General features: G+C 46.8%; 1 protein-coding gene and 1 pseudogene across 1 annotated transcript; one reads left to right on the top strand and one right to left on the bottom strand.

Moving 5' to 3' along the window:
- The first annotated feature begins 68,124 nt into the window (after positions 1-68,124).
- Positions 68,125-115,709, top strand: ppp1r14d (protein phosphatase 1 regulatory inhibitor subunit 14D). The gene is made up of 4 exons (XM_078233162.1): positions 68,125-68,589; positions 102,260-102,340; positions 110,219-110,251; positions 115,381-115,709. The coding sequence occupies exons 1-4, from the start codon at positions 68,410-68,412 to the stop codon at positions 115,447-115,449; spliced, it is 363 nt and encodes a 120-aa protein (XP_078089288.1). The 5' UTR covers positions 68,125-68,409; the 3' UTR covers positions 115,450-115,709.
- Positions 115,710-123,726: 8,017 nt separating this feature from the next.
- LOC144507402 (U2 spliceosomal RNA) lies at positions 123,727-123,932 on the bottom strand (annotated as a pseudogene).
- Between the last annotated feature and the right edge of the window lie 20,247 nt (positions 123,933-144,179).

Below are 144,179 nucleotides of genomic sequence, written 5' to 3'. Positions count from 1 at the left end.
AATGTCAGTGTGTCAATGTTCAAATGGCTATGTGTCAATGTTCTAGTGTCTATGTGTCAATGTTCAAATGTCAGTGTGTCCATGTGCAAATGGCTATGTGTCAATGTTCTAATGTCCATGTGTCAATGTTCAAATGTCTATGTGTCAATGTTCCAGTGTCTATGTGTCAATGTTCAAATGTCAGTGTGTCAGTGTTCAAATGTCAGTGTGTCAATGTTCAAATTGCTATGTGTCAATGTTCTAATGTTCATGTGTCAATGTTCCAATGTCTATGTGTCAATGTTCAAATGTCTATGTGTCAGTGTTCTAATGTTTATGTGTCAATGTTCTAATGTTCATGTGTCAATGTTCCAATGTCTATGTGTCAATGTTCAAATGTCTATGTGTCAGTGTTCTAATGTTTATGTTTCAGTGTTCAAATGTCTATGTGTCAATGTTCAAATGTCTATGTGTCAGTGTTCTAATGTCTGTGTGTCAATGTTCTAATGTCTGTGTGTCAATGTTCAAATGGCTATGTGTCAATGTTCTAATGTCTGTGTGTCAATGTTCAAATGGCTATGTGTCAATGTTCAAATGTCTATGTGTCAGTGTTCTAATGTCTGTGTGTCAATGTTCTAATGTCTGTGTGTCAATGTTCAAATGGCTATGTGTCAATGTTCTAATGTCTATGTGTCAATGTTCAAATGTCTATGTGTCAATGTTCAAATGTTTATGTGTCAATGTTCCAATGTCTATGGGTAAATATTTAAATATCTACGAGTTAATGTTCAAATGTCATTGTGTCAATGTTTAAATTTCTATGTGTCAATGTTTAAATGTCAGTGTGTCAATGTTCCAATGTCCATGTGTCAATGTTTAAATATCTATGAATCAATGTTCAGATGTCTATGTGTCAAAGTTCAAATGTCTTTGTGTCAATGATTAAATGTCTATGTGTCAAGTTTCTTCTGTCTGTGTCAATGTTAAGATGTTTGTGTGTCAATGTTCCAATGTCCATGTGTCAATGATAAATATCTATGTGTCAGTGTTCTAATGTCCATATATCAATGTTGACATGTCAGTGAGTCAATGTTCGAAGGTTTATGTGTCAATGTTCCAATGTCTATGTGACACTGCTTAAATGTCTGTGTCAATGTTCAAATGTCTATGTGTAAATGTTGAAATGTCTATGTGTCAATGTTCCAGTGTCTATGTGTCAATGTTCAAATGTCAGTGTGTCAGTGTTCAAATGTCTATGTGTCAATGTTCAAATTGCTATGTGTCAATGTTCTAATGTTCATGTGTCAATGTTCCAATGTCTATGTGTCAATGTTCAAATGTCTATGTGTCAGTGTTCTAATGTTTATGTGTCAATGTTCTAATGTTCATGTGTCAATGTTCCAATGTCTATGTGTCAATGTTCAAATGTCTATGTGTCAGTGTTCTAATGTTTATGTTTCAGTGTTCAAATGTCTATGTGTCAATGTTCAAATGTCTATGTGTCAGTGTTCTAATGTCTGTGTGTCAATGTTCTAATGTCTGTGTGTCAATGTTCAAATGGCTATGTGTCAATGTTCTAATGTCTATGTGTCAATGTTCAAATGTCTATGTGTCAATGTTCAAATGTTTATGTGTCAATGTTCCAATGTCTCTGGGTAAATATTTAAATATCTACGAGTTAATGTTCAAATGTCTTTGTGTCAATGTTTAAATTTCTATGTGTCAATGTTTAAATGTCAGTTTGTCAATGTTCCAATGTCCATGTGTCAATGTTTAAATATCTATGAATCAATGTTCAGATGTCTATGTGTCAAAGTTCAAATGTCTTTGTGTCAATGATTAAATGTCTATGTGTCAAGTTTCTTCTGTCTGTGTCAATGTTAAGATGTCTGTGTGTCAATGTTCCAATGTCCATGTGTCAATGATAAATATCTATGTGTCAGTGTTCTAATGTCCATATATCAATGTTGACATGTCAGTGAGTCAATGTTCGAACGTTTATGTGTCAATGTTCCAATGTCTATGTGACACTGCTTAAATGTCTGTGTCAATGTTCAAATGTCTATGTGTAAATGTTGAAATGTCTATGTGTCAATGTTCTAATGTCCATGTGTCAATGTTCAAATGTCTATTTGTCAATGTTCTTCTGTCTGTGTCAATGTTCCAATGTCTATGTGTCAATGTTCAAATGGCTTTGTGTCAATGTTCTAATGTCCATGTGTCAATGTTCAAATGTCTATTTGTCAATGTTCTACTGTCTGTGTGTCAATGTCCTACTGTCTATGTGTGAATGTTCCAATGTCTATGTGTCACTGTTTAAATGTCTATGTGTCAATGTTTAAATATCTATGAGTCAATGTTCTACTGTCTATGTGTCAAAGTTCAAATGTCTTTGTGTCAATGTTAAGGTGTCTGTGTGTCAATGTTCCAATGTCCACGTGTCAATGATAAATATCTATGTGTCAGTGTTCTAATGTCCATATGTCAATGTTTACATGTCAGTGTGTCAATGTTCAAATGGCTATGTGTCAATGTTCTAATGTCCATGTGTCAATGTTCAAATGTCTATGTGGCAATGGTTAAATGTCCATGTGTCAATGTTTAAATGTCAGTGTGTCAGTGTTCAAATGTCCATGTGTCAATATTTAAATGTCTATGTGTCAATGTTCTAATGAGTGTTGGATGCATGTGTGTGTTGCATGCATGTGTGTGTTGGGTATGTTGGATGCATGTGTGTGTTGGATATATGTGTGTGTTGTATACATTGTTGTGTTGGGTGTGTGTCAATGTGTGTTAGATGCATGTCTGGGGTGGATGTATGTGTGTGTTGCATGCATGTGTGTGTTGGGTATGTTGGATGCATGTGTGTGTTGGATATATGTGTGTGTTGCATGCATGTGTGTGTTGGGTGCATGTCAATGTGTGTTGTATGCTTGTGTTTGTTGGGTGTGTGTCAATGTGTGTTGGATGCATGTGTGTGTTGGATATATGTGTGTGTTGCATGCATGTGTGTGTTGGGTATGTTGGATGCATGTGTATGTTGGATATATGTGTGTGTTGTATGCATTTGTGTGTTGGGTGCATGTCAAAGTGTGTTGGATGCATGTGTTTGTTGGGTGTGTGTCAATGTGTGTTGGTTACATGTGTGCGTTGAGTGTGTGTCAATGTGTGTTGGATACATGTGTGTGTTGTACGCATTCGTGTGTTGGATGCATGTCAAAGTGTGTTGGATGCATGTGTTTGTTGGGTGTGTGTCAATGTGTGTTGGATGCATGTGTGTGTTGGGTGTGTTGGAGGCAGGTGTGCGTTGGGTGTGTTGGATGCATTTGTGTGTTGGGTGTCTGTCAATGTGTGTTGGATCCATGTGTGTGTTGTATGCATTTGTGTGTTGGGTGTGTGTCAATGTGTGTTGGATGCATGTGTGTGTTGAGTGTGTTGGATGCATGTGTGAGTTGGATGCATTTGTAAATTGGGTGTCTGTCAATGTGTGTTGGATCCATGTGTGTGTTGTATGCATTTGTGTGTTGGGTGTGTGTCAATGTGTGTTGGATGCATGTGTGTGTTGTGTATGTTGAATGCATGTGTGTGTTGGATATATGTGTGTGTTGTATGCATTTGTGTGTTGGGTGTGTGTCAATGTGTGTTGGATGCATGTGTGCATTGGGTGTGTTGTATGCATTTGTGTGTTGGATGTGTGTCAATGTGTGTTGGAAGCAGGTGTGTGTTGATTGTGTTGGATGCATATGTGTGTTGGATGCATTTGTAAATTGCATGCATGTGTGTGTTGTGTATGTTGAATGCATGTGTGTGTTGGATATATGTGTGTGTTGTATGCATGTGTTTGTTGGGTGTGTGTCAATGTGTGTTGGATGCATGTGTGTGTTGAGTGTGTTGGATGCATGTGTGTGTTGGATGCATTTGTAAATTGGGTGTCTGTCAATGTGTGTTGGATCCATGTGTGTGTTGTATGCATTTGTGTGTTGGGTGTGTGTCAATGTGTGTTGGATGCATGTGTGTGTTGAGTGTGTTGGATGCATGTGTGTGTTGGATGCATTTGTAAATTGCATGCATGTGTGTGTTGTGTATGTTGAATGCATGTGTATGTTGGATATATGCGTGTGTTGTATGCATTTGTGTGTTGGGTGTGTGTCAATGTGTGTTGGATGCATGTGTGCGTTGGGTGTGTTGTATGCATTTGTGTGTTGGATGTGTGTCAATGTGTGTTGGAAGCAGGTGTGTGTTGATTGTGTTGGATGCATATGTGTGTTGGATGCATTTGTAAATTGCATGCATGTGTGTGTTGTGTATGTTGAATGCATGTGTGTGTTGGATATATGTGTGTGTTGTATGCATGTGTTTGTTGGGTGTGTGTCAATGTGTGTTGGATGCATGTGTGTGTTGAGTGTGTTGGATGCATGTGTGTGTTGGATGCATTTGTAAATTGGGTGTCTGTCAATGTGTGTTGGATCCATGTGTGTGTTGTATGCATTTGTGTGTTGGGTGTGTGTCAATGTGTGTTGGATGCATGTGTGTGTTGAGTGTGTTGGATGCATGTGTGTGTTGGATGCATTTGTAAATTGCATGCATGTGTGTGTTGTGTATGTTGAATGCATGTGTATGTTGGATATATGTGTGTGTTGTATGCATTTGTGTGTTGGGTGTGTGTCAATGTGTGTTGGATGCATGTGTGCGTTGGGTGTGTTGTATGCATTTGTGTGTTGGATGTGTGTCAATGTGTGTTGGAAGCAGGTGTGTGTTGATTGTGTTGGATGCATATGTGTGTTGGATGCATTTGTAAATTGCATGCATGTGTGTGTTGTGTATGTTGAGTGCATGTGTGTGTTGGATATATGTGTGTGTTGTATGCATGTGTTTGTTGGGTGTGTGTCAATGTGTGTTGGATGCATGTGTGTGTTGAGTGTGTTGGATGCATGTGTGTGTTGGATGCATTTGTAAATTGGGTGTCTGTCAATGTGTGTTGGATCCATGTGTGTGTTGTATGCATTTGTGTGTTGGGTGTGTGTCAATGTGTGTTGGATGCATGTGTGTGTTGAGTGTGTTGGATGCATGTGTGTGTTGGATGCATTTGTAAATTGCATGCATGTGTGTGTTGTGTATGTTGAATGCATGTGTATGTTGGATATATGTGTGTGTTGTATGCATTTGTGTGTTGGATGTGTGTCAATGTGTGTTGGAAGCAGGTGTTTGTTGGGTACGTTGGATGCATGTGTGTGTTGGATATATGTGTGTCTGTTGTGTGCATTTGTGTGTTGGGTGCGTGTCAATGTTGTTGGATGCATGTGTGTATTGCGTGTGTGTCAATGTGTGTTGGATGCATGTGTGTGTTGGATGTGTCAATGTGTGTTGCATGTATGTGTGTGTTGGATGTGTGTCAACGTGTTTTAGTGTGTGACAATGTGTGTTGAGTGTGTGGCAGTGTGGTTGATGCATGTCAATATGTGTTGAGCGTGTGGTAATGTGTTCTGAGTGTGTGGCAATGTGTGTTGGGTATGTGAGTTGTGTGTTTGACAATGTACACGGGCATGTGACAATTTACAGGGGCGTGTGCAACAATGTACTCGAGGTTATTTCTTACAAACATATATTACTCTATTTTCCGCCAATCACATGAACACGGGTTATTAAAGCCAAACTTCTATAAGTTCTGAATAAATATTAAATTGAGCAAAGCAGGTTAAATATTTGCTACTGCTGTGCGAATCATAACTATATAATTACAGTGTACTGCTAAATTAAATACTAAAAGAATACATAGCTTTGTATTGGCCGCTTGGTTGTTCCTTTGGTTGGCTCCAGAGACCTCATTTTACATCTTTTCTTTGGGGCCCCTAAGGTAACAACCAACAAGATTGGACAATAAAACAGTGGAATCACTAAAGCTGAAATAACTGCACACCTTCATACGTTCCCCACGATTATCCCCCCCTCCCCCACCCCACCGAGCACACAAACAGAACTCATTAAAACCTAACTTTTAAAAATAGTTATTTTTAAAAATTCAGTTCTTCAGTTGACGAGCAAAAGTAAAGAAAAATTTGCCAGTGATGTGAAGATTCCTAATGAGGAAAAATGTTCTTTTAAGGATCTTCATAACATTGGCAAATATCTTTTAGTTTTGCTGTCAACTGTAGAATGTTGAGAACTACTGACTTGTAAAAAACTATTTTCAAAAGTTGGGTTTTTAAAAATAAACTTTGTCAAAATTGAACATGAAAAGAAAATTAAGACTTAACTTTTTAACCACTGCTCGGTTTCTTTTCCTCGCTTGGCTCCATGGAGACTTTGTTACAAGCTTTTTTTTGGAAGCCTCAATTAACAAACAAGAGGTTGGATTGGTAAAATAATGAAGCACTGAGGTTGAAAAGACTGAATATTTAAAGACTGAAAGAGGTTTAAGGGAGAGAAGAGAGGGAGCATGTTAACCCAAACTCACCATCGAGACATCAGGCTGTGCGACAGTGCTGCACTTTATCTCTCACTGGGTGTGACCGCATCACAATCAGTGATGTCAAATACATCAGTGTGGTTGCTTAATTTGGTCATCGCATCACTGAACCCAGCTCGACCAATGGGAGACTTTGCTGACAGCTCCTTTTTAGTTTTTTAGTTTTGTGCAGCAACTGTAGAATGTTAAGAACTACTAACATCGCCAAGTTTGCAGATGATACAAAGCTGGTGGGAATGTGTGTTGTGAGGAAGATGTAAAACGGCTACAGAGCAATTTGGACAGACTTAGTGAGTGGGAAGGAATATGGCAGATGGAATATAATGTGGTGAAATGTGAGGTTATCCATTTAGGTAGAAAGAACAGATGTGCAGAGTATTTAGTAAACGGTAAGAAATTAGAAAGTGTAGACGTACAAAGGGACCTGACCTTGTCCATGAGCTACTGAAGGCTAACATGCAGATGCAGCAAGCTATTAGGAAAATTAATGGAATGTGAGCCATTATCGCAACTGAATTTGAGTACAGGATTAGTGAAGTATTACTTGAAGTGGGTGATCATTTATGATTGTATTGAATGTTGGAGCAGGCTCGATGGGCTGAATGGCCTGCTCCTGCTCCTATGTTCCTATGAATGTGGCAGCAGTATTTTCCAGTGACCCTGGGTGGTTTGGGCTGGGCCAATGGGTAAAAGTCCTCCTTTCTCTTCTGTTTCTCCTGCCTATATGGGGTTGTGCATTTTCAATATATAAAGAACAATGACAGAGCTTACAGCACTGATATATTGCTTCAAGGTGCAAAACCCCAGAAAAGCCAGTCCTACAGGCTGACAAAGGAAGGTAAGGATTGTATAAGATTAAAAGGAAAGGTTTATAAAGTTGCCAGAAATAGTTGCAAAAATACAGCAAAGGAAGGCGAAGACCCTGATAAAGAAAGGGAGAACAGAATATGAACGTAATCTAGGAAAATACATATACACGGACTGTAAAAGCATCTTTAGGTTTGTAAAAAGGAAATGTTTGGCTAAAACAAATGTGGGTCCATTACACTCAGGTAAAGGCAAAATACTGCGAATGCTGGAATCCCAAATAAAAATAGAAAATGCTGGAAAATCTCAGCAGGTCTGGCAGCGACTGTGGAGAGAGAATGAAGCCAACATTTCAAAACATTGACTCTATTCTCTCTCCACAGACGCAGTCAGACCTGCTGAGATCTTCCAGCATTTGCTGTTTTTGGGTCCATTACTGGCAGAACCAGGAAAATTCATAATGGGGAATAAAGAAATGGCAGAGAAACTAAATGATTCCTTTGTATCTGTTTTCACTGAGGAAGATCCAGGAAATCTCCCAGATTTAGACATCCAAAGGATTTTGGAGAATGAGGAGTTGAAGGAAGTTTGTTGAAGTAAGAAGGTTGTCTTGGAGAAATTAATGAGACTGAAAGTTGATAATTCCCTGGGACCTGATATTATGCATCCCAGAGAATTGAAAGAGGTTGCTATCGAGATAGTGGGTGCATTTGTGATCATCTTCCAAAACTCTACAGATAGTGGAATGATTCCTGGAGATTGGAAGGGGGAAATGTCACCCCACTATTTAAGGAGAGAGGGAGAGAGAAAACAGGGAACTACAGACCTGTTAGCCTTATGTCAGTAACAGGGAAAATGCTGGAAGCCAATATAAAGAATGTGATAAATGTGTAATTGTGATCCAATTGGGGATCGTCAACATGTATTCGTAATTGGGAAATCATTTTTGATGAATTTGTGGGATGTTTTTGAGGATGTTACGATCAGATTTGAGAAAGGAGAGTCGACTGAAGTAATATATTTGGTTTTGGATAAAATCTCCCACAGGAGAATGATTAGCAACATAAAAGCACATGGGATAGGAGGCAATATACTGAAATGGATTAAGGATTTGCTAACAGGCAGCAGAGAAGAGGAATAAAGGGGACATTCTTGCGTTGCTAGGCTGTGGCTAGTGATGTACCACAAGGATCAGTACATGGGCCCCAGCTGTTCACAATGTATATCAATGATCCGGTTGTGGGGACCAAATGTAATATTTCTGAGTGTGTGGATGATACAAAGCTGGCGGGAATGTGTGTTGTGAGGAAGATGTAAAGCGACTGCAGGATGGTTTGGACAGACTTAGTGAGTGGGCAAGAACATGGCTGATGGAATATAATGTGGAGAAATGTGAGATAATACATTTTGGTAGAAGGAACAGATGTGCAGAGTATTTACTAAAGGTAAGGAATTGGAAAGTGTAGCTGTACAAGGGGATCTGACCTTGTCCATAAGCGACTGAAGGCTAACATGCAGGTGCAGCAAGCTATTCGGGAAATAAATGGAATGTTACCCTTTATCACAACTGAATTTGAGTACAGGATTAGTGAAATGTTTCAATTCTACGGAAAGCTGGTTAGACCGCACCTAGTGTACTGTGTGCAGTTTTGGTCTCCTTACCTTCGGAAGGACATTATTGCCACAAAGGGAATACAGCAAAGGGTCATCAGACTTGTTCCGTGGAGGGCGGGCCTGTCTTATGAAGGGCGATTAAGGAAACTGGATCTGTATTCTCTTGAGTTTCGGAGAATGAGAAGTGATGTCATTGCAACCTATAAAATACTTGAATGAATAGATGGGCTAGATGCAGGTGAGATGTTTCCCCAATTTGGAGACTTTCCAACTCGGGGGGCCTAATTTTAAAATAAGTAGGAAGCCACTTAGGACAGAGATGGGGAGATTTCTTTTCGAACAAAGAACAAAGAACAAAGAAAATTACAGCACAAGAACAAACTCTTCAGCCCTCCAGGCCTGCACCATGCTGTCCGACTGATCTAAAGCCCCTCTACTTCCAGGGACCAAATCCCTCTATTCCCATCCTATTCATGTATATCTCAAGATGCCACTTAAAAGTCACTATCGTATCTGCTTCCACTATCCTCCCCCGGCAGTGATTTCCAGGCACCTACCACCCTCTGTGTAAAAAACGTGCCTCATACATCTCCTTTAAGCCTTGCCCCACATACCATAAACCAATGCCCCCGAGTAATTGACTCTTCCACACTGGGAAAAAGCTTCTGACTATCCACTCTGTCTATGCTCCTCATAATCTTGTAGACTTCTATCTGGTCACCCCTCAACCTCCATTGTTCCAGTGAGAACACCCAAGTTTCTCCAACCTCTCCTCATATCTAATGCCCTCCATACCAGGCAACATCCTGGTAAATCTTTTCTGTACCCTCTCCAAAGCCTCCACATCCTTCTGGTAGTGTGGCGACCAGAATTGAACACTATATTCCAAGTGTGGCCGAACTAAGGTTCTATCAAGTTGCAACATGACTTGCCAATTTTTAAACTCAATGCCTCAGCCGATGAAGGCAAGCATGCCGTATGCCTTCTTGATTACCTTCTCCATCTGCATTGCCACTTTCAGTGACCAGTGTACCTGTACACCCAAATCCCTCTGCCTATCAATACTCGGAAGGGTTCTGCCATTTACTGTATATTTCCTATCTGTATTAGGCCTTTCAAAATGCATTACCTCATATTTGTCCGGATTAAACTCCATCTGCCATTTCTCCGCCCAAGACTCCAACCGATCTATATCCTGCTGTATCCTCTGATGGTCCTCACCGCTCTCCGCAAATCCACCAACCTTTGTGTCATTTGCTAACTTACTAATCAAACCAGTTACATTTTCCTCCAAATCATTTATATATATTACAAACAGCAAAGATCCCAGCACTGATCCCTGCGGGACGCCACTTGTCACAGCCTCCATTCAGAAACGCACCCTTCCACTGCTACTCTCTGTCTTCTATGACCGAGCCAGTTCTGTATCCACCTTGCCAGCTCACGTCTGACCCCGTGGTCACTGTTCTCCTGAACATGAACATCTCGCCAAGGCCATCACCACACCCCCACTTCTTGCCTTCAAACAACCGTACAACCTCAAACAGACCATTGTCCGCAGCAAACTACCCAGCCTTCAGGGGAACAGTGACCACGACACCACACAACCCTGCCACAGCAACCTCTGCAAGACGTGCCGGATCATCGACACGGATGCCATCATCTCACGCGAGAACACCATCCACCAGGTACACGGTTCATATTCTTGCAACTCGGCCAACGTTGTCTACCTGTTACGCTGCAGGAAAGGATGTCCTGAAGCATGGTACATTGGGGAAACCATGCAGACGCTACGACAACGGATGAATGAACACCGCTCGACAATCACCAGGCAAGACTGTTCTTTTCCTGTTGGAGAGCTCTTCAGTGGTCACGGGCATTCAGCCTCTGATCTCCGGGTAAGCGTTCTCCAAGGCGGCCTTCACGACACACGACAGTGCAGAGTCGCTCAGCAGAGACTGATAGCCAGGTTGCGCACACATGTGGACGGCCTCAACCAGGATATTGGGTTCATGTCACACAATCTGTAACCCACACAACCTGCCTGGATGTGCAAAATCTCACTAGCTGTCCTGTCTGGAGACAATACACATCTCTTTAACCTGTGCTTAATGCTCCCTCCACTCACATTGTCTCTACCTTTAAGACTTGATTAGCTGTAAAGACTCACATTCCAACCATTATTCATGTAAATTGAGTTTGTGTCTTTTTGTCCTGTTTGTGATCAGAACTCCCACCCAGCTGACGAAGGGATAGCCTGTTCCGAAAGCTCGTGGCTTTTGCTGCCAAATAAACCTGTTGGACTTTAACCTGGTGTTGTGAGGCTTCTTACTGTGTTTACCCGAGTCCAACACCGGCATCTCCACATCATGACTTCTATGACCGAGCCAGTTCTGTATCCACCTTGCCAGCTCACCTCTGACCCCATGCGACTTCACCTTCTGCACTAGTCTGCCATGAGGGACCTTGTCAAAGGCCTTACTGAAGTCCATGGAAACAACATCCACTGCTCGACCCTCATCAATCATCTTCATCACTTCCTCGAAAAACTCGATTAAGTTAGTGAAACATGACCTCCCCTCCACAAAACCATGTTGCCTCTCGCTAATAGGTCCACTTATTTCCAAGTGGGAATAAATCCTGTCTCGAAGAATCCGCACCAATAATTTCCCTACCACTGATGTAAGGATCACCGCCTGTAATTACCTGGATTATTCTTGCTAACCTTCTTAAACAAACAACATTGGCTATTCTCCAATCCTCCGGGATCTACCCTGTAGCCAGTGAGGATACAAAGATTTCTCTCAAGGCCTCAACAATTTCCTCCCTCGCCTCTCTCAGTATTCTCGGGTATATCCCAACAGGCCCTGGGGACTTGTCTGCCTTAATGTTTCTCAAGAACCCCAATACCTCCTCCTTTTTGATCTCAACATGACTCAAACTATCTACACACCCTTTCCCAGACTCATCATCCCACCAAGTCCTTCTCTTTGGTGAATACTGATGCAAAGTACTCATTTAATACCTCACCCATTTCCTCTGGCTCCACGCATAGATTCCCTCCCCTGTCCTTGAGTGGGCCAGCCCTCTCCCTGGCTACCCTCTTGCTCTTTACATATGTATAAAAAGCCTTGGGATTTTCCTTAATCCTGCTGGCCAATGATTTTTCATGACCCCTTTTGGCCCTCCTTACTCCTTGCTTAAATTTCTTTCTACTTTCCTTGTATTCCACACTTGCTTCGTGTGTTCCCTGCCTCCTCGCCTTGACAAATGCTTCCTTTTTCTCTTTGACTCATCTCACAATATCTCTCGTTATCCAAGGTTCCCAAATCTTGCCATGCTTATCCTTTATCCTTACAGGAATGTGCCAGTCCTGAATCCCTATCAACTTACACTTGAAAGCCTCCACAATGCCAGATATTAATTTGCCCTCAAACATCTGCCCCCAATCTACATTCTTCAATTCCTGCCTAATATTGTTGTAATTAGCCTTCCCCCAATTTAGCACCTTCACTTGAGGATTACTCTTATCTTTATCCATCAGTACCTTAAAGCTGACTGAATTGTGGTTCTTGTTCCCGAACTGCTCCCCTACTGAAACGTCCACCACCTGGCCAGGCTCATTCCCCAGTACCAGGTCCAATATAACCCCTTCCCTCGTTGCACAATCTACATACTATTTCAAGAAGCCCTCCTGGATGCTCCTTCCCAACTCTGCCCCATCACGCCCCGAGCACTAAGTGAGTCCCAGTCAATATAGAAATTTGAGTCAGCCAGGAGTTAAACCTAGAATCTTCTGATCCGTAGTTAGACGCGTTATCCATTGTGCCACTGGCCCACTTACTCAGAGGTTCATGAATCTTTAGAATTTGCTACCTCTGAGGGCTTTGGAAGCTCAGTTATTGAGTGTGTTTAAATTTGGAATGATAGATTTCTAAATGCCAATGCAATAACGAGTTACGGGGATGGTGTGGGGAACAGTGGGTGATCAGTCATGATCGTATTAAATGTTGGAGCAGGCTCGATGGCCTGTTCCTGCTCCTATGTTCCTATGAATGTGGGAGCAGTGTTTTCTCGTGACCCTGGGTTGATTGGGCCTCTGGGTAAAAGTCCTCCTTTCTCTTCTGTTTCTCCTGTCTATATGGAGTTGCTGTGCTGGCCTCACACCTCATGCAGGGCAAGAGTAATGCCCATGAACAAGCACTCCCTGTCCCTGGGTGACATCTAGATAAAGAATCCAATCAGTTAGAATAACACAGCACTGAACGTTTTCAGCTGAACTTTGGAGTGAATTTCTGGGACAATGTGCATTGGCAATGGATAGTCTTCAAAGAACAGTGACATAGCTTACAGCACTGATACAGTGCTTCAAGGTGCAAAACCCCAAAAAAGCCAGACAACCATGGCTGACAAAGTAAAGTAAAGTTTATTTATTAGTCACAACGAAGGTTTCTGCTAACGGTGGAATGGAGTTACTGTGAAAATCCCCGAGTCGCCACACTCCGGCGCCTGTTCGGGTAGACTGAGGGAGAATTTAGTTTGGCTAACGACCCTAACCAGCACATCTTTCAGACTGTGGGAGGAAACTGGAGCACTCAGAGGAAACCCATGCAGACACAGGGAGAATATGCAGTCTCAGCACAGACAGTGACCCAAGCCGAGAATCGAACCCAGGTCCCTGGCGCTGTAAGGCTGTAGTGCTAAATACGAAAGGAAGGTAACGATTGTATGAGATTAAAAGGAAAGTTTTATAAAGGTTTATAAAGAACTCGGGGTCATAGAATGAGGATTTTAGAACTGAGGTGAGAAGAAATTTCTTCACCCAGAGATTGGTGAATGGGCGGAATTCTATACCACCGAAAGTAGTTGAGGACAAAACATTGTGTGATTTCAACAAGAAATTAGATAGAGCTGTTGGTGCTAAAGGGATCAAGGGAGGAAAGGGGTGGAGAACTTTGGCTTCAGCTTTCAGGGGTCAGGTTCTCCCGCAAGCTTGTGAGAATAAAGCCTTACTGTATTTTGACTCAGAGGTATTTTTACCTACAACAGGGGGAATCAGGATATCGAATTTAATGATCAACCAGGATCAAAATAAAGGGCGGAGCAGAGTCAAAGGGACAAGTGGGCTCCTCCTGCTTCCAATTTCTACGTTTCGATATGAAATGTCACTCCACTACTCAAGAAGGGAGGGAAGAGAAACCAGGGAATTACAGACCTGTTAGCCTCACATCTGGAGCCGGCAAAATGCTGGAATCAATTATAAAGGATGTGATGAGTATATAATCATGATCTAATTGGGCAGAGTCAGCATGGATTTACAAATGGGAAATCATATTTGACAAACTTGTTGCATTTGTTTGAGGATGTTACTCACAAAATTGATAAAAAAGAGTCAATGAACGTAATATATTTCGCTTTTGATAAAGTCCCTCACAGGAGATTGATTAGCAACATAAAAGCACATGGGATAGGAAGCAATATACTGAAATGGATTAAGGATTGGCTAACTTCTTCAAAGAATTATTACACAGCACCTTCAAGGTGCAAAAACAACAAAAAATCCAGTCAACTGTGGCTGATAAGGAAGGTAAGGATTGAAGAAGGTTAAAAGGAAAGTTTTATAAAGTTGCCAGAGATAGATGTAAACCTGAGAATTGGGAGGTTTTTTAGAATCATACCATCGTAGAATCCTACACAGCAGAAGGAGGCCATTTGGCCCATTGAGTCTGCATCGACCACAATCCCACCCAGGCCCTATCCACACAACACATGCATTGACCCTAGATAGTCCCCCTGACACCAAGGGGCAATTTAGCACGGCCAATCCACCTAACCCGCTGAACTGGACTGAAGGAGGAAACCGGAGCACCCAGAGGAAACCCATGCAGACACGGGGCAAATGTGCAAACTCCAAATAGACTGTGACCCAAGTTGGGAATCGAACCCGGGTCCCTGATGCTGTGAGGCAGCAGTGCTAACCACTGTGCCACCGTGCCATAGAATACATCAAAGGAGGGCCAAGACAATGATAAAGAAAGGGACAACACAATATGAATACAATCTCGCGAAGAACGTAAACATGACTAGAAGCTTCTCTCGGTATGTCAGTAGGAAGTGATTGGCTAAGACAAATGTGGGTCCATTACAGGCAGAGACAGGAGAATTTATAATGAAGAATGGAGAAATAATGGAGAAGCTAAATGATTACTTTGTATCTGTTTTCACTGAGGAAGATCCAGGAAATCCTCCAGACGTAGAGATCTAATCGATTGTGAAGAATGAGGAGTTGAAAGAAATGAGTACAAATGAGAAGGTTGTACTGGAGAAATTAATGGAACTGAAAGTTGATAATTCCCGGGACCTGATATTTTGCATCCCAGAGAATTGGAAGAGGTTGCTATAGAGATAGAGGATGCATTTGTGATCATCTTCCAAAGTTCTATAGACTTTGGAATGATTCCCGGAGATTGGAAGGGTGTAAATGTCACCCCATTATTTAAGATGGGAGGCAGAGAGAAAACAGGGAATTACAGACCTGTGAGTCTCACATCAGTAGCCGGGAAAATGCTGGAATCAATTACAAAGGATGTGATAGGGATATAATCATGATCTAATTGGGCACAGGCAGCATGGATTTACAAATGGGAAATCATGTTTGACAAACTTGTTGCATTTTTTTGAGGATGTCACTCGCAAAATTGATAAAGTGGAGTCAATGAACGTAATATATTTTGCTTTTGATAAAGTCCCTCACAGGGGATTGATTCGCAAAATAAAAGCACATGGGATAGGAGGCAATATACTGAAATGGATTAAGGATTGGCTAAGAGGCAGCAGAGAATAGGAATAAACAGGGCATTCACATGTTGTCAGGCTGTGGCTAGTGATGTACCACAAGGATCAGTTCTTGGGCCCCAGCTGTTCTCAATATATATCAATGGTCTGGCTGTGGGGACCAAATGTAATGTTTCCGAGTGTGTGGATGATACAAAGCTGGCAGGAATGTGTGTTGTGAGGAAGGTGTGAAGCGGCTACAGGACAGTTTGGACAGACTTAGTGAGTGGGAAAGAACATGGCCGATGGAATATAATGTGGAGAAATGTGACGTAATCCAGTTTGGTTGAAAGGACAGATGTGCAATGCATTTACTGAATGGTAAGAAATTAGAGAGTGTAGCTGTTCAAAGGGACCGGGATGTCCTTATCCATAAATCACTGAAGGCTAACTAATGTGCAGGTGCAGCAAGCTATTCGGAAAGTTAATGGAATGTGATTTGAACAGGGTTTGAGTACAGGAGTAGTGAAGTATTGTTTCAATATATAGCGCCTTGGTTAAACCACATCTGGAGCACTGTGTGCAGTTTTCGTCCCCTTACCTCAGGAAGGATATCATTGCAGTACAGGGAGTGCAGCAAAGGTTCAGCAGACTTGTTCCGGGGATGGCATGTGCAACTGTCTTATGAAGAGAGATTGGACAAACTGGCAAAATGCTGGAAAAATTCAGCAGATCTGGCAACATCTGTGGAGAGAAGAAACAGAGTTAAAATTTTGAGTTTCCAGGACTCTTCTCCAGAGCAAGCAGTTTTTCATTTTCCCGCATTTCCATTTTTCTTTCAGATTTCCAGCTTCCGCAGTATTTTACTTTAATTTAAATATGTGACTATTTTCCAATCGAGGCCACAAGTTCAGTGAAGAAGTGAACGCCAAAAATATCACAGCGTTGGTGAGGCCACACCTGGAGTACTGTGTGCAGTGTTGGTGTCCTTATCTGAGAATTGATGTCCTTACTGTAGAGGGAGTACAGTGAAGATTTACCAGGCTGATTCCTGGCATGGCAGGACTGTCATATGAGGAGAGATTAAATTGGATACAATTATATTCACTAGACTTTCGAAGTAAGTGTCGATACAGTACCTTTAAGAAATATATTTATATCATTTTTCTTGTGAGGGGTATGTTTAAAATTCAGCTCTGTTTACATGGTGTCCCTTTGTCGACAGCAGGCAGCTCACATGCTGAGAATGCAAGGCTCATGATTGATCTGAGATAATAGGGTGTTCTAATCTGAGTTAATGTATTTTTGTTGATTTTTGATTTTCCCCTGGGTTTCAGAGTCAGGTTTTCATTGGGTTGATTGACAGGAGGCGGAGTCATGTGCTAATGAGAGGAGCTAAGCTGACTGGAGATCTCACAGAAGCTGATAAAATTCGAACAGGATTAGACAGGGTAGATTCAGAAAGAATGTTCCCGATGGTGGGGGAGTCCAGAACGAGGGGGTCATAGTTTGAGGATAAGGGGTAAACAAACCTTTTAGGACTGAGGTCAGGAGAAAGGTCTTTGACCAGAGAGTGGTGAATGTGTGGAATTCATTATCACAGACAGTAGTTGAGGCCAAAACATTGTGTCATTTCAGAAAGAATTTAGAGCTCTTGGGGCTAAAGGGATCAAGGGATATGGGGGAAAGGGGTGATCGGGATATTGAATTTGATGATCAGCCATGATCATAAAGAATGGTGGAGCAGGCTCGTAGGGCAGAATGGCCTACTCCTGCTTCCAGTTTCTGTGTTTCTATGACCCTCATGAGTAAAATACAAATAACTCTAATTTCTTTCGCATTTAATCTGTTTTGTTGTCCTTCACCTCTTTGGTAGTTATCTGTCGGTGCTTTCCTTTTGGCAAGTGGAAAGCTTGCAACTTGGGGTATAAACTGGTGTTGAATCACATCTGACTATTTTTTGTACACCTCCTTCTGATGTTCTGTCTTTTTACCCATTGCCCAGTTTAAATTGAAATCTTATTATATTGAAGACAGCCTTAACTAAATCCCGAGTTTTAGCAGCTGTTTCACATTTCTCTCTTTTTGATAGGCAGCATTTATTAAATGCTGATGCACCATTATGCTGTTTCACTAAATGTGATTTGTTATTTGATTGTTCAGTCTAATTAATATGGCTTTCTCCCCAGTTGTTTGTTCTGGGGCATGTCTTTGCAGAATATTGTCCTGAAACAGTGTGCAAGGGTTGAGGAAAGGCTGGAGAAGGACAATAAGTCATAATGCTGATTTGGAAAGCCAGCGCAGCCAAAATGGGCCGAATGGCCTCTTCCTGCACCATAACAATTGTGTGATTGATTTTGTCAACACGCTCAAGAAATGGGCTATCTTTTGGACACAGTGTCATGTACTGATCCGAATTTGTGTGGAAATCTCTCTTTGAAACCACAATTTAATCTGCCTGTTTAGTCTCGGCAAGGCAACATTCTGCCAACTCATGTGTGTTCTCCTGGGTGCTTAATTACCACTGGTTTTAAATCCTTTTCCATTTAATTTTATCCAGAAGGTTTCCAATATCTTTCTTATCCCCCGTTACTTTTCTTTGTGGAATTCATTTCATTATTAATGCAACCCCACCACTGTGCTGGGGATCTTGTGGCACAGTGGTCCTTGCCTCGACCTCAGGACCAGAAGCTCCAGGGTTAAGTCCAACTCCAGGACTTGTTGGTCACAGAAGGATAATAACGCGATCAACAGGCTGGTAAAGTTTAAAATTTATTAGTGTCACAAGTAAGCTCACAAAGACCGAGATCAGAAGTACCCACTTTACACTGACGGAACCCCAGACTGAATTGGATATTGATGGTGCTTTCAACCCATTTCAAAAGGTAAAGTTCCAAAGTTGATTTATTTTTGTCACAAGTAGCCTTACATTAACACTGCAATGAAGTTACTGTGAAAATCCCCCAGTCGCCACACTCCGGCGCCTGTTCGGGTACACTGAGGGAGAATTTAGCACGGCCAATGCACCTAACCAGCACGTCTTTCAGACTGTGGGAGGAAACCAGAGCACCCAGAGGAGACATGGAGAGAACATGTCTCCACACAGACAGTGACCCAAGCCGGGAATCAAACCCAGGTCCCTGGTGCTGTGAGGCAGCAGTGCGAATCACTGTGCCACCGTGCCACCACAAATCCACTTGGGAACCCTTACAACAGCGCGCCACTCTGGGAAAAGTGTGTGTGAAGATGTGCTTAAAAATAAAACTTGCTTCTGTTCCCCTTTAGACTTTTAAACCTGGTACGTTCAGTTCCCGGTTCTGACAGCCTTGCGACGATATTGTATAACTCTCCAAGTTGAATCTATGTCTGCACTTCATTCACTTTGCTCCATGTGTGGTCCATTCGTGCTGGAAGTGGCTCAACTCCTGCTTCAGCCGGGTTCCTCAGAGAGTTTATTAAATGAGGCGTTGACCTATCAGAATGAAACTCAGCCTCTTTAATGAGGGCAAGCAGGCAATTCCCATTGTCTATGAACCCCTTTAATGATCCTTGGAGTTTCCTGGATATTTCAACTTCATTATCAAGGTGTGTGTGCGTGTGCGTGTGCGTGTGTGTGTGCCTTACACTAAAACAAGAGCTAAACCAGCTTGTATCTTGAGACCAAACGTGGTAACCTCAGAGGCTCTTTAATGTGTGAAGTTGTCTGGGGAAAATCAACTCCAATTTTCTTCTGTTTTCTACATCTCTCGCGGGTAAAACCCCCAGATAGTCTCCTGACCTGATCTCTTCTGATCAGAGCTGGTCCGGACTGAGTTGGTCCGGGTTGGGCGGGTGCCGGGGGGAAGGGGGGTGCGGGGTGGTGTTTACTTGTTGGTGAAGCTGAGGCTGCCTCAGAACTCAACATTTTGCCACTCGTGTTTCAGACAAAAGAGACGAACAGTGAACTAAACAAAATCAAATAAAACCACGGGACAAATTAACCGAATGAGGAGCAGGAGTAAGACCACTCGGCCCCTCGAGCCTGTTCCGCCATTCAATAAGATCCCTTAAAGGGATACTGCAGAAAAGAAGCAGCATGTCAAAGGGGAAGTGGTTGTTTGTACCCGTGCCACTTAAGTGGAGAAACTACCGGAGCCACCCAGCAATATGTAACACCAACATTGAAGAAATAAAGACACAAACAACAGAGATGTGATTTAAAATGTAGTTATCTTTTATTTCAGTTTAATTTATTTTAGTGCACATATTATTATTACTGAGTGACTTTTGTACTTGACGTTCTAAAGTTGCAGCAAGAACTGGATCTGAAGAATGGGCGTTTGCTCATTCCCAAAAACGGCTCAATGCAGAAACGTCAAATAAAAAAGTAGTTTGGAACCAGATTGACCTGATTGGTGGGACCCCCCACCCACAACCCCACCCCCGTTAAGTAATGCTGGCACCTGGGGGAGGCAAAAAACCGGAGCAAAAAACCTGAGAGGCCCAATTGCAGGAAAAACTCCGGGAAATTCCTCCCCGACCCCCCGAAGGGCAATCAAGCAAAGCTCCAGGAGACCATGGCTGCTCCATGGTACATTACAAGCGATCTCGAGTTAACCCCCATCCCAACCTTCGCCCCGAGGAATTAAAACCCAACATGTGTGTGAAGCAACACCATGTTAACAAGAGGATCTGCAATCTAAAGGGACAAATTACTGACGACTTTATTTGATAATGTTAACCCCTATGCTTCTAAGCCTGCGTGCTATGTTTAACATTAATAGGAGCAGGAGTAGACCCTTTTGAAACACTATGAATTAAGATGGGTCTCACTTTAACTAATAACTAACTATTTTCCTGCTCTGCTCTCCCCCGAGAACCCTTAATCGACACCCCTTGGGAAACAAAATTCTATCTAAATTTATCCTTCAACATATTCAATGTCTTATCTCTCTGGGGTGTAGAATTCCAAACACTAACCACTCTCTAAGAAATAAACCCAACATATGCGAGAATTTACTCTGCTCTGATTTACTTTATACCTGACGTAGTTTTAAAATATGGCACCTAATTAATCCCTGGCACAATATTCAGAAATTCTAGACCCTCTCTTTCTTAATTTAGAAACCTGTGCCTCAGAAATCTCTATTTAAATAAATATGGGATATGAACGTGGTGTGGATAGATTAATAATTATATTATGAATACGATTAGAGATTTAATTTTTCTTGTTAGACTTCGTCTTCAGGCATCCAGGGCCAAGGTGAAGAATAAAAGAAAAGGCAACGCAACAATTAAATACATATGTGATGTACTGCATTGGTTTGAGGGGGTCTCCTAGTTCAGGTCCTATCGAGTTGGTTGGAACACGCTGGTCTCCTGAAACAAATCAAAAAGATGTGCTTTACTAACTGTACAATTAATTACACTCAATCGAATCCGGAATTACAAACGCAAGATGCCTTACAGCAAGCAATCAATTTAACTTGGATGTAAACCTATCCCGATCTGCGCCTGCACTAGCCGGCAGCAGATTATCGAGTGACGCACGTGTTGCTGACGCCTGACGGCAGCCACATTCTTCCCTCACCGTGCTGAGATGGACAGTGGGAGTGGGCCTCCCTCTGAGGGCAACCTGGTCCATGTAGTCATGTAGAGACTCCCCCTGCGCTGCCACCGCGCCTGCCACCCGCCCGGAGCCGGTGCAGCTGTTGGCTGCCGGTAGACGCAATGCCACCGAGGCCAATCCCAGGCACGGCGAGCAACCACCCTAAGGTGCCCCACGGACCAAGCCCACGCCAGGATCCCACCCGTGGGTACGGAGCTAGCAGGGTTCGGGCACTCCCGGCCAGGGAGCGGCGAACAAGTGATCGGAAAAGGTCCCCCTCTGTCACACCTTGGCCCCTTTTCTCTCTTTAAACAACACTGACATAAAGGCCCAGCCATGCCGACGCCTTCCTTCCCCCTTTTCTTCGTCCACCTGGCATGACGCTTGCACTGCGGGTCAAGGGGTGCAAGAAGCCGGCTCCCAGGCTTTTTGCTCCTCCTCTACCCCCTACCAAGGGTCAGGAAACATTCCAAGCATGACCATCTACCCTCATCCCTCCCCCCACAAGACAAAGATGGGGCGGTGTCATCGCCTCCACGTGGCACTTCCCCATCCTCGCCATCCCTCTACATTTTCATCACAGCAACACCAGGCACCATTGGGAGAAACCTTGTGCCTGGTGTTCCTGCAATGAAAATAAGCAGCTGGGGTATGACAGAGGGGGGCCCTGTTTGACTGCTGGCCAGCCGCTCTCTGCTCGAAAATGCCTGAACCCAGTTGCCTCTGTAGCCCACAGGTAGAACCCTACCGATAGGCTTGCTGGGTGGGCACCCTAAGGGCAGGAACGCTCAGTGCCAACCATGCCTGGGATGGCGTCGACCCTAGATCTCACCGGCGCACAAGAGCTCCAGCAGCGCCAAATGCAAGTCAGGCAAACAGGTGCGATGACAGCGCTTGGGGGGTCGCCATGTGACACGTGGCTGGGGTGCCAACGGAGGGAGGCTTACTGCCACTGCTCTGCCCGCACGATGTTGTAAGGATGGGGTTGCCCAATGTTGTGGAGCACTTAAATATGTGCAGGCTGTTATTTGATATGTAACAGTGGGATTGAAATTGGGTGCAGAGTCTTGTGTTGAAGGATACAAACCTGGACCAAATTCTCTTTGTCTCAGCTAGAACATTGGAGATAAAGCAATTCAACAAAGGCATTTTTAACAGGTTAAACAAATAAAGATAATCTGTCTCTAAAGTGTCAAGGCAATTGGCATTGGAACAAAAGGTAACAAAGTGGTTTGGATGTGCAATGTCCTGCCTGATGGAGGGTGGATTGAGATCAGTGGCGTAGCTAGAGGGGGAGCAGGGAGAGCGACCGCTCCCCCTGAGCACATTCTTCAAAAGTGGCACCTTTTCAACGTTTGCAGCACCGCCACTGTTGGGAGTGACATTTTTACACAGGAAGCCGCCATTGGAAACACTGAGCTGCGGATTGACAGCCGGGCGGGACGGGATTCCCGCTGCCAAAACCTTTCCCCATCCGGAACTCTGCCGCTGCCTCAGGACCCGGACGTGGGGACTGAAGCCACTGGCCGGACATTTGCTGCTGCTCCGCCCGGTGTCTGATGGACCCATGGGAATCCCTGCCCTCTTTACCGGCCTATTGTCCAATCAGAGCCGCGTCCTGTGACCGACAGTTCATTAAACTCATCAACAATTGAGACATCTGTCATCCAATTGCCGCTCTGCATTGACTGAGTGACAGCTTCTTTATCCAATCCGTAAGCTCCATCCGTCTGAAATGAGCGAGAACAATGACAATGACGGTGGCAATTCAGACCAATCGTAGAGCGATGTGCTCAGCGCAACACCCACCCACAATGTGATTGACATCTGCTGCAGCCAATTGCCATGTGCTGCTGTAACACAGTCACCAATTGCAATGCGGAGCTGTTCGACTCCCGTAGCCATGATGTGGAGATGACGGCGTTGGACTGGGGTAAACACAGTAAGGAGTCTAACAAAACCAGGTTAAAGTCCAACAGGTTTATTTGGGAGCAAACGCCACTAGCTTTCGGAGCTCTGCTCCTTTGTCAGGTGAGTGGGAGATCTGCTCATAAAACCATCACTCCCAGCCCTGCGTCATTGCATCAAACAATTCGATCTGGATGAAACCAATGGATGCGTCGTGGGCCGTGGCGCCTTTTTTAGGTGCTCGCTCCCCCTAACTTTAGAACCTGGCTACGCCCCTGATCGAGATGAGGATGCAAAAGCTAATTTGAAATTACTTGAGAAAAATATGGCAAGAAAATGGTGATTTATGTTGAGCTGAATTGTTCGAACAATGTTCAGAGTGAAATATTAACACTCACAAAGTTCACACTCACAACACGCACACTGTCCACACTCTCACACTGTTCACACTCACACACTGTTCACACTCACACAATGTTCACACTGAAATATTAACACTCACAAAGTTCACATTCACAACACGCATACTGTCCACACTCACACACTGTTCACACTCACACACTGTTCACACTCACATTTTTTGCATACACACTGTTCACACGCATACTGTTCACACTCAATTAAATGAGTAACACGTGGAATAATAGTGAAATTTTAATCGGATGTGGCTGGCTTGAAGTGCCACCAACAATGTTCACACTCACACTGTCCACACTCACACTGCTCACACACACTCGCTCAACTATGGGTGGAATTTAATGGCCTCCCCGAGCTGAGTGCCTAATCCTAACTCTAATCCTAACACGGCCTCTTCCCCGTGAACCTGAGCCCGCCGCTCTTCCTGTTTTCCTTGGTTGACGCTGTGCCAGTTGTCATCCCGCCAGGGTCCTCGAGTGCATTTATTTGAGTTGAAAGGGTGGGGCCCTACGACCTCCCCTCCCCCACCCAAATTAGATTTCATGGAGAGAATGCCCTGCGGGATTGGCTTTCCCACCACGACAACAATCAGGCTCATAAATGGACAACTACAGTCCACTTATTGACCTCATTCTCATCCTCTCTGCTGGCACCAACCCAGCAGCAAGCAGGTCAGAGGATCACTAGGCAAAGGAGCACACCAAGCAAACACATACGGGCCGGGTTACTTGTGGACTCCCGGGGGGTTCCTCTTTCAATTGAGGAACCCAGGATCAGGAGAGGAAGGGGGGAGGCTCTCAGAGAGCCCGCCCCTCTCCCCGCTTGATGCTGACGCTCCACGGCTTTGCGACCCCAGCCTAGACACCCCCATTCCTGCCATCATCCACCCCAGGCCCGGGATCTTCACTAAGATGCCAGGCCTCAGGCGGGTGATCGACACATTGGTAGTGGATGCCACCTCCCTCCCTGATTGTTATTGCCTGCTCAACAGAGAAGCCAAAGCACTCTGAGCTTTCAGCAAAATGCAGGACCCTCTGCCCCCGGGGCCCATGATCCCGAGGAGAGGTCCCGCCCATGTGGAACTTAACACTGTGGGTCCTTCTGAAACATGAGGTGACATGAATACCTTCGCTGGGCCCCTATCGCTACAATGTTCACACTGATTTTGTTCATTCGCTCCACATTCACTCACACAATGTTCACCCAATGTTCATTCACACAGTGGACACACATCAATTATCATTACAACAATTTCCACTCACTCTGGGATGTTCATACTGAGAATGTTCAACGTATTGTGTGAGAATGTACACCGGCGGTCAAGATGGGATGTAATAATGTATACTGGGAGGACACCGGGCTATGTTAAAATGTAAACCGGGCTATGTGACAATGGACACCGGGTTGTGTGACAATGTAAACTGGTTTGTGTGACAATGTACACCAGGTTGTGTGAAGAGGCAGACAGTGCAGACCACAGTGGTGTGTGACAATGGCAATGTACATTCAACTGTGTGAAATTGTGCTCTGAGCAGTTACACAAAGTTACCTTGCTGTGTATCAACGTTCTAATGTCTATGTGTCAATGTTCAAATGTCTCTGTGTCAATGTTCTTCTGTCTGTGTCAATGTTAAGATGTCTGTGTGTCAATGTTCCAATGTCCATGTGTCAATGATAAATATCTATGTGTCAGTGTTCTAATGTCCATATGTCAATGTTTACATGTCAGTGTGTCAATGTTCAAATGGCTATGTGTCAATTTTTAAATGTCTATGTGTAAATGTTGAAATGTCTATGTGTCAATGTTCTAATGTCCATGTGTCAATGTTCAAATGTCAGTGTGAGAATGTTCAAATGTCTATGTGTCAATATTCTAATGTCCATGTGTCAATGTTCAAATGGCTATGTGTCAATGTTCCAGTGTCTATGTGTCAATGTTCTAATGTCTATGTGTCAATGTTCAAATGTCAGTGTGTCAATGTTCAAATGGCTATGTGTCAATGTTCTAATGTCTTTGTGTCAATGTTCCAATGTCTATGTGTCAATGTTCCAATATCTATGTGTCAGTGTTCTAATGTCAATGTGTCAATGTTCAAATGTCAGTGGGTCAATGTTCAAATGGCTATGTGTCAATGTTCCAGTGTCTATGTGTCAATGTTCTAATGTCTATGTGTAAATGTTCAAATGTCAGTGTGTCAATGTTCAAATGGCTATGTGTCAATGTTCTAGTGTCTATGTGTCAATGTTCCAATGTCTATGTGTCAATGTTCAAATGTCTATGTGTCAATGTTCCAATATCTATGTGTCAGTGTTCAAATGTATATGTGTCAATGTTCCAATATCTATGTGTCAGTGTTCTAATGTCAATGTGTCAATATTCAAATGTCAGTGGGTCAATGATCAAATGTCTATGTGTCAATGTTCTAATGGCGATGTGTCAATGTTCTAATATCTATGTGTCAGTGTTCAAATGTATATGTGTCAATGTTCCAAAATCTATGTGTCAGTGTTCTAATGTCAATGTGTCAATGTTCAAATGTCAGTGTGTCAATGATCAAATGGCTATGTGTCAATGTTCTAATGTCTATGTGTCAATGTTCCAATATCTATGTGTCAGTGTTCTAATGTCAATGTGTCAATGTTCAAATGTCAGTGTGTCAATGTTCAAATGGCTATGTGTCAATGTTTAAATGTCTATGTGTCAATGTTCTAGTGTCTATGTGTCAATGTTCAAATGTCAGTGTGAGAATGTTCAAATGTCTATGTGTCAATATTCTAATGTCCATGTGTCAATGTTCAAATGGCTATGTGTCAATGTTCCAGTGTCTATGTGTCAATGTTCTAATGTCTATGTGTCAATGTTCAAATGTCAGAGTGTCAATGTTCAAATGGCTATGTGTCAATGTTCTAATGTCTATGTGTCAATGTTCCAATGTCTATGTGTCAATGTTCAAATGTCTATGTGTCAATTTTCCAATATCTATGTGTCAGTGTTCAAATGTATATGTGTCAATGTTCCAATATCTATGTGTCAGTGTTCTAATGTCAATGTGTCAATGTTCAAATGTCAGTGGGTCAATGTTCAAATGGCTATGTGTCAATGATCAAATGTCTATGTGTCAATGTTCTAATGTCTATGTGTCAATGTTCCAATATCTATGTGTCAGTGTTCAAATGTATATGTGTCAATGTTCCAATATCTATGTGTCAGTGTTCTAATGTCAATGTGTCAATGTTCAAATGTCAGTGGGTCAATGTTCAAATGGCTATGTGTCAATGTTCGAATGTTTATGTGTCAATGTTCCAATATCTATGTGTCAATGTTCTAGTGTCTATGTGTCAATGTTCAAATGTCAGTGTGAGAATGTTCAAATGTCTATGTGTCAATATTCTAATGTCCATGTGTCAATGTTCAAATGGCTATGTGTCAATGTTCCAGTGTCTATGTGTCAATGTTCTAATGTCTATGTGTCAATGTTCAAATGTCAGTGTGTCAATGTTCAAATGTCAGTGTGAGAATGTTCAAATGTCTATGTGTCAATATTCTAATGTCCATGTGTCAATGTTCAAATGGCTATGTGTCAATGTTCAAATGTCTATGTGTCAATGTTCTAATGTCTATGTGTCAATGTTCCAATGTCTATGTGTCAATGTTCAAATGTCTATGTGTCAATGTTCCAATATCTATGTGTCAGTGTTCAAATGTATATGTGTCAATGTTCCAATATCGATGTGTCAGTGTTCTAATGTCAATGTGTCAATGTTCAAATGTCAGTGGGTCAATGTTCAAATGGCTATGTGTCAATGATTAAATGGCTATGTGTCAATGTTCTAATGTCTATGTGTCAATGTTCCAATATCTATGTGTCAGTGTTCTAATGTCAATGTGTCAATGTTCAAATGTCAGTGTGTCAATGTTCAAATGGCTATGTGTCAATGTTTAAATGTCTATGTGTCAATGTTCTAGTGTCTATGTGTCAATGTTCAAATGTCAGTGTGAGAATGTTCAAATGTCTATGTGTCAATATTCTAATGTCCATGTGTCAATGTTCAAATGTCAGTGTGTCAATGTTCCAGTGTCTATGTGTCAATGTTCTAATGTCTATGTGTCAATGTTCAAATGGCTATGTGTCAACGTTCTAATGTCTGTGTGTCAATGTTCAAATGGCTATGTGTCAATGATCAAATGTCTATGTGTCAATGTTCTAATGTCTATGTGTCAATGTTCCAATGTCTATGTGTCAATGTTCCAATGTCTATGTGTCAATGTTCAAATGTCTATGTGTCAATGTCCCAATATCTATGTGTCAGTGTTCAAATGTATATGTGTCAATGTTCCAATATCTATGTTTCAGTGTTCTAATGTCAATGTGTCAATGTTCAAATGTCAGTGTGTCAATGTTCAAATGGCTATGTGTCAATGTTCTAATGTCTATGTGTCAATGTTCCAATGTCTATGTGTCAATGTTCAAATGTCCATGTGTCAATGTTCCAATATCTATGTGTCTGTGTTCTAATGTATATGTGTCAATGTTCCAATATCTATGTGTCAGTGTTCTCATGTCAATGTGTCAATGTTCCAATGTCTATGTGTCAATGTTCAAGTGTCTATGTGTCAATGTTCCAATATCTATGTGTCTGTGTTCAAATGTATATGTGTCAATGTTCCAATATCTATGTGTCAGTGTTCTAATGTCAATGTGTCAATGTTCAAATGTCAGTGTGTCAATGTTCAAATGGCTATGTGTCAATGATCAAATGTCTATGTGTCAATGTTCTAATGTCTATGTGTCAATGTTCAAATGTCTATGTGTCAATGTTCAAATGTCTGTGTGTCAATGTTCCAATGTCTATGTGTCAGTGTTCTAATGTTTATGTGTCAATGTTCCAATGTCTATGTGTCAGTGTTCTAATGTTTATGTGTCACTGTTCCAATGTCTATGTGTCAGTGTTCTAATGTTTATGTGTCAATGTTCAAATGTCTATGTGTCAGTGTTCTAATGTTTATGTGTCAATGTTCCAATGTCTATGTGTCAGTGTTCTAATGTTTATGTGTCAATGTTCCAATGTCTATGTGTCAGTGTTCTAATGTTTATGTGTCACTGTTCCAATGTCTATGTGTCAGTGTTCTAATGTTTATGTGTCAATGTTCAAATGTCTATGTGTCAGTGTTCTAATGTTTATGTGTCAATGTTCCAATGTCTATGTGTCAGTGTTCTAATGTTTATGTGTCAATGTTCCAATGTCTATGTGTCAGTGTTCTAATGTCTATGTGTCAATGTTCCAATGTCTATGTGTCAATGTTTAAATGTCTTTGTGTAAATGTTTAAATATCTACGAGTTAATGTTCAAATGTCTTTGTGTCAATGTTCTAATTTCTATGTGTCAATGTTTAAATGTCAGTGTGTCAATGTTCCAATGTCAATGTGTCAATGTTTAAATATCTATGAATCAATGTTCAGATGTCTATGTGTCAAAGTTCAAATGTCTTTGTTTCAATGATTAAATATCTATGTGTCAATGTTCTTCTGTCTGTGTCAATGTTAAGATGTTTGTGTGTCAATGTTCCAATGTCCATGTGTCAATGATAAATATCTATGTGTCAGTGTTCTAATGTCCATATGTCAATGTTTACATGTCAGTGTGTCAATGTTCTAATGTTTATGTGTCAATGTTCCAATGTCTATGTGTCAATGTTTAAATGTCTATGTGTCAATGTTCAAATGTCTATGTGTCAATGTTTAAATATCTATGAGTCAATGTTCTACTGTCTATGTGTCAAAGTTCAAATGTCTTTGTGGCAACGTTAAGATGTCTGTGTGTCAATGTTCCAATGTCCATGTGTCAATGATAAATATCTATGTGTCAGTTTTCTAAAGTCCATTTGTCAATGTTTACATGTCAGTGTGTCAATGTTCAAATGTCAGTGTGTCAATGTTCAAATGTCTATGTGTCAATGTTCAAAGATCTATGAGTCAATGTTCAGATGTCTATGTGTCAAAGTTCAAATGTCTTTGTGTCAATGTTCAAATGTCTATGTGTCAATATTTAAATGTTCTATGCATCAATGTTCAAATGTTCATGTGTCAATATTTAAATGTCTATGTGTCAATGTTCTAATGAGTGTTGGATGCATGTGTGTGTTGCATGCATGTGTGTGTTGGGTATGTTGGATGCATGTGTGTGTTGGATATATGTGAGTGTTGCATGCATGTGTGTGTTGGGTGCATGTCAATGTGTGTTGGATGCATGTGTTTGTTGGGTGAGTGTCAACATGTGTTGGATGCATGTGTGTGTTGGATATATGTGTGTGTTGCATGCATGTGTGTGTTGCATGCATGCATGTGTGTGTTGGGTATGTTGGATGCATGTGTGAGTTGGATATATGTGTGTGTTGCATGCATGTGTGTGTTGGGTGCATGTCAATGTGTGTTGGATGCATGTGTTTGTTGGGTGAGTGTCAACGTGTATTGGATGCATGTGTGTGTTGGATATATGTGTGTGTTGCATGCATGTGTGTGCTGGGTGCATGACAATGTGTGTTGGATGCATGTGTTTGTTGGGTGAGTGTCAACGTGTGTTGGATGCATGTGTGTGTTGGATATATGTGTGTGTTGCATGCATGTGTGTGTTGGGTGCATGTCAATGTGTGTTGGATGCATGTGTTTGTTGGGTGAGTGTCAACGTGTGTTGGATGCATGTGTGTGTTGGATATATGTGTGTGCTGCATGCATGTGTGTGTTGGGTATGTTGGATTCATGTGTATGTTGGATATATGTGTGTGTTGTATGCATTTGTGTGTTGGGTGCATGTCAAAGTGTGTTGGATGCATGTGTTTGTTGGGTGTGTGTCAATGTGTGTTGGTTACATGTGTGCGTTGAGTGTGTGTCAATGTGTGTTGGATACATGTGTGTGTTGTACGCATTCGTGTGTTGGATGCATGTCAAAGTATGTTGGATGCATGTGTTTGTTGGGTGTGTGTCAATGTGTGTTGGATGCATGTGTGTGTTGGGTGTGTTGGAGGCAGGTGTGCGTTGGGTGTGTTGGATGCATTTGTGTGTTGGGTGTCTGTCAATGTGTGTTGGATACATGTGTGTGTTGTATGCATTTGTGTGTTGGGTGTGTGTCAATGTGTGTTGGATGCATGTGTGTGTTGAGTGTGTTGGATGCATTTGTGTGTTGGATGCATTTGTAAATTGCATGCATGTGTGTGTTGTGTATGTTGAATGCATGTGTGTGTTGGATATATGTGTGTGTTGTATGCATGTGTTTGTTGGGTGTGTGTCAATGTGTGTTGGTGACATGTGTGCGTTGGGTGTGTTGTATGCATTTGTGTGTTGGATGTGTGTCAATGTGTGTTGGAAGCAGGTGTTTGTTGGGTACGTTGGATGCATGTGTGTGTTGGATATATGTGTGTCTGTTGTGTGCATTTGTGTGTTGGGTGTGTGTCAATGTTGTTGAATGCATGTGTGTATTGCGTGTGTGTCAATGTGTGTTGGATGCATGTGTGTGTTGGATGTGTCAATGTGTGTTGCATGTCTGTGTGTGTTGGATGTGTGTCAACGTGTTTTAGTGTGTGACAATGTGTGTTGAGTGTGTGGCAGTGTGGTTGATGCATGTCAATATGTGTTGAGCGTGTGGTAATGTGTTCTGAGTGTGTGGCAATGTGCGTTGGGTATGTGAGTTGTGTGTTTGACAATGTACACGGGCATGTGACAATTTACAGGGGCGTGTGCAACAATGTACTCGAGGTTATTTCTTACAAACATATATTACTCTATTTTCCGCCAATCACATGAACACGGGTTATTAAAGCCAAACTTCTATAAGTTCTGAATAAATATTAAATTGAGCAAAGCAGGTTAAATATTTGCTCCTGCTGTGCGAATCATAACTATATAATTACAGTATACTGCTAAATTAAATACTAAAAGAATACATAGCTTTGTATTGGCCGCTTGGTTGTTCCTTTGGTTGGCTCCAGAGACCTCACTTTACATCTTTTCTTTGGGGCCCCTAAGGTAACAACCAACAAGATTGGACAATAAAACAGTGGAATCACTAAAGCTGAAATAACTGCACACCTTCATACGTTCCCCACGATTATCCCCCCTCCTCCACCCCCCCGAGCACACAAACAGAACTCATTAAAACCTAACTTTTAAAAATAGTTATTTTAAAAAATTCAGTTCTTCAGTTGACGAGCAAAAGTAAAGAAAAATTTGCCAGTGATGTGAAGATTCCTAATGAGGAAAAATGTTCTTTTAAGGATCTTCATAACATTGGCAAATATTTTTTAGTTTTGCTGTCAACTGTAGAATGTTGAGAACTACTGACTTGTAAAAAACTATTTTCAAAAGTTGGGTTTTTAAAAATAAACTTTGTCAAAATTGAACATGAAAAGAAAATTAAGACTTAACTTTTTAACCACTGCTCGGTTTCTTTTCCTCGCTTGGCTCCATGGAGACTTTGTTACAAGCTTTTTTTTGGAAGCCTCAATTAACAAACAAGAGGTTGGATTGGTAAAATAATGAAGCACTGAGGTTGAAAAGACTGAATATTTAAAGACTGAAGGAGGTTTAAGGGAGAGAAGAGAGGGAGCATGTTAACCCAAACTCACCATCGAGACATCAGGCTGTGCGACAGTGCTGCACTTTATCTCTCACTGGGTGTGACCGCATCACAATCAGTGATGTCAAATACATCAGAGTGGTTGCTTAATTTGGTCATCGCATCACTGAACCCAGCTCGACCAATGGGAGACTTTGCTGACAGCTCCTTTTTAGTTTTTTAGTTTTGTGCAGCAACTGTAGAATGTTAAGAACTACTAACATCCGCCAAGTTTGTGGATGTTACAAATCTGTTACTTGAAGTACCAGATTCCCTATGAAGTGTTACTTGAAGTGGATGATCAGTCATGATCGTATTGAATGTTGGAGCAGGCTCGATGGGCTAAATGGCCTGCTCCTGCTCCTATGTTCCTATGAATGTGGTAGCCTTTTTTTTTAGTGACCCTGGGGGGATTGTGCCTTTGGATAAAAGTCCTCCTTTCTCTTCTGTTTCTCCTGTCGATATGGGGTTGTGCATTTTCAATAAATAAAGAACAATCACATAGCTTACAGCACTGATACATTGCTTCAAGGTGCAAAACCCCAAAAAAGCCAGTCAACCATGACTGACAAAGGAAGGTGAGGATTGTATGAGGTGAGGCTTGTCGACAGCGTGAGAGGGAGGATCCGCAGGTGACTGAGAAGGGGAGTGCTCAGACCGAAGGGTTGAGATGTGTGTATTTTAACGCAAGGAGTGTAGTGAACAAAATGGATGAGCTTAGAGCGTGGATCACTACTTGGAAGTATGATGTGGTGGCTATTACAGAGACTTGGTTATCTCAAGGACAGGACTGGATACTTCAAGTGCCGGGTTTCAGATGTTTCAGGAGGGACAGGGAAGGAGGCAAAAGAGGTGGGGGAGTGGCACTGTTGATCAGGGATAGTGTCACGGCTGTAGAAAAGATGGACGCCACAGAGGGATTGTCTACGGAATCTCTGTGGGTGGAGGTTCGCAACAGGAAGGGGTCAATAACCTTACTGGGTGTTTTCTATAGGCCGCCCAATAGTAGCAGGGACGTGGAGGAACAGATTGGGAAGCAGATCCTGGAGAGGTGTGATAATAACAGTGGTCGTGATGGGAGATTTTAATTTCCCAAATATCGATTGGAATATCCCTAGGGTAAGGGGTTTAGATGGGGAGGAGAATGTTAGGTGTGTTCAGGAGGGCTTCCTGACACAGTATGTCGATAAGCCTACAAGAGGAGAGGTTGTACTTGATTTAGTATTAGGGAATGAACCTGGGCAGGTGTCAGATCTCTCAGTGGGAGAGCTTTTTGGGGATAGTGATCATAACTCTCTCTCCTTTACATTAGCATTGGAGAGAGATAGGATCAGTCAAGCTAGGAAAGTGTTTATTTGGAGTAAGGGCAATTATGAGGCTATTGGGCAGGAAATTAGAGGCATAAATTGGAAGGTGGTTTTCTCAGGGAAATGTACAGAAGAAATGTGGCAAATTTTCAAGGAAAATTTGTCTGGAGCTCTGCACAGCAACGTTCCAATGAGACAGGGGAGTTATGGTAGGTTACAGGAACCATGGTGCATGAAAGCTGTAACGAACTTAGTCAAGAAGAAAAGAAAAGCCTACAAAAGGTTCAGGGAGCTAGGTAATGTTAGAAATCTAGAAGAGTATACGACTAGTAGGAAGGAACTTAAGGGGGAAATTAGAAGAGCAAGAAGGGGTCATGAGAAGGTCTTGGCAGACAGGATAAAGGAAAACCCCAAGGCATTCTACAAGCATGTTAAGAGCAAGAAGATAAGATGTGAAGGAGTAGGACCTATCAAATGTGATGGTGGGAAAGTCTGTATAGAACCGGTAGAAATAACAGAGGTCCTCAATGAATACTTTACTTCAGTATTCACAGTGGAAAGGGATCTTGGTAGTTGCAGTGCAGACTTGCAGTGGACCGAGAAGATTGAGCATGTGGACATTAGGAAAGAGGATGTGTTGGAGCTTTTGAAAAGCATCAAGTTAGATAAATCGCCGGGACCGGATGGGATGTACCCCAGTTACTGTGGGAGGCGAGGGAAGAGATTGCTGAGCCTCTGGCAATGATCTTTGCATCATCAATGGAGACGGGAGAGGTTCCGGAGGATTGGAGGATTGCGGATGTGGTTCTGTTATTCATGAAAGGGAGAAGAGATAGCCCGGGAAATTATAGACCAGTGAGCCTAACCTCAGTAGTTGGTAAGTTGATGGAGAAGATCCTAAGAGGCAGGATTTATGAACATCTGGAGAGGAATAGTATGATCAGAAATAGCCAGTACGGCTTTGTCCAAGGCAGATCATGCCTTATGAGCCTAATTGAATTTTTTGAAGATGTAACTAGACACATAGACGAGGGAAGAATGGTAGATGTAGTTTATATGGATTTCAGCAAGGCATTTGATAAGGTGCCCCATGCAAGGCTTATTGAGAAAGTGAAGGGGCATGGGATACAAGGGGACATTGCTTTGTGGATTCAGAACTGGCTTGCCCAGAGAAGGCAAAGAGTGGTTGTAAATGGGTCTTTTTCAGCATGGAGGTTGGTCACCAGTGGAGTGCCCCAGGGATCTGTTCTGGGACCCTTGCTCTTTTGTGATTTTTATAAATGACCTGGATGAGGAAGTGGAGGGATGGGTTGGCAAGTTTGCTGATGACACAAAGGTTGGTGGTGTTGTGGATAGTGTAGAGGGATGTCAGCAGTTGCAACGAGACATAGATAAGATGCAAGACTGGGCGGAGAAGTGGCAGATGGACTTCAACCCAGATAAGTGTGTGGTGGTTCATTTTGGCAGGTCGAATAGGATGAAAGAATATAATATTAAGGGTAAGACGCTTGGCAGTGTAGAAGATCAGAAGGATCTTGGAGTCCGGGTTCATAGGACGCTCAAAGCAGCGTCGCAGGTAGAGGCTGTGGTTAAGAAGGCGTATGGAATGCTGGCCTTCATCAATAGAGAAATTGAGTTTAGAAATCGGGAGATAATGCTGCAGCTGTATAGGACCCTGGTCAGACCCCACCTGGAGTACTGTGCCCAGTTCTGGTCGCCTCATTACAGAAAGGATGTGGAAGCCATAGAAAGGGTGCAGGGGAGATTTACAAGGATGTTGCCTGGATTAGGTGGCATGCCTTATGAGAATAGGTTGAGAGAGCTGGGTCTTTTCTCCTTGGAGAGGCGAAGGATGAGAGGTGACCTGATAGAGGTGTATAGGATGTTGAGAGGTATTGATAGAGTGGATTCTCAGAGGCTTTTACCCAGGGCTGAAATGGTTGCCACAAGAGGTCACAGGTTTCGGGTGCTGGGGCGTAGGTACAGAGGAGATGTTAGGGGTATGTTTTTCACTCAGAGGGTGGTGGGTGCGTGGAATCGGCTGCCGGTAGTGGAGGTGGAGGCGGATTCGATAGGGTCTTTTAAGAGACTTTTGGATAAGTTCATGGAAGTTACTAAGATAGAGGGTTATAGGTAAGCCTAGTAGGTAGGGACATGTTCGGCGCAACTTGTGGGCTGAAGGGCCTGTTTGTGCTGTAGCTTTTCTATGTTCTAAAAGTTGAAAAATACAGCAATGTAAGGCCAAGACACTGATAAAGAAAGGGAGAACAGAATATGAATGCAATCTAGCAAAATACATAAACATGGTCTGTAAAAGCTTCTCTCGGGATGTAAAATGGAAGTGTTTGGCTGAGACAAATGTGGGTCCATTACACTAAGATAAAGGCAAAATACTACGAATGCTGGAATCTGAAATAAAAACAGAAAATGTTGGAAAATCGCAGCAGGTCTGACAGCGTCCATGGAGAGAGAATAGAGCCAATATTTCAAAACATTGACTCTATTCACTCTCCACAGACGCTGTCAGACCTGCTGAGATCTTCCAGCATTTTCTGTTTTTGGGTCCATTCCCAGCAGTCAGGAGAATTCATAGTGGGGAATAAAGAAATGGCAGAGAAACCACATGATTACTTTGTATCTGTTTTCACTGAGGAAGATCCAGGATATCTCCCAGATTTAGACATCCAAATGATTTGGAAAATGAGGAGTTGAAGGAAGTTTGTTGAAGTAAGAAGGTTGCATTGGAGAAATTAATGGGACTGAAAGTTGATAATTCCCCGTGACCTGATATTATGCATCCCAGAGAATTGAAAGAGATTGCTGTAGAGAAAGAGGATGCATTTCTGATCATTTTCCTAAATTCTGTAGATTCTGAAATGATCCCTCGAGATTGGAAGAGGGTAAATGTCACCCCATCATTTACGAAGGGAGGAAGAGAGAAAACAGGGAGCGACAGACCTCTTGGCCTCACATCAGTCGTAGGGAAAATGCTGGAATCAATTACAAAGGATGAGATAAGGATATAATCATGATCTAATTGGGCATCGTCAGCATGGATTTACAAATGGGAAATCATGTTTGATAAACTTATTGCACTCTTTTGAGGATATTACTCAAAAAATTGATAAAGGAGAGTCAATGAATGTAATATATTTGGCTTTTGATAAAGCCCCTCACAGGAGATTGATTAGCAAAATAAAAGGATATGGGATGGGATGCAATATACTGAAATGGATTAAGGATTGGTTAACAGGCAGTAGAGAAGAGGGATAAACGGGGCGTTCGCATGTTGCCAGGCTGTGGCTGGTGATGTACCACAAGGATCAGTACTTGGGCCCCAGCAGTTGGCAATATAAATCAATGATTTGGACCAAATGTAATGTTTCTGCGTGTGTGGATGATACAAAGCTGGCGGGAATGTGTGTTGTGAGGAAGATGTAAAGCGGCTACAGGGTGATTTGGACAAACTTAGTGAGTGGGAAAGAACATGGCTGATAGAATATAATGTGGAGAAATGTGAGGTAATCTATTTGGGCAGAATGAACTGATGTGCAGAGTATTTCCTAAATGTTAAGAAATTAGAAAGTGTAGATGTACAAAGGGACCTGATCGTATCCATAAGTGACTGAAGGTTAACATGCAGGTGCAGCAAGCTATTAGGAAAGTTAATGGAATGTTAGCCTTTATCGCAACAGTGTTTGAGTGCAGGAGAAGTGAAGTGTTGTTTCAATTGTATAGAAGCTTGGTTAGACCGCACCTGGAGTACTGTGTGCAGTTTTGGTCCCCTTACCTTAGGAAGGATATTATTGCCATAGAGGGAGTGCAGCGAAGGTTCATCAGGCTTGTTTCATGGAGGGGGGGGACTATCTTATGAAGGATGGTTAGGGAAACTGGATCTGTATTCTCCAGAGTTTGGAAGAATGAGAGGTGATCTCATTGCAACCTATAAAATACTTAAATGAATAGACGGGGAAGATACAGGTGAGATGTTTCCCCAGTTTGGGGACTCTACATCTTAGGGGCCTAATTTTAAAATAAGGGGGAAACCACTTAGGACAGAGCTGAGGAGATTTATTTTACTCAGAGGTTTATGAATCTTTAGAATTCTCTACCTCTGAGGGCTGTGTAAGCTCAGTCATTGAGTGTGTTTAAAGCAGAGAATGATAGATTTCTAAATGCCAATGACATAACGAGTTACGGGGATGGTGTGGGGAAAAAAGCAATTTAAGTATTGAATGGTGGAACAACTCGATGGGCTGAATGGCCATCTCCTGCTCCGATGTTCCTATAAATGTGGGAACCGTTTTTTCTAGCGACCCTGGGTGGATTGGGGTCTGGGTAAAAGTCCTCCTTTCTCTTCTGTTTCTCCTGTCTTTATGGGGTTGCTGTGCCTGGCCTCATACCTCATGCAGGGCAAGAGTAATGCCCATGAACAAGCACTCCTTTACCCTGGGTGACATCTAGATAAAGAGTCCAATCAGCTCGAATAACACAGCACTTAACATTTTCAGCTGAACTTTGGAGACAATTTCTGGGACAATGTGCGTTGGCAATGGATAGTCTTCAAAGAACAGTGACATAGCTTACAGCACTGATACAGTGCTCTGAAGTGCAACAACCCAAAAAAGTCAGTCAACTATGGCTGACACAGGAAGGTAAGGATTGGATAAGATTAAAAGGAAAGATTTATAAAGGTGCCAGAAATATTTGAAAAATACAGCAAAGGAAGGCCAAGACACTGATAAAGAAAGTGCAAACAGAATATGAATGCAATCTAGCGAAAATCATAAACATGGGTGTAAACGCTTCTCGAGGTTTGTAAAATAGAAATGTTTGGCTGAGACAAATATGTTAGCCTTACATCAGTAGTAGGGAAAATACTGGAATCAATTCTAAAAGATATAAGTATGTAATCATGATCTAACTGGGCATAGTCAGCATGGATTTACAAATGGGAAATCATGTTTGACAAACTTGTTAGATTTTTTTGAGGATGTTACTCGCAAAATTGATAAAGGAGAGTCAATGAACGTAATATATTTCGCTTTTGATAAAGTCCCTCACAGGAGATTGATTCGCAAAATAAAAGCACATGGGATAGGAGGCAATATACTGAAATGGATTAAGGATTGGCTAAGAGGCAGCAGAGAATAGGAATAAACAGGGCATTCACATGTTCCCAGGCTATGGCGAGTGATGTACACAGCAAGAAACCTAACACCAGGCTAAAATCCAACAGGTTTATTTGGTAGCAAAAGCCACTAGCTTTTGTACCACAAGTGATCAGTATAAGTGATGTACCACAAGGATCAGTACTTGGGCCCCAGCTCTTCACAATACGATACGGTAGCACAGTGGTTAACACTGCTGCTTCACAGCTCCAGCAACCTGGGTTCGATTCCCGGCTCGGGTCACTGTCTGTGTGGAGTTTGCACATTCTCCTCGTGTCTGCGTGGGTTTCCTCCGAGTGCTCCGGTTTCCTCCCACAGACTAAAGATGTGCGGGTTAGGTTGATTGGCCATGCTAAAAAACAAAATTGCCCCTTAGTGTCCTGGGATGCATAGGTTAGAGGGATTAGTGGGTAAATATGTAGGGATATGGGGATAGGGCCTGGGTAGGATTGTGGTCAGTGCAGACTCAATGGGCCGAATGGCCTCTTTCTGCACTGTAGGGTTCTATGATTCTATGATGATATCAATGATCCGGCTGTGGGGACCAAATGTAATGTTTCCGAGTGTGCGGATGATACAAAGCTGGTGGGAATGTGTGCTGTGAGGAAAATGTAAAGCGGCTACAGGGCGATTTGGACAGAATTAGTGAGTGGGAAAGAACATAGCTGATAGAATATAATGTGGAGAAATGTGAGGTAATCCATTCTGGTAGAAAGAACAGATGTGCAGAGTATTTGCTAAACGGTAAGAAATTAGAAAGTGGCGATGTACAAAGGGATCTGACCTTGTCCATAAGTGAATGAAGGCTAACATGCAGGTGCAGCAAGGTATTAGGAAAATTAATGGAATGTTAGCTGTTATCGCAACAGGGTTTGAATACAGGATGAGTGAAGAATAACTTGAAATGGGTAATCATTTATGATCATATTGAATGTTGAAGCAGGCTCGATGGGCTGAATGGCCATCTCCTGCTCCTCTGTTCCTATGAATGTGGGAGCAGTATTTTTCCAGCAACCCTGGATGGATTGGGCCTTTGGGTAAAAGTCCTCCTTTCTCTTCTGTTTCTCTTGTCTATATGGGGTTGCTGTGCCTGGCCCCACACTTCATGCAGAGCAAGGGTAATGCCCATGAACAAGCACTCCCTTTCCCTGTTGCTCAACAGGGTCTCCAATGTCCAACTTGCAGCACGGACCCGGGTCTCTGCCCTGACCTCAGGTCTTGCAATGCTGCTGGGTCCTAGTGCACTCAACTCACTTCCAGCTGAAGGATGTGCACAAAGTCCTTGCAAATTGCACTGCAGCAGCCTCTCAACTTTTCAAGGATCTGTGATTTGGGGGAGCATGTGGCTGGGGGAATTGAGGGGGCTGTGATTGTGGGGAGCATGTGGCTGGGGGAATTGGGGGTGCTGTGATTGTGGGGAGCATGTGGCAGCGGGAATTGAGGGGGCTGTGATTGTGGGGAGCATGTGGCTGGGGAAATTGGGGCAGCTGTCATTGTGGGGAGCATGTGGCTGCGGGGATTGGGGCAGCTGTCATTGTGGGGAGCATGTGGCTGGGGGGATTGGGGGGGCTGTGATTGTGGGGAGCATGTGGCTGGGGAGATTGGAGGGGCTGTGATTGTGGGGAGCATGTGGCTGGGGGAATTGGGGGAGCTGTGATTCTGGGGAGCATGTGGCTGGGAGGATTGGGGGGGCTGTGATTCTGGGGAGCATGTGGCTGGGAGGATTGGGGGGGCTGTGATTCTGGGGAGCATGTGGCTGGGAGGATTGGGGGGGCTGTGATTGTAGGGAGCATGTGGCTGGTGGAATTGGGGAGGGCTGTGACTGTGGTGAGTATGTGGCTGGGGGAATTGGGGGTATGGACTGTAACTTGATGGGTTAGGGGCAAGCAGCATTCTTTAACCTCTACATGTGTTCCTCTCCATCTTCCCCCCCCCGCCCTTTCAGAGTGACGAGATGGCTTTTGCAATACAGCTGATCGATCTTGCTGTTCTTTCGGTTGCTGCTGGAGCTGTGGAGGAGGAGCTGGAGGAAGAATTTCGGGCACAGGAGGCCCGGGCCTTACCACTTGCAGGAGTAGAGGGAGACGACCACCAGAGGCAGGAGGTGGCTGCCATTCGCTCAGAGGGGGGAGGGCGCAGGAGAAGGAGGGAGCAGAGACCCCGGCAGTTCCGTGCACGAGTGTCATTCGAACAGATGTCGGACACCGTGTGTCACCGACATCCCGCCTCTGAAAGGAGACAGTGCAACACCTGTGCCACCTGTTGCAGGACCTGGCACCTAGGACCCACTCTCGGTGGCTGTCAAATTGACACCCACTCTGAACTTTTATGCGACTGGCTCCTTCCAGACCCCGAGCGGAGATGTGTGTGGCATTTCCCAGTCAGCTGTGCACACCTGTGTCAAGCAGGTCACTGAAGCCCTGTGTGCCCGGGCTGGGCAGTATATCAAATTTAACATGGACCAGGCCCATCAGGAAGCCCGGGCTGCAGGATTCGCAGCCATTGCAGGGATGCCTAACGTACAGGAGGCGATCGACTGCACACACTTCTCCCTCAAGACCCCCCTATAGAATCCACGAAGATTCATCAAGAGAAAGGGTTTCCACTCCCTGAATGTTCAACTCGTGTGTGACCTTAATATGAACATTATGCACTTCTGCACAAGACACCCAGGTAGTGTGCATGACAGCTTCACTGTCAGGAGCTCGGACATCCCGGAGGCATTTGAGGAGGAGCCCAGGCTGCAGGGTGGCACGTGGGTAATCTGGGTTACCTGGCTGATGACGCCTGTGCAGAGGCCTGTGACTGAAGTGGAGACCCGCTATAATGAGGCCCATGTAGCCACCTGCGTGAAAGTGGAGAGGTGCATTGGGCTCCTCAAAATGAGATTCCGGTGCCTGGACCGCTCTGGCGGGGCCCTCCAATACAGCCCAGTGACCTGTTCCCGCATTGTGGTCGCGTGCTGTGCCTTGCACAGCCTGGCTCTGCAGGAAGGTGACCTACTGGAAGAGGAGGAGGACGTGGGGGCTGACCAGCCGGGCGTCGCTGGGGTGAAAGATGACCAGCAAGAAGAGGAGGAGGAGGAAAAAGAGGAAGAGCACACCTTGGAATACCAACCAGGCACTGGAGGGCTGGCAGCTCAAATGAGGCATGTGAGGATGGCTAGGGATGCCCTGATCACCTAGTTCACTCGCTCGGGGCTTGTGCCTGTGGGTTCCACCCCCCCCTCCCCCCACCCAATGTCCTCAATCTCCTGCAACATTGTCACACCAGAGTGGTGGGCCTGGGTACTCTGCGTTAGCTAGTTTTTTGGTAGGCATGAGGGTGATGATGACTTGCTAGGCACCATTATGATGATGCCCTGGTGCAAACTAGTCTGACTCCTACCTGAGCTCCGCAGGCACGCTGGCACCTGGGCAAGGGATCTGAAACACTGGGTAAGGGATCTGAAACACTGGGTAAGGGATCTGAAAGCCCCATACAGGGCCCTGGGGTGGACGGGGTGTGGGACAGGAGGGAATTGTTCGTGGGTTCTGGGGAACCAATGGCTTCCTTATCTCAGTGACACAGCATTGAGGGGCCTCCCCAACCGACATCAACATGAAGCATCCCTCCGGCGATCATCAATGAAGAGTATTCCTATTCGAGACAAATCTGAGACAAATTAGTCACAGGTGGGTGGTGAAAAAACATTTAATAATTGCAATAAAGGTGTTTAAATAATACATTCTAACATAAAAACTTGTGAATGGAAAAGGTTAAGGTGTTTAAATATCTATCTAACTAGTGCAGCCCTTCACCCGCGCCATCTCAATGCAACTACAACTTCCTAACCTTATGTGGCCGACCACTACGCCTCAGTGACTCCCCAGAATGTACATTGGAGGTGGAGGGGGCCAGCTGCCTACCTCACCCCGTTGCCTGTGATGCGTGCGGCGTGTGTCCTCTGAAGGCCCTGGACCTTGTGCACCCTGGCCGGCTTCCAGGTGTTTGGGATGTTTCCATGACACCCTCTTCATCCCGCTGCCCTGAGATGCCCCGGTGTCAGGAAGGGGGGAGTCAGAAGGTGTAGTCACAGCCACAGTCTCCTGGCGAGAAGGCCCTGACGTGGCCTCGAGCCCTTCCTCCACCCTTGGGGTTCCTTTGGGCCTCCGGGTCACTCCATTGGACGGCGATGCTTCTGCAGTGAGCTCCAGAAACTTCAGCGTCACTTAGCACTGTCAATCCTGGAGGACCACCTGCGTCCTACCCATGGTGGTCGAGCCCTCTGCGATGGCCACTTGAGTCGGGGGCCACCTCTCAATGGCCGCAACAAGGGCCCTCTGAGACAGGGCCACGCTCTGCAGCCTCTGAGCCATGACCCTCTGAGACTGGGCCATGTTCTCAAGGGCTGCTGCCGTAGCCCGCTGTGTCTCAGCACTTTCCCGCTGGACCTCCTGCAAGCTTTCGAGCTTCTCAGCCATGGCCGCAGAATCTCGAGAATTCAGTTCAGTCCTCAGCTTGGTCCGTGAGAGTTAGCCGCGGCCCTCTGGGACTCTGCTGTGGCCTGCTGTGACTCGGCCATCGCTTGGAGATTGGCACTCATGGTGAGGATCCCCTGCCCCAGGCTTTCCACTGCAGACACCACTCTTGCAGTGTTGGCCGGGGAAGCGCACAAGACAGGCAATAGCTGGTCCTCCTGAAAGCTCTGGGACTCCTCCCAACAGCCTAGCAGTTGGTCCAGTGTGGCCGTCAGCCCCTCCTGCATTCCCTGGCTCTGTTGCTGCATCTCCAGCAGCTGAGGGAGAAGTGATCTCAGAGGACCAGCATGTAGCCTGGGGCCAGCTGAGTCATCACCTCCGGCAGGCCCCCCTATGCCAGAGGCCTCGGACATTCCCTCTTCCACCCGATGTATATTATCGGATATGTCGTGCGCACCAGAGAGCGACCCAGAAGCCTCAACACTAACTGGACCCACCGACGTGTCAGTATCTGGGATGGTGAGTTGTGAGGTAGCAGTTGACGCCAAAAACGGTGCCACCCTCGGAGGTTTGTCCTTTGTTTAAGAAGGGTAGCAAGAATAATCCAGGCAATTACAGGCCAGAGAGTCTAACATCAGTGGTAGGGAAATTATTGGAGAGGATTCTTCAAGACAGGATTTATTCCCACTTGGAAATACGTGGACGTATTAGCGAGAGGCAACATGGTTTTGTGAAGGGGAGGTCGTGTCTCACTAACTTGATCGAGTTTTTCGAGGAAGTGACGAAGATGATTGATGAGGGTATAGCAATGGATGTTGTCTACATGGACTTCCATAAAGCATTTGACAAGGTCCCTCATGGCAGACTATGCAGAAGGTGAATCGCATGGGATCAGAGATGAGCTGGCAAGGTGGATACAAAACTGGCTCGGTCATAGAAAGAAGTTTAACAACACCAGGTTAAAGTCCAACAGGTTTATTTGGTAGCCTGTTGGACTTTAACCTGGTGTTATTAAACTTCTTACTGTGTTTACCCCAGTCCAACGCCGGCATCTCCACATCAATCATAGAAGACAGAGGGTAACAGTGGAAGGGTGCGTTTCTGAATGGAGGGCTGTGACAAGTGGTGTCCCTCAGGGATCAGTGCTGGGACCTTTGCTGTTTGTAATATATATAAATGATTTGGAGGAAAATGTAACTGGTTTGATTAGTAAGTCTGCAGATGACACAAAGGTTAATGGATTTGCGGATACTGATGAGGACCATCAGAGGATACAGCAGGATATAGATCGGTTGGAGACTTGGGCGGAGGGATGGCAGATGGAGTTTAATCCAGACAAATGTGAGGTAATGCATTTTGGAAGGTCTAATACAGACAGGAAATATACAGTAAATGGCAGAACCCTTCAGAGTATTGATCGGCAAAGAGATCTGGGTGTACAGGTACACAGGTCACTGAAAGTGGCAATGCAGATGGAGAAGGTAGCCAAGAAGGCATACGGCATGCTTGCCTTCATCGGCCGGGGCATTGAGTTTAAAAATTGGCAAGTCAAGTTGCAGCTTTATAGAACCTTAGTTCGGCCGCACTTGGAATGTAGTGTTCAATTCTGGTCGCCACACTACCAGAAGGATGTGGAAGCTTTGGAGAGGGTACAGAAAAGATTTACCAGGATGTTGCCTGGTATGGAGGGCATTAGTTATGAGGAGAGGTTGGAGAAACTTGGTTTGTTCTCACTGGAACGACGGAGGTTGAGGGGCGACCTGATAGAAGTCTACAAGATTATGAGAGTGATGCACGGTATTACTCATGAGGCTTGAGATGCTCAAGGAAATAAAGGCTTTTATTTACTATTACAACGAAGCTACCATATATAGTACACAATCCCAGACTGAGGGGTCCCAGACAGAGCAGTGACCTTTATACCTCTCCCAGGAGGCGGAGCCCGACTGGGATGTGCCATAATAACTATAGTACAGGTAGAACAGCCCAACCCTAACCCCAACAGTAACAAGTAGAACAACCCAACCCTAACCCCAACAGCAACATATATACAGACTCGTAGTACTGGCCAGACCCTGGCTCAGTACTACCTAGTGGGAACCAACGATGGTTCACCACAGAGAGGCATGGACAGAGTGGATAGTCAGAAGCTTTTTCCCAGGATGGAAGAGTCAATTACTAGGGGACACAGGTTTAAAGGAGATGTACGAGGCAGATTTTTTACACAGAGGGTGGTGGGTGCCTGGAACTCGCTGCCGGGGGAGGTAGTGGAAGCGGATACGCTAGTGACTTTTAAGGGGCGTCTTGACAAATACATGAATAGGATGGGAATAGAGGGGTCCCTGGAAGTGTAGGGGGTTTTAGTTCAGTTGGGCAGCATGGTCGGTGCAGGCTTGGAGGGCCAAAGGGCCTGTTCCTGTGCTGTAATTTTCTTTTCTCTTTGTTATTTATCCCTTCACCCGTATCCCCTGAGGACTCGTCTGAGCTGTCTGGACCAGGATGGGTGGGAGATGAAGTAGGGGTCTGGAGTCCCGAAGGCCCCGGGGCATCCTGACCTGTCCCTGCATCACAGGAGATAAGGTTAAGTGCAAGGGAGGGAGACGTATCTGGGATGCCAAACACGTAATTCACATTTCTCCATTGAACATAGAACAAAACACCAAGAAAATTACTTCACAGGAACAGGCCCTTTGGCCCTCCAAGCCTGTAGCGACCAGGCTGCCCATCTGATCTGTAATCACCTACCCTTCCAGGTACCATATTCCCATCCCACTCACATAGTTGTAAAGACGCCCCTTGAAGGTCACTATCGTATCTGCCTCCGCGATCTCCCCCAGCAGTGAGTTCCAGGCACCCACTACCCTCTCTGTGCAAATAAACATGCCTCGTACATCTCCTTTAAAACTTGCCCCTTGCACCCAAAACTCGTGCCCCCGAGAAGTTGCCTCAAAGTGAGTGGAGGAATGACAGGTGCTCACATCTTGACAACAGACCGACCAAGCTGTCGCTGACAGCCCACATCTCCCCTTCCCTTGAGAGCTCCAGTGCCCGCTCCTCAAAGGGGGTGAGGACCCAGAGGTCTGGCTCACCACCCCCTGTCTTCACTCTCTGCTGTTCTGGCCGGTCTTTTCCTGTGGAGACAGAAGGAGCCATGAAAGAAATGATGGCGTGACTCCTGCAGAGTATCAGGTGGTGGCCCTTAGAGGGCAAGAACAGGGGGGCTCATTGGGGGGAAAGGAAGGAGGTGCTTGAAGGTCAGGAGCTGGAAGCATGCAGGCTGCTGGGGATGGGAGGATCTGGGGGAAATTTGGGGGAAGATGCTAGATTGTTTTCAGCACTCACCCTTGCTGCCCAGATAAGGTCATTGACCTTTTTCCGGCCCTGTTTCCTGGTTTGGGGTGCCAGTGCCCTGGCACTAACCGAGGCAGTGACTGCCTCCCAGGCCGCATTTCCATCAGAGCCCCTGGGTCTGCGTCCTCCTGGGGGAAGAGGGTGTCCCGCCTCACCTCTGCTGCATCCAGCAGCCTCCCCAGGTCACCCTCAGTAAATCGGGGGGCTGGTCGTGCGCACATTGTCCTGCACTGCCTGCCTGCCTGTCCATTCTTGAGTTTTTAATGGAGCTGCCCCTCGTTCGGGCAGATCAGCTGCAGGCAGTTTGGCAGAACATTCCAGCAAGTTCCATGCAGTTTGCTTGTTCGCATTGAGGGGAAGGCAAGTGAGCACTTGCAGGTGTGCTGATGGGGAGGGGGAGATGGTGGTGGATCAGTGCCTCAATGATTGGGGACAGGGGAGAGAGAGGGAGGTGTCACACAGCCATCAGAATCCGGAGGAGGTGGGGGCCTTGTGTGGGAGGGTCTGGGGTGGGGGTGAGCGGGATCACCATGCCTGATATCTGTAGGGTGATGGGGGAGGGTGGATCTCTCTGCCTGAGATCGGTGGGGCGAAGGGGGGGAAGGGCCCGCGATCGGTCTGGTTGGTGGGGGGGGGGTGGGGGTATAAGGGGGTCAGTAATGTTGTGGGGTGAGGCAATGTCTGTGGGGACTAGGGGACGCATTATCCGGCCCAGGAGTGATGTGGCAGGGGAGCATTATTCTATCTTTTGTTTTGCGCATGCGCAGTTGGAGGCTCCGATCAAAGCTGCAGGTTTTTGGGTGCTTTAAGCCCCGCCCACAGGCTTGTGCAGCGCGATTCGGAATCGCTGATATTGTTTCAGGCAGAGTGCGTACGGGGGCGCCGGAGAATGGATCTAAAAATCGGATCTGGATCACTCCCAGGTTCAGCACTTGGAATCAAAATGGTAAAATCGGGCCCAAAGTGATTAATCAGTTCGAATAACACAGCACTTAACGTTTTCAGCTGAACTTTGGAGTGAATTTCTGGGACCATGTGCATTGGCAACGGATAGTCTTCAAAGAACAATGACAGAGCTTACAGCACTGATACGGTGCTTCAAGGTGCAAAACTCCAAAAAAGCCAGTCAACGATGACTGATAAATTTAGGTAAGGATTGCATAAGATTAAAAGGAAAGGTTTATAAAGTTGCCAGAAATAGTTGCCGACAACTGCCAGTTTCCAGATGCAATTCTACAACTCATCCGCTTTATCCTGGACCACAATGTCTTCACCCTCAACAACCAGTTCTTCATCCAGACAAACAGAACCGCCATGGGGACCAAATTCGCACCTCAATATGCCAACATCTTTATGCACAGGTTCGAACAAGCCCTCTTCACCGCACAGGACCATCAACCCGATGCTATACACTAGAAACATCGATGACATTTCCTTCCTTTGGACTCATGGTGAACAATCATTGAAACAACTATATAATGACATCAACAAGTTCCATCCCACCATCAGACTCACCATGGACTACTCTCCGGAATCGGTTGCATTCTTGGACACACGCATCTCCATCAAGGACGGTCACCTCAGCACTTCACTTTACCGCAAGCCCACAGATAACCTCACGATGCTCCACTTCTCCAGCTTCCACCCTAAACACGTTAAAGAAGCCATCCCCTACGGACAAGCCCTCCGCATACACAGGATCTGCTCAGATGAGGAGGATCGCAACAGACACCTACAGATGCTGAAAGATGCCCTCATAAGAACAGGATATGGTGTTCGACTCATCGATTGACAGTTCCGACGTGCCACAGCGAAAAACCGCACCGGTCTCCTCAGAAGACAAACATGGGACACGGCGGACAGAGTACCCTTCGTCGTCCAGTACTTCCCCGGAGTGGAGAAGCTATGACATCTTCTCCGGAGCCTTCAACATGTCATCGATGAAAATGAACATTACGCCAAGGCCATCCCCACACCCCCACTTCTTGCCTTCAAACAACCGCACAACCTCAAACAGACCATTGTCCGCAGCAAACTACCCAGCCTTCAGGAGAACAGTGACCACGACACCACACAACCCTGCCACAGCAACCTCTGCAAGACGTGCCAGATCATTGACACGGATGCCATCATCTCACGTGAGAACACCATCCAACAGGTACACGGTACATACTCTTGCGACTCGATCACCGTTGTCTACCTGATATGCTGTAGGAAAGGATGTCCCGAGGCATGGTACACTGGGGAAACCGTGCAGATGCTACAACAACGGATGAATGAACACCGCTCGACAATCACCAGGCAAGAGTGTTCTCTTCCTGTTGGGGAACACTTCAGCGTTCACGGGCATTCGGCCTCTGATCTTCGGGTAAGCGTTCTCCAAGACGGCCTGCACGACACCCGACAACGCAGGATCGCTGAGCAGAAACTGATAGCCAAGTTCCGCACACATGAGGACGGCCTCAACCGGGATCTTGGGTTCATGTCACACTATCTGTAGCCCCCACAACTTGCCTGGGCTTGCAAAATCTCACTAACTGTCCTGGCTGGAGACAATACACATCTCTTTAACCTGTGCTTAACACTGTCTCCACTCACATTGTCTGTATCTTTAAGACTTGATTACCTGTAAAGACTCGCATTCCAGCCATTATCTTGTAAATTGAGTTTGTGTCTGTATATGCCCTGTTTGTGAACACAAGTCCTCACTCACCTGATGAAGGAGCTTGAGACTCTGAAAGCTTGTGCTGCCAAATAAACCTGTTGGACTTTAACCTGGTGTTGTGAGACTTCTTATTGTGCCCACCCAGGTCCAACACCGGCATCTCCACACAATGGGCATTGGCAATGGATAGTCTTCAAAGAACAATGACATATCTTACAGCACTGATACGGTGCTTCAAGGTGCAAAACACCAAAAAATCCAGTCAACCATGACTGACAAAGGAAGGTAAGGATTGTATAAGATCAAAAGGAAAGGTTTATAAAGTTGCTAGAAAATGTTAACCTGAGAATTGGGAGGTTTTGCGAATATAGCAAAGAAAGGCCAAGACACTGATAAAGAAAGAGAGAAGAGAATAGGAATGCAATCTAGCAAAATAGATAAACACGGACTGTAAAAGCTTCTCTAGGTCTGCAAAATGGAAGTGTTTGGCTAAGGGAAATGTGGACCCATTGCACTAAGATAAAGGCAAAATACTGCGAATGGTGGAATCTCAAATAAAAACATAAAATGTTGGAAAATCTCAGCAGGTCTGACAGCGTCCGTGGAGTGAGAATAGAGCCAACGTTTTGAAACATTGGGCCCGATTTTACCAGTAAAAAGTCAGGCATGAGGTGAGTCACATGATCTGCACCCGCCTCCACACCCATTCCCCCTTTACCATTCGCCAAAAATGGCCGCCACCTGAACAGCGCGTGAAACGGGCACAACGTCAATTTAAATGCGTTTGAATGCTTTTAAATTGACTTAATGAGCTGCACACCCAAACTTACCGGCACCTCCCCCTTTACCACCGCGTGCCGTCCAGATTCGATGTGAAACAGACATGGTCCCCAAAGGTCTGATTCAGGCGCTCCAGCTTCTGAGGAGGTAATTTCAGAGCTTCCGGCGCCTCTCTGACTCAGATCAGTGGTGGGGGAGAGGGAGGCGGGTCAGATGGCTCTCTGGTGGGGGTGGGGGTACAGGGAGGTGGGTCAAATGGCTCTCTGGTTGGGGGAGGCAGCGGGGTTCTGCTGCTACTCTGTCTGTGATTGGTGGGGGAGAAGGGGGTCCACTGCCACTCTGCGTGCGACCGTTGGGAAGGAAGAGGGTCAGGGGGCCTTGATCAGTTTGGATTGCGGGTGGGTCGGGGGATAAGGGGGACAGGTATGTTGTGGAGGTGGGGCAAAGTCTGTGGGGGTCAGGGGGGAGACATTATCTGGCCCAGGCGCGATGTGGCAGGAGAGCGTTTTTCTATTTGTTTCACAGCGAATGTGCAGTTGAAGGCTCCGATTGCAGCTGCAGTGTTTCTGGCTGGATAAGCCCCACTCACAGACTTCTGCAGCGTGATTCAGAATTGCTGCTTTTTTTTCAGGCAGAGTGAGTATGGGGACACCGGAGAACAGCTTTACAATTCGGATTGAAACTCTCCCAGTTTCAAATCCGCCCAGCACTGAGAATCAAGATGGTAAAAAAGATCCCATTGGTTCGAAACATTGACTCTATTCACTCTCCACAGATGCTGTCAGACCTGCTGAGATCTTCCAGCATTTTCTGTTTTTGGGTCCATTACCGGCAGAGTCAAGAGAATTCATAATGGGGAATAAAGAAATGGCAGAGAAGCTAATTGATTACTTTGTATCTGTTTTCACCAAGGAAGATCCAGGAAACCTCTCAGATTTAGACATCCAAAGGATTTTGGAGAATGAGGAGTTGAAGGAAGTTTGTTTCAGTAAGAAGGTTGTATTGGAGTAATTAATGGGACTGAAAGTTGAGAATTCCCCAGGACCTGATATTATACATCCCAGAGAATTGAAAGAAGTTGCTCTAAAGATAGAAGATGTATTGGTGATCATCTTCCAACATTCCAGAGATTCTGGAATGATTCCTGGAGATTGGAAGGGAGTAAACGTCACCCCATTATAGAAGGAGGGAGGGAGAGAGAAAAGAGGGAACTACAGATCTGTTAGCCTCACATCAGTCATTGGGAAAATGCTGGAATCAATTATAAAGGATGTGATAAATGTATAATTGTGATCTCATTGGGCACAGTCAGCATGGATTTATAAAGTGATTTATTAGTGATGGACCACAAGGATCAGTACATGGATTCCAGCTGTTCACAATATATATCAATGATCTGGCTGTTGGGACCAAATGTAATGTTTCCGAGTGTGCAGATGATACAAAGCTGGTGAACAAGCACTCCCTGTCCCTGGGTGACATGTAGACAACGAGTCCATTCAGTTAGAATAACACAGCACTTAATGTTTTCAGCTGAACTTTGGAGTGAATTTCTGGGACAATGTGCATTGGCAATGGATAATCTTCAAAGAACAGTGACATAGCTTACAGCACTGATACGGTGCTTCAAGGTGCAAAACACCAAAAAACCCTGGCTGACAAAGGAAGGTGAGGATTGTATAAGATTAAAAGGAACGGTTTGTCAAGTTGCCAGAAATAGTTGCAAAAATTACAGCAAAGGAAGGCCAAGACCCTGATAAAGAAAGGGAGAACAGAATGGGAATGCAATCTAGCAAAATACGTAAACATGGACTGTAAAAGCTTCTTGAGGTATGTAAAAAGGAAGTGTTTGGCGAAGACATTTGTGGGTCCATTACACTCAGATAAAGGCAAAATACTGCGAATGCTGGAATCTCAAATAAAAACAGAAAATGCTGGAAAATCTCAGCAGGTCTGACAGCGTCTGTGGAGAGAGAATAGAGCCAACATTTCAAAACTTTGAGCGAACGACAGACCTGTTAGCCTCAAATCAGTAATAGGGAAAATGCTGGAATCAGTTACAAAGGATGTGATAGGGATATAATCATGATCTAATTGGGCATCGTCAGCATGGATTTACAAATAGGAAATCATGTTTGACAAACTTGTTGCATTTTTTTGAGTAAGTTGCTTACAAAATTGATAAAGGAGAGTCAATGAATTACAGATCTGTTAGCCTTACGTCAGTAACAGGGAAAATGCTGGAATCAATTGCAAAGAATGTGACAAATGGATAATTGTGATCTAATTGGGCAGAGAGAGCATGGATTTATCAATGGGAAATCATGGTTGACAATCTTGCTGCACTGTTTTGAGGATGTTACTCACAAAATTGATAAAGGAAAGTCGATGGAAGGAGTATATTTGGTTTTGGATAAAGTCTCCCACCGGAGATTGATGAGCAACATAAAAGCACATGGGATAGTAGGCAATATACTGAATTGGATTAAAGATTTGCTAACAGGCAGCAGAGAACAGGAATAAATGGTGCATTCGTGCGTTGCCAGGCTGTGGCTAGTGATGTACCACAAGGATCAGTACATGGGCCCCAGCTGTTCACAATGTATATCAATGATCCGGCTGTGGGGACCAAATGTAATATTTCTGAGTGTGTGGATGATACAAAGCTGGCGGGAATGTGTGTTGTGAGGAAGATGTACAGGGCAATTTGGACAGACCTATTGCAGAGTGTTTGCTAAATGGTAAGAAATTAGAGAGTGTAGATGTACAAAGGGACCGGGATGTCCTTATCCATAAATCACTAAGATGCAGGTGCAGAATGCTATTCGGAAAGTTAATGGAATGTTATTGCAACAGGTTTTGAGTACAGGAGTAGTGAAGTATTGTTTCAATATATCGCGCCTTGGTTAAACCACATCTGGATCACTGTGTGCAGTTTTGGTCCCCTTACCTCAGGAAGGATATCATTGCTGTACAAGGAGTGCAGCAAAGGTTCAGCAGAATTGTTCCGGGGATGGCATGTGCAACTGTCTTATGAAGAGAGAATGGAGTAACTGGCAAAATGCTGGAAAAATTCAGCAGTTCTGGCAACATCTGTGGAGAGAAGAAACAGAGTTAACATTTTGAGTTTCCAGGACTCTTCTACAGAGCGAGCAAATTTTTATTTTCAGCAATTTCCATTTTTCTTTCAGATTTCCAGCATCCACAGTATTTTACTTCAATTTAAATATGTGACTATTTTCCAATCGAGGCCAGAAGTTCAGTGAAGAGGTGAACGCCAAAAATATCACAGCATTGGTGAGGCCACACCTGGAGTACTGTGTGCAGTATGTGATGTACTGCATTGGTTTGAGGGGGTCTCCTAGTTCAGGTCCTATCGAGTTGGTTGGAACACGCTGGTCTCCTGAAACAAATCAAAAAGATGTGCTTTACTAACTGTACAATTAATTACACTCAATCGAATCCGGAATTACAAACGCAAGATGCCTTACAGCAAGCAATCAATTTAACTTGGATGTAAACCTATCCCGCTCTGCGCCTGCACTAGCCGGCAGCAGATTATCGAGTGACGCACGTGTTGCTGACGCCTGACGGCAGCCACATTCTTCCCTCACCGTGCTGAGATGGACAGTGGGGGTGGGCCTCCCTCTGAGGGCAGCCTGGTCCATGTAGTCATGTAGAGACTCCCCCTGCGCTGCCACCGCGCCTGCCACCCGCTCGGAGCCAGTGCAGCTGTTGGCTGCCGGTGGACGCAATGCCACCGAGGCCAATCCCAGGCACGGCGAGCAACCACCCTAAGGTGCCCCACGGACCAAGCCCACGCCAGGATCCCACCCGTGGGTACGGAGCCAGCAGGGTTCGGGCACTCCCGGCCAGGGAGCGGCGAACAAGTGATCGGAAAAGGTCCCCCTCTGTCACACCTTGGCCCCTTTTCTCTCTTTAAACAACACTGACATAAAGGCCCAGCCATGCCGACGCCTTCCTTCCCCCTTTTCTTCGTCCACCTGGCATGACGCTTGCACTGCGGGTCAAGGGGTGCAAGAAGCCGGCTCCCAGGCTTTTTGCTCCTCCTCTACCCGCTACCAAGGGTCAGGAAACATTCCAAGCATGACCATCTACCCTCATCCCTCCCCCCACAAGACAAAGATGGGGCGGTGTCACCGCCTCCACGTGGCACTTCCCCATCCACGCCATCCCTCTACATTTTCATCACAGCAACACCAGGCACCGTTGGGAGAAACCTTGTGCCTGGTGTTCCTGCAATGAAAATAAGCAGCTGGGGTATGACAGAGGGGGGCCCTGTTTGACTGCTGGCCAGCCGCTCTCTGCTCGAAAATGCCTGAACCCAGTTGCCTCTGTAGCCCACAGGTAGAACCCTACCGATAGGCTTGCTGGGTGGGCACCCTAAGGGCAGGAACGCTCAGTGCCAACCATGCCTGGGATGGCGTCGACCCTCGATCTCACCAGCGCACAAGAGCTCCAGCAGCGCCAAATGCAAGTCAGGCAAACAGGTGCGATGACAGCGCTTGGGGGGTCCCCATGTGACACGTGGCTGGGGTGCCAACGGAGGGAGGCTTACTGCCACTGCTCTGCCAGCACGATGTTGTAAGGATGGCGTTGCCCAATGTTGTGGAGCACTTAAATATGTGCAGGCTGTTATTTGATATGTAACAGTGGGATTGAAATTGGGTGCAGTGTCTTGTGTTGAAGGATACAAACCTGGACCAAATTCTCTTTTGTCTCAGCTAGAACATTGGAGATAAAGCAATTCAACAAAGGCATTTTTAACAGGTTAAACAAATAAAGATAATCTGTCTCTAAAGTGTCAAGGCAATTGGCATTGGAACAAAAGGTAACAAAGTGGTTTGGATGTGAAATTGTCTGCCTGATGGAGGGTGGATCGAGATTAGTTTGCAAAAGCTAATTTGAAATTACTTGAGAAAAATATGCCAAGAAAATGGTGATTTATTTTGAGCTGAATTGTTCAAACAATGTTCAGACTGAAATATTTACGCTCACAAAGTTCACACTCACACTGTCCACACTCACACTGCTCACACACACACATTCGCTCAACTATGGGTGGAATTTAATGGCCTCCCCGAGCTGAGTGCCTAATCCTAACACGGCCTCTTCCCCGTGAACCTGAGCCCGCCGCTCTTCCTGTTTTCCTTGGTTGACACTGTGCCCGTTGTCATCCCGCCAGGGTCCTCGAGTGCATTTATTTGAGTTGAAAGGGTGGGGCCCTACGACCTCCCCTCCCCCACCCAAATTAGATTTCATGGAGAGAATGCCCCGCGGGATTGGCTTTCCCACCATGACAACAATGAGGCTCATAAATGGACAACTACTGTCCACTTATTGACCTCATTCTCATCCTCTCTGCTGGCACCAACCCAGCAGCAAGCAGGTCAGAGGATCACTAGGCAAAGGAGCACACCAAGCAAACGCATACGGGCCGGGTTACTTGTGGACTCCCGGGGGGGTTCCTCTTTCAATTGAGGAACCCAGGATCAGGAGAGGAAGGAGGGAGGCTCTCAGAGAGCCCGCCCCTCTCCCCGCTTGATGCTGACGCTCCGCTGCTCTGCGACCCCAGCCTAACCACCTCACTTTCTGTAATCCTATGAATCGACTTTTATTCTGGACACCGTGAGCATTGCTGAATGGACATTTTCACTCATTTTTGATCAGATTTTCCCTCACTTTGTACTTAACAAGTTTTTAAAAATTATTTTTAGGTGTCTCCTCTGTAAATAATATTCTCCTACCTTACCTAAGGGTATATCCATGTCCAATTTTTCTGTGTCCCATGTTTCTGCAATCCTAACCATGTTTGAACATTCGCACTCTGAACATTCATTCACACACTGTTTGAAATGACAATGTGTGGAAATTTACTCTGTTATTACCTGCTGGGATTATCTTGTCTTTTGGTTCTATTCCTATCCTATGATTTAATTTCCTTATTGTTTATTTTGTTTATCTAAGATAACAGAGGAATGCATAATTAGGAATGCTATCTATGGTACTTAATATATACCCCTTTCCTCAACTCTAAATTATTCCCTATGTCTTTATTCATCCACATGGATGCTCACTAATGTTCTTTCCTATGCTTTGTTTACATTGAAGCAACTTCAAATTTTCTTATATCGATCTCTCTGCACCCCCCCCCCCTTCCCTACACTGGTGTGGGAGGCTTCCTATTTATTCTTCCCACTAGGATTTTGATGACAATGTTCACACTGATGTTGCACATTCTTTGCACATTCACTCACACAATGTTCACCCAATGTTCATTCACACAGTGGACACACATCAATTATCATTACAACAATTTCCACTCACTCTGGGATGTTCACACTGAGAATGTTCAATGGACTGTGTGAGAATGTACACCGGTGGGCGAGGGGGCGGTGGTGTAATAATGTATACTGGGAGGACACCGGGTGATGTTAAAATGTAAACCGGGTTATGTGACAATGTACACCGGGTTGTGTGACAATGTACACCGGGTTGTGTGATAATGTGTACTGGGAGGACACCGGGCGATGTGAAAATGTAAACCGGGTTGTGTGATAATGTACACTGGGTTGTGTGACAATGTATACCGGGTTGTGTGAAGAGGCAGACAATGCAGTCCACGGTGGTGTGTGACAATGGCAATGTACATTCAACTGTGTGAAATTGTGCTCTGAGCAGTTAGACAAGGATGCTTTGCTATGTGTAAAAGTTCTCACGTCAATGTAACAATGTTCAGCGGTTTGTGTAACAATGTTCAGTGGTTTGTGATTCAGTGTTCAGTGGTTTGTGTATGAATGTTCAATGGTTTGTGTATCAGTGTTCAGCGTAATGTGTAACAATGTTCAACGGATTGTGATTCAATGTTCAGTGGTTTGTGTATCAGTGTTCAGCGTAATGTGTAACAATGTTCAGCGGTGTGTGTAACAATGTTCAGTGGTTTGTGATTCAATGTTCAGTGGTTTGTGTAACAATGTTCAACGGTTTGTGTATCAATGTTCAGCAGTTTGTGTATCAGTGTTCAGCGCAATGTGTAACAATGTTCAATGGTTTGTGTTACAATGTTGAGCGGTTTGTGTAACAATGTTCAACGGTTTGTGTATCAATGTTCAGTGGTTTGTCTGTCAATGTTCAACGGTTTGTGTAACAATGTTCAGCGGTTTTGTGTTTCAACGTTCAGTTGTTTGTGTATCAACGTTCAGTTGTTTGTGTATCAATGTTCAGTGGTTTGTGTATCAATGTTCAATAGTTTGTGTATCAATGTTCAATGGTTTGTGCAACAATGTTCAGCGGTTTTGTGTATCAATGTTCAGTTGTTTGTGTATCAATGTTCAATGGTTTGTGTATCAATGTTCAGTTGTTTGTGTATCAATGTTCAATGGTTTGTGTATCAATGTTCAGTTGTTTGTGTATCAATGTTCAGTTGTTTGTGTATCAATGTTCAGTTGTTTGTGTATCAATGTTCAGTTGTTTGTGTATCAATGTTCAATGGTTTGTGTATCAATGTTCAATGGTTGTGTAACAATGTTCAGCAGTTTTGTGTATCAATATTCAGTTGTTTGTGTATCAATGTTTAATGGTTTGTGTATCAATGTTCAATGGTTTGTGTAACAATGTTCAGCGGTTTGTGTATCAATGTTCAATGGCTTGTGTATCAATGTTCAACGGTTTGTTAATGTTCAACAATTTGTGTATTAATGTTCAATGGTTTGTGTATCAATGTTCAACAGTTTGTGTAACAATGTTCAGCAGTTTGTGCATCAATGTTCAGTGGTTTGAGTATCAATGTTCAGCGGTTTGTGTATCAATGTTCAACGGTTTGTGTAACAATTTTCAGCAGTTTGTGTATCACTGTTCTGTGGTTTGTGTATCAATGTTCAACGGTTTGTGTAACAATGTTCAGCAGTTTGTGTATCAATGTTCAGTGGTTTGTGTAACAATGTTCAGCAGTTTGTGTATCAATGTTCAGTGGTTTGTGTAACAATGTTCAGCAGTTTGTGTATCAATGTTCAGTGGTTTGTGTAACAATGTTCAACAGTTTGTGTATCAATGTCTGGCGGGTTGTCAGTTTACCGTAAGAATGTGTCAATATACACTGAGTCTTTGGCAATGTAGACAGGTTGTTTGATAATGTACGCTGACTGTGTGACAATGTACACAGAAAGCGTGACTATGTACACTGAGTGTGTGACAAAGTACAGAGTGTGTGACCATTAACTACCAAATAAACCTGTTGGACTTTAACCTGGTGTTGTTAAAACTCTTACTGTGTTTACCCCAGTCCAACGCCGGCATCTCCACATCATGACAGTGTGACCATGAACATTGGGTATGTGACAATGGACACCGGGAGTGTGACCGGGAGTGAAAGGAGAGGATGCAGAATGTAGTGTTGCAGCTGTAGCTAGTGTGTAGAGAAAGATCAACTAAATGCGAGGTAGGTCCATTCAAAAGTCTGAGGGCAGCAGGGAAGAAGCTATTTTTGAGTCGGTTGGTTCGTGATCTCAGACTTTTGTAACTTTTTCCCGACAGAAAAAGGTGGAAGAGAGAATGTCCGGGGTGTGGGGTCCTTGATTATGCCCAGAGTGAAAGGATGGATGACATTGCTCACTGTGTCTCTCTGTTCCATGGCCTTACAGATTGAAGCTGAATTTTGGTTTGGAGTCAGGCCAGCTTGCTGTTGACATGCGCCGAGACACACAGGAGATGGCGAGAGTGCCGGGGCCAGCCCAGATATGACCCAGCACTGCAAGAGTGGCCCCAGGACATCATGGTGCTGTGGCAGAGGCTCACGTGGTGGCTGCCCTTCAGGCCGAGGAGGGGGTACGCGTCTAGGAGAGACGCTGGTACTTTCAGACGCTGTCGGACAACATGTGCCGCTGACACCTCGGCATTCAGAGGGAGACCTTGCGGCATCTGTGCCAGGTACCCGCACACCCTGGCATTGAGAGGAACAGGGGAATGCCCGCTCCCAGTGGCTGTGAAAGTCACTGGGTCTTTCCAGGGCTCGAGCGGGAACCTGTGTGGGGAATGGAGAGAACCTCCAAATTATTGATGCTGTCAAACTGGGCAGTGGGTGGCATGGTGGCACAATGGTTAGCACCGCTGCCTCACAGCGCCAGGAACCCAGGTTCGATTCGCGGCTTGGGTCACTGTCTGTGTGGAGTTTGCACGTTCTCTCCGTGTCCGCGTGGGTTTCCTCCGGGTGCTCCGCTTTCCTCCCACAGTCCAAAGATGTGCGGATTAGGTTGATTGGCCGTGCTAAATTGCCCCTTCGTGTCGGAGGACTGGCAGGGTAAATGCATCGGGTTACGGGGATAAGGTCTGGGTGGGATTGTGGTCGGTGCAGGCTCAATGGGCCGAATGGCCTCCTTCTGCATTGTAGACTTTATGAGTCTATGACTCTAAACTCTGGCTCTCATGGCTTCCTACTTGAGGGTAAGGCTGTAGGGCCTGTGGGAAGATCTGAGATCTGATCTGGAGACAGAAGCTCCCCTCCACACCCAGCCCATGCCCCCCCCCCCCCCCCCTCCCCGCCCTAGTGCTGAGGGTGACCGCACACAGTGAGAGGCAACTCCTTGTGGATTGCAACGTAGGTTTAATAGTGCTAGTGGACATTTTGTGCTCCCTTCTACCCAGCTGACGCAGTGATACTGCACCCGTGCCAACTCAGTGCTCTTGCAACCTCTCAATCTTTCTCGCACACCCGCTCAGTTTGGGTGTTCCCCCGGATTGCACATCTGAAGTGGAGGCGGCCTGCTGCTTTCCACGCCCTCTGATCTGTGATGCCCTTGGCGGGCACCCTCTGGAGGGCCGGGACCTGGAGGGCTCCAGCCGATGTTCGAATGTCACAGGCGATGCCGTGTCAAGCTGTTTCTGCCCGCTGCCCACTCGCTGCGCCAGTGTGAGGAGAGGGAGATTCTGAAGGACTGGAGACTGCCCTAGTCTCCCTGGTGGGAGGCCCAGGATGGGCTCCAGCAACTCCTGCTTCCTCGGGGTGCTCGCTCGAGGTGTGGGGGGGCATGTGGGCCTCGGTGAGATACTCTTTTGGAGAGTCAGTGCAGACTCGATGAGCCAAATGGACTCCTGGCTGCAGCAAATCTCTGGTTCTATGCTCCCAGGAGAACAATCCCGGCTCCTTTGACTCTCTCTACATAACGGATGTACATCATCCCTGGCATAAACTTTTAAAGTCTCCTTTTCACTCTTTCCAAGGCCTCAAAAGCTGTACTGAGCTAGCACAGACCGCAGTATTCCAGTGGAAGTCAAGCCAGCTGTCTCAGGTAAGCGTAACAAGTATGAAATTAATGGTCTGGTTCCGAATGAGTGGCTGCTATAGAATTGCATTTTGCTGCTTTATTCTGAGCCGTGCGATTCTAATTAGCCATCGCCCTGGTAACATGATCATCTCATTAATATTATACGGCATAATCCGTAGTGGAAATTGCTCTTGCTTTGCTCTGTCCAAACACAATGTAAGGCAGTTATGACGAGCAGGCTGCAAATGCGTTGCCTATTTTTGGGTCCCTGCGTGTAACCTGCATAAATATTGAATGTCGATTGCAAGAGGAGGTCAGGGGGAGGACGGCACGAGCAAGAGAAATGACTTCTGGAGCATCTTTAAAGTTGTAAAGTAGCCCGAGACGCAAGCTTAGCCAAAGAGCTTTTGAGGAGGGCCTTAAAATAGATTGAAATAGAGAGGTGGAGGAGATTAGAGAGGAACAAATTTAATCGTAACTCACCGCTTCAGTTGAAACAAATGGAAAGTGACAACTGTATGAAGCTATCCCACAAGCTAATAGAATTGAAAACGCAACACTTCCCCAGGTTCTTGATTGGTAAAGGGGATCAAAGGTTACAGGACTAAGGGGGAGAATTGGTTGAGAAACTTATCAGTCATGATCGAATGGCAGAGCAGACTCAATGAGCTGAATGGCCTAATTCTGTTCCTATATCTTGTAGTGCAGAAGAAGGCCTTTCGGCCCATCAAGTCTGCATCTACTCTCTGACAGGCCCTCTCCCCCCACTCTCTTCCCGTAACCCTCTGCATTTTCCATGGCCAATCCAACTAACCCACTCATCTTGGGACTGTGGGTGGAAACCGGAGCACCCAGAGGAAACCCACGCAGACACGGGGAGAACGTGCAGACTCCACACAGACAGCCATCCAAGCTGGGAATTGAACCCGGATCCCTGGCACTGTGAGGCAGCAGTGCTAACCACTGTGCCACAATTGCTAAATGGTCGGCATCATATTAAACAATTGGTCAAATAATTCACGCCATCAAATTATTCCACTGCCAACAATTTAAGAAACACCAGCCCTTTAATAAGGGTTAAACTCCTCAACATGCATACACTCCCCGACATGGCATTCAATGCAGTTGAGAAATCAGCTGTATGTGAAGGGTTTTATATTTGGGTCAGATATATCAGCTGGATCAAAGTGTCAGCTGTGGCTCGGACTTTAGTGTTCCAGCCTTTACGCCAGAAAGCTGTGGATTCAAATCCCCTTGAAAAATCTGAATGTAAAATCTTGGCTGATACGCTTCAGTGTTGATGAAAGAATGTCGCCTTTCAGATGTGATGCTGGCCTGAGATTGTGAACTCTTTTATTCATTCGTGGGACATGGGACATCGCTGGCTGGCCAGCATTTATTGCCCATCTCGAGTTGACTGAGGGCGGTTGAGTGTCAACCACATTGCAGTGGCTCTGGAGTCACATGTAGGCCAGACTGGTAAGGACATTCATGAATCATAGAATCCTACAGTGCAGAAGGAGGCCATTTGGCCCATCAACTCTGCACTGACCACAATTCCACCCCAGGCCCTATCCCCACAACACCATGCTTTTCCCCCAGCTAGTCTCCCTGACGCTAAGGGGCAATTTAGCATGGCCAATCCACCTAACCCGCACATCTTTGGACTGTGGGAGGAAATCGGAGCCCCCGGAGGAAACCCATGCAGACATGGAGAGACTGTGCAAACTCCACACATACAGTGACCCAAGCGGGAATCAAACCTGGGTCCCTGATGCTGTGAGGCAGCAGTGCTGACCACTGTGCCACCGTGCCGCCCACAGATGGTTTTTACTGTGAGGAGGGCAGTTCAAAAGCAGAAAAGCTAAATACTGTGGATGCTGGAATCTGGAACAAAACAGAAATTGCTGGAAAATCTCTGCAGGTCTGACAGCAGCTGTTGGGAGAGAGAATAGAGCCAACGTTTCGAGTCTAAATGACTTTTTGTCAGTGCTCTGACGAAGACTCATCCTGACTTGAACCGTTGACTCTATTCTCTCGCCACAGACGCTGTCAGACCTGCTGAGATTTTCCAGCATTTTCTGTTTCAGTTCAAAAGCGTATCCATGAATTACTGGTGTGGGCACAACTGGTGGAAGATGAAATTCAATGCAGGGAAAAGTGAATCAATGCACTTTGGAGAGAAGAAGTTTAAAAAGAAGTCTGTTTATTAGTGTCACAAGTAGGCTTACATTAACACTGCAATGAAGTTACTGTGAAAATCCCTTAGTCGCCACACTCTGGCACCTGTTCGGGTACACTGAGGGGGAATTTAGCATGGCCAATGCACCTAACCAGCACGTCTTTCAGACTGTGGGAGGAAACCGGAGAACCCAGAGGAAACCCACGCAGCCACGGGGAGAATGTACAGACTCCACACAGACAGTCACTCAAGCCAGGAATCGAACCCATGTCCCTATGATTCTATGATGACAAGATCAATGATGTATTAATGATGTTGTTTGAGGAATAAATATTGGCCAGGACAATGGAATCATAGAATCACTACAGTGAACAAGGAGGCCATTCAGCCCATCGAGCCTGCACCAGCAACAATCTCACCCAGGCACCATCCCCTTAACATCACCTATTTACCTCGCTAATCCCCCTGACACTAAGGGGCAATTTAGCATAGCCAATCAATCTGACTCACACATCTTGGGATTGTGGGAGGAAATCGGGGCACCCGGAAGAAAGCCACGGAGACACAGGGAGAATGTGCAGACTCCGCACAGATAGTGACCCAATCCAGAAATCGAACCCGGGTCCCTGGCACTGTGAGTCAGTGGTGCTAACCACTGTGCCACCACCTTGCCGCCCCTAACAGAGAGAATATAAAATATCGGGTACAATTCTGAAGAGCATGGGGTCTGGGTGTATATGTGCATACATCACTGTAGGTGGCAGGACAGGTTGATGGAGGAGTTAATAAAGCATCTTAGGTTTTATTAGTGCAGGTATCGAGCGTAAATCAGGGACGTTATGCTCAACCTATATAAAACATTGCTTCAGCCTCCACAGGAGTATTGTGTCCACAATTTAGGAAGGATGTGAAAACATTGGGGAGATTGCGGGAAAGGTGCATGGGAATGGTTTCAAAGATGAGGAACTTTAGTTATGGAGATAGGTTGGAGAAGTCGGGACTGTTTGCTCGCAGAGGTGGAGAGGAGATTTGATTGGGATATCCAAAGTCATAAGGGACAGAGTAGATAGAGAGGAACTGTTCCCATTGTAAAGCTCGTCTGGAGAGCCGGTGCAGACATGATGGGCCGAATGATCTCCATCTGCGCCATAACAATTCCGTGATTCCGTGGTGGAAGGATAGAGAACAAAAGAGCAAAGATTTAGGGCAGGATTTTCTGGCCACGCTGGCCCCAACACCGGAAAATCCCACCCGTTGTCTATGGACTTTTGCATGGTCTGTGATCCGCCCACTACGATTCCCATGATGGGCGGGACAGGAAAATTCTGCCCTAAAAATAGTTGGCAAAAGAAGCAATGGAGGCATCAGGAAAATCCTTTATCTGCGGCAAGTGGTTAGGATCTGGACTGCTCTGCCTGAGAGCGAGGCAGAGGCAGGTTCAACCAAGGCATTTGAACGGGAATTGGATTATTATCTGAAAAGGAAGAATGTGCAGGGATACTAAGATTTACTAGGATGCTACTGGGACTTGATGGTTTGAGTTATAAGGAGAGGCTGGATAGACTGGGACTTTTTTCCCTGGAGCATAGGAGGCTTAGGGGTGATCTTATAGAGGACTATAAAATAATGAGGGACATAGATCAGCTAGATAGTCAATATCTTTTCCCAAAGGTAGGGGAGTCTAAAACTAGGGGGCATAGGTTTAAGGTGAGAGGGGAGAGATACAAAAGTGTCCACAGGGGCAATTCTTTCACACGGAGGGTGGTGAGTGTCTGGAACGAGCTGCCAGAGGCAGTAGCAGAGGTGGTTACAATTTTGTCTTTTAAAAAGGATTTAGACAGTTACATGGGTAAGATGGGTAGAGGGATATGGGCCAAATGTGGGCAATTGGGATTAGTTTTGTGATAAAAACTGGACAGCATGGACAAGTTGGGAAGAAGGGCCTGTTTCCACGCTGTAAACCTCTATGACTCTGTGACACCGTACGGGTAGAAGGTGAGAGTGAGGCACTTACTGAATTTCTCATTTGTGAGAGTTGGCACCGACAAAATGGGTCAAATTTCCTTCTGTCCTGTCACAACTAAATGATTCTATGATTCCGAGCTCTTTTTGATCGGAAACAAAAATCTCCAATGGCATTATTTTGAGGAATATCCCCCATGAGTCATTGTTTTTTTCTCAACCAATATCACGAAAATGATTATCTCTTCCCCAGTGGTAATTGATCCCATTGTAAGGATGTATGCTCTCCATCAATAGAAGGCTCTTCACAAATGTGAGGCACACTTGTCACCGGGACTCGTCACCGATATCAAGTCTTCTGTTCAGTATTAGGAGGAGCTCATAGAAACATAGAAACTGGAAGCAGGAGGAGGCCATTCGGCCCTTCGAGCCTGCTCTGCCATTCATTTTGATCATGGCTGATCATCAAATTCAATATCCTGATCCCCCGCTTTCTCCTATTTCCCTCGATCCCTTTCGCCCCAAGAGCTATATCTTATTCCTTCTTGAAATCACACAATGTTTTGGCCTCAACTACTTTCTGTGGTAGTGAATTCCACACATTCATCACCCTCTGGACAAAGAAATTTCTCCTGACCTCAGTCCTAAAAGGTTTACCCCTTATCCTCACACTATGACCCCTAGTTCTGGACTCCCCCATCATTAGGAACATTCTTTCTGAATCCTCCAAGTCTAACCCTGTTAGAATTTTATAAGTTTCTATGAGATTCCCTCTCACTCTTCTAAACTCCATTTAATACAATCCTAACTGACTTAATCTCTCCTCAAATGACAGTCCTACCATCCCAGAAATCAGCCTGGTAAACCTTTGTTGTACTCCCTCTATAGCAAGGACATTGCTCCATCGATAGGGAGAGTTTCCTTCATCAATACTAATAACTCTTTTCAACAATAGAAGGAGATCTCTTCATTTATAGGCGCCCCTCTCTTCATTAATCGTCATTGCTACATTCACCATAATGAGGCGCTGTCTCCATCAGTATGTAACATTCTCTTCACCTTGTTATGGATATGAGGAGTTCTATTGACTAATCGCAGTTGTTCTGTCCTGACCATCATGCACTCCCGAAGTCACTGCATGCTGCTTTCGAAGCTTGGGGGCAAGAGACGGGCGCAAACCTCCTTGTGAAATGTGTCTTTGCAAAGAAGGTCTGGAGAGAGAGAGAGAGAGATGCAGTGGTATTTATCGAGGTTCACCCCGAGTTGCTCCTGCAGTGGTCCGCAGGTAACGTCCTAGAGTTTGCACATTCTCCCTGTGTCATAGAATCATAGAATCCCTACAGTGCAGAAGGAGGCCACTCGGCCCATCGAGTCTGCACCGACCACAATCCCACCCAGGCCCTACCCCCACATATTTACCCACTAATCTACGCATCCCAGGATTCTAAGGGGCAATTTTTAACCTGGCCAATCAACCTAACCTGCACATCTCTGCGTGGGTTTCCTCCGGATGTGCTGATTTCCTCCCACAGTCCAAAGATGTGCGGGTTAGGTGGATTGGCCATGCTAAATTGCCCCTTAGTGTCCCAAGATGTGTAGTTTAGAGGGATTAGTAGGGTAAATACATGAGGTTACGGGGATTGGACCTGGGTAAGATAAAAAGGTGGGTCGGTGCAGACTCATTGGGCTAAATGGCCTCCATCTGCACTAAAGGCATTCTATGATTCTATGATTTTGAGGCAAAAGGAGATGGTGGATCTTGTCGGATGGTTTCCTGAGCAGACTGTCAGGGTCATTTGGCAGAATGCTTCATCAGCAAAACTTTCAAACAAACGTCAAGGCTGGTGGTGCGAAAGGTTCTCCCCACCAGATCCTCCACACACACCTGAAATCTCACACTATCAGTATGTTGCCCTCGAGTAAGTGTTTGGAAGAGACCTGCTGTCCACCTCCTTGTGGAATGAGCCTTTGCAAAGATGGTCTGAAGAATGACCCAATGGTATTTGTGGAGGTTCTTCCCGAGCAGCTCTGTGACGCAGGACTCTGTGCTCTACGGGCTGTTCTCAGGGACGCACAGCGAGACAAACATCAACTGCTGTTGGAGGGTCGTCAACTCGGTGAAAGACGCTCTTTGGTCTGCCCGAAACTTGTTGATCTTACAGTGTGAGGAGTTGTCCTGACCGAGTGTTACAGACTGGCACATTCCAAGGTCCAAGACTAAGTGCTGAGGGACGCACTCAAGCTTGGGGCAGCCGGCGCCACGGCGCAATGGGGAAAGGTCGCTGTATAAGACCTTTCAGCCGCAGTGAACTGAGGAGAGGAGAATTGTATAGAATCCTCTCAGACTGTATGACTTACGTTGAATGTATACAATATATACGTTCCAAAGATATGCACGTTAGGTTGATTGGCCATTAGTGTCAGGGGGATTAGCGGGGTAAGTACATGGGGTTACGGGGAATGGGGCCTGGGTTGGATTGTTGTTGGTGCAGGCTCGATGGGCCGAATGGCCTTCTTCTGCACTGTAGGGATTCTATGATTCTATGAATATTACACGTATTGCAATTGTACTGAAGTCCCTCAGAGTGCAACTTGATCCAGGTAGACAACTTCAATACCATTTGTAATGACCATTCTGAAATGTCTGTAATGTTTTTTTGACTGTTATGAAGCCCCTCTGAGAGCAACATGACATATATAAAGAACCTGAATATTAGTGCACCTTGTGTGACGGCCATTTTGAAATATTTGTAATGTCCTTTCACATATTTTATGATTAAAGCATATTTTTGCAACAAAAAAATTGTTCTGTTCACCAGTAGGTGGGGATCTTCACCAATCAGAGTAATTCTCTTTGCCAATATGTGGCATTCCCCACTATCGTCCTGTACAGTTTGTTCTTTCCCTGAATGGTACGTTCTGGGTTGTAGTGTCCATACCTCCGAGAGAGAATGTTACCCTCCACCAATAATAGGAAGACTCTCCAACCTGAGGAGAAACTTTCATCACCAATAGGTGGCACTCTCGTCATCAAGGACCTTTCTGCACCAATCGGCTCCATCAATAGGAGCAGTTCCCTTCACCAGGAGGAAGCACCGTCCAATAGAAAACACGCATTGTGGTGGCAGGTTCAATCGAGGCTTTCAAAAGGGAATTGGATTGGATTGGTGGACCTGAGCTTCCATGGAATGGCAATCAACGTCAGATATAATATGCATTTGTATTAGTGTGTATTTATTTATCAGTATCAAAGTGGGCTTACATTAACACTGCAATGAAGTTACTGTGAAAATCCCCTAGTCGCCTGTTTGTGTACACGGAGGGAGAATTTAGCATGGCCAATGCACCTAACCAGCACCTCTTTCGGACTGTGGGCGGCACAGCGGCACAATGTTCAGCATTGCTGCCTCACAGCACCAGGGACCCGGGTTCGATTCCCGGCTTGGGTCACTGTCTGTGCGGAGTCTGCACATTCTCCCCGTGTCTGCTTGGGTTTCCTCCGGGTGCTCCGGTTTCCTCCTACAATCTGAAAGACGTGCTGGTTAGGTGCATCACCCATGCTAAATTCTCCCTCAGTGTGGCGACTAGGGGATTTTCACAGTAACTGCATTGCAGTGTTGATGTAAGCCTATTTGTGACACTAATAAATAAACTTTAGAGACACTCCGAAAAGACAAATTATTTAAAGGTTTGAGGGTGGAATTCCGGAAAACCTTAAGAAATAAGGTGTTGATCTGTGAGCTGCGTTATTTGTCCTGGATGAATTGGTTACATCACATGACCTAATCTTGATTGGTCCGTTTTAATCTTCATAGCGTTATTGTCACAATAATCACTGAATCTAACAGCACTTCCAGCTCGAGAGGCCAGGGACTGTGCATTGTTTGTTTTCTCAGGGTATTGTATGTCCAGACTGTCAGACAGACGGTGTTTGTATGCTGGTGTCTCCCATCTGCCAGTGAGGGGAAGGGGGAGGGGGGAGAAGGAGTGACAGCTGCTCTCTATCTCACACGCCAGCTCAGGGCTGCTGCAGTTCAGACCGCTGAGGTGTTTTATTGCACTGATCAATCGAGGCAGGCCTGTCCCACGATGGCGGAGCCCAGCACGCAGTCCCGGGTCTACTTCCAGTCCCCAGGCAAAGACGAGGAGCCCCAGTCGCAGCGGAAACTGGGCAAGTTCACGGTGCGGTATGACAGGAAGGACCTGCAGCGGCGACTGGACATCGAGGAGTGGCTGGACTTCCAGCTTCACCAGTTGTACGGATGCGAGGTGAGTGGACAGGGCGGCGAGCCCTTCGCCTGGACCCGGGTTCAGCCTCTTGCTTCGATGCTTTAACAGCTCGTGCCAGTCTCCACCTGGCGAGGTTGTTCAGTGAAATGCTGCAGAGAATGAAACCGACCTTCTCCAGCCATCTTTCAGCAGCTGGGCTGTGTTAGGGTGAAGACAAAATGTGGCAATGCAAACCATTTGTTATGTGCCTTCATCACAGCTGTGTGAAGATTTGAGAACCTCAAATTGAATCAATGAGTAAAACATCTGTAACACGGCGCTGTTTTTTTTTGGAATGGGTCCTGATGTGTTTTCTAAATGACTGAATCCGTTTACTTACAGGGTTCACACTGGGGAATAAGTGATCTTAGTCAAAGCTCTGTGTCTCTATATGTCTCTGGATCTGTAGGTATGTGGGTGTTGGGGGAATGTGGGAGTGTGGGAATATGAGTGTATGTGTGTTTGTGTGTGTGTGTGTGTGTGGGTATGTAACTGGGAGTGTGTGAGTGTGTGTTTGTGTATGTATACAGGCATGTGTGTGTGCAGCCATGTGTGTGTCAGTGTGTGGGTGTGTAAGAGTGTGGAAGAGTGCGTGTATGTGAGAGAGTGTGAGTGTGTGAGAGAGTGCGTGGGAGAGTGTGAGTGTGTGGGAGAGTGTGTGTGTGTGTGTGGGGGAGAGTGAGTGTGTGGGAGAGGGAGTGTGTGGGAGAGTGGGAGAGTGTGTGTGTGTGAGAGAGTGCGTGGGAGAATGTGAGTGTGTGGGAGAGTGTGAGTGTGTGGGAGAGTGTGAGTGTGCGGGAAAGTGTGTGTGTGGGAGTGTGTGTAAGTGTGTGGGGAGAGTGTATGTGTATGGGAAGAGTGTGTGTGTGGGAGAGTGTGCATGTGTGTGGGAGAGTGTGTGTGCGGGAGAGTGTGTGTGCGGGAGAGTGTGTGTGCGGGAGAGTGTGTGTGCGGGAGAGTGTGTATGTGTGTGGGGAGAGTGTGTATGTGGGAGAGTGTGAGTGTGCGGGAGAATGTGGGAGAGTGTGTATGTGTGTGGGGAGAGTGTGTATGTGGGAGAGTGTGAGTGTGCGGGAGAATGTGGGAGAGTGTGTATGTGTGTGGGGAGAGTGTGTATGTGGGAGAGTGTGAGTGTGCGGGAGAATGTGGGAGAGTGTGAGTGTGTGGGAGAGTGTGTGTGTGGGAGAGTGTGTATGTGTGTGGGGAGGGTGTGTATGTGGGAGAGTGTGAGTGTGCAGGAGAATGTGGGAGAGTGTGAGTGTGTGGGAGAGTGTGTGTGTGGGAGAGTGTGTATGTGGGAGAGTGTGAGTGTGCGGGAGAATGTGGGAGAGTGTGTATGTGTGTGGGGAGAGTGTGTATGTGGGAGAGTGTGAGTGTGCGGGAGAATGTGGGAGAGTGTGAGTGTGTGGGAGAGTGTGTGTGTGGGAGAGTGTGTATGTGTGTGGGGAGAGTGTATGTGGGAGAGTGTGAGTGTGCGGGAGAATGTGGGAGAGTGTGTATGTGTGTGGGGAGAGTGTGTATGTGTGTGGGAGAGTGTGTATGTGGGAGAGTGTGAGTGTGCGGGAGAATGTGGGAGAGTGTGTATGTGTGTGGGGAGAGTGTGTATGTGGGAGAGTGTGAGTGTGCGGGAGAATGTGGGAGAGTGTGAGTGTGTGGGAGAGTGTGTGTGTGGGAGAGTGTGAGTGTGCGGGAGAATGTGGGAGAGTGTGAGTGTGCGGGAGAATGTGGGAGAGTGTGAGTGTGTGGGAGAGTGTGAGTGTGTGGGAGAGTGAGCGTGCGGGAGTGTGAGCGTGCGGGAGAGTGTGTGTGTGGGAGAGTGTGAGTGTGTAGGAGAGTGAGCGTGCGGGAGTGTGAGCGTGCGGGAGTGTGAGCGTGCGGGAGAGTGTGAGTGTGTGGGAGAGTGTGAGTGTGCGGGAGAGTGTGTGTGTGGGAGAGTGTGAGTGTGTGGGAGAGTGTGAGTGTGTGGGAGAGTGTGAGTGTGCGGGAGTGTGTGAGTGTGCGGGAGTGTGTGAGTGTGCGGGAGTGTGTGAGTGTGCGGGAGTGTGTGTGTGTGCGGGAGTGTGTGTGTGCGGGAGTGTGTGAGTGTGCAGGAGTGTGTGTGCGGGAGTGTGTGAGAGAGAATGTGTGTGTGGGAGAGAGTGTGTGTGTGGGAGAGAGTGTGTGTGTAGGAGAGAGTGAGCGTGCGGGAGTGTGAGTGTGCGGGAGAGTGTGTGCGGGAGAGTGTGTGCGGGAGAGTGTGTGTGGGAGAGTGTGTGTGTGTGTGGGAGAATGTGAGTGTGCAGATATGTGGGAGAGAGTGAGTGTTTGGGGTTGTGCCGGGGTTTAGGAGTGTCTCAGTGTGTGTGTCTGTGTTTGTGTGGATGGATGTGTCAGGGTTCGGGAATGTGGGGGGTGTGAGTATGGGTATGTGTGTGTGGGTGTCTTGGAATATGGGTGTGAGGGTGGAAATATGGAAGCGTGGCTATGGAGATTTGTAGAGGTCTGCCTGATCTGGCAAACCAAATTTATGGTTGTGTCAGGCTAGTTGCCACTCACAAGCATCGGGGCAACGCGAAGGTATCCTCTCTAATTCCATGAACTCTCCCAGATTCTATTCAATTGACTGCGACACAGCCATGTTATTCCTGCCAAATTATATTTCTGACAGCTTTCTCCATCTCACTGTTGGCTTGAGGTTGGATATTGTTGTTTAATAAATATTTACCATTACTCAGTGGTAAGCTGTGACATAACAGAGAGTGAACGTCTAATTAATGGTTCCGCTCGTGGGGAAATAGAATGTGAAATAACTCACTCAACAGACACAGATGTGAATACAGTCAGATATTAATCAGGAACAGTTGGGCATTAATCAGCATTTTAGTGGAGATTGTTCATTAGTGCAACAAAAACAGAAAATGCTGGCAAAACTCAGCAGGTCTGACAGCATCTGTGGAGAGAGAACAGAGCTAACATTGTGAGTCTGGATGACAGACTCGAAACATTGGCTCTATTCTCTCTCCACACACGCTGTCAGACTTGCTGAGTTTTTCCGGCATTTTCTGTTTTTTATTGCAGATTGCAGCATCCGCAGCATTTTGCCTTCATCATCTTTCATTTCTGAATGTGAACAGAACTGGAAATAGCTTCAGAGCAATTGGAAATGATTTTGTATCCAATCAGACACTGGTCTGTAATGGGACTGGATCCTATTGAGCAGAGATCATAATTTGATCCAACCTGACATGGATCAGGATTGGATCCAGTTGGTCACTCTCTAGATCTCTAGGTCTCTCTCGGTCTTTGTGCCCTGTTTGTAATCAGAACTCCCACCCACCTGATGAAGGGACAGCCTGTTCCGAAAGCTAGTGGCTTTTGCTACCAAATAAACCTGTTGGACTTTAACCTGGTGTTGTTAGACTTCTTACTCTCTAGGTAGCCAGAGACGGATTTATTTTCCTGTGAGGTTTTGTTTCTTGATGGACTGTAGATTAGTTGAAAAATATTAAATATTTCTTGAAATATTCACCATTGCATACCTCCTATCATTTAATACAATTCCCCAATCCACCTTAAGCAACTCACCCTTCAAACCCATGTGATGGGCTTATCTAAGTTCCACCTGTACGTCATCCTCAAGTCCATGTGAAATGTTATCATATTATAATGACTCTTTTGCCAGAGAATTCTTTACTATGAGATTACTGATTAACCTTATCTTATTATGCAAAACTGAATATAAAATATGTTGTTCCCTGGTTTAGTTTATACAGTGTTGTTCGAGGACGGTATCTTAAGCACACTCCATCAACTTGTTTTCCAAACTATTTTTGTCTGTTTGATTTGTCCAGTCTATGTGAAGATTGACGTCCCCCACAATTATTGAATTGCCTTTGTTACAAGTCCCTTTTATATCTTGATTTGTATCTTCATAGAAATCATAGAAATCATAGAAACCCTACAGTGCAGAAGGAGGCCATTCGGCCCATCGAGTCTGCACCGACCACAATCCCACCCAGGCCCTACCCCCCACATATTTACCCGCTAATCCCTCTAACCTACGCATCTCAGGGGCAATTTTAACCTGGCCAATCAACCTAACCCGTACATCTTTGGACTGTGGGAGGAAACCGGAGCACCCGGAGGAAACCCACGCAAACACGAGGAGAATGTGCAAACTCCACACAGACAGTGACCCGAGCCGGGAATCGAACCCGGGACCCTGGAGCTGTGAAGCAGCAGTGCTAAGCACTGTGCTACCGTGCCGCCCAACGGCGGCACTGAAAGCAACTTATTTCTTTTTTCTATTAGGGAGCGATTTTACCATTTTGATTCCAAGCGCTGAATCTGGGCGTGATTCAGATCCGACTTGTAAACCTGTTCTCAGGCACCCCAACACGCACTTAGCCTGAAAGAAAAATCGCGAGTCTGAATCGCGCTGTGGGCGGGGCTTATCGCACCCGAAATCCTGCAGCTCCGATCGGAACCCTCAACCGCGCATGCGCAGTAAAAAATAATTGAAAAATGCGCCGCTGTCCGGATATCACTCCACCCCCACAACATTCCCCTTACCCACCCGCCGCCCCGCTACCCAGATAGTAGACAGGCAAAGGCCAGCATTTAAATAATGAATACCTGATTTATGATAAATCTCTGTCCCTGTAAGGCACAAGAAGCTAACAAAAAAAATGATCGAAGCACTTCCCACTTCACCTCATAAAACCTCTTCTCCATTTTCGTCTGTCTTTCAATAGGTCTAATATCTTGGAACATTTAGTTCTCAACTTTGATCAACATGTAACCATGGTTGTATCATCACAATTAGATAAAAGTCTCTTCGAGCCATAATTTATCTATTTTGTTCCGAACATTTTGTGTATTAAGATAAAATGCCTTAAATTTTAATTTTTTTTTGACCGGGTTTCATAGAATCATGGAATCACTACAGTGCAAAAGGCGGCCATTCGGCTCACCGAACCCATATCCCCATGCATTTACCCTGCTAATCCCCCTGACTCTGAGGAGCAATTTAGCATGGCCAATCCACCTAACCCGCACATTTTTGGAGTGTGGGAGGAAACCGGAGCGCCCGGAGGAACCCTAGGCAGACACAGGGAGAATGTGCAAACTCCACACAGTCAACCGAGGCCGGAATTGCACGCGGGTCCTTCGCGCTGTGAGGCAGCAATGCTAACCACTGTGCCACCATGCCGCCAGTCAGTGAATGACTTTATTCATTGATGATCTATTATCATTAAACGTTTTTGCCTCTTCCTGTCACATCCTGATCATCTTGACCCAAATTGCTAAACTGCAGGCTCAAGAACAAAGAACAAAGAACAGTACAGCACAGGAAACAGGCCCTTCGGCCCTCCAAGCCTGTGCCGCTCCTTGGTCCAACTAGACCAATCGTTTGTATCCCTCCATTCCCAGGCTGCTCATGTGACTATCCAGGTAAGTCTTAAACGATGTCAGCGTGCCTGCCTCCACCACCCTACTTGGCAGCGCATTCCAGGCCCCCACCACCCTCTGTGTAAAAAACGTCCCTCTGATGTCTGAGTTATACTTCGCCCCTCTCAGCTTGAGCCCGTGACCCCTCGTGATCGTCACCTCCGACCTGGGAAAAAGCTTCCCACTGTTCACCCTATCTATACCCTTCATAATCTTGTACACCTCTATTAGATCTCCCCTCATTCTCCGTCTTTCCAAGGAGAACAACCCCAGTCTACCCAATCTCTCCTCATAGCTAAGACCCTCCATACCAGGCAACATCCTGGTAAACCTTCTCTGCACTCTCTCCAATGCCTCCACGTCCTTCTGGTAGTGCGGCGACCAGAACTGGACGCAGTACTCCAAATGTGGCCTAACCAGCGTTCTATATATCCCCATGTATCAAATTTTCTCTTTAGATTTATATATTGACACTGACTTGAACTCTTACCCCAACCCTAGTTTTATTTAAAAGCCCTACCTACAGCCCTACCTACAGGGGGGTTGTCACCTGAGGAATGAGAGGGAAGATGAGAAGCGTTGTGAGCACAAACTGAAATAACTTAGATCAGCACCTCACAAGGGCAACACCCCTGATATTGGAAATCTGAAATAAAAAACAGAAAATGCTGGAAATATTCAGCAGATCGGGCAGCATCTGTGGAGAGAGAAACAGTTCACATTTCAGGTCAATAATCCTTGATCAGAGCTAGGGAAGAATAGAAGCGAATAGGTTCCAAGCAAGAGGAAGGGCAGGTGACACAAAAGGGAAGATCTGTGATAGGCTGGAGTCTAGGAGAGATTAAATGATAAGAGGCTTCATGGTACAAAAGCCAATGGGAGTGGAAATGGATAAAGTAAAAAATCAAAGACTGGAATTCAGCCAAATCTCCATTCACAGCAGTGGGGCTGGAGAATCGCAGCTGTGGGTGAGGTTGGAGAATTTGGCACAGAGGTTTGCACTGCTGCCTCACAGTGCCAGGGATCCGGGTTCGATTCCTGGCTCGGGCCACTGTCAGTGCGGAGTCTGCACATTCCCCCCATGTCTGCGTGGGTTTTTTCCGGGTGCTCTGGTTTCCTCCCACAATCTGAAAGACGTGCTGGTTGGGTGCATCGCCCATGCTAAATTCTCCCTCAGTGAACCCGAACAGGCGCCGGAGTGTGGCGACTAGGGGACTTTCACAGTAACTTCATTGCAGTGTTAATGTAAGCCTACTTGTGACAATAATAAATAAACTTTAAACTTTAAAAGACGTGACAAGATCAGGTGGCTGGATAGCAGCAGTCAGAATGCATAGTACATGAATAAAAAAAGTAGACTAGAATCAGAGAATACCTGCAGTGCAGAAGGAGGCCATTCAGCCCATTCAACCTCCACTGACAACAATCCCATCCAGGCCCTATCCCATATATTTACCCTACTAATCCCAATGGACACTAAGGAGCAATTTAGCATGGCCAATCACCATAACCCGCACATTTTCGGACTGTGGGAGGAAACCCACGCAGACATGGGGAGAATGTGCAAACTCCACACAGATAGTCACCGAAGGCCGGAATCGAACCTGGGTCCCTGGCGCTGTGAGGCAGCAGTGCTAACCACCGTGCCACCGTACCATCCCCAAAACAACCTCGCTAACCTGGCACCTACACATGCAAACACAGGAGAGGAAACACCTGCCATTCTACCTCCTTCCTTCTCACCATCCAAGGCCCCAAACACTCCCGCCAAGTAATGAGAAAAGGCTGAACCGGCGGCAGAGGAGGGGGCGGGGGCTGGGTGGGGACACAAAACCAAAGGAAGCAGGAGCTTATGATCGAAATTTGTTGAACTCAGTGTTGAGTTTAGAGGATGTAAATGTTGAGGTCAAAGAGTGAGGTGCTGTTCCCCGAGCTAGCGTTGAGGTTCATTGGAACAGGGTGGCGGGACAAGTTCTGGGTGATAGCAAGGTGGAGAATTGAAAGAATGAGCGACAGGAAACTCAGGGTCAATTCTGGACCAAACAGAGGTGTTTCCCAAAGCACCCAGTCTGTGTTTGATCTCCCCCTCCCACCCCTTCCCCTCCCCCCCCCACGACACAATGGGATGCCCAGTCAACCATGCTTGGGGGAATCCTCAGTTGAGGAACAAGAAAGATTTATCAGAAGTGCTGGTATGGAAGATTGCACTGGCAAACAGACGTGATGAAGACAAAGAAACTAGGAGATTGGAGTAGAGTCCTTATGGGAATCATAAAATCATAGAATCCCTACCGTGCAGAAGGAGGCCATTTGGCCCATCGCGTCTGCACCAACTCTCTGATAGAAAATCTTACCCAGGTCCTCTACCCTATCCCTGTAATCCCACACATTTACCATGGCTAATCCCCCTAACCTACACATCTTGGGACACACTAAGCAGCAATTTAGCATGGTCAATCCACCTAACCTGCACATCTTTGGACACTAAGGCTAGAATATTACCATCCCACCCGCCACGGGAATCGGAGCGGGCAAGGGGCGGACCATGGAAAGGTCTGTTGAACTTGGGTGGGATTTTATGGCCTTGGGACGATCGAGCCCGTAAAATCCTGCCCTAAGGGGCAATTTAGCATGGCCAATCCACCTAACCTTCACATCTTTGGACTGTGGGAAGAAACCAGAGCACCCGGAGAAAACCCATGCAGACACGGAGAGAATGTGCAAACTCCACACAGACAGTGACCCAAGCCGGGAATTGAACCCGGGTCTCTGGCGCTGTGAGGCTGCAATTCTAACCACTGTGCCGCCCCTAAAAAAGGAAATGTAGTCACAGTAACTATGAGAGTCCGTGGGCTTATAGTGAATGTCAGGTGGCAAACTATTGTCTGAAATGGAGAAGGAGAAGTCAAGGAAGAATAGGGAAGAGTCAGATGTTATGGACAGGATGGGGATTAATTTAAACAGCCTTGAGTTCTCTCATAACCAGTCCGTAAACAGAAAAGTGTTTTTGATTTATGATTTCCCTTTTATAAGTGGGAACGTATTTTCCACAACCTTTCAGTTTGGAGTGTTCCCAAACTGTATTAATAACCCCAAAGTTAGAAATAAGATGAAATAGGAATTGGAGGTTCCTTTGCAAAATTCCCCCGCCCTCCCCAGTACATTTATTTTGTTTTCTTTCGGTCAAAGGGGTGTCTCTCTCTCTCTCCCCGTTGTTCCTGGTGGACTCTACCATTAAATGATGTCATCAAGTGCCATTCAGCTTATGACAGCATCCAATGGGCCAGTTCAAGTGAAGAGCGGGGAGCCATGTTCAGTAGGATTGTTGCCATGGAAACGCACAGGATTTGTGAGTTCACACCTATTGGGTGTGAATGGGTAGCTTTGCAATAAAGGCCCTTGAAAATGGAACTTCACGTTGGCAATCTTCATTATTCATTGAATTTAAAAAAAACTTTACCAATCAGTCACAGAAAGCATAAAATGGTGTCTACGAATTACGAAAATATCTTTGCCTGATTATAATCACCTCTTTCCAAATGCTGTGCTATGACATCCTTGATAATGGACTCCAGCAACTTCCCGACTATCGACATTAGGCTCACTGGTCTATAGTTCCCTGTTTTCTCTCTACCTCCCATTTTAAAATGCTTACATTAGCTATCTTCCAATCTGTAGGAACCATCAGAGTCCAAAGAATTTTGGAAAATAAACACCATCTACTATTTCTAGGGCCACTTAAGTACTCTGGGATGAACATTATCAAGTCCTGGAGATTACTCGCGTTCAATTCCATTAATTAACCCAAAACCATTTCTCTACCAATACTGATTTCTTTCAGCTCCTCACTAAAACTTGTGTTTCTCAGAACTTCTGGTACATTATTCATGTCTTCATGTGAAGACAGAAGCAAAGTACGAATTAATTTCTCAGCCATAGTTTTGTTCTCCGTTACGAATTCCCCTGTTTCTGACTGGAAACATTCATTTTTGTTAATCTTTTTCTCTTTTCGTACCTGTAGATGTATTTACAGTCAGTTTTTATGTTCACTGCTACAACCTATTTTCTCTTTCTTAATTTAATTTTAATTAATTTCTTAATTGATTTCTTAATCAATCCCTTGGTCCACTTTTGCTGAATTTCAAACTGTTCCCAATCCTCAGGTTCATTATTTTTTTATTGCCAATGTGTACGCTTCTTCTTTGAATCTAATACTATTGTTAATTCCCCTTGTAAGCTATGGTTTGGCCACATTTCCCTTTCCACTCTGTGCCAAATAGGAATAAACAACTTTTGGAGTTCAGCTATTCGTTCCTTGAATGCCTGCCATTGCCTGTCCATTGTCTTTCCTTTCAGTAATGTTTCCCACTCCATTCTTGCCTCCTCATGCCTCATACCAGCGTGGTTAACTTGATTGAGATATGGGACCCTGGTCTCAGAATCAACTGCTTCACCAACCAACTTGATAAAGAATTCTATCTACTTATGGTCACACAATATGCTCACTAATAAATGGTGTAAAGACAGGATAATGGAATGTGTTAATAGGACAAAAACAAAAAAGAATGACAGTTGGCCATGTGGGGGGAGGGAAGGGGTTTTATTGGGACAAAACAAGGAAACAAAAATGGGGGCCAAGACAGAGGGGAAAGTTCATTGTCCAGCATTGTTGAACTCAATGTTACCCAGTCCATAGTGAGTTAGCTCATGTCCCCATCTTGGGCAGTTGTTTCCATGGTGACCACCTACACTAAACATTGCCCCCCCCCACCCCCGCTTTTCATATGGACTGGACCACAGGATGATATCAAAAAGGGATGGACAATTTATGATGTCATTTGGTGGGACAGTCCACAAGGAACAAAGGGGGGAAGAGGATGGGGTGGAGAAACATCCCCTTAACCAAAAGGGAATAGCATGAACGTATAGGTAAAAGTTTACAGTTTATTTATTACTGTCACAAGTAGGCTTACATTAACACTCAATGAAGCTACTGTGAAAATCCCCTAGTTGCCACACTCCGGTGCCTGTTCGGGTACACTGAGGGAGAATTTAGCACAACCAATGCATCTAACCAGCACTTCTTTTGGGCAGTGGGAGGAAACCAGAGCACCCGGAGGAAACCCACGCAGACACGGGGAGAACGTGCAGACTGTGCACAGACAGTGACCCAAGGCTGGAATCGAACCCGGGTCCCTGGCGCCGTGAGGCAGCAGTGCTAACCACTGTGCCACCACAGTGCTGCCCACTAGCCAGTTAGAGATGCTCACTAGTCAGTGATTCGGATTTGGATTTTATTTTGGTCTCTATTTCCAGCACAGGCTTGCTGTGGTATTAAAGTGGCTTTGCCCAGCAGCAAGCCATCTACTCCTTCACACAGTGGTGGCCATTTGAGGTGGCCTTGGCTGCCCACCAGCCCCCCCCACCCCCTCTTCCCCCCAACCTCCGCCATCACCAGGCCATGGGGATGGAAAATCAAGTGCCCATCGTTCTTGCATCCGATACTTTCTGGTGAATTCCTCCTGCAAAGTGTGGACAGAGGCTGAGAGTGGGAGGGGGGTGGGGGGTGGGTTGGGGGGGGGGGGGGGGGTGGGTGGAGGTTGGGGTGCAGTGGGGGGTGCGATGCTTCGCCGCAAGTAGCTGTGTTTGTCATTTTGGGCCATAGGGCAAGATGACAGGGCTGGGATTTTGCAGCCAAACAACAACAATGTGCATTTACGTAGCACCCAAATCAAATGCAGTGAAACATTCCAAGGTACTTTAATTGAATAAGATGTGTCACTGAGCCACGAGGGTGGGGACACACCAAACACTGGCTAAAGGGGAAGGTTTAATGAAGGCTGTTAAACGAAGAGAGGGATTTACAGAGGCAGCTACAGAATCATAGCATCCCGACAGTGCAGAGGGAGGCCATTCAGGCCATCGAGTCTGCACCAGCTCTCCAACAGAGCATCACACCCAGTCCCTATCCGGGTCACCCCATATATTTACCCCGCTAATCCCCCCGATACTAAAGGAGAATTTAGCATGGCCAATCCATCTAACCTGCACCCCTTTGGACTGTGGGAGGAGACCGGAGCACCCGGAGGAAACCCACACAGACACGGGGAGAACGTGCAAACTCCACAGAGACAGTCACCCCAGGCCGGGATTGAACCCGGTCCCTCCCTAGTGCTGTGAGGCAGCAGAGCTAACCACGGTGCCACCGTGCTGCTTCAGCTGCTGAAAGTACAGCCACCTGCAAGAGGGGGGGTGAAAGACACCCGATAGTGAGCATTTATCTTACCAGGAAATAAGCAAAGTCAAGAGGGGAATCGGGAAAGTACTGAAATGTAGAATTTATTTCCTGCCAGGCAAGGGATGATTAGATTCCAAAGTTAGTCATTAGCTCACGATTCCTACTCATGTGACTTTTAGTTGTTATTGTTGGATTTGAGTGCTCCTGAATGCTTCTCTGATGAGGCTATTCCACACCAAGATGCAAAGTCTAACCGGTGAATCATTGTCCTCCATGAAACTCTGTGTCGTTGCATTTCTCTGGTGCTGTTAAATTTTAGCACGTGCAGTCTTGATTGAGTCCGGGATAATTGGCGGAGGTGATAGGTCAGAGTTTAAAGTAAAGTGAAGTTTATTTATTAGTCACAAGTAAGACTGCAGTTAAGTTACTGTGAAATTCCCCTAGTCGCCACACTCTGGCACCCGTTCGGGTCAATGCACCCTAACCAGCATGTCTTTCAGACTGTTGGAGGAAACGGAGCACCCGGAGGAAATCCACGTAGACACAGGGAGAACGTGCAAAGTCCATACATACAGTGACCCGAGCCGGGAATCGAACCCAGGTCCCTGGCGTTGTGAGGCAGCAGTGCTAACCATTGTGCCACCGTGCCACCCCATCAGAGATTTACCAGTGCAGATTAACTACTTAACTGTCAGGGTTACATTTGAGCTTGTCAAGGTCTCACCTGCACTAAGTCTGCATCTCCCGCACTCCCTCACTCAACTCATTTTACGCAAAGCTTTACTGCTAATCCCTGACACATTAATTAAGGCTTGCTAACAAGGGAACTATCAAACCCTCTTTAAATCTTCATCCAACATCACCTCATGGTAGCACCGTGGAACAGCCCAGGAAATTACTGATTGGTGAGTCTCACCTCAGTGGTTGGTAAGTTGATGGAGAAGATCCTGAGGGACAGGATTTATGAACATTTAGAGAGGTTTAATATGCTCAAAAGTAGTCAGCACGGCTTTGTCAAAGGCAAATCGTGCCTTACGAGCCTGGTGGAGTTCTTTGAAAATGTGACTAAACACATTGACGAAGGAAAAGCGGTAGATGTGGTTTACATGGACTTCAGCAAGGCGATCGATAAGGTCCCCCATGCAAGACTTCTCGAGAAAGTGAGAGGGCATGGGATCCAAGGGGCTGTTGCCTTGTGGATCCAGAACTGGCTTGCCTGCAGAAGGCAGAGAGTGGTTGTAGATGGGTCTTTTTCTGAATGGAGGTCGGTCACCAGTGGAGTGCCCCAGAGATCTGTTCTGGGACCCTTGCTGTTTGTCATCTTCATAAATGACCTGGATGAGGAAGTGGAGGGATGGGTTGGCAAGTTTGCCGACGACACAAAGGTTGGTGGTGTTGTGGATGATTTGGAGGAATGTCAGAAGCTGCAGAGTGACATAGGTAGGATGCAAGACTGGGCGGAGAAGTGGCAGATGGACTTCAACCCGGATAAATGTGTAGTGGTCCATTTTGGCAGGTCAAATGGAATGAAGGAGTATAATATCAGGGGTAAGACTTAGCAGTGTAGAGGATCAGAAGGACCTTGGGGTTTGAGTCCATAGGACTCTTAAATTGGCCTCGCAGGTGGAGGAGGTGGTTAAGAAGGCGTATGGTGTGCTGGCCTTCATCAATCGAGGGATTGAGTTTAGGAGTCCGGGGATAATGTTGCAGCTTTATAAGACCCTTGTCAGACCCCACCTGGAGTACTGTGCCCAGTTCTGGTCGCCTCATTACAGAAAGGATGTGGAAGGCATAGAAAGGGTGCAGAGGAGATTTACAAGGATGTTGCCTGAATTGGGTGGCATGCCTTATGAGGATAGGTTGAGGGAGCTCGGTCTTTTCTCCTTGGAGAGACGAAGGATGAGAGATGACCTGATAGAGGTTTACAAGATGTTGAGAGGTATAGATCGGGTGGATTCTCAGAGGCTTTTTACCAGGGCTGAAATGGTTGCTACGAGAGGACACAGGTTTAAGGTGGTGGGGAGTAGGTACAGAGGAGATGTCAGGGGTAAGTTTTTCGCTCAGAGGGTGGTGGATGAGTGGAATCGGCTGCCTTCAGTGGTGGTGGAGGCAAACTCGATAGGGTCTTTTAAGAGACTTCTGGATCAGTACATGGGACTTAATAGGATTGAGGGTTATAGGTAAGTCTATTTATAAGCCTAGGTAGGTAGGGACATGACCGGCGCAACCTGTGGGCCGAAGGACCTGTTTGTGCTGTGGTTTTTCTATGTTCTATGTCTGTATAATAGCCCTCAGGAGTGGCACAGTGGTTAGCACTGCTGCCTTACAGCGCCAGCGACCCGGGTTCAATTCCGGCCTTGGGTCACTGTCTGTGCAGAGTCTGCACATTCTCCCCGTGTCAGCATGGGTTTCCTCCCACAGTCTGAAGATGTGCAGGTTAGGTGGATTGGCCGTGCTAAATTGCCTCTTAGTGTCAGTGGGACGAGCTCAGGTAAATGCATGAGGTTATGGGGATAGGGCCTGGGTGGGATTGTGGTCGGTGCAGACTCAATGGGCCGAATGGCCTCCTTCTGCACTGTAAGGTTCTATGATTCTATGACTGGGCCTCTAAGCCAGCAGCTCTGGGTCCCAGTCCTGCTGTGGAGATACCGGCGTTGGACTGGGTCCAGTCCAACGCCGGCATCTCCACATCATGGCTACCATCGACACTGCAAACTGCTAGCTCCAAGTGGAGAGGATCTCCAAGTGGAGAGGATCTCCAAGAAGATGAAGGAGCTTGAGGCTCTGAAAGCTTGTGCTGCCAAATAAACCTGTTGGACTTTAACCTGGTGTTGTGAGACTTCTTACTGTTCCAGTCCTGCCCCAGTACTTGATGGCCAATTAAGTTGTCTACGTGGACTTTAGCAAGGCCTTTGACAAGGTACCACATAGTAGGTTGTTGCATGAAGTTAAATCTCACGGGATCCAGGGTGAGGTATCTAAGTGGATACAAAATTGGCTTCTTGACAGAAGCCAGAGGGTGGTTGTAGCGAGTTGTTTTTCAAACTGGAGGCCTGTGACCAGCGGTGTGCCTCAGGGATCGGTATTGGGCCCACTGTTATTTGTTATTTATATTAATGATTTGGATGAGAATATAGGAGACATTGTTAGTAAGTTTGCAGATGACACCAAGATTGGTGGCATGGTGGACAGTGAGGAAGGTTATCTCCAATTGCAGCAGGATCTTGATCAATTGGGCCAGTGGGTTGACGAATGGCAGATGGAGTTTAATTTAGATAAATGCGAGGTGATGCATTTTGGTAGATTGAACCAGGGTAGGACTTACTCAGTTAATGGTAGGGCGTTGGGGTGAATTACAGAACAAAAAGATCCAGGGGTACATGTTCATAGCTCCTTGAAAGTGGAGTCACAGGTGGACAGAGTAGTGAAGAAGGCATTCGGCGTGCTTGGTTTCATCGGTCAGAACATTGAATACAGGAGTTGGGACGTCTTGGTGAATTTGTACGAGACATTGGTAAGACCACACTTGGAATACTGTGTGCAATTCTGGCCACCCTATTATAGAAAGGATATTATTAAACTAGATAGAGTGCAGAAAAGATTTACTTGAATGCTACCGGGACTTGATGGATTGAGTTATAAGGAGAGGCTGAATAGACTGGGACTTTTTTCTCTGGAGCGTAGGAGGCTGAGGGGTGACCTTATAGAGGTCTATAAAATAATGAGGGGCACAGATCAGCTCGATAGTCAATATCTTTTCCCAAAGGTAGGGGAGTCTAAAACTAAAGGGCACAGGTTTAAGGTGAGAGGGGAGAGATACAAAAGTGTCCAGAGGGGCAATTTTTTCACACAGAGGGTGGTGAGTGTCTGGAACAAGCTGCCAGAGGTAGTAGTAGAGGCGGGTACAATTTTATCTTTTAAAAAGCATTTAGATAGTTACATGGGTACGATGGGTATAGAGAGATATGGGCCAAATGCGGGCAATTGGGATTAGTTTAGAGGTTTTAAAAAAAAATAAGGGCGGCATGGACAAGTTGGGCCGAAGGGCCTGTTTCCATGCTGTAAACCTCTATGACTCTATGACTCTAAGTTACGTTTGTAAAACAGTCAAGCAGTTTGTGTTTCAACCTACAAATCCTTCCAAACACACCAATGGCTGACGGTAAAAGCAGGAGAGACTCCTGGTCAGACAGGCTTGATGTGGAGTGGCGCCCCCTGGAGCTATATGCCCCTGGCAACATCCCAAGATACTTCAGAGGAGCATAATTGAATAAAAATTGACACCGAGCCACAAGGAGGTAGACCTGTTCCGGGAATTACGAGCATGGATACAGACGAAAGTCTGCCTTAGCACACCACTAAATGCGAGAAGTTTATTTATTAGTGTCACAAGTAGGCTAACATTAACACTGCAATGAAGTTACTGTGAAAACCCCCTAGTCGCCACACTCCGGCACCTGTTCGGGTACACGGCCAATGCACCGAACCAGTAGGTCTTTCAGACTGTGGATGGAAACCGGAGCACCCGGTGGAAACCCACGCAGACACGGGGAGAATGTGCAGACTCCACACAGACAGTGACCCAAGCCGGGAATCGAACCCAGGATCTTGGTGCAGTGCGAACCGCTGTGCCACCGTTAGCGAATCGAAGAAGAAAACAGCCCTCAGTTCAACTCCTCTGTGACACTACCAAAGGATAGAGAGTGCCTGATACGATACAGATTGAGGGCAGGGATGATGAGGTTACACAAGCCTGTCTGCACTTCAGATTGGTAAAGTGATCTTGTCTGGATCACTGCCTTTGCTGGGGCAGAGGTGAGCTGAAATATTTGGGAGGTTCATTTTGGTTTGTTTATTGCAAGATGATGCCCATTGCCCACATCCCCCGCCACCCCCCCACCCCCCCAACACCCCGTGCTCAAAGCCAAGGCTTAAAATGCCACCAGTTGTAAATTGACACCTCCACAAGCTGTGGGAGCCAATTTTAATTACGCTCGGGTGCTCTGAAATTATGAGAAGTTTGGAGGGAATAAAGAGGGAGCAACTGTTTCTACAGGCAGCAGGGCGAGGGACATGGATTAAATTTATCTGTGTGGTGTGAGCAATTGACATTGTGTTCTGAGCTGGCAAGGAAAGATGGGGCTGAATGGCCTCCATCAGTGCTGTCGGATTCCATAAATACTAAATTTATACAATGTACTTCATAAATTGTTCTTCAGTTCACTCTTCCCCATTGTACCCATGACCCCAGCAGTATCTCAGTTCCTTCGCTCTGCTTACTAGGAGATTAACACAAACCACATAACGTTAACCTTTGCTTCCGAGCCCTTTCCTTTGTCCATTGTCCACCAGCTGAATGCTGTGCCTCTGTCTGAAGCTCAGTGCGATTCACCACGACCCATCTTAACCAGCCTTGAGAATTTGGGAGTATTCCCCAAATCAACTCCTATAGATTCCCAGCCCATTTATGCAGGAGCAGAGCTATTCCTAGCTCCCTTGGGCAGTGCGTGGCTGGTTGCATTTCTGGACCTCTATTTACCCCCATTGCTTGCATTTACATAGTGCTTGGCACAACCCCAGGACCCACCCCCAAAAAGGACTTTACAGCCCAAGGATGGTGCCATTATTGTAGTGTAAGAAATGAAGCAGTCAATGTTTTAAATTCATTCCTGGAACATGGGCGTCACTGGCTGGCCAGTATTTATTGTCCATCCCTAATTGCCCGAGGGCAGTTGATAGTCAACCGTACTGCTGTGGCTCTGGAGTCACATGTAGGCCAGACTGGGTAAGGACAGCAGATTTCCTTCCCTAAAGGGAAATTGGTGAACCAGATGGGTTATCCTGACAATCAACAGTGGTTTCATGGTCATCATTAGATTCTTAATTCCAGATATTTCTTATTGAATTCAAATTCCACCATCTGCCGTGGCGGGATTTGAACCTGGGTCCCCCAGAACATTAGCTGATTTTTCTGGATTAATAGTCTAGCGATAATACCACTAGGCCACTGCCTCCACTAAATTTGTCCAGTAAAGCCCTCCAAATAGCTATGGGATAATCTATTTTAGTACCATGCTTTCAGGAATAAACATTAGCCGGTATACTGGGCAGAACACCTGGGTTTTTTTTTCAAATTAGTGCCATTTAATCTCCAAATCTAGGGAGAGGACAGACGTGGCCGACTGGTTTAACATTGAATCATAGAATCCCTACAGTGGAGAAGGAAGCCAATCGGCCAATCGAGTCTACACCGACCAAAATCCCACCCAGGCCTTATTCCTGTAACCCCACATATTTACCCTGCTAATCCCCCTGACACTAAGGGGCAATTTACCATGTCCAATCAACCTAACCCGCACATCTTTGGACTGTGGCAGGAAACCGAAGCATCCGGAGGAAACCCACGCAGACACAGGGAGAATGTGCAAGACTCCACACAGACAGTCTGTGTCCGAGACCGGAATTGAACCCGGGTCCCTGGCGCTGTGAGGCAGCAGTGCTAACCTCTGTGCCACCGTGCCACCCCAACATCTTGACACCTCCGACAGTGCAGTTCTGGTGGTGTCAGTTTGGGTTATGGGCGACTTGAATGCACAACGAGCTAACTCAGAGGTGGGAGTGGGTGAGACAGGCAACACATTGAAACATAGCCACTTACACCCTCGATCCTGCCGTCAAACCTCCGAGGGTTAAATGTCTGTGAACAAGGCTGCCTTCTGCAAAGCCTTCCCAAGCTGGCGTTTGCCTTCACATCGTAAATGAAAGGGGTCTGTGTGAATTGGGCACTGAATGGAGGTTATTTTTTTGGATAAACACAGTGAGCTTCAGTTTTCCCCGTCGGATGATGCCAGCAGTGGCTGACACGACATGGAACATTCCGGGGCCTTGATAACATCAGCTCCACAAGTGGAACATGAACAATGGAAGCCTCGTATTTTTCTCCTGCCAGGGATGGGGCGAGGCCTGGCATTTATTATATATCCCTGGTTGCCCTAAGGAGGGAGATGGTGGGCCTTCTTCTTGGTACGATACAACTCAACAGCCTGTATGCTAGGCCCCTTCAGTGAGCAGTTAAGAATCCTTGCTGTGGAATTGTGACATTAATGAACGAGGAAGGTCTTTGGAACAGCTCAACCTGTGTGGAGTCTGCACGTTCTTCCCGTGTCTGCAGGGGTTTCCTCTGGGTGCTCCGGTTTCTTCCCACAGTCTAAAGATGTGTGGGTTAGGTGCATTGGCCCATGATTAATTGCCCCTTAGTGTCAGGGGGACTGGCTAGCATAAATGCATGGGGTTACGGGGATAGGGCCTGGGTGCGATTGTGGTCGATGCAGACTCGATGGGCCAAATGGCCTCCTTCCGCATTGCAGGATTCTATAATTATAACCTGCTTTCACACTCATTTTTACTAATCTTGGTAACTCGCAAACCAGCCCGCTGACGTAACTACGACACAACTGCAGCCTCACAACATTAAAGATGCAGACACAAGCTGCAACCACAACCTGATAATATATATTTTTAACACTCTTTGCCCAACACTCTTTGATGGGACGTGGGCTTCGCTGACAGGGTCAGCCTCTGTTGCCCATCCCTATCTGCCCTTGTACTGCGTGGCTTGCCAGGAAGGTAGTTGAGAGTCACCCACATTCACAGGTAGGACAGACAAGCTAAGGACAGCAGATTTCCTTCGCTGAAGAACCTCAGCGAACCTTCCCAGTTTTTAACGACAACCGATTTTATTAATTGAATTTAAATTCCACCAGCTGCCGCGGCGGGATTTGAACCCGTGTCCCCAGAGCATTAGCCTCCGGATCACTAGTCCAGTTACATTGCCACAATGCTACTGTTCACCCCCTTGGTAATCAGACCTGTTTTGCAGTGCACTGTGAAGAATAGCATCAGCGGTTGGTGGGCTCCCTCCTCCCTCACCTCAGCAATCCGACTGGCAGGTAATTCCCTCTTCCAGGACAGCGAGGAAACACGGGATATCTATGGAGGCGAGGGGAAAGTGAACCATTCTCTTTGTTCAAAATAAATCTTCACCCTCATGGTGGCACAGTGGTTAGCATTTGCTGCCTCACGGTGCCAGGGACCCGGGCTCGATTCCAGCCTCGGGTGACTGCGCGGAGTCTCCCCATATCTGCGTGGGTTTCCTCTGGGTGCTCTGATTTCCTCCCACACTCCAAAGAGTGGTTAGGTGGATTGGCCATGATAAATTGCCCCTTAGTACCAGGTATTAGCAGTGTAAATAGGTGGGGTTATGGGGATAGGACCTCGGTGGGATTGTTATCAGCGCACACGCGATGGGCCGAATGGCCTCCTTCTGCACTGTAAGGATTCTATGATTCTATGATTCCAAAGATGTGCAGATTAGGTGGATTGGCCATGTTAAATTGCCGCTTAGTGTCCAAAGATGTGTAGGTTAGGTGGATTGGGAGGATAGGTACATAGGTTTTTGGGATAGGGCCTGGATAAGATGTCCTGTCAAAGAATTATTGCAGACTTGAAAGGCTGAATGGCCTCGTTTTGCACTGTAGGATTCTATGATTCCATGGACGGGACTTTATGGCCTCGCTTGAGCGAGGAAATTCCCGCCCAAAATCAATGGACATTTCTGCTGTCCGCCTCAGCTGCTCCAATTCCATGGTGGGCGAGACGGTAGAATTCCGGCGTACGTGGCTGTATGAGTGTATGTGTGTGTGTCTGTTCTTTGCATGTGTGTATGTTTTTTGTATGTGTGTGTATGTTTTTAGCATGTTCATGTAGCATTAGTGTGATTTCTAGTGTGTTTGTGAGTTAATACATATGTGGGGCTGTATGTACATGTTTGGAATGGCGTGAGTGAGTGTCCCTGTTCCTGTTTACACTGATAGCATATGCTTCTGTTATGAGTGCATGCATGTGTGGTTGGCATTGCATCCGAATGTGTATGTGCCAGTGTATACGAACTTGTTAGTATATATTTGTGCTTGTTTGATAGCACGTGTGTGTGTGTGTGTGTGTGTGTATATGTGTGTGTGTGTGTGTTTTTGTGTCTGTTTACAGCTGTACGCTGGAGGATTCACTCTCCTCCAAGTACTGAGGACAAACTACAATAGCTCAGGTATGAACGATGTGACTGTTTTGGCACAGCACAATATCAAGAGACTCATTTAATCACAACCAGGAGTGGTTACTCTTGTGAAACAGCTGTGTGCTTTGGAGGGTCAATTTATCAACACTGTACCTTTCGCTATTTCTGCCAAACCCATGTAATATCAGTTTTGGATTCTTAATTTCAAAATTCCAGTCTGTAACTCACTCCCGGATATCCATTATTCCATATATACACCATCTGAACCCCTCGATTAGATTCCAGACTGTAACTCACATCCAGGTATCCATTATTCGATATACAAATCATCGGAACCCCTCGATTAGATTCCAGTCTGTAACTCAGTCCCAGGTATCCATTATTCTATAAATAAACCATCTGAACTCCTCGATTAGATTCCAGTCTGTAACTCACTCCCGGGTATCCATTATTCTATATATAAACCATGTGAACCCCTCGATTAGATTCCAATCTGTAATTCACTCCTGGGTATCCATTATTCGATAGAAAAACCATCTGAACCCCTTGATTAGATTCCAGTCCGCAACTCACTTCAGAGTATCCATTATTCTACATATAAACCATCCCCACCCATCAATTAAATTCCAGCCTGTAACTCACTCACTCCCGGATAGCCATTATTCTTTATATAAATCATCTGAACCTCTTGATTAGAATACAGACTGTAACTCACTCCCAGGTATCCATTATTCTACATATAAACCATTTGAACCGCTCAATTAGATTCCAGTTTGTATCTCACTCCCGGGTATCCATTATTCTATATATAAACCATCTGAACTCTGAACTGGGCGGCACGGTAGCACAGTGGTTAGCACTGCTGCTTCACAGCTCCAGGGACCTGGGTTCGATTCCCGGCTTGGGTCACTGTCTGTGTGGAGTTTGCACATCCTCCTCGTGTCTGCGTGGGTTTCCTCCGGGTGCTCCGGTTTCCTCCCACAGTCCAAAGATGTGCGGGTTAGGTTGATTGGCCATGCTAAAATTGTCCCTTAGTGTCCTTGGATGCGTAGATTAGAGGGATTAGCGGGTAAAATATGTAGGGATATAGGGGTAGGGCCTGGGTCGGATTGTGGTTGGTGCAGACTCGATGGGCCGAAAGGCCTCTTTCTGTACTGTAGGGTTTCTATGATTTCTATGATGATGAACTTCTCAATTAGATTCCAGTGTGTAACTCACTCGCAGGTATCAGTTATTCCATATATAAACCATCTAAAGCCCATGATTAGATTCCAGCCTGTAATTCACTCCCGGGTAGTCATTATCCATATATGAACCATCTGAACCCCTCGATTAAATTCCAGTTTGGAACTCACTCCCGAGTATCCATCATTCCATGTATAAACCATCTGAATCCCTCGATTAGATTCCAGCCTGTAACTCACTCCCAGGTATCCAATATTCTATACATAAACCATCTGAACCCCTCGATTAGATTCCAGTCTGTAACTCAATCCCGGGTATCTGTTACTCTATTTATACGCCATCTGAACTTCTCAATTTGATTCCAGTCCGTAACTCACTTCAGAGTGTCCATTATTTTACATATAAACCATCTGCACCCATCAATTAGATTCCAGCCTGTAACTCACTCACTCCCGGATAGCCATTATTCTTTATATAAATCATCTGAAACTCTTGATTAGAATACAGCCTGTAACTCACTCCCGTGTATCCATTATTCTATATATAAACCATCTGAAGTTCTCAATTAGATTCCAGTCTGTAACTCACTCCCAGGTATCTGTTATTCCATATATAAACCATCTAAAGCCCTTGATTAGATTCCAGCCTGTAACTCATGCCCGGGTAGTCATTATCTATATATAAACCATCTGAATCCCTCGAATAGATTCTAGTCTGTAACTCACTCCTGAGTATCCATTATTCTATATAGAAACCATCTGAACTCCTCGATTAGATTCCAGTCTGTAACTCACTCCCGGGTATCCATTATTCTATATAAAAACCATCTGAACCCCTCGATTAGATTCCAGTCTGTAACTCACTCCCGGGTATCCATTATTCTATATATAAACCATGTGAACCCCTTGATTAGGTTCCAGTCTGTAACTCACTTCAGAGTATCCATTATTCTATGTATAAACCATCTGAAGTTCTCAATTAGATTCCAGTCTGTAACTCACTCACAGGTATCAGTTATTCCATATATAAACCATCTAAAGCCCTTGATTAGATTCCAGCCTGTAATTCACTGCCGGGTAGTCATTATGTATATATATAAACCATCTGAACCCCTCGATTAAATTCCAGTTTGTAACTCACTCCCGAGTATCCATTATTCTATATATAAAACATGTGAATCCCTCAAATAGATTCCAGCCTGTAACTCACTCCCGGGTATCCATTATTCTATATAAAACCATCTGAACCCCTTGATTAGATTCCAGACTGTAACTCACTCCCGAGTATGCATTATTCTATATATAACTCATGTGAACCCCTCGGTCAGATTCTAGTCTGTAACTCACTCCCTGGTATCTATTATTCCATATAGAAACCATCTGAATGCCTCGACTAGATTCCAGAGTGTAACTCACTCCCGGGTATCCATTATTCTATATAAAAACCATCTGAACCCTTTGATTAGATTCCAGCCTGTAACTCACTCCCAGGTATCTATTATTCTATATACAAACCATCTGAACCCCTCGATTAGATTCCAATCTGTAACTCACTCCTGGGTATCCATTGTTCTATATATATAAACCATCTGAACCCCTCGATTAGATTCTAGTCTGTAACTCACTCCCGAGTATGCATTATTCTATATATAAACCATCTGAACTCCTCGATTCGATTCCAGCCTGTAACTCACTCCCAGCTATCCATTATTCGATGTATAAACCATCTGAACCCCTTGATTAGATTCTAGTCTGTAACTCACTCCCGGGTATTCTTTATTCTGTATAAAAACCATCTGAACCCCTTGATTAGATTCCAGAATGTAACTCACTCCCGGGTGTCCATTATTGTATATATAAATCATGTGAACCCCTCAGTTAGATTCCAGTCTGTAACTCACTCCCGGGTATCCATTATTCTATATATGAACCATCTGAATCCCTCGATTAGATTCCAGACTGTAACTCTCTCCCGGGTGTCCATTATTCTATATAAAAACCATCTGAACCCCTTGATTAGATTCCAGGATGTAACTCAGTCATGGTATCCATTATTCTATCTATAAAACACCTGAATCCCTCAATTAGATTCCAGCCTGTAACTCACCCCCGGGTATCCAATATTCTATATACAAACCATCTAAACTCCTCGCTTAGATTCCAGTCTGTAGCTCACACCCGGGTATCTATTCTTCTATATATAAACAATGTGAACTCCTCGATTAGATTCCAATCTGTAACTCACTCCCGGGTATCATTGATATAGATGACAAACAACAATGGACCCAACACCGATCCCTGCGGCACACCACTAGTCACAGGCCTCCACTCAGAGAAGCAATCCTCCACAACCACTCTCTGGCTTCTTCCATTGAGCCAATGTCTAATCCAATTTACAACCTCCCCATGTATACCTAGCGACTGAACCTTCCTAATTAACCTCCCATGAGGGACCTTGTCAAAGGCCTTGCTGAAATCCAGGTAGACAACATCCACCGCCTTCCCTTCATCCACTTTCCTGGTAACCTCCTCGAAAAACTCTAATAGATTGGTCAAACATGACCTACCACGCACAAAGCCATGTTGACTCTCCCTAATAAGTCCCTGTCTATCCAAATATTTGTAGATCCTATCCCTTATCACACCTTCCAATAACTTGCCCACCACCGACGTCAAACTTACTGGCCTATAATTTCCCGGATTTCTTTTGGAACCTTTTTTAAACAACGGAACAACATGAGCCACCCTCCAATAATCCGGCACCTCCCCCGTGAAGACTGACATTTTAAATATGTCTGCCAGGGCCCCTGCAAGTTCAACAATTAGATTCCAGCCTGTAACTCACTCCCAGGTATCCATTATTCTATATCCAAACCATCTAAACTCCTCAATTAGATTCCAGTCTGTAACTCACACCCGGGTATCTATAATTCTATATATAAACCATCTGAACCCCTCGATTAGATTCGAATCTGTAACTCACTCCCGGATATCCATTATTCTATACATAAACCATTTGAACCCCTCGATTAGATTCCAGTCTGTAACTCACTCCCGGGTATCCATTATTCTATGTATAAACCATCTGAACCCCTCGATTAGATTTCAGTCTGTAACTCACTCCCGGGTATCCATTAGTCTATATATAAACTATCTGAACCCCTTGATTAGATTCCAGTCTGTAACTCACTCCCGGGTATCTGTTATTCTATATATAAACCATCTGAACCCCTCGATTAGATTCCAGTCTGTAACTCACTCCCGGGTATCCATTATTCTATATATAAACCATCCAAACCCGTTGTTTAGATTCCAGTCTGTAACTCACACCCGGGTACCCATTATTCTGTACATTAACCATCTGAATCCCTCGATTAGATTCCAGTCTGTAACTCACTCCTGGATATTCATTACTCTATTTACAAACCATCTGAACCCCTCGATTTGATTCCAGTCTGTAATTCACACCCGGGTACCCATTATTCTGTACATTAACCATCTGAATCCCTCGATTAGATTCCAGTCTGTAACTCACTCCTGGATATTCATTACTCTATTTACAAACCATCTGAACCCCTCGATTTGATTCCAGTCTGTAACTCACTCCTGAGTACCTATTATTCTGTATATAAACCATCTGAATCCCTCGATTAGATTCCAGTGTTTAGCTCATTTCAGAGAATGAATTGTTCTATATATAAACCATCTGAAACCCTTGATTACATTCAAGCATGTAACTCACCCTATATATTCATTGTTCTGAATTAATAAGCATTTCACTATAATTAGCTGTCTGGATGATAAACAGGATTTCCCTTGGTCAACCCTCGGAAAGGGTAATTCTGATTTGATAATGCTGAGGGTGAAACTGTATACTTTAATGGAACAACAGTCTGGACTTGACTTTACACGTGACTCACTATCTCTGGTGAAACAGTGGAACTCATTGCCACAGAAGGTTGTGGAGGCCAGGTCATTGAGTCTATTTAAGCAGGAGATAGATAGATTCTTGATTGGAAGGGGAGCAAAGATTATGGGGAAAAGGCGGGAGAATGTGGTTGAAAAACGTATCAACCATGATTGAATGGTGGAGCAGACGCGATGGGCCAAATGGCCTAATTCTGCTCCTATATCTCATGGTTTTATGATCTTCCTAGTCCTGCAGATATATCACAGTTAGTCCAGTTTAGGAACTCTTTTTCCACGAAATAACGGCAGACACCTTTCACGCCGACCCCCGTTATAATTTAAACTGTGGAAGAGACAAGAATATTTGTTTATTTTAATTTTTGAAATGTGCTGTTACTTTGGGCTGGAACTTATTGGTAGTGGGGCCACTCAGAGTACAATATTTTTCTCATGTGGCTTCTTGCAGCTGGAGACTGACTATTTCTAATGAGCAAGGCCTACTCTGCCTTGTGATCTCCACAGATACATACATTACTGTCTCTCTAACCAACCTGTAACACACAAGATCTATAATCTCCCAATAATGATCTTGGCACAGTTCAGCCCTGGCGTGTTTCATGGAGAGTGCTTCTTGCTTCCATTCCCCTGACCATATTAATTATTACAGAGGGTCCGGGGTTCATCGATTACACTGAGGGAGCCGTGTTAATGACCAGTTAAAAGCGGATTGTGGTCAGGTCAAATGAAAGAGTCAGAAAGTCGCCTGTTTTATTGGCCTCGGTGGCACAGTGGTTAGCGCTGCTGCCTCACAGCGCCAGGGACCCGGGTTCAATTCTGGCCTCGAGTGTCTGTGTGGTGTTTGGACATTCCCTTCGTGTCTGCGTGGGTTTCCTCCGGGTGCTCCGGCTTCCTCCCAGAGTACAAAGATGTGCAGTTAGCTTCATTGGCTGTACTAAATTGTCCCGTAGTGTCAGAGAGATTAGCAGAGTAAATACACGGGGATAGGGCCTGGGTGGGATTGTTGTTGGTGCAGACTTGGCCTCTTTCTGCACTGTAGGGATTCTATGATTCTTTCACTTCTGCGGAGACAGTGCGAAGTCTCACACTACCAGGTTAAAGACCAACAAGCTTTCGGAGTGTTGCTCCTTCATCAGTTTCACTCACCTGATGAAGGAGCAGTGCTCCGAAAGCTCGTGATTCCAAATAAACCTGTTGGACTTTAACCTGGTGGTGTGAGACTTCTTACTGTGCCCACCCCAGTCCAACACCGGCATCTCCACATCATGACTTCTGTGGAGGAATGTCGATTCTGGTTGGAGGTAGTTCTGGATGTTTTGTCACCTGACTGCTGACCTCCAACTGCACCCCTCCCTTTAGCCTTGGTTCATGACCTTTGCCCCTATCCGCTATTTGTCAAGCGTGCTACCATCCCCTCCTGTACCAACTTGTTCTATACCTTAAGGGATTGTCCCTTATTTTGACTGTCCGGTGTCCCTCAACCCTCTGTCCCTTATTCCTAGGCCTGGCTGCAGGAGGCTGAGCCTGGGAGCATTCCCCTGCCTTCGCCTTTTATTTTCGTGAGCTTGCACAGTGGCTGTTTGTCATGAGGGTGTGTAATGGTGACCAGCAAGTCACCCCCACCTCCACTCCCACTTTTCTGGTCACCGGCTTGGGCGGCACAATGGCACAGTGGTTAGCACTGCTGCCTCACAGCGCCAGGGACCTGGGTTCAATTCCCGACTTGGGTTACTGTCTGTGTGGAGTTTGTACGTTCTCCCCGTGTCTGTGTGGGTTTCCTCCGGGTGCTCCGGTTTCCTCCCACAATCCGAAAGTGCGTGCTGGTTAGGTGCATTGGCCATGCTAAATTCTCCCTCAGTGTACCCGAACAGGTGCCAGAGTGTGACGACCGGGGGATTTTCACAGTAACTTCGTTGCAGTGTTAATGTAAGCCTGCTTGTGACACTAATAAATAGACTTAAAAAGCTTTTAGAAATGTGCAGGCCTAGAATGCACTGCCAAGTGAGGTGGTTGAGGCAGACATGTTAGCGACATTTAAAACTTAGCTGGATAGACACGAGAACGGATGGGGAATAGAGGGACACAGATGGTTTGTCGAGATAGGACAACGTGATCAGCGCAGGCTTTGAGGGCCAAAGGGTCTGTTCCTGTGCTGTACTGTTCTTTGTACTTTGAGGGGGATCTGATCATTGTCTGAAAAGGAAAGAATTTTCCAGGCTATGGGGATGCTGGGTGAGTTGCTCTTGCCGAGAGTCCTTGCAGATACAATGGGCCGAATGGCCTCCATCAGTGCTGTAATCCTTCTATGACTCTGTGAATGAGGTGTTTGACATTTTGAAAGGACACTATAGGGAACTTGAGAAAAACTATTACGCTTTGAGAAGGAATCAAGAACAAGGAGGTACAATCTTAAACTTAGAACCAAAATGTTTAGCAGGGGACATCAGGAAGGCAGAGCGATGTGGTTGTCTCCTAAATGCCCTCTGAAATGGAGGGCAGTTAGGGATGGGCAATAAATGCTGGCCCAGCCAACGATGCCCATAAATGAATTTTTAAAAAGCACTTTCTCACACCAATGTTGTAGAAATCTGGAACTTTCTGCCTCAGAAGGCTATGGATGCTGAGTATCAATTGGAGTTTTCAAAGCGGATTGATATAAAAATACAGCACAGGAACAGGCCCTTCGGCCCACCATGTCTGTGTCGACACAAATGCCTCTCTAATCTAATATTTTCTTGCCTCTACATGCTCCATAGCCCTCTATTCCTGCCTATTCATGTATCTATTCAGATGCCTCTGGAACATTGTTATAGAATCTGCTTCCACCACCTCCTCCAGCAGTGCGTTCCAGGCATTTATCACCCTGTGTGTGAAAAACTTGCCCCTTACATCTCTTTTAAACTTTCCCCTCTCACTTTCAACCTATGCCCATGAGTAATTGACTCTTTGACCCTGGGGAAAAGACTCTGACTATCCACTCTATCCAAGCTTGTCACAATCTTCTGAACCTCTATCAGGTCCCTCCCCGCTTCATCCTCCAACGCTCCAATGAAAATAATCCAAGTTTGATCAGCCTTTCTTCATAGTCCATTTTCTCCAAACCAGGCTACGTCCTGGTAAATCCCTTCTGCCCCCTTTCTAATGCATCAACATCCTTCCGGTTGTGCGGCGACCAGAATTGTACATAATACTCCAAATGTGGCCTAACCAAAGTCTTATACAGCTGCAACATGATTTTCCAATTCCTATATTCAACAACCCGACCGATGAAGGCCAGCATGCCATCTGCCTTCTTGACCACCTTGTCCACCTGAGTTGCCACCTTCAGGGAACTGTGGATCTGCACACCTAGATCCCTCTGTATGCTAATATTTCCAAGGGCTCTCCCATTTACTGTATACTTTCCTTCTGCAGGAGACCTTCCAAATCGCATTACCTCACATTTGTCCGGGTTAAATTCCACCTGCCAACGTTCGGCCCAGATCTCCAGCCATATTATATCCTGCTGTGTCCTCTGACAATCCTCCTCACTATCTGTTACTCCCCCAATTTTTGTATCATCTGCAAATATACTAATGAGACCACCTACATTTTCCTCCAAGTCATTTATATATATTAAAAAGAACAGGGGCCCCAGCACTGATCCTTGTGGAACACAACTTGTGGAACTCAACCGGGATATTGGGTTCATGTCACACTATTTGTAACACCCACAGTTGCGTGGACCTGCAGAGTTTCACTGGCTGTCTTGTCTGGAGACAATACACATCTTTTTAGCCTGTCTTGATGCTCTCTCCACTCCCATTGTTTTGTTTCTTAAAGACTTGATTAGTTGTAAGTATTCGCATTCCAACCATTATTCATGTAAATTGAGTTTGTGTCTTTATAAACTCTGTTTGTGAACAGAATTCCCACTCACCTGAAGAAGGGGCTTAGAGCTTCGAAAGCTTGTGTGGCTTTTGCTACCAAATAAACCTGTTGGACTTTAACCTGGTGTTGTTAAACTTCTTACTGTGAACACAACTTCACACAGACCTCGAGTTAGAAAAGCACCCTTCCACTGCTACTCCCTGCTTTCTATGCTCAAGATGTGGAGATGCCAGCGTTGGACTGGGGCAAACTATGCTCAAGCCAGTTTTGTATCCATCTTACCAGCACACCTTGGATCCCATATGACTCCCCCATCCATATCAGCTTGCCATGAGGAACCTTATCGAAGGCTTTACTAAAGTCCATTTAAACAACATTCACTGCCCTGCCCTGATCAATTTTTCTTGTCACTTCCTCAAAGAACTCAATCAAGTTTCTCATACAGGACCTCCCCTTCACAAAACCATTCTGCCTATCGCTAATAAGCCTCTTATAATCAGAGAATCAAACAGTGCAGAAGGAGGGCATTCAGACCATCGAGTCTGCACCGACCACAGTCCCACCCAGGCCCTATCCCCATTACCCCATGCATTTACCCCAGCTAGTCCACTGAGGGACAATTTAGCATGGCCAATCCACCTAACCTGCACATCTTTGTACTGTGGGAGGAAACCAGAGCACCCGGAGGAAACCCACACAGACACGGGGAGAACGTGCAAACTCCTCACAAACAGTGACCCAAGCCGGGAATCGAATTCGGGCCCCTGATGCTGTGAGACAGCAGTGCTAACCACTGTGCCACCGTGCCGCCATTCTCTTCCAGATGTGAGTACATCCTGTCCTTAAGAATCTTCTCCAATAATTTCCCCACCACTGATGTAAGGCTCACAGGCTGTAATTTCCTGGATTGTCTCTTCCGCCCTTCTTAAACAGAGGAACAGTATTAGCTACTCTCCCATCTTCTGGTACCTCACCCGTGGCTAAAGAGGATACAAAGATTTTGGCCAAGGCCTCAGCAATTTCTTCCCTTTGTTCAGATGTTTGTTAACTAACTGTTTAAAGGGAGATGGAACAAAGGCTCCTAAATGGAATTGAGACATATATTTAACTTAATAACAGAACCGGCCTGAGGGACTGAATGGCCTCCTCCTGTTCCTGCATTCCTTCCCATGGAAAAATAATCAAAATAACTCTTAATATTTTGACAAAATCCTCATCAATATAAATGGTGGCCCACCAGGGTCCTCTGGTTAAAGTGACAAAGTCAGTCGTAGGCTGGAAATAAAGGCCGAGATAACTTATCATGTTCAATTTTTAAACGAGAGCTCGGTGCCAAGGAAGCAAATTCCGCTTTCATGATGTGCATGACAGCACAAAGTTATTGGGGCCAAGGGTCACCCTCTTGGCATTGTTTACAGAGACTTTACAATTGTGAGTTGCTCGTTGCATGTGACTATGGCCTGGATATTAGTCAGGGGCCTGAACTGAGGGGCAGCGCGGTGGCACAGTGGTTAGCACTGCTGCCTCACAGCGCCAGGGACCCAGATTCGATTACCGGCTTGGGTGACTGTGCAGAGTCTGCACATTCTCCCTGTGTCTGCATGGGTTTCCTCCGGGTGCTCCAGTTTCCTTCCTCGAATCCCACAGTGCGGAAGGAGGCCATTTGGCCCATTGAACCTGCACTAATCCAGGCCCTATTCCCGTAATCCCACATATTTCCCCTGCTAATCCTCCAACACTAGGGTCAATTTATCCTGGCCAATCGACCTAACCTGCACATCTTTGGACTGAGAGAGGAAACCAGAGCACCCGGAGGAAACCCATGCAGACATGGGGAGAATGCGCAAACGCCACACAGACAGTGACCTGAGGCTGGAATTGAACCTGGGTCCCTGGCGCTGTGCTAACCACTGTGCCACTGTGCCACTCGTCCAGTCCAAAGATGTGTGGGTTAGGTGGATCGGCCTAATTTGCTAAATTGTCCCTTAGTGTCGGGGGATTAGCTAGGGTAAATACATGGCGTTACGGGGATAGGGCCTGGGTGGGATTATGGTCGGTGCAGACTCGATGGGCTGAATAGCCTCCTTCTGGGATTCTATGATTAAAGGATCAATGGGAATCGGTGTATGTACCTGAGCATGTTAGTGTAGGTGGCAGGTGAGTGGAGGCCTGAGTGCATTGCTGCATTCTCAAGCACATCAGCTGCCTTATTAACTCCAGGTTTGAGGTCCCTCAGCATTTCCCCAGTCCACTGTGTAATCATAAAGCAACCCGTTAATAATTTGTTTCAGGATTAATTTATGGAATGAGGGCCTCGCTGGCCAGGCGAGCGTTTATTGCCCATCGCTAATTTCTCTTACACGCCGTGCACAGGGGTAATCTGGGGCGAATCCGGGAGGTATTTGCAGATGGTGGACCAATCATGCTTCTACACAGCACAAATACCAGCACAGCTCAGTGCTGTGGAAGAGACCAGACCAGTGATGGGCAACCTCGGCTGGTGAGTGGGCCGCACGAGTGGCCCCCCTTCATCTCACTGGGCTGCAGGGTTGAAATCAGCAATGTGTTCCAACCACGATCCCATGAGTAAGATTAAATACATTGGAAAAAAGCCAAATATTTCATAACAGCACGGCGGCGCAGTGGTTAGCACTGCTGCCTCACAGTGCCAGGGAGCCGGGATCGATTCCCGGCTCGGGTCACTGTCTTTTCGGAGTCTGCACGTTCTCACCATGTCTGCGTGGGTTTCCTCCGGGTGCTCCGGTTTCCTCCCACAGTCTAAAGATGTGCGGGTTAGGTTGATTGGCCGTGTTAAATTGCCCCTTAGTGACGGGGGGACTAGCAGGGTAAATGCATGAGTTATAGGGATAGGGCCTGGGCGGGATTGTGATGTGGAGATGCCGGCGTTGGACTGGGGTAAACACAGTAAGAAGTCTCACAGCACCAGGTTAAAGCCCAACAGGTTTATTTGGTAGCAAATACCATAAGCTTTCGGAACACAGCTCCTTCGTCAGATGGAGTGGATATCTGTTCTCCAACAGTGCACAGACACAGAAATCAAGTTACAGAATACTAATTAGAATGCAAATTTGCACTCCATCTGACGTAGGAGCTGTGCTCCGAAAGCTTATGGTATTTGCTACCAAATAAACCTGTTGGACTTTAACCTGGTGTTGAGAGACTTCTTACTGGGATTGTGGCCGGTGAGACTCAATGGGCTGAATGGCCTCCTTCTGCACTGACGAGATTCTATGATTCTAAGTAATAGAGAATGTTTAATCATTTATATATTAATAGAACTATTAACTTCTAATGGTAAACTCAAAATAAATATTTACATTTTGGACTCAGAGGGAGCGCACGGCTCTCACAGTCAATCAGAAAGTAATCCATCAATAATTTCTATAAAAATTCATTTATGGGATGAGGGCCTCGCTGGCTAGGCCGGAATTTATTGCCCATCCCTAATTTCCTTTACACGGAGCTAATCCGGAGCGAATCCAGTCAATGTTGTGAGCAATCAGCATGCACCGGACTTCACATACCCTTGTCTGATGTGCGAATCACTTCAGTCACATCGTGAGGAAAATAAATCTACCTGGATGGAAATCAGTGGAATGTGTCAACCCTGCGCCTGGGGAATGGTCAATAAAATGTCATGTGGGCCGCACTCAGAACCGGGGCACAAGGGAACCCCCCCCAGGTTGCAAGTTGCCCATTGGCGCACACTGAGTAAAAGCCATGCAATGGCTGTTCTGTGTGGCTAAATCTGGCAGAGTACATTCCCTCTCACAAGGATACGAGCATCACAAACCGCTTGGGAATCCAGTGCTTGACTGGATTCCAATCCTCACATCCCGCGGCCCCCCCTCGCCCCCCCCCCCCCCCCCCCCCCCCCCCAGCTGTCTGTTCCCGTGTTTTCCATCAATACTTTCCTTTTTTCCGAAGGAGGAAGAAATCCCGGAACTGGAGATTGACATCGACGAGCTGCTAGAAATCTCGGATGAAGATCAGCGTTCCAAACTCCAGGTAACCGCTCGCTGCTGCAAGTCTACCTTCCAACTGAAAGCATTCCGGCCTCAAATCCAAATCCGCCATTCCATTCCGTTTCATTTATTCTGCACAGAGACTCTCTGCACTAGGAACCAATTAAAGAGACAGGCTGGAATTTTACTGTCCTGCCTGCCACGGAAACCGGAGTTGGGGGGTTGCGGGGGGGAGGGGGGGGGGGGGGTGCCGGTGGGTGGGGAGTGGACATGGAAAGGCCTGTTGACCTCAGGCGGGATTTTCAAGATGAGCGAGGGCATAAAATCCCTCAATGTCCACACCGCAACCCCATTGACGGGTCTTCAGGACTCCATTAAAGTCAGTCTCCCCACCCCATGATGATCCCATTGATGGGGACTTCTCCACCGAGACCACATTCAGGACTGGGGGCTGAATTTTCAGGGCCCCATGAAGGCGGGGACGGGTGGGGGTGGAGGAGACCCGAAAATACTAATGCGGTCCTGTGGTCCTGCGTGTGGTATGATGGAGAGGCACGCTCGGGGCTTGGGAAGCTAAAGAGGTCAACTGGAATTTCCTGGCCCGAGTGTGGAGGGGCGGGGGTATGGGGGGGGGGGGGGGGGGGAGGGTGGAAGAGGGGGGGGTGTGGGCAGGGGAGACAAGTCTGGAGACGAGTACCCAGTGGGCAGGTCAGGAGGTCAGATGGGTATGGAGGGCAGTGCTCCAAGCAGACCTATAGACCCCTCTGCCTGCCTGCCTGCCTGGGTTGGGAGGCATAGCCAATGGCGACGCTGTAGAGGGGTTGCTGACCCCTCTAGGCACAGTGGTGGCCAAAGCTGCCTGTTGTGTGTTTTGTTTTAAGGGGATGAGGGAACATTACCCTGTCGAGACTCCCTCCCATTACTTACCTTTTACTTCTTGATCTTCTGAAGCATGGAAGGCCTTTGATTGGTTTTAAGTCTGTAACTACCGGGGGTGGATACTCCAAAGAAGTCACACGGAAAGGCAAGCCACAGGAACAGTAGGGTTTATTGATGAACAGCACCCCTCGCCCTCCAGCCCTTGACTGCCTGTGGGGGCGGTTTCCCAGGCAGATAGGTGACACCCCGCCGTCTCCCCCTCCGCCCTCCCCCCCCCCCCCCCCCCCACATCCCAGGTTACCTGATCCATCCTCTTAAAGGAGCCACACCCCTGCATACATAAATAACAATTGGGTCCTGCAACTTCCAGAGCCTGTCTGTCACCCTTTGCTGGACAGGAAAGGTGGCTCCCTGTCAATGAAGGGTGGAAATCTTAGCTTTAGTTCGCTTCCCACTTCCCCCCACCCTCCCCCCCCCCCCCAACACCACCTTCCTCCCTCAACCCCCCCATTTCTGACCTTAAAGCAAACATGTCTCTCATTGGCCTGCGAAGGAAACTCCGCCCAGGGTCTGACTGGCACTGGGCCCAGTTCTGAATCTGGATCCGCCCAGCTCCCTATTTGGGTTCAGCCACGTTACTCATTCCGGCTGATGGGGGGGAAGGGGGGGGTTATTTGTTTGGTAATAATTGAATTGCACAGCCATGCAGTGAACAGGTGAGAGAGGGGGAATTGGATCAATGGTGCGTCCTGCCGGCAGCCAGAGGTGTCCTCTACACGAGAGGCTTGTCTTAGATTTCTGTGTCCGCAGAGCCCAGAGGCTAACTGAAGAGAGGAGGTCAGGTACCAATCAAAGGGCTGCTTTATTTCTCCGTAAGAGGAACAAACGATCCTGTAGCTAAGACTGGGGGGGGCTTGTTTAATTTACATCACACAGAACCTTAGCTGAATCAGACAGAGATAGACGCCTATCTGCATTTATCCCATTGTCTCCTGTTCCCTGTTAAAACATGGTGGTGTCCGCAAGGAGGGGCCTAGTCCTCTATTCCAATGTTGCAATGCTTCTTCACAGCTTGGTCCACCAGGCAAGGCTGCAAGTGGGAAAACGGCCTGAAGTTGGTAAAAATACCTCTGAGACTAGTCTGAGTCAAAATACAGTAAGGCTTTATTCTCACAAGCTTGCGGGAGAACTTGACCCCTTAAAAGCGGAAGCCAAAGTTCTCTCTGAACACAGAAAAGTGGGGATATATATACATTATGGCTCCCAGCACCAGTCACGACACAAACACAGGTCTGGTCATGAATCAAGGTCCATACAACAGTCCTTGATCACGAAGCAGCAGTTCTCTGGCAGCCGTAGTCCCCGATACAGTCTTAGGTTTCCTGCTCTTCCACGGCCTTTCCTTTGAAGTTACCGGCACAATGTAGCTGGCCCAGTGGGAGTCCTCCTTTAAACGCCGTTATCATGCCCCACATCTGTAATGCTCTCTTCCATTTACATTTACCACGCAAGCCTGTAGAAAAGGTAAGACTTGCGTGTCTGCAAACACATTCACATTTGCATTTACATTTGACTATCTATTGTTATAAGAATAAATGTTAACTGGTATTAATGTCAGAAGCAGTACAAACAAGAATAACTTTATTCATGTCAACAACAGTATAAACCTGAGGAGATTGCCCACAATGAAGGGTTATGCTTGTGATACATTCTAAGTACAAAGTTCAACCTTTTAGGTACAAAATACATTAACCCTTTAGGTACAAAATACATTGAGTACAAAAAACATTAACCCTTTCCCTTCTTCAATCCCCCCTTTTGGTCGGGGACAAGTTCAAACATGGCCCCATGACCAATTCAGAGCCAAAGGTTACCAATATATATGGGCCTACCTCCTTCGTCAGGAAGACTGTCCCTTCTGGCTGTACACTTGCACTCGGCATAATTCGGGCTGTTCGTTCAATAATGTCATATAAATACAACAAGCAATAACAATGACAATCAATACAATCAACCCATGCATCAGATATGATCCCCACGACCCGAACCATTGCCCTAGCCATCCTGGAGGGTTGTAATTATGATATTGGTTCCCTTCATCTTGTATTGTCATCGCCACTCGTTTGATATGCTCTGCCAAACGAGTTATATTTTCCGAAACATCTGGGATTTACGTGCAGCATTCGGATTCAATTATAGCGCACGTTCCTCCCTGGAAAGCCAACACATAATCAAGTGCCAATCGGTTCTGTAAAGCAACAGTCTGGATAGCTACAACCTCGGCTGATACTTCAGAGAAGGCTGTGGTCATCTCCTCGAACCCGTCTCTAGTTTCATTCGCAATTCTCTCCAAGGTCGAGGCCATATGTATAAGTTCCTGTGCTGCTTTTGCTGTCCCATAAAGTGGGAAGGCTATCATAAAGAACCGTTCTGCCTCACTAATGGTGAATATAGGGCACCACATATGCCAAATAACACGATCCCAAGGAAGCCATGGGTCGGCATTGTTTCCACAGACAAAACAGGTACCATCATATGCAGTCATGCTGCTCATATTAGTAGAGGAGAGGCTGACCAGGACATCAGCAATGGGGCAATGGAACTTAGAACTTAGAAACCCTACAGCACAGGAAGAGGCCATTCGGCCCATCGAGTCTGCACCGACCACAATCCCACCCAGGCCCTACCCCCATATCCCTCTAACCTACGCATCCCAGGACACTACGGGCAATTTTAGCATGGCCAATCAACCTAACCCGCACATCTTTGGAGTGTGGGAGGAAACCGGAGCACCTGGAGGAAACCCACGCAGACACGAGGAGAATGTGCAAACTCCACACAGACAGTGACCCAAGCCGGGAATCGAACCCAGGTCCCTGGAGCTGTGAAGCAGCAGTGCTAACCACTGTGCTACCGTGCCGCCCTATGGATTATGGATTGTAATCTGTTGCACCAAAGTCCAGGCACCACTGGTGACATTAACCTGCTGGGTACAGTAGCTACGGCCAACAAGTATGGTTCCATTTCTACCAAGCAGATAGATCCCCCCTTGTTGGTTTTTCACAACATGCCTGATGGGGTTTTAAATGTCACTTTCCTTGTCCCGCCTTGGGTTCCATTCTGATTCAAAATCCCTTCTACTATTCCCGGAGTTGACAAAGGGATAGGGAATAAAGGACTTTCCCCCCTTTCCTTCGTGCATGGGAATATGTAAGCAGACCCAGCACTTGCTCAATATTTTGACTGCAATACATACAAGTGAGACATGAAAATGTTCATGTGATAGGGTCGGATTTTAGAGGATTGGTACAATGATCGCTTGGATCGATCAAATCTCGTGTTAATGTACACATCCCCCCGAGCCCTCTGCGGTTGCCGGGTACAGATCCATCCCAGTCCCTCAGCTAAACACCAAAAATTCCAGTTACACCATGTTACATTGCACGGGAGACCCCAATCACCTCGCCCCTCCAACAGAGTTGGCAATATGGCATGGTTAAGGAATCCCAAGCAGCGGTCCCTACAGGTTACCTCCCAGGGACTTATTCCATGTGTCGGAAGGTTACAATAGACAGAGCCATCGTTACTGAGATGCTTGCGATGCTCTGTCCCCAAGTCTACACAATTCCATCTATGCTTCCCCTCCGTAACTAGCAGGGCAAGGGTCGTGAGAAGCAGCAAAAAAATCATCCTATCACTTAACTAATAACCCGCGCGACCGTTATACAATGGTCCAAAGGCTATACCGCCCGCGCGCCACTGCCCGCGAACCCGTTCAGCTTGCTTGGAGGTCAACTGTCTTGCATATCTGTGAATTAAGCACACTACACAATTTTAACCTCATAGGGGCCCTCCCATTTAGGGGCGAACCCAGGTTTGTCAAGTAGTGCTTTTACTTGGACGCAACTTCCCGCCCGTCAGGGAGCATTTCAAGCTCTCTCTCTCTCTGTGTCTCTTTGTTCCAGATTGTCTTTTACCAATTTGCGCATCCCTTTTAGTTGGGTGCTTAGTTCCAGAACATATCTCCTGAATTCATCATTTAGTGAACCTACATCATCGCCCATTCTGTCATTAATTCATAAGGGGTTAATCCGGTTGTCCGGTTTGTGGTAACTCTTAATCTCATCAGTATAGTGGGCAATATCTCTGTCCACAATTTCCCCGATGTCTGTATGGTTTAAGCTTGTACAATATACAGTTAACTACACACCCCCCTTCCATAGAAAGCTTAGTATGAATTAAATAACACTTTACACTGGCTTTTTGGCTGCAGTTGGACATCCATTCATTTGTATATAATCTCATCAAAAAACATCGCATTCCCCATTAAAATCACATACCATACAGCTCCAATCTTTATATAATGTACCCCGACATTATCTCTAATTTAATCATTTGTATGGCGAGGAAAACAGGAAGCTCCTACAGAATTATGTTTTATCAATACACAACATATAACTATATTATCCAAAATTGGTGAAGGCTTTTCAGGGTTTGATTTTATTCTTGGGTCTATATAGCAGTGCTATACTGTATAATAAAAATAATCAAGCAGCAGTTGTATCATACTTTACACACCATAACTGTGATATCCAAACCCCTTTAATCCAATCTATTTCCAATTTTAAACTGAGCTCCAGATCAAAACCCCCGCACTTGAGGAAAACACCAGGTGCCAAATCAAAACCAGCGTAGGTACAATACACACTAGTTAATTAATCAGAAACATTTTGGTTTGATTTTAACTGGCTAGATTTTAAGCTTGACAGTGCTCAATATTTGGCAAACTTTGAACAATAGATAGCGCATAAAATTCCAACGGCAGTACATAATTTTAACCAGGTTACAGAATATTAAACTTTCAGACATTCGTAAAGGCAATTTGCATTGGCAACTAAGATTTAATTGATTAATCTCCTGCTGGAACTTGAAATAAGCAGAATTACAATTCATTTCACCAACTTAAAATATTTTAAACTGACTCATAGACAGTACATTTACCACATTCTTTTGTTCTTGCTTATCTACTTTCCATAAAATTACTTAATTTCTTCTCCCAATTTCTCAACTAACTCTCTCATAATCTTCACTTCAAGACAAAGGAGAGAGCACATGGTTACCTCCAAGGTTTAAATCCTTTCTTAACAAAATTCAAACACAGGTTTAATCAAAATTCAAATTGGCTATTTCCAACTTCAATTTATGTACTTTGATTTTGAAATTTCAATTTACCTTCTAATTTTATTTAAACTCTGTATCAAACCCACTGTTGTAAAATCACAACAAAGCAAAAACTTTGTAAACACATATAGACACACATGGAAGCTTCCAACACTCATTCAAACTTAACATCTTAAACTGAGATGTAAGTAAAACATATAAAAGAATACAGAACTTGGATTAAGACAGTCACTTTTATTCTTCTCTCTTCCAAACTGTAATTAAAACTCAAAACAGAAGTAAATTCAAGAAATCTTATCACTTTAATCTTTAACAGTCTTAACACCTCCCCAATTCTCCTGAGGCTAAACCAAGGTCATTTATTACCCGTAATAAACACTCCACAAGAACAAACAAAGTCTACAACTCCTGCTCTCAATCTAATACAACAACAACCACCTACATTCGACTAGTAACCAGATCACACAAACACACTATCCACCTCCAGGTATGCCATTAGCCCATTCTACCAACTCATCATAGTTCGGGGTACTGAGAATTCCCATTTTAAGGATTTTTTGGTGAACACTAAAGAATTCATCCTTAAAAGCTTGGATGAACGCTCGATCTCCTCGACCTGGGTTTCCTTGTCCTGAGCACTCCTGATGTACCTGGAACAACCATTCCCCACATTCAGAAGCTCCTTCCCCTTTTAGCTGTTTCGTTGTGGTCATTCTACTCCAGTTAGTAGGAGCATTCCCTACCACCCTCTGAATTTCTACCTTAAACTGGGCGAAGGGTATCTGTTGGGCATCTATCTCTGATGTTAGGGCGACTACATGTGTCCACTGTCCCCCATTATAATCCTGTGCTGGAGGAGTGGCGGGTCCACCTGCTACCTGCCTCCATTTATCTGCTGGACAGGCTGCCCTGACCAGCTGGTGTACGTCTCTCAGGTGTAATTGGTGTCCGACCCAGATTGTGTCTAATTCTTCCCAGAATTTAGTGTTTGCGCTTCTAGGTTGTAATTTACCCAGGGAAGCCATTATCTGTTGTCTCTCACCTGGGGTGAATGGTTCATAATTTACTTTTGGCTGTGTATCTGTTCCCCCTTGGGTTACTAGCACTAAGTTGTGTTCTAGCACTTCCCACTCCTCTGGAAGAGCGTTTAGTCCCTGTTGTGTGGACTCATAAGGAGGTAGAGGAACGGTTTCCCCTCTCCATTGCTTTTCTTCTAATACTTGGTTTTGTTTCTCTCGTTCCCTTACTCTGGATTCTAACTCCCTAATCCTTTCTTTATCCTCACTCCACTTCTGAGTAGAGGCGACTACTTGTTCAATCAGTCCAGCTAACTGATGTATTAACAATACTCCTATTTTCTTTGTCATGTTTCTCTTTTCTTTATCCCACCACTTATGCTGTTGGCCCAGAGGGGAGGATGAGTTCCACCCCCCCTTTTCTCATCTGTTTAATGAATTTGTTCCTCTCAGTCATACACTCATTTATCAGGGATTCCGGAAGTCCCCACTGTCCTTGTGCTTGTGATCCCACCATAATACAGATAAGTTTTATACTCACCACCTGGAGCCTTCTATTCTCCCTTCTCGCTCTCCCACTGCTAGGTCGCTCTTATCGGAGTCTGGTGTTACCTGTCAGGGGTGATCAAATCCCTCCGTACCACCGCTTACACTATTAAGCTTACATTAAGCTTACTTCATTAAGCCGGCTTTTACTCCGATGGTCACTCAGACAGTTTCTTTCTCACTCACGGCCTGTAGGGAAGATGAAAACCATGGCGCTGGACGTGGCCGGACCTTTTTCATGCAGTGTGACTGTTGTCTATGCTTTAAACTGACAATATGTTTTTCTCTCCCCCTCCCAGGAGATGCTACATGAATGTTGTAAACCTACAGACGTAAGTGAAACCTTCTCCTCTTCCTCTTATTCACCTCACTTACAGAAACAGCAAGAGGGAGTGTGAGGGGTTTAGTATGTCTGGGGGTGGAGGTGGGGTGCACAGGGTTCCATGTGTCTAGGTGGGGGTTCAATGTTCCTTAGGGGAGTTCAGTCTGTCTTGGGGGGAGTTCAGTGTGTCTGGGGGTTTCAATGTATCTGTGGTGGGGTTCTGTGTGTCTGGGGCTTTTTAGTTTAGTTTATTTATTATTTACAGGTAGGCTCACATTAACACTGCAATGAAGTTACTGTGAAAATCCCCTAGTCGCCACACTCCGGCGCCTGTTCGGGTACACTGAGGGAGAATTTAGCATGGCCAATACACCTAACCTGCTCGTCTTTTAGACTGTGGGAGGAAACCGGAGCACTCGGATGAAACCCACGCAGATATGGGGAGAACATGCAGACTCCACACAGACAGTGACCCGAGGCCAGGAAATGAACCCGGGTCCCTGGTGCTGTGAGGCAGCAGTGTTAACCACTGTGCCACCTTGCCTGGTAGCGTAGATGTGTCCACTGTCTAAACCTGGCGGCAAGGGGGGGGGGGGGGGGGGGGGGCGTGGGGGCGGGGGGGGGGGGGGGGGGGTGCGCGCAGGTGGGTGCGGGGGGATGCCTCAGATAGTTAATTAAAAAATCCAAAAGGCAATCAGGAGAAATTTATTTCCTCAGAGTGGATAGAATGTCGAACTGACTCCCCCATGGATTGGACAAGGCTAATTGCGCAGATGTATTTAAGGGGGAGTTCATTAAACACAGGGAGGGAAGAATTAGGAGATTATGCTGATGTGACGTAAGGTGGGAGGTGAGTTGTATTGAATCGAATGGCCTGGTTCTGTACTGTAGATGCTTTGTACAAAAGCAATGGCAATATTTTTAGCTGCAGCGCATGTGTGAAGCTAAAATGGTGCGAGGTTGCCCCCTTGCTGTCACTTGTTGAAATGCAAAGCATCATCAGCCCAGGAAACTTCAGTACCTGTCTCTGCATCAACGGAGGGCAGCTTGTTGCTGAAATGTAGAAAGGTTACCAAGACCAAAGAATACCCATGCACTGAAATAAAGGCAAAATACTGTGGATTCTGAATATCTGGAATAAAAACAGGAAGTGCTGGGAAAACTCAGCAAGTCTGGCAACATCTGTTGCTAACATTAACAGAGCTAACATTCCGAGTCGGATATTCTCCGGGGTCACGCTGGACCGGAAATGTTGGGCGTGATCTTACCATCTCAACTCACCGGAGAGAGCGGCTCAGCGCCCAGAGAGGGAGCAGGGTCTGTTAACAGAGATTTGACTGCATTGACATAGAATCGTAGAATCTACAGTGCAGAAGGAGGCCATTCGGCCCATTGAGTCTGCAATCCCATCCAGGCCCCATCCCCATAACCTCACATATTTACCCTGCTAACCCCCCTGACACTAAGGGGCAATTTATCAGTGCTAACCACTGTGCCGCCGTGCCGCCTCGATGTAATCATCGAGTCCAGCTTGGTTGCTTCCCACTCCTCAATGGCATGACGGGGGGGGCTCTGCAAGGGGGTGGGCCACTGAGGGGGTCCTGACAGGGGGGGGGGGGGGGGGGGGGAGGCATGTCAGGGATCTGACAGGGGACTCAGCCAAAGGGTCCTCATGCCCCAGTGCTGGCGACCTGTGTTGGTGTGTGGGGGGCAGGGAGGGGGAGCAAAGTAGCAAAGCCGCTGATGGTGGAGGGGGAGAGAGGGGGGGGGGAGTTTGATGTCCGTGGAGGTTGGGAGGAGGTCTCCCAGTTCACTGTCAGATCAGGGCACCTGCGCAATGGCGTTCCGCAGCCGGCTTCCCCGGTGCACTTTGACTCTGCCTAAGTCAAAAAAATCGACAGAGTCAAAAGAGCAGCCGGAGGACTCCCGTTTTCACGCTGCAATGATACTTAGAAACTTTTTGAACAAATTCCGCTGTTGTCTCTGTTTCTCTTGCCAGCACTTTCTGTTTTTACCATCAGTGCACAATCCTGAGATCAGTATGAGGCCAAAACATGTGACGTAACATCAATATAACATTTTAACATAATGTAATACAAAAAAATATAATAATAATACTTGCTGGCCAAATCTCCTGGCCCTTCCCGCTGGCAGAATCTTCCAATCCCTCCAATGGTGAGTCCCTGGCAGTGAAAGGTGCGGAGCACATGAAACCCCCTCGACATCAGCAGAATGGAAGGTTCCGGCACGGGCCAATGGTAGGCTGCCTCCATTGCCGGAAATTATGAGCTGGATTCTCCAACCTCGCCCAGAGCTGGGGTTCTCCAGTCTCGCTGCACTGCATGAAGTTCTGGCTGAGCACCAAATTCCTGCTGGCAGCAGTGGCGGAGGCGGGAACGGCTGGAGCGTTCCGACTTACGTTGCGGAGATCCAGAAATTCCCGGCTGCTCTATCTTTCAAGTCTTGGTGCCTTTCTCTCCCCAGTATCAAATTAAATCTGAAAACACAATCCCCACCCACATTCCTGGACTCTGGAGATTGCGTGCAATCCCCGGAGTCCAGGAATAAAGTATGTTTTGGTGGTCTCAGGGCAAGGGCGGTGGGGGAGGCCTGGAGTTCCCACCTACCCCGACCTCTCAGCAATTTAACACTGGGGCAGACGCAGCCTCAGATGGGCTGCCTGCCCTTAGCCCAATTCATGCCCTTAAGTAGCCACTTATTATCACAGAATCCCGACAGTGCAGAGGGAGGCCATTCGGCCCATCGAGTCGGCATTCACTCTTTGACACAGCATCTTACCCAGGCCCAGGTCCAGCCCCACGCATTTACTCTGCTAATCCCCCTAATCTACACATCATGATACACGAAGGGGCAATTTAGCATGACCAATCCACCTAACAGCTCGTCTTTGGAGTGTGGGAGGAAACCGGAGCACCCGGAGGAAACCCACGCAGACATGGGGAGAACATGCAGACTCCGCGCAGTCACCCGAGGCCAGAATTGAACCCGGGTCCCTGGTGCTGTGAGGCAGCAGTGCTAACCACTGTGCCACCATGCCACTCACCAGCAAGCCCCTTTTTAACTCTGGGTAGCCCCCTCTCCTTCTTAAAGTCTAGTAACTGCAGGACCTCCTCCCATCCCATGACCACAACACATTCCCACCCCATTCGAGACTCTCTGCCAATACACCAATGCCTCTCTGCCCACCTCCAGGCCTCCCCCGCCATTCTTGTCCTGAGACCACCAGAGCATACTTTAGTCCTGGACTCTGGGGGATTACACGCAGTCCCCGTCCTGTCCACTGCAGCTTCTGGCGCTGTTGAGACCGCAGCACTAAGGTGGGACTTCCATTAAGCGAGGGGCAGACTTCCCACCTCCAGCCAAGTAACACCTATTTGAGTGTGAAATGGATGCGGAGTAGATGGACCCCTCATGCTTCGGGAAGGGAAACCCCACCACCTGAAAAGTCCTGGCCCATCAGACAAAGAACAAAGAAAATTACAAAATTACGCTTTGACAAAGGGTGATCTGGACTCGAAACATCAGCTCTTTTCTCTCCTTACAGAGGCTGCCAGACCTGCTGAGATTTTCCAGCATTTTCTCTTTTGGTTTTATTAAGAAAATTACAGCACAGGAACAGGCCCTCCTGCCCTCCAAGCCTGCATCGATCATACTGCCCGCCTGTACTAAAACCCCCTACCCTTCAGGGGACCATATCTCTCTATTCCCATCCCATTCATTAATTTGTTCAGATGCCCCTTAAAAGTCACAAAATTAAACATTGGATCAATCTTGATAGAATCGCTACAGTGCGGAAGGAGGCCATTCAGCCCATCTAAAAAATCCCAGTCTGTACCAACCACAATCCCACCAAGTGTTTTGGGATATCCTGAGGACACCAGAATATTCCTGTAACTCCACATATTTACCCTACTAATCCCCCTGACACAATTTGGCATGGCCAATCAACCTAACCCACACATCTTTCAGACTGTGGGAGGAAACCGGAGCACCTGGAGGAAACCCACGCAGACACGGGGAGAACGTGCAAACTCTACACAGACAGTGACCCGAGGCCGGAATTGAACCCCGGTCCTTGGCGCTGTGAGGCAGCAGGGCTAACCACTGTACCACCGTGATAAAGGTTGAGACCGTGCCAAAGAAACGGGATACTAGGGCTAAAAGCTTGGTCAATAAGATGGGCTTTAAAGAAGGGCTTAAAGGAGGAAGCAGAGGCAGAGAGGTTTAGGAAGGGAATTCCGGAGCTCAGGACCGAGGCAGCCGAAGGCACGATGGCCAACGGAGGAGGGGAGGGATGGTCAAGAGGCTAGGATGGCAGGAATGCAGACAGTGCAATAATTTGTGAGGAGAATGGGTGGGGCACAGGAAGGATAGGGAAACAAGGGTGAGAATTTTACAATTGAGGGGTTGCTTGTGGGAATCAATGTAGGGTCAGCGAGCGCAGGGGTGATGGATAAACAGGACATGGGGTGAGATTTTCCAGGCACGCTCACCTCAAGGCCGGAAAATCCCACCTGAGGTCAACAGACCTTTACATGATCCCTGTCATAGAAATAGAAACCATAGAAACCCTACAGAAGGAGGCCATTCAGCCCATCGAGTCTGCACCAACAACTCTCCCACCCAGGCCCTATCCCCGTAACCCCACACATTTACTGCACTAATCCCTCTAACCTACACATCTCGGGACATTAACAGGCAATTTAGCATGGCCAATCAACCTAACCTGCACATCTTTGGACTGTGGGAGGAAACCGGAGCACCCGGAGGAAACCCACGCAGACACAGGGAGAATGTGCAAACTCCACACAGACAGTGACCCAAGCCGGGAATCGAACCCGGGTCCTTGGCGCTGTGAGGCAGCAGTGCTAACCACTGTGCCAACGTGCCACCGCACAATTCCCGTGGTGGGCGGGATGGGAATATTCCTTCCATGGTGGGGTCCAGAGGGGCTCAAATTTACAGAGGGCAGTGAATTAAAATCAATTTATTCATATCTATCACCTCAAACGCTTAGCACAGTGGTTAGCACTGTTGCCTCACATCAACATTCCCCATTGAGAAGGGAAAACTCTGAGAGTAACAACGTCTTTTCTTTTTCCACCCGCCCCGGTCCAGGATTTTATTAACGAGCTGCTGATTCGAATAAAGGGCCTTCGGAAAATGACGGTCTCTCAGAAGAAGTGACACAGAGTGCCACCATCAACGGAGCGGAGTTGCAGCGGCGGAACGGAGCATGTGATCAGACTTGCCCTCCCCATGTTTTGGTCAACAAAAGGGACCAATCACGGGACTGAACTAACTGTCAGGCTGTGGGGTCAAATTCGCGGGTTTTTAAAATGAAAACAGACACCGAGCGGGATACGTCTGTGGCTATTTATGGATTTTTTTTTGTTAAAATGTTAATAAAATATGACGTGTAAGTGTAATTTCTGCTCCGCTGTCGCTCAAGCCAAATAGGCCTAGGCCTCGGGCCTTGCTAAATGCCAGCCTCTTATTTGGGGTTGAAAGGTCACAGATTCGAGTCCCACGCCAGGGAGTTCAGCACACAATCCAGGCCGTCAATCCCAGTGCAGCATTGAGGGAGTGCTGCACTGTCAGAGGTGCCATGTTTTGTGTGGGACATTAAAGAGAGGCCCGCTCAAGTAGATGTTAAAAGATCCCATGGCACTATTCCTCTAATCTCCAGGAACCAACTCACCTCAGACACAGGGGTGGTGTCAGAGGGCTGGAGAATTGCAGATGTTACTTGCTTGTTACTCCCGGTGTCCTGGCCAAAATTTATCTCCCAATCAAACAACCAAAAAAACTTGGTCATGATCAGAGTGGTGGTGGGTGCCTCCTGTGTAAATTGGCCACTATGTTCCTCACCCCCCTCCCTCCACCCCCCCCACCACCATTATAAGAGTGACTACACTTCAAAAATGATTCATTGGCTGTCAAGTGTTTTGGGATATCCTGAGGACAAGACAGAAATACAAGATAGTTCATTACTTAAACATAAGAAGTCTCACAACACCAGGTTAAAGTCCAACAGGAATCACGAGCTTTCGGAGCGCTGCCCCTTCAGCAGGTGAGTGGAGCTCACTGTAGCTACCCCAATCCACAGCAGGCATCTCCACATCATTATTTAAATGATGAATCATCGAATCTCTACAATGCAGAAGAGGGCATTCAGCCCATCGAGTCTGCACCGACTCTGACAGAGTAACTTACCAGGGGTCCTCTCCCCTGCCCTATCCCAATAGCCCCACACATTTACCATGGCTAATCCCCCTAACCTACACATCTTTGGACTGTGGGAGGAAACCCACACAGACACGGGGAGAACGTGAAACTAAACACAGTCACCCGAGGCTGGAATTGAACCCAGGTTCCTGGCGCTGCGAGGCAACAGTGCTAATCATTGTGCCACCGTGCCGCCCATGAGCGAAACCCAAAGCTACATGAGGGGTAAATATGGAAAATTCTAGAAGGGGCAGATTTGAGAGGCTCACATCAGAGGGCAGCCAACAGGTGTTGGCCGGAGAGAATTGCCACAGGGTTGTTCCCCCTGCCTCCTCCCAGTGGGTGCCGGCAGTCAATAAATCGAGTATCCCACTGGATATAGGACTGAATTGGGAATTCCTACCCTGTACCTGTGGGAGCGGATTGGATCTGAGATGGACAGTCAGCCCCACGGCGATGCGTATCTCAGCATCCCGTCAGGAGAGGTGGGTACATAAAAAAATATAGTCAGCCAAGATGGCCCCTCCTGATCGGTGAAGCAGCCACTGTAGTCCCCACCCACCCCACCCCACCTAATTCCTGACTCAGCTGAATGCCCCGCTCCCGTCCCCACATCCCGCATGCCCGCAGTGGATGACCTGGATGGAGGTCAAGCACTGGAGCCTTCCAAACACTCTGCAGTGAGGTAAGGTCACACGCCAGTAACAGTCAACGCTGAGGTCAGGGACAGACCCCTGGGATCCTCCTGCTCTTGTGTGTTGGACTCAATGCCACGAGGGGAGGGAACAGCTCACCTCTGCACATTTTTCTTTGAGTGGCAGACAAACATGTCATGAGCTGGATAAGCTCAAGTTATAGGTTTCAGAGTTTGCCATCACTGCGGTGAATCTGCCAGCTGAAAGTGCGGCACGGTGCACAGGCAGGGGGAGAATGGGTGACCTGCCAGGCAGTCAAAGAGGACCAGCAGGTGGCACAGGAACCTCTCCCTCTCCCCCCCCAGAGCGCACCATACTCCCCTGTGGTGAATACTGTTGACATTGGTGGCTCTTCTGGGGTGTAATGCCGTTGCCAAGTTCTTAGCACTCGGTTTGGCTCAGCTATACAGGGGGCAGACTGGGAACAATAGTGATAGGAGAGCTGGTCGTCAAGGGATGAGACGGGCATTTCTGTAGGTGGCCACTGACATGAATCTTGGATGGTATGTTGCCAGCCTGGTGCCAGGGTCAAGGAGGTCATTGAAATTCTGCAGAGCATTCTGAGGGGTAAGGATGGACATCCAGTGGCCACGGGTTCATACTGGCACCAGCAGCAAACGTAGAAAGAGAGATTTAGAGGGGTTTATGAAAGCGGGACAGAGCAAAAGAAAGTGCTGGAAAATCTCAGCAGGTCTGGCAGCATCTGCGGAGAGAGAAACAGAGTTAACGTTTCGCGTCCATGTGACTTCTTTGGAGCTGAAGAGAGGTAGGAATGTGATGAATTATATAGTTGGGAGTGGAGGCAAGAGGGGTGTTGGAGCAGGTGGAGCAGAATAGAAGGTCAGGGATAGGTCAGAGCTAAAGATGTCATGGACACAAGACATAGACATGTTGGCATTAAGGATGAAAGAAGGTGCTAATAGCAGCATAAAGGTAAGATAGCAGAATGTGTTAATAGCGGGAACAAAGGCCAGTGTTCAGTGAAAGCAAAGCTGAGGAATAAGTATTTTACTTTTATCTAAGAGCTAACAGAGGCTTAGAATAGAGAGATGGTGCGGGAGGGAGGGCTTTAGATTCCTGGGACACTGGGACTGGCTCTGACAGAAGCTGTACCTGTACAGACTGGACAGGTCGCACCTCAACAGGGCCGAAGCAAATGATCTCATGAGGTGGTTAGCTAGTGGCACAGGGAAAGGTTTAAATAACCCCGTAGGACGGGAATGAGAATGTCGTATTAGAATTGTTGACGGGCATTTCATCTCGAGGCTATTTATTTGCTCAGACTTGAGCTAAATACAAAGACTCAAAATGCAGTGTATTGATGAAGACGACGTGACTTTATTTAACCAAACAATCAAAAGGGAGAATGATATGAGGAAGCCGCGCACTCAAGGTATAGAATGCGGGCAGCCGGATATCAGTCTGAAGAACAATGCCCCAGTGAGGGCAATTGTAGATTCCTCAAAATCATATTGCCCACCTTTCCGGTGAACATGAACACAAATCAGTCAATAATCATCCTGTCATTAACTCCAGCCAATAACAATACACATCATGACCTAATGGGGTTTCATTTGTTATTAAATTACGGACGTTACCTCCCTTCTGTTGCCCAGCAATATGGGACACTGGACAGTGAAATGATTCCCACCGAATTGAGCACATGTGATTTTCATCCGACCCTGAGAAATTCTTCATGTCTGTTCGCCACCTGCGTTATCTCTCGGAGTTGTATAACTGTATTCATAAGGCTAGCATTGGGAGCCATCTTGTTCCTGACCACTGCTGATAGCTTTACTGCTTTCAGTGGATCTATTGTTCCTTTCCTCTCCTACCAGGGCCTGCTGTATTTTATCACTGACTGAAGTTTCACAAAATGTAACACATCCATCTTGTAAATTCAAAAAACATGTTTTAAATGTGAAATATTTGTTAATCCTACAGAGCTGTCTTCTATGGCAACAGCCCTTGGCTGGCTTATGTTCCCATAGTCCAAGATCATTCATTCTAAAATTAGCATCATGTTAGTGTTCCTAAATCTATGGTTATGTGTTCATTAGCCTAATTAACCTCCCTACATCAGTCCCCCCTTTTGGCCATTGGCCAACGACCAACTAAGGCCACTAAATTGATGTATGTAAGTAACTGATCTTAGTCTTTACAAAGTATTTCAACTTTTGATGTTCCTCTTGTGGACTTAGAAAGTTGTGCACTTCCATATTTGATCAGGTATACAATAACTACTAGGATCACAATGAAAATAATATAATCCCTTCCAGGGTCGATGTTCCCAGAGAGCCTATCCAGCTTGACAGCCAACCATGCAAGGTAAATGGTTCAAGGTCTTTGAGTTTCCCCACCTCCTTCTTGATGTGTACAACCAGATTAGTTATGTTTGTCGAACTGTCTGGTATGTAAGTGCAACACACTGATCCAATTACTGCACATGTCCCTCCCCTTGCTGCCAAGACACTATCCAATGCTATTATAATCCCTCTGTATGCATGGCAACTATCTCACCATTGATCATCGCGAGAGCAGCTTCTGTATTGGCAACTTGTTCCCACTGGAGCGCACAATTATCTCTCATTGTTCTAACCACTCCATATTATGCTGGGTAAATATTATGCCGAAAACATTCTCATTCTGTCATAGCTCGCCGCGACTTGGCAGACGAGGGAATTTATATATGTGTGGAAATTTCTTTAGGGTAACAAGATCCCTTCCATCCAACAGGGAGCCAAGTGTACGTATCTCCACGAGTCCAATGTACCATTTTTAAGTTGGATATTATGGTTCACTGAAGTACTACGATGACTGGTCGTTACTGGGTGGGTTCAGGCAGAGCACACTGCTTGGGCTTACTGTATAATCACTTTCGCTTACCCCAAGTTTTTCCCAGAACTTCCCAACTTCTCTGTGCAATAGATTTCTCTCGGTGTAGATGCTGCTTTAAATCCAGACTAGGAACTGATCCTATTATAAACAAGTGTGTACCTCTACGTACAGTTAACCTTCCTGCACAGGCCTCACTGTTGTAAAACTACTCCCTTACCTCCTAACTTAAGAATTCTAATATGAAATATCCTCGTGTGTGTGTCAAATATAAGTATTAATCTGTGTTTCCTGATGAAGATGCTGAATGATCTTAGATGCTGGTCCCGTTTGAGCCAATATCTGCATATTCAATGCTAGAAAAAAAATGGAAACACATACATTCGTTATAAAAATTACCATAATTCTCCCTTTATACAAGTTTCGACTGTTAGTCAATTTTAAACCAGCAAAATTCAATTATATCTCGCATTACATCACGGTATACTTGGTGTGGTCTCCTTGTCATCAATGTTGGGTGCAGTCCCGTTGTCTTGCCGCTGGGATGTGACTTGGGCTTGGTTGTCTTCTTTTTTCAAGAGCTCTCACAACTTTATAAAACATAAGTCTGATGCTTCGCAGCATTAAGTTAGTTCCTTATTAATTCAATCATTCCTATCTCTTCCCCTCTAATGCTACCCTGATTATTTTGCGCTATTATCCGGCTTAATCTAATTGCTAATCTACAAATTCAAATTACCCCAGCAAAGTTCTCAAGCTACTACAAGAGCCATTATTACCCCGTGTTCAGTAGGATTATAAATCCACTGGGGTGATCTACTGATACTTACCCCTTCAGGATTACTTATTGAGACATCAAACCTTATTGAGATAAGGTTTTAAGTGAGTCCAGTGTCACCACCGCGGCCTGGGGTTCTCATCAATGAGGGCACATGTTTGTCCTGCGATGATAACGTTGAGGACCTCCCCACTTGACCCCAGCCCTTTTCTGTCTGTCATACGTTTCACCATTACCTTATCCCCTGGTGTAAGTAACTTATGCGTGTTCTCTTCTGCTAGTTTCGTCCAGTCTCTGTGCTGCTGTAGGATAACCACCTGTCCTTTAAGAGAATGTAACCGATTAATTAAATATCTCGTGCACTGAAACACTGCGCTGATAAGTTCACCCCCACCTGATGTCGCATCCTCTGGGAGGCGCATTGCTCTTCCCACCATCAGTTCAAAAGGGGTGAACCCTGTTCCTCGAGAAGGAGTAGCTCTTTGTCATAACAATATTGCAGGAAAAGTTTGCACCCAGTTGTTTCCTTCCTGCAAAATAGCCTTGGCGAGACTGCTCTTTCACATCCTGTTCAGCCGTTCTACCATTCCTGAACTCTGGGGGTGGTGTGGTATGTGAAATATTTGCTTTATTCCCAATATTTTACAGGCTTCTCTTAAAGCTTTCCCTGTGAAGTGGGTTTTCTGGTCTGAATCTAACTGAAGAGGCGTACCCCACCTGGGTATTACCTCATTTACTAATATCAAAGCCACTGTTTTGACTGTAACATCTCTGCATGGGAATTCCTCTACCCACCGAGTAAACTGATCAATAATTACCAGGTAACAGGTCTTTCCTTGTACTCTGGGCAAGGGCCCTGTAAAATCCATCTGTAACTTTTCCCATGGTTCTTTAGGCCGTAGTTGATTTTCCATCTTGGCCTTGCAGGGACAACCTGGTTCCACTAGAGTGCACTGCAAGCACCTTTGACAAGATTGTACATGCGGTCCCTGCCCATGAGTGCTAATCCACGATATGCCTCCATATCTGTTGTATTACTTCTGGGGCTATTCTGTCTTCCCTTCTCCATACGCTGTCTTGACCTCTCTGTCCTCCATGTTATTCCCATTCCAGTTTCTCTTCCTCTGACGCCTGTTCCTGAATCTGTTTCACATCAATATCTGTGATTCCCTGGCTTGTGCTGCTGTTGGGATTCTTGCTGTTTGGATTCCTTCCAAATTCGGTTCCAATAGGTTTTTAGCTGCCTCATCTGCTCTGCTATTTTCTTCTTGGGCCTGGGTGGAAATCCTCCAATGGGCCTGTACATTTATTACTGCAGCTTCTAAGGGACTGTGAGCTGCCTGAAATAAATTCCTGATTAGATGTTCATGCTGGGTATGTCCCCCGCTAGATGTTACAAATCCCCTTCTTTCCCAAGCTGTCATGTAGTCATGGACTACGCCGAAGGCTTATCGGCTGTCTGTGAACTGTCTGTGTTTTCCTTTATCCCATTCTAAAGCATTGGTCAAAGCTAACAATTCTGCTACTTGTCCTGAGTTGCTCCCTGGGATTTGTTCCCCTGCAATCACTGTTCCTTCATCATTCATCACCGCCCATGCCGTGTGGGGTTGGCCATTGACATACTGCCTGGCTCCATCTCCATACAGATTAATCACTCCCTCCCTAGTGAGAGGTTCCTTTGCTAACTCTTTGCTCGCTCCTTCTGTCACTTCCACTATATATTCATGCTCTATTCCTTGCACTGTTAACCCTCCTGCTGGATTTCCTCTTAGATCTCTGCTGATCTCTCTCTACATGTTTGTCTCCTGCCAAAAGATTTGCCTCCCACTTTGAACATCTTCCATCAGAAACTCTTTTTAATTTCCCCGCTTCTAAAAGCTGAACGATTGTGTGTGGGCTGTAGAGGATTATTTTTCCCATCAAGGTAAGTGGTTTGGACACTTTCACAGCACAAGTAGCAGGAGACACGTGCTAAAGCCCTCTAATTGATGCATTCCCCGGTTACTGAATCTATCTATCCCCATGCCCTGGGTTACTACTGCAGCTTACACTCGTCACTCTCCTGACAAAAAAATGTGAAATGGCTTGGTAAGATCCGGTAGACCCAGGGCTGGGGCTCGTTTTGGCTTGTTTTAAATCTGAAAAGCCTTGTGCTTCCATGTCACCCCATACTACTTCCTCACTACTAGCTTTTACTCCCTTAATCTGGTTCTGTAAAGGTCTGTAAAGGTTTGGCAAGTACAGCATAATCCTCCACAAAATTCCTGCAATAGTTAAAAGGCTCCAATATTTGTCTTACCCCTTCCTGATGAGAAGTCTTTGCACATAAAATATAACTTTCTTGCGGTCCTCTGGAATTTCTCTTTTCCTTACCGACTTCTACAACATAATAACATCTTTGAAACAGAAATCAAACCTTCCAATTCAATTCCGGGCAGTAACTTATTTTGGTTGCTCATTCACCTTCTTAAATAGCACCATCATTTGTGAAGAATTATCCCAAGCTCAGAAAACAGCATTGTGAGCTTTTAACTGTCCAGTAGTGTCTATTTATCTCTTGTTTAAAAAGCTTGTTCCTTCATCCACAGCTATCACCTAAACTGCGTTTTACTTCTTAGAATCCCTTTAAATGTCTCTTTTTATTACCATTGTTGTTCTCTGTATTCACCAAATGAATCCACCTTTAATCCTGTCCTACTCTGTCTGCTATCATCTCTTCCATAATGTCTCTTTTATTACCCTGTTCACTTCCCACATCCCATCTGTACCTCGCTGATCTGTTCCTTTCCTTTGAAGTGTTCATTTATTTATTTATACTTTTCCAATTCAATCAAATCAAATCCAATTCAGAGTCTCAACAAGTTGAGACATTTCAGATCCAGGCCGACAAGACAGGGCGAGCGACCAAAACCACCCTGTCCTGGGCCTGATCTACATGAGCCAAGCTGATTGGAGAAGGGGGAGGATCCTCCTCCAAGACTTGAGCTCATTTGCATCTTAGCCAAAAAGGCCGAGATGCCGCTTTTAAAAATTGCTTCATATGAAACATATGAAGCCCCAGCGTAACCCAATGACCTCAACCAAGTGCAGATCCGATACTACACTTGATCTTAGCCAAAAGGCCGAGAAGCGATGTGTTCATTTATTCCACTGGATCATTTCTCCCACCTCTTTCTTATCACCAATCAGCCAATCATTAAACTCACACTCCCATTCTATCTTCACTAAATGCCTGAATGCTCTCTCTCCCTGATGCGCTATCAGTTAGGCGAAAGACTACTTGTGTGCCAATACAACTGTAGGCTTTTATTCATTACAGAACTAGGAGCACATCCCAACAGGTAACCGACCCGAACTGAACAAGGGGGAGGAGACAGCCACCCTTACACTAGGTGACAAGGGGAGGAGCCAAGCCGGCAGGGGATGTGCCCAGGCATGACAACACACAACGGTGGTCCAGGCAGGACAAAGGCACAACTGAAGTCCACCACATTCACCCTTCCTTTAAGAAAAAACAATACGGGGGTGAAGCGGAAACAATACCACAAGTCCAGACGATCTGGTGGCTTGATCCGCCGTCGCGATCGTCGTAGGGCAGGTTGCAGAGTCGTCCGAGCAGGGAGCGCTGTCAGTCCAGGCTCCATGCAGTGAGCATCGAGAGGAGGCGCCAGGTGGTGTGAGGCGGACCCATCCGTCATCCCGTCCAGTAGTCGGGTACTGTGTGGCGATGGCACCGGGGACTCAAGCGAGCTGTACATAGGGGTGAGAGGAGTGAGCTGTGGCCCTGGTGGCGTATGGAAAACAGTGGGAACTGGGGCTGGGGGGTGGAGGGCCATAGCGGTCTCTGGGCGCACAATGTGGGAGACTGGGACTGAAGGGGGGAGGGGCGTAGCGGTCTCTGGGCGCACAACACAAGAGTGACCTAATTGAATGTAATGCATCCGGCTATAGTCAATCACCATGCGGTGTTTCTCCCCCGATTTAACTACGACCACTTGCGCCCTCCAGGGGCTGGTGCTGGCCTGGATAATCCATTCCTTGAGCAAACGTTGTACTTCGGACCAAATGAAGGCCCGGTCTTCCGCACTATAGCGCCTACTTTTGGTGGCTATAGGCCTGCAATCCGGGGTGAGATTATCGAATAAAGGGGGGGGGGGGTAATCTTGAGGGTCGAGAGACTGCAGGTGGTGCGCGGGGGACGCTGCAGTGACGGCGCCTTGCAGACGGAGAGCGGGTGATAAGGGCCATCGTACTGCAGGGTGACGCTCCTATGATGGCTGAGGAAATCTAACCCCAGCAGTACAGCTGCGCAGAGTCGCGGCAGCACGAGGAGCCGAAAACGCTCGTAGACTGTGCCCTGTACCGTCAGCGTCACCAAGCAGCACCTGAGGACCTCCACTGAGTGGGAATTTGAGGCCATGGAGATGGTCTGGCTCCAGGGCCGCACGGGAAGGGCATATTGATGCACTGTGCGAGGGTGTATAAAACCTTCTGTGCTCCCACAGTCGAACAGGCAGTTTTCTGCATGGTCATTTACCTTGATCTTCATTATTGACTTGGAGAGTTGGTGAGGCTGCGACTGGTCCAGGCAAATCGATGCCACCGTCGAATCCAGTAAGAATCCATCTTCATCCGCGTCTGACGACGTCACGGATAAAGTTTCCCGCTCGGCGCACCTTGATGACGGCATCAAAGATGGCGATTCCCGCGCATCCGCTGACTGCATCAAAGATGGCGACTCCCGCGCATCCGGCGACTGCATCAAAAATGGCGATTAGCGCACAGCCACTGACTGCATTAAAGATGGCTGCGCCTGCGGAACACACGTGGCGCCACGAGGCTTCGCGATCGGCTTTGCCCGGCAGACTTTGATGAAGTGGCCTAGCGTACCGCATCCGGAGCAGATCGCATCCTTCGCCAGGCAGCGACACCGAGGATGCTTGGATAGGCCGCAAAAGTAGCATTTGGGCCCCGCTGGAACAGCCGTCGCGGTGGAACTGTCGATGGAACGGGATGCGGGGTGGGCCCCAAGTTTGCGGGAGGCCGCTTCTAGCGATTCAGCCATCGTGGCCGTTTTCTAGAGATCCAGGCCACCCTGTTCAAGCAGACGCTGCCGAATGTAAGTAGACTCAACACCCGCGGCGTAGGCGTCCCGGATCAGGTCTTCCGTGTTCTGAGCTGCTGAAACAGCCTTACAGTCACAAGCTCGAGCTAGGACCCGCAGGGCACGCAGAAATTGGGCGCACGATTCTCCTGGCTGCTGCTTGCGGGTAGCCAGGAGATGTCTGGCGTAGACCACGTTAGGGCTCTTTCGAAACTGCCCTTTTAAGAGTTCTATAGCGTCCACGTCTGTAGTAGCATCCCGGAAGATACCGTAGACTGCATCGCTTACCCGGGTGCAGAGCACGTGGAGCTTATCGCCGTCGGAGTCGACAACCGCAGCGGCGTCGATTAATGCTTCAAAGCAGTCCAGCCAATGGTCAAATTTATCAGAGACTCCGACCTCTTGAGGGTCCAATGTTAACTTGTCGGGTTTTAAAAGCTGCTCCATGTCGGTCAAATGTTATGAATAAAATTGATGCGCTATCAATTCGGCAAAAGACTACTTGTGTGCCAATACAACTGTAGGCTTTTATTCATAACAGAATCAGGAGTACATCCCAACAGGTAACCGACCCGAACTGAACAAGGGGGAGGAGACAGCCACCTTTGTACTAGGTGACAAGGGGAGGAACCGAACCGGCAGGGGATGTGTCCAGGCATAACAACACACAACGGTGGTCCATGTAGGACAAAGGCACAACTGAAGTCCACCACACTCCCCTCTGCTATGTTTTGATTTAAGCTAAAGATTTTACTATTTGAAAGCTACCACAAAATCTGAAAACACAAAGATTCATTCTGTTTGGGACAGAATGGGTTAACTTTCTACTTGTTTCAAAATGGGGCGCGTCATCACTGAACGTCATCACATCAAAACCCCGTACTTCTGAATCAAAGATTAATCCCGATCTTTCCATTGTAACGATTAATCCAAAACAAGATTTATCATCAATTTTAAATATCCCAATTCTCAACCATACCTGCTAAAGATTATCACATTCTCTTCACCTTCTCACAACTTTTCAGACACACAGGCCTGATTTTACCATCAGGTTGCGCCCTTTTTTGGGCGTGAAAACTTGGTAAAGTCGGGCATGAGGCGAGTAGCACGATCCGCGCCCGAATTGGGCGTGACGGCTATTTAAATGTATTTGCATGCATTTAAATTGAATTAATAGGCTGCACCCCCAACTTTACCACCACTTCCCCCTTTCTCACCACATTCGCCAATCTGGAATCGGCGCAAAACAGACATGCTTCATAAAAATCCGATTCGGGCGCTCCATCAGTGAGGGTGTGGTGGACCTCAGTTGTGCCTTTGTCCTATATGGACCACCGTTGTGTGTGTTTGTCATACCTGGACACATCCCCTTCCAGTTTGGTTCCTCCCCTCAGCACCTAGTATAAAGGTGGCTGTCTCCTCCCCCTTGTTCAGTCCAGGTCGGTTATTTGTTGGGATCTGCTCCTGATTCTGTTGTGAATAAAAGCCTACACTTATATTGGCATATCGGTAGTCTTTCGCCTTATTGATAGCGCATCAATTTTATTCACAACAGTTACTAGTATGGAGCAGTTTCTAAAACCCGACAAGTTAGCATTAGACCCTCAAGAGGTTGGAGCCTCTGATAAATTTGATCATTGGTTGGACTGCTTCGAAGCATTCGTCGACACCGCTACGGCCATCGACACCGACGCTGCTAAACTCCACGTGCTCCGCGCCCGGGTAAGCGAAACTGTCTATGGAATCTTCCGGGACGCTGCTACTTACGCGGACGCTATCGAACTCCTAAAAGGGCAGTTCCAAAAAAGCCCTAACGTGGTTTACGCCAGACACCTCCTAACTACCCGCAAACAGCAGCCAGGAGAATCGTGCGCCCAATTTCTGCGCGCCCTGCGAGTCCTCGCCCGAGCATGCGACTGTAAGGCTGTTTCAGCAGCTCAGAACACGGAGGATCTGATCCGCGACGCCTACGTTGCAGGCATTGAGTCTACATACATCCAACAGCGTCTGCTGGAACAAGATGACCTAGACCTCCGGAAAACGGCCACGATGGCTGAAACGTTAGAAGCAGCCTCCCATAATCTTGGGTCTTACCTTGGATCCCGTTCCACCGACGGCTCCACTGCGACGGCTGCTCCCGCAGGGCCCAAATGTTACTTTTGTGGCCTCCCTAAGCACCCTCGGCGTCACTGCCCGGCAAAGGACGCGATTTGCTCCGGATGCGGTAAGCTAGGCCACCTTGTTAAAGTCTGCCGAGCAAAGCCACTTCTGAAGACTCGTGGAGCCATGTGTGCTCCGAGGGCGTGGCCATCTTTGATGCAGGCGGCGGCTGCGCGCGAATCGCCATCTTTGATGCGGTCACCGGAAGTGCGGGAGTCGCCATCTTTGAGACTGGCATCAAGGCAAGCTGAGCAGGAAGCTTCATCCGTGACGTCATCAGACGGCGACGAAGATGGATTCTTCTTTAATTCAACAGTGGCATCGATTTGCCTGGACCAGTCGCAGCCACATCAACTCTCCAAGTCCATAATGGAGATCAAGGTAAATGGTTATGCAGAAAACTGCCTGTTTGACTGTGGGAGCACGGAAAGTTTTATACACCCTCGCACAGTGCGTCAATATGCCCTTCCCGTGCGACCCTGGAGCCAGATCATCTCCATGGCCTCGAATTCTCACTCAGTGGAGGTCCTCGGGTGCTGCTTGGTGACGCTGACGGTACAGGGCACAGTCTACGAGCGTTTTCGGCTCCTCGTGCTGCCGCGACTCTGCGCAGCTGTACTGCTGGGGTTAGATTTCCTCAGCCATCATAGAAGCGTCATCCTGCAGTACGATGGCCCTTATCCCCCGCTCTCCGTCTGCAAGGCGCCGTCACGGCAGCGCCCCTCGCGCACCACCTGCAGTCTCTCGACCCTCAAGATCACCCCCTCCCCCGTTATTTGATAACCTCACCCCGGATTGTAGGCCTATAGCCACCAAGAGTAGGCGCTATAGTGCGGATGACCGGGCCTTCATTCGGTCCGAGGTACAACGTTTGCTCCAGGAAGGGATTATCCAGGCCAGCACCAGCCCCTGGAGGGCGCAAGTGGTCGTAGTTAAATCGGGGGAGAAACACCGCATGGTGATTGACTACAGCCAGACCATAAACAGGTATACCCAACTAGATGCATATCCCCTTCCCCGTATCGCGGACATAGTCAACCGCATCGCGCACTATAGGGTTTTTTCAACGATCGATTTGAAATCGGCTTACCACCAGCTCCCTATCCGCTCGGAGGATCGCCCATACACTGCCTTTGAGGCGGATGGCCGCCTCTACCAGTTCCTCCGAGTCCCCTTTGGTGTCACCAATGGGGTCTCAGTCTTCCAACGGGCCATGGATCAAATGGTGGACCAGCACGGACTACGGGCCACTTTCCCGTATCTGGATAACGTCACCATCTGCGGCCATGACCTGCAGGACCATGATGCCAACCTACAAAAATTCCTTCGTACGGCCACTCTCCTGAACCTCACATACAATGAGGCGAAGTGTGTTTTACGGACACGCCGCCTCGCCATCCTTGGGTACGTGATAGAAAATGGTGTCCTTGGCCCCGACCCAGCCCGTATGCGTCCCCTTATGCAGCTTCCCCTCCCTACTACCCTCAAAGCACTGAGGAGATGCCTGGGCTTCTTCTCCTATTATGCCCAGTGGGTTCCCCGTTACGCAGATAAAGCCCGTCCGCTCCTAAAATCGACCTCTTTTCCCCTGGCGGAGGAGGCCTGTCGGGCCTTCGATGACATCAAAGCGGACATCGCGAAGGCCGCGATGCACGCTGTGGACGAATCCATCCCATTCCAAGTGGAAAGTGATGCGTCTGACTTTGCCCTAGCTGCCACCCTTAACCAGAGGGGCCGTCCGGTGGCCTTCTTTTCCCGGACCTTACAAGGCCCTGAGATTCGACACTCCTCGGTCGAGAAGGAGGCCCAGGCCATCGTGGAAGCCGTCCGGCACTGGCGCCATTATCTCGCGGGCCAACGATTCACCTTAATTACGGACCAGCGGTCAGTTGCCTTCCTGTTTAACACCAGGCAAAAGGGCAAGATTAAGAATGACAAGATCTTGCGGTGGAGGATTGAGCTCTCCACCTACAGATATGACATCATGTACCGGCCCGGGAAGCTCAATGAGCCCCCAGACGCCCTGTCCCGTGGATCATGTGCCAGTGCCCAACTAGACCAGTTACAGTCCCTCCATAACGACCTCTGTCATCCGGGTGTCACCAGATCTTTCCATTTTGTCAAGTCCCGTAACCTGCCCTTCTCCCTTGAGGAAGTCCGGACGATTACCAGGCAATGCAGGGTCTGCGCTGAGTGCAAACCGCAGTTCTACCGGCCAGGTAGGGCGCACCTTGTAAAGGCCACTCGCGCGTTCGAGCGCCTTAGCGTTGATTTTAAAGGCCCCCTCCCCTCCTCTAACCGCAATGTTTATTTCCTGAATATCATTGATGAATACTCACGTTTCCCTTTTGCCTTCCCCTGCTCGGACATGACCACGGCTACAGTGATTCGGACCCTGAACAAGCTCTTCACCCTGTTCGGCTTCCCAGCCTATATTCATAGCGACCGTGGGTCCTCTTTCATGAGTGACGAGCTGAGGCAGTACCTGCTCGCCAAAGGCGTTGCCTCCAGCCGCACCACTAGCTATAACCCCAGGGGCAATGGTCAAGTAGAGCGGGAGAACGCAACCGTCTGGAAGGCCGTTCTATTAGCGTTACGGTCTAGGGGCCTTCCAGTCAGCCGTTGGCAAGACGTCCTTCCGGACGCATTACATTCCATTAGGTCACTCTTGTGCACAGCGACCAATACGACCCCTCACGAGCGGATGTTTTCATTTCCCAGGAAGTCCTCCTCGGGTACTTCGCTCCCGGATTGGCTGATGTCCCCGGGACCCGTCCTGCTTCGGAAGCATGTCCGGACCCATAAGGCAGATCCCTTGGTCGAGGAGGTCCAACTGCTCCATGCTAATCCCCAATATGCTTATGTAGCGTACCCTGATGGGCGGGAGGACACGGTTTCTGTCCGTGACTTGGCACCCGCGGGTGCCCCGGAGGTCACCACGTCCTTCCGCCCCACGGTCCCTGGTGTCGTCCATTCGGAGACTGCTACGCCTCTTCCTCCCTCAGTCCCTGTCCCCAATGTAGTGTGCCCAGAGCCTGTTGCAGCCCCCCACCCCCCAGCTCCGGTTCCCACTGTTCCCCATACGCCACCAGGGCCACTGCTCATTCCTCTCGCCCCTGTGTACAGCTCGCTTGAGTCGCCGGAGCCGTCGCCACGCAGTACCCGACGACTGGACGGGACGACGGATCGGTCCGCTTCACACCACCCAGCGCCTTCTCTCGACGCTCACTGTACGGAGCCTGGGCCGACATCGCTCCCTGCTCGGACGACTCTGCGACCTGCACTACGACGATCGCGACGACGGACCAAGCCACCGGTTCGTCTGGACTTGTGATATTGTTTCCGCTTCACCCCCGTGTTGTTTTTTTTAAAAGGAAGGGGTGAATGTGGTGGACCTCAGTTGTGCCTTTGTCCTATATGGACCACCGTTGTGTGTGTTTGTCATACCTGGACACATCCCCTTCCAGTTTGGTTCCTCCCCTCAGCACCTAGTATAAAGGTGGCTGTCTCCTCCCCCTTGTTCAGTCCAGGTCAGTTATTTGTTGGGATCTGCTCCTGATTCTGTTGTGAATAAAAGCCTACACTTATATTGGCATATCGGTAGTCTTTCGCCTTATTGATAGCGCATCAGAGGGTTAGTGAGGAGATATGTGCGTAGCGTCCGACAGCTCTCTGCTGCTCACGGGTGTCTTGTTGTTGCGGCCATTTTCTTTCTCGGGTTGGTGGCGTCTCTGTGTGTGGGGGGGTTGGGGGCTGTTGCTCTGCAGGGTCTCCGATGTCCAATTTGCAGCATGGACTCGGGTCTCAGCACTGACCTCGGTCTTGCGGTGCTGCTGTGTTCCATAACCTCTACATGTGTCCCTCTCCATCTCCAACCCGTCTCCCCCACCTTCAGATGTCTTTTGCGATGCAACTGATCGATCTTGCTGATCTTTTGGTAGCTACTGGAGCTGGGGAGGAGGAGCTGGAGGAAGAATTGCGGGCACAGGAGGGCCAGGCCTTACCACTTGCAGGAGTAGAGGGAGGCTACCACAGAGGCTGGAGGTGGCTGCCATTTACCCAGAGGCGGGGCGCAGGAGAAGGAAGGAGCAGAGACCGCGGTAATTCCATGCACGAGTGTCATTTGAACAGATGTCGGACACCGTGTGCCGCTGACGTCTCCGCCTCTGAACGGAAACAGTGCCACCTGTTGCAGGATCTTGCACCCAGTGGCAGTGGGGGGGCACCCTCTCTTGGGGCTGTCAAATTGACGGCTGCTCTTAACGTTTATGCGACTGGCTCCTTCCAGACCCCGAGCAGAGATGTATGTGGCATTTCCCAGTCAGCTGTGCACACCTGTGTCAAGCAGGTCACTGAAGCCCTGTATGCCCAGATGCAAATTTAACATGGACCAGGCCCACCAGGAAGCCTGGGCTGCAGGAATCACAGCCATTGTGGGGATATCGAACGTACAGGGGGCCATCGACTGCACCCACGTCGCCCTCAAGGCCCCCCTCCAGAATACATGAAGATTCATCAAAAGCAAGGGGTTCCACTCCCTGAATGTTCAACTCGTGTGTGACCATAATATGAACATTATGCACTTCTGCACAAGACACCCAGGCAGTGTGCACGACAGCTTCATTGTCAGGAGCTCGGACATCCCGGAGGCATTTGAGGAGGAGCCCAGGCTGCAGGGTGGCACGTGGGTGATCTGGGTTACCCGCTCCGGACATGGCTGATGACGCCTGTGCTGAAACCTGTGACTGAAGCGGAGACCTGCTATAATGAGGCCCATGTAGCCACCCATGCGAAAGTGGAGAGGTGCATTGGGCTCCTCAAATTGAGATTCTTGTGCTTGGACCGCTCTGGCGGGGCCCTCCAATACAGCCCAGTGACCTGTTCCCGCATTGTGGTCGCGTGCTGTGCCTTGCACAACCTGGCTCTGCAGGCAGGTGACCTACTGGAGGAGAAGGAGGAAGAGGACGTGGAGGCTGACCAGCCGGGCGTCGCTGATAGAACGATAGGAGTAGGAACATCAGGAGAAGGAGTAGGCCATCTGGCCCCTTGGGCCTGCTCAGCCATTCAATAAGATCATGGCTAATCTTTTTGTGGACTCGGCTCCACTTACATTTTGGTACATTGATACATTGATACATTTTGGTAGATTGAACCAGGGCAGGACTTACTCAGTTAATGGTAATTGGGGAGATTTACAGAACAAAGAGATCGAGGGGTACGTGTTCATAGCTCCTTGAGTCACAGGTGGACAGAGTGGTGAAGAAGGCATTCAGCATGCTTGGTTTCATTGGTCAGAACAATGAATACAGGAGTTGGGACTTCTTGTTGAAGTTGTACAAGACATTGGTAAGGCCACATTTGGAATACGGTGTACAGTTCTGGTCACCCTATTATAGAAAGGATATTATTAAACTAGAAAGAGTGCAGAAAAGGTTTACTAGGATGCTACCCGGGACTTGATGGATTGAGTTATAAGGAGAGGTTGGATAGACTGGGACTTTTTTCTCTGGAGCGTAGGAGGCTGAGGGGTGATCTTATAGAGGTCTATAAAATAATGAGGGGCATAGATCAGCTAGATAGTCAATATCATTTCCCAAAGGTAGGGGAGTCTAAAACCAGAGGGCATAAGTTTAAGGTGAGAGGGGAGAGATACAAAAGTGTCCAGAGGGGCAATTTTTTCACACAGAGGGTGGTGAGTGTCTGGAACAAGCTGCCAGAGGCAGTAGTAGAGGCGGGTACAATTTTGTCTTTTAAAAAGCATTTAGACAGTTACATGGATAAGATGGCTATAGAGGGATATGGGCCAAATGCGGGCAATTGGGATTAGCTTAGGGGTTTTTAAAAAAAGGGCAGCATGGACAAGTTGGGCCGAATGGCCTGTTTCCATGCTGTAAACCTCTATGACTCTGTGACCTGCCCGCTCACCATCGCCTTTAATTCCTTTACTGTTCAAAAATTTATCTATCTTTGCCTTAAAAACATTCAATGAGGTAGCCTCAACTGCTTCACTGGGCAGGGAATTCCACAGATTCACAATCCTTTGTCTGAAGAAGTTCCTCCTTAACTCAGTCCTGCTCCCCCTTATTTTGAGGCCATGCCCCCCTGGTCTAGTTTCACCTGTCAGTGGAAACAACTTCCCTGATTCTATCTTATCTATTCCCTTCATAATCTTATATGTTTCTTTAAGATCTCCCCTCATTCTTCTGAATTCTAATGAATATAGCCCCAGTCTACTCAGTCTCTCCTCATAAGCCAACCCTCTCAACTCCGGAATCAACCTAGTGAATCTGCTCTGCACCCTCTCCAGTGCCAGTATATCCTTTCTCAAGTAAGGAGACCAAAACTGTACACAGTACTCCAGGTGTGGCCTCACCAGCATCTTATACAGCTGCAACAATATCTCGCTGTTTTTAAATTCCATCCCTCCAGCAATGAAGGACAAAATTCCATATGTCTTCTTAATTACCTGCTGCACCTGCAAACCAACTTTTTGTGATTCATGCACAAGGACACCCAGGTCCCTCTGCACAGCAGCATGCTGCAATTTTTTAACCATTTAAATAACAGTCCATTTTGCTGTTATTCCTACCAAAATGGATGACCTCACATTTACCAACATTGTACTCCATCTGCCAGACCCTCGCCCACTCACTTAGACTATCTATATCCCTTTGCAGACTTTCCGTGTCCTCTGCACACTTTGCTCTGCCACTCATCTTAGTGTCATCTGCAAGTTTTGACACTACACCTGGTCCCCAAATCCAAATCATCTATGTAAACAATTGTGGTCCCAACACTGATCCCTGAGGCACACCACTAGTCACTGATCGCCAACCAGAAAAACACCCACTTAGCCCCACTCTCTGCTTTCTGTTAGTTAACCAATCCTCTATCCATGTTAATGCATTACCCGTAGCACTGTGCACCTTTATCTTATGCAGCAGCCTTTGGTGCGGCACCTTGTCAAATGCCTTCTGGAAATCCAGATACACCACATCCACAGTTCCGGGGAGGAGGCTGACCAGCAGGAGGAGGAGGAAGAAGAGGAAGAGGAAGAAGAGGAAGAGCACACCTTGGAATACCACCCAGGCACTGGAGGGCTGGCAGCTCAAACGAGGCATGTGAGGAAGGCTAGGGAGGCCCTGATCACCTGGCAGTTCACTCGCTCGGGGCTTGTGTCTGTGGGCTCCATTCCCCCCCACAAAATTCCTTCAATCTCCCACAACATTGTCACACCAGAGTGGTGGGCCTGGGTACTCTGTCTGAGTGAGTTCTTTGGCAAGCATGAGGGTGATGATGACTCGCCAAGCACCATTACAATGATGCCCTGGTGCAAACCAGTCTGACTCTTAACTGAGCTCCGCATGCACGCTGGCACCTGGGCCTATGTCTGTGTCCTGGGTAAGGGATCTGAAAGCCCCATACAGGGCCCTGGGGTGGATGGGGTGTGGGACAGGAGGGAATTGTTCGTGGGTTCTGGGGAACCAATGGCTGCCTTTTCTCAGTGACACAGCATTGAGGGGCCTCCCCAACCGACATCAACATGAAGCATCCCTCCGGCGATCATCAATGAAGAGTATTCCTATTCGAGACAAATCTGAGACAAATTAGTCACAGGTGAGTGGTGAAAAAACATTTAATAATTGCAATAAAGGTGTTTAAATAATACATTCTACCATAAAAATTTGTGAATGGAAAAAGTTAAGGTGCTTAAATATCTATCTAACTAGTGTAGCCCTTCACCCGCGCCATCTCAATGCAACTACAACTTCCTCACCTTATGTGGCCGACCACTACATCTCAGTGAGTCCCCAGAATGTACATTGGAGGTGCAGTGGGCCAGCTGCCTACCTCACCCCGTTGCCTGTGATGCGTGCGGCGGGTGTCCTCTGGAGACCCTGGACCTTGAGGGCCCTGGCCGGCTTCCAGGTGTCTGGGACATTTTCATGACATCCTCTTCATCCCGCTGCCCCTGAGATGCCCCGGTGTCAGGAAAGGGGGAGTCAGAAGGTGTAGCCCCAGCCACAGTCTCCTGGCTGGAAAGCCCCGGCATGGCCCCGAGCCCTTCCTCCTCCCTGGGGTTCCTGTGGGCCTCTGGGTCACTCCATGGGACGGCGGTGCTTCTGCAGTGAGCTCCAGAAGCTCTGGCATCACCTGGCCCTGCCAGTCCTGGAGGACCACCTGCGTCCTACCCATGATGGGCGAGCCGATGCTCTACAACCCCTCAGCTGTGGCCCTCTGCAACTGGGCCACGTTCTCAAGTGCTGGTGCCGTAGCCCACTGTTTCTCAGCGCTGACCCGCTGGGTCTCCTTCAAGCTCTCGAGCCTCTCAGCCGTGGGTTGCAGAACCTCCTGTTCAGTCCCACTGCTGTGGCCCACTGTAACTGAGCCTTGGTCCTCTGGGACTCTGCTGTGGCCTGCTGTGACACGGCCATCACTGGGAAAGTGCCACTCATGGTGAGGATCCCCTGCCCCAGGCTTTCCATTGCAGACACCACCCTTGCAGTGTCATCCTGGGAACCACGCAAGACAGGCAATAGCTGGTCCGCCTGAAAGCTTTGGGACTCCTCCCAACAGCCTCACAGTTGATCCAGCCCCTCTTGCATTCCCTGGCTCTGTTGCTGCATCTCCAGCAGCTGAGGGAGAAGTGATCTCAGAGGCCCAGCATGTAGCCTGGAGCCAGCTGAGTCCTCGCCTCCAGCAGGCACTGCATGCCAGAGGCCTCGGATGTTCCCTCCTCCACCCGATGTACATTATCAGATATGTCGTGTTCACCAGAGAGTGACCCAGAAGCCTCAACACTAACTGGACCCACCGATGTGTCAATATCTGGGATGGTGAGTTGTGAGGTGGAAGCTGATGCCAAAATGGTGCCAGCCTCGGAGGTCTCTTCACCCGCATCCTCCGAGGACTCGTCCGAGCTGTTCTGACCAGGATGGGCAGGAGCTGCAGCAGGGGCCTTGAGTCCAGAAGGCCCTGAGGCATCCAGGTGTGTCCCTGCAACACAGGACACAAGATTAAGTGCAAGGGAGGGAGAGGAATCCGGGATGCCAAACACGTGATTCACATTTCTCCATTCAACATAGAACAAAGCACCAAGAAAATTACATCCCAGGAACAGGTCCTTCGGCCCTCCAAGCCTGCAACGACCAGGCTGCCCATCTGATTTGTAACCCCCTACCCTTCCGGGGACCATATGCCTCTATTCCCATCCCATTCACATAGCTGTAAAGACGCCCCTTAAAGGTCACTATCGTATCTGCGTCCGCGACCTCCCCCAGCAGCGAGTTCCAGGCACCCACTACCCTCTCTGTGTATATAAACATGCCTCGTACATCTCCTTTAACTCATGCCCCCAAGAAGTTGCCTCAAAGTGAGTGGAGCAATGACAGGTGCTCATGTCTTGATGGCAGCCCGACCATGCTGTCACTGACACCCCTTCCCTTGAGAGCTCCAGTGCCCACTCCTCAAAGGGGGTGAGGACCCGGAGGTCTGGCTCACCACCCCCTGTCTTCACCCTCTCTCTGCTGTTATGGTCAGTCTCCTCCTGTGGAGACAGAAGGAGCCATGAAAGAAATGATGGTGTGACTCCTGCAGAGTATCAGATGGTGGCCCTTAGAGGGCCAGAACAGGGGGGCTCATTGGGGGGAAAGGAAGGAGGGGCTTGGGGGTCAGGAGCTGGAAGCATGCAGGCTGCTGGGGATGGGAGGATCTGGGGGAAATTTGGGGGAAGGTGCAAAATGGGGTTCAGCACTCACCCTTGTTGTGCGGATGAGGTCATTGACTGTTTCCAGGTTCGGGGGGAAATGCGGCCTGGCACTGACTGAGGCAGCGACTGCCTCCCAGGCTGCATTTCCATCAGAGCCCCTGGGTCTGCGTCCTCCTGGGGGAAGAGGGTGTCCCGCCTCACCTCTGCTGCATCCAGCAGCCTCCCCAGGTCACCCTCAGTAAATCGGGGGGCTGGTCGTGCGCACATTGTCCTGCACTGCCTGCCTGCCTGTCCATTCTTGAGTTTTTAATGGAGCTGCCCCTCGTTCGGGCAGATCAGCTGCAGGCAGTTTGGCAGAACATTCCAGCAAGTTCCATGCAGTTTGCTTGTTCGCATTGAGGGGAAGGCAAGTGAGCACTTGCAGGTGTGCTGATGGGGAGGGGGAGATGGTGGTGGATCAGTGCCTCAATGATTGGGGACAGGGGAGAGAGAGGGAGGTGTCACACAGCCATCAGAGTCCAGAGGAGGTGGGGGCCTTGAGCGGGAGGGTCGGGGGTGGGGGTGAGGGGGATCACTCTGCCTGATATCTGTAGGGTGATGGGGGAGGGCGGGTCTCTCTGCCTGAGATCAGGGGGGAGGGGGAGGGGGCTGCGATTGGTCTGGGTGGCAGGGGGGGATAAGGGGGTCAGTAATGTTGTTGGGGTGGGGCGATATCTGTGGGGGCCAGGGGGAGGCATTATCCGGCCCGGGAGGGATGGGGCAGGGGAGCGTTATTCTATCTTTTTCTCTGTGCATGAGCAGTTGGAGGCGCCGATCGGATCTGCAGGATTTTGGGCACGGTAAGCCCCGCCCACAGGCTTGTGTAGCACGATTTGGAGCCGCTGATATTTTTTCAGACAGAGTGCGTACGGGGGCCTGAGAACGGGTTTAAAGGTCAGATCTGAAACACTCCCAGTTTCAAGTCTGCCCAGAACTTAGAATCAAAATGTTAAAATAGGGCCCAACATTTTACCATTTTCAGACACAAAGAGCCCAAATCTCTGTCAAGTTCATATCCTCTTTTTAAAAGAGTGACCTTGGCCTTTGATCACCCCCCAAAAATGAGGAATTCAAGACGTTAGTATCTTAATTTGATTTTTAAAGAGTCTGCATTCGTCTTAATTCTGCTGTCACCTGCAATTCCCAAGCATCCACACGAGGGTGCACTCTCCAAACCAGATCCCTCACTGCTCTCATTTTATAACCCCTTACTTCCCTCTCTGAGAATTTCTCACTGGGTTTTTTCTTTCTATTAACTCCAGCTCTCTCGCCTCTGTCCTTTCCAGAGACTGCCTATCGCAGCCTGTTTGACAGTCTGTCTCTCTGTCTCTCTCTCTCTCTCTCTATCTTTCTATCTCTCTCTATCTCTGTCTCTATCTCTCTCTGTACCTCTCTGTCTTTCTCTCTCTCTGTCCCTTTCTATCTCTCTCTGTCTCTCTCTCTCTCTTTGTCTCTCGCTCTCTCTCTCCCTCTCTCTTTGTCTCTTCATCTCTCTCTCTCTCTTTCTTTGTCTCTCTCTGTCCCTCTCTGTCTCTCTCTGTCTCTCACTCTCTCTATCTCTCTCTCTCTGTCTCTTCTCTGTCACTCTCTATCATTCTCTTTGTCTCTGTCTCTCTCTGTCTCTCTCTCTCTGTGTCTCTGTCTCTCTGTTAACCCCTTGAGTCCCACACTAAGCCTATCTGGGACTTTCACTACTCTCCTGCACCCCCCTGGCTCTTTAGGGACTTCTTGCTTTCATTTTTATTTTTTAACATCCTTAGCATAGCTTCACTGTTGTGCCAACTTTTTGTTTGGGTTTCGTCACCTGATGTGGTGCGGCTCCCCGTGGGCCCGGCTCTCTCTCTGGCTCTGCTCCCAGACCGATCTGGGGTCTTTTTCACCCCCGGTCCTCCATATTAAGTGCCCCAATCTTCTCACATCTTCTCCGGCCCTCAGTAACACTGTGCCCCACAAGCCCTCACGGTGATTCAGGTGAGTCAACTTACGGTCCTGATGGCCTGACAGGGGCTCCTCTAACTAATTGGGGTGGTCAATATAAAAACATATTCACCCCCACTTAGGAGTCCTGTCTGCCGCCTGAAGCCACTGACATCACCCTGCTCGCAGCGCCAAATTGTGGACACGAGTTTCTTCTCGAGGCTATGTATAGCTACTAAAGCTAATACAAAGACTCAAAATGCAATATACTGATGTTGAAGATGTGACTTTATTTAACCAAATGAACGAATGAGAGAATGATATGAGGAAGCACTGCGCTCAAGGTATAGAATGCGGGCAGCTGGATATCTGTCTGAAGAACAATGCCCCTGTGAAGCTGATTATACATTCCCAAAATCGTATTGCCCACCTTTCCGGTGGGCATTATCCAGTCAACATTAACACAAATCAGTCAATAATCATCCTGTCATTAACTCCAGCCAATAACAATACACATCATGACCTAATGGGGTTTCATTTGTTATTAAATTACGGACGTTACCTCCCTTCTGTTGCCCAGCAATATGGGATGCTGGACAGTGAAATGATTCCCACCGAATTGAACCCATGTGATTCTCATCCGACCCTGAGAAATTCTTCATGTCTGTTCGCCACCTGCGTTATCTCTCGGAGTTGTATAACTGTATTCACAAGGCTAGCATTGGGAGCCATCTTGTTCCTGACCACTGCTGATAGCTTTACTGCTTTCAGTGGATCTATTGTTCCTTTCCTCTCCTACCAGGGCCTGCTGTATTTTGTCACTGACTGAAGTTTCACAAAATGTAACACATCCATCTTGTAAATTCAAAAAACATGTTTTAAATGAGAAATATTTGTTAATCATACAGAGCTGTCTTCTATGGCAACAGGCTGGCTTAAGTTCCCATAGTCTAAGATCATTCATTCTAAAGTTAGCATCGTGTTGGTTTTCCTAAATCTATGTTTATGTGTTCAGTAGCCTAATTAAGCCCCCTACATCAAGGACAAATCCAGCAAATCCAGGGGCACAAGAGGACAAAAGGAATATATGATGATTTTTTAATAAAACACTGGTTTGTCCTCAGCTAGAGTATTGTGTCTAACACTCGGCACCACACTTGAAAAGGATGTGATGGCATTCCAGAGGGTGATTTACCAGGATAATTTCAAGGAAGAGGCAATCTGGTTACATGGATAGATTGAAGAAGCTAGGGTTCTTTAGGCAGAAAGAGGCTGAGAGAGAGAGGTATTGAAATCAGGAAATGTCTAGACAGAGTAGAGAGTGTCGGCCCATCAACCCTCTTCAGAAACTTTAGTGTTTCGGTGGGATCACCTCTCATACTTCTAAACTCCAGAAAATATCGTCCCAATTTACTCACCCTCTCATGATAGGACAACCCTTTCATCCCAGGAAGAAATCCAGTGAAGCTTTGCTGCACTAAGACCAGAACTGCACACAGTTCTCCAGGTACAGTCTCAATAAAGCCCTATACAATTGGAGCAAGACTTCCTTATTCTTGTACTCCAATCTCCTTTCAATAAAGGCCAACATGCCATTTACCTGCCTATTTGCTTGCTGTGGCTGCACATAGGGGAAGTGGTGGTATTGTCACTGGACTAGTAATCCAGAGAGCCAGTATAATGCTCTGGGGACCCGGGTTCGAATCCCACCACGGCAATGATGAAATTTGAAATCACTAAAAGTCTGGAATTACAAGCCTGATGATGACCATGAAACCATTGCCGATTGTTGTAAAAACCCATCTGGCTCACTAATGTCCCTTTAGGGAAGGAAATCTGCCGTCCTTACCTGGTAAGAAGCCTAACAACACCAGGTTAAAGTCCAACAGGTTTATTTGGTAGCAAAAGCCACTCCACATCATGACTACCATCGTCTTTACCTGGTCCAGCCTACATGTGACTCCAGACCCACAGCAATGGGTTTGCCTCTTAAATGCCCTCAGGGATGGACAATAAATGCTGGCCCAGCCAGTGTTGCCCACATCCCGTGAATGCATAATAAAAAAATTCTAAGGCCCTGATTTTACCCCCCCCCCCCCCCCCCCCCGCCCCCGTCCAAACTCGGGACGGGTGAGGCTCGCAGAATGGCATTCTCTGTTGTCCTCGGGCGCGGTCTTACGAGCCTCGGGCGGGCGTGCCGGTAAGATTCCAGCCTAACTTTCTGAGGTCCTCGTATGAGCACCCCCAAATCTCCCAGAACACCAACGGCGGGATTTTCTGGCCACGCTCACCCTGAAACCGAAAACTCCCACCCAAAGGTCAACAGACCTATCCATGGTCCGCCCCTTATCCTCTGCAATTCCCATAGTGGGCAGAACGGGAAAATTCGCCCCCAGGTCTGACTGCCTCCTGGAGCAAAATGTCGAGATAACTCTCCCCTTTCCCTGATGCTCCACAATGTCTGTAACTCCGACTCCAGTGCACAAACCCTGAGCCTGGGTTGTTCAAGCTGCAAACACTTCCTGTGGGTACGGTTAGTTGGGACTACAATGCATTTCACAGATTCCCACATGTCGCACGCCACCATCCCCGCCATATCTGTCTAACCTCATTCATTTAATTAGTCAATTCCTTATTAATTTACACACTTACAGGAAAAGCAAGTCTCCGAGGCTGGAGACAAAGGCTGGAATTGTCTGGCCAATCAGGCCCCGCTATCACTGCCAGCAAGAATTTGGCACTCAGCCAAATCTCCATTCACTGCAGCGGGACTGAAGAATCCTAGTTGCGGGCGAAGTCGGAAAATCCGGCCCAAACAAGAACTCAGCAGCTCCTGGAGGAGGAACAAGGATATGGGATGGCACGGTGGCACAGTGGTTAGCACCGCTGCCTCACAGCGCCAGGGACACGGGTTCGATTCCCGGCTTGAGTCACTGTCTGTGTGGAGTTTGCACATTCTCTCAGAGTCTGCGTGGGTTTCCTCCGGGTGCTCCGGTTTCCTCCCACAGTCCGAAAGACGTGCTGGTTAGGGGCATTGACCCAAACAGGTGCCGGAGTGTGGCGATTAGGGGACTTTCACAGTAACTTCATTGTAGTGCTCATGTAAGCCTTACTTGTAACTAATAAATAAATGAGAAAGCAGCACCATTTTATTCCCATTGCCCCTAATTCCCACCGGTACCAAAATCCCATTGATATCCGTTCCTCATTACACTCCTTGCTTCCCTTACTTTGTGCAAAACCTGTCTGCTTTTGTCAACTGAAATGGAAGCTTGCTTGCACACCATTGCGACAGGACTTAGACAGTCTGACCTACAAATTGTAAAGGATATCATAGCATACTATCATAGAAACCCGACAGTAAAAAAGGTCATTCAGCCCATTGAGTCTGCATCGACCACACAATCCCATGCAGGCCATATCCCTGTAACCCCACATATTTACCCTGCAAATCCTCCTGACACTAAGGGGCAATTTAGCACGGCCAATCAACCTAACCCGCACATCTCTGGACTGTGGGAGGAAACCGGAGCATCCGGAGGAAACCTACGCAGACACGGGGAGAATGTGCAAACTCCACACAGACAGTGACCCAAGCCAAGAATCGAATCTGGGTCCCTGGCGCTGTGAGGCAGCAGCGCTAACCACCGTGGTACTGTGCCGTCCCATATCCTTGTTCCACCTCCAGGAGCTGCTGAGTTCTTCTTTGGGCCGGATTTTCCGACTTAAAGAACAAAGAACAAAGAACAATACAGCACAGGAACAGGCCCTTCGGCCCTCCAAGCCCGCGCCGCTCCCCGGTCCAGGATTGAATCCTGAATCCAGGATCCCCGCCCAATTTTCCAGCCTATCTACATACTAATCTCCTATCCACCGAGCTGTCCCTCACAGCTACGATGCTTTGTTCATCACAACCTATTAACTCACCCCCACCCCCCCATTCCAGACCATGTGATCTCCAGGGAGAGGCGAAAACCCAGAGTGAAAACCCCAGGGCCAATATGGGGAAAAAAAATCTGGGAAATTCCTCTCCGACCCCCTGAGGCGATCGAAACGAGTCCAGGAGATCACACTGGCCCTGATCGGAAAATGCTTCCCAACCCTAGTCATTTCACTTCCACGAACACCATATGAATTCCCTGCCCCCGAGACAGGTTCCCAACTATCCGCAGTCTCGCTCTGTACTGGCACCAGCAAGATGATCATAGAATGAAGCCTTGAAACGAGAAACAAGGAACAATTAGCCCGCGCCGCTCCCTGGTCCAAACTAGACCACTCTTTTGTATCCCTCCATTCCCACTCCGTTCATATAGCTGTCTAGATAAGTCTTAAACGTTCCCAGTGTGTCCGCCTCCACCACCTTGCCCGGCAACACATTCCAGGCCCCCACGACCCTCTGTGTAAAATATGTCCTTCTGATATCTGTGTTAAACCTCCCCCCCTTCACCTTGA

The sequence above is a fragment of the Mustelus asterias genome, chromosome 18 (assembly GCF_964213995.1).
Source record: "Mustelus asterias chromosome 18, sMusAst1.hap1.1, whole genome shotgun sequence".
Classification (NCBI taxonomy): Eukaryota; Metazoa; Chordata; class Chondrichthyes; order Carcharhiniformes; family Triakidae; genus Mustelus; species Mustelus asterias.
This window is presented reverse-complemented; position numbering and strand designations above follow the sequence as displayed.

Coding starts and splice junctions, on each gene's coding strand:
- ppp1r14d (XM_078233162.1), top strand. CDS start 68,410: ATGGCGGAGCCCAGCACGCAGTCCCGGGTCTACTTCCAGTCCCCAGGC. Junction 68,590..102,259: donor ACCAGTTGTACGGATGCGAG/GTGAGTGGACAG, acceptor TTTTTTCCGAAG/GAGGAAGAAATCCCGGAACT. Junction 102,341..110,218: donor ATCAGCGTTCCAAACTCCAG/GTAACCGCTCGC, acceptor TCCCCCTCCCAG/GAGATGCTACATGAATGTTG.